The sequence below is a fragment of the Erpetoichthys calabaricus genome, chromosome 8 (assembly GCF_900747795.2).
Source record: "Erpetoichthys calabaricus chromosome 8, fErpCal1.3, whole genome shotgun sequence".
NCBI lineage: Eukaryota > Metazoa > Chordata > Cladistia > Polypteriformes > Polypteridae > Erpetoichthys > Erpetoichthys calabaricus.
The window spans coordinates 312,305-438,444 of NC_041401.2; the positions used below are offsets into that span (position 1 = coordinate 312,305).

The 126,140-nt window shown below is 48.5% G+C and overlaps 6 protein-coding genes across 10 annotated transcripts; 3 read left to right on the top strand and 3 right to left on the bottom strand.

Annotated features, from left to right (window-relative positions):
- Positions 1-1,510: 1,510 nt before the first annotated feature.
- On the top strand, positions 1,511-50,097 carry tfpia (tissue factor pathway inhibitor a). 2 transcript variants are annotated; one of them, XM_028806047.2, is made up of 6 exons: positions 1,520-1,776; positions 21,434-21,634; positions 31,422-31,598; positions 41,330-41,416; positions 49,551-49,730; positions 49,892-50,097. In XM_028806047.2, the coding sequence occupies exons 1-6, from the start codon at positions 1,560-1,562 to the stop codon at positions 49,954-49,956; spliced, it is 927 nt and encodes a 308-aa protein (XP_028661880.2). In that variant the 5' UTR covers positions 1,520-1,559; the 3' UTR covers positions 49,957-50,097. The 2 variants fall into 2 exon arrangements, with proteins under 2 accessions (XP_051786209.1, XP_028661880.2); XM_051930249.1 differs by lacking the exon at positions 41,330-41,416 and having other exon boundaries at positions 1,511-1,776.
- A 1,222-nt stretch (positions 50,098-51,319) lies between these two features.
- On the top strand, positions 51,320-80,059 carry calcrla (calcitonin receptor-like a). Of its 3 annotated transcripts, none has more exons than XM_051930248.1 (13): positions 51,320-51,463; positions 62,150-62,225; positions 62,690-62,840; positions 62,952-63,062; positions 76,048-76,160; positions 76,258-76,349; positions 76,423-76,549; positions 76,629-76,782; positions 76,868-76,928; positions 77,188-77,254; positions 78,791-79,009; positions 79,112-79,153; positions 79,239-80,059. In XM_051930248.1, the coding sequence occupies exons 1-13, from the start codon at positions 51,354-51,356 to the stop codon at positions 79,458-79,460; spliced, it is 1,545 nt and encodes a 514-aa protein (XP_051786208.1). In that variant the 5' UTR covers positions 51,320-51,353; the 3' UTR covers positions 79,461-80,059. The 3 variants fall into 3 exon arrangements, with proteins under 3 accessions (XP_051786208.1, XP_028661887.1, XP_028661888.1); XM_028806054.2 differs by lacking the exon at positions 51,320-51,463 and adding an exon at positions 59,474-59,593; XM_028806055.2 differs by lacking the exon at positions 51,320-51,463 and adding an exon at positions 59,645-59,987.
- Positions 80,060-82,635: 2,576 nt separating this feature from the next.
- zswim2 (zinc finger, SWIM-type containing 2) lies at positions 82,636-86,392 on the top strand. The gene is made up of 9 exons (XM_028806056.2): positions 82,636-82,924; positions 83,706-83,782; positions 83,857-83,897; positions 83,982-84,192; positions 84,384-84,635; positions 84,792-84,876; positions 84,970-85,043; positions 85,117-85,267; positions 85,362-86,392. Exons 1-9 carry the CDS (start codon positions 82,775-82,777, stop codon positions 85,692-85,694), a joined length of 1,374 nt encoding a protein of 457 aa, XP_028661889.2. The 5' UTR covers positions 82,636-82,774; the 3' UTR covers positions 85,695-86,392.
- On the bottom strand, positions 85,771-90,853 carry LOC114655227 (uncharacterized). Its single transcript, XM_028806059.2, has 4 exons — positions 90,768-90,853; positions 89,359-89,807; positions 86,144-86,317; positions 85,771-86,062 (listed from the first exon to the last, which is right to left on the bottom strand). The coding sequence occupies exons 1-4, from the start codon at positions 90,809-90,811 to the stop codon at positions 85,806-85,808; spliced, it is 924 nt and encodes a 307-aa protein (XP_028661892.1). The 5' UTR covers positions 90,812-90,853; the 3' UTR covers positions 85,771-85,805.
- Positions 90,854-91,248: 395 nt separating this feature from the next.
- Positions 91,249-98,647, bottom strand: si:dkey-10c21.1 (uncharacterized). The gene is made up of 3 exons (XM_051930257.1): positions 98,489-98,647; positions 91,649-92,030; positions 91,249-91,560 (listed from the first exon to the last, which is right to left on the bottom strand). The coding sequence occupies exons 2-3, from the start codon at positions 92,010-92,012 to the stop codon at positions 91,310-91,312; spliced, it is 615 nt and encodes a 204-aa protein (XP_051786217.1). The 5' UTR covers positions 92,013-92,030; positions 98,489-98,647; the 3' UTR covers positions 91,249-91,309.
- A 2,911-nt stretch (positions 98,648-101,558) lies between these two features.
- fam171b (family with sequence similarity 171 member B) lies at positions 101,559-120,409 on the bottom strand. Of its 2 annotated transcripts, XM_028806050.2 has the most exons (8): positions 120,132-120,409; positions 109,586-109,819; positions 107,834-107,926; positions 107,405-107,563; positions 106,670-106,840; positions 105,696-105,812; positions 103,018-103,141; positions 101,559-102,871 (listed from the first exon to the last, which is right to left on the bottom strand). In XM_028806050.2, exons 1-8 carry the CDS (start codon positions 120,370-120,372, stop codon positions 101,890-101,892), a joined length of 2,121 nt encoding a protein of 706 aa, XP_028661883.1. In that variant the 5' UTR covers positions 120,373-120,409; the 3' UTR covers positions 101,559-101,889. The 2 variants fall into 2 exon arrangements, with proteins under 2 accessions (XP_028661883.1, XP_028661884.1); XM_028806051.2 differs by lacking the exon at positions 107,405-107,563.
- Positions 120,410-126,140: the final 5,731 nt, after the last annotated feature.

The window sequence follows — 126,140 nt, forward strand, 5'->3', positions numbered from 1 at the left end:
TATCTTCTCACAACTCTGCAGTGAAATCTGGTCTGGGTGGTACATTCCCCTTAGCAGCGATGCAGGTGGTCAACACACTCTCATGGCTGTCTCTGTAGAAAAACGTGAGGTTGGGTCAGGGGAGACAAGCTCTGTTCATGTGTCACATGAAGTGCAGTCACTTCTGTGTTGAGGTCCAGGAGAGATCGTTTGTTAGCTCACCTCCCAGACTCTTTGTCATCCTGACTGATTCTATGGAGGGGCTGCCGATAGAGAGAGGAGGGTGGGCAGCGTGATTCTTCCTAAAGTTCATAGTGAGCTTCTTTGGGTCAGGAGTTGTTTAACTAAATCTCTATAATCTTCTTCATCACCTCCGATGAGGCCCATCACTGTTGTGTTGTCCACAGACGTAATGACGTGATTTGTGCTGTACCTGCTGCAACAGTCATGGGTCATGAGGGTGAAGAGTGCCTTGGGGGACTCAGCAGGCTGACTGGGGTGTCTGTCTGTCAGAACGTCTAATATCAAATTGTGCAAGGAGGTTTCCAGGCCCAGTAGAGCAAGTTTGTCCACGAGGACCTGAGGGATAATTTTATTAAACGCGGACCTGAGAATAGCATTAGCACAGGTGTGTCTCGAGCCTCCCGGTATGGCGGACTCAAGGGAGAGTGCATCGTCAGCTTTCAGCTCCAAAGAGCGAGAACAGATGGATACACTCATCTTTAAAGTGCCTCTAGTGATGGGATCGACGTCCCTTCTGGTGACATTTCCAGGGCCTGCTTATAGGTGTCTTACTTTGAGCATCAGAGTTCAGCTGGTGGTTACAAGTTTAACATGAAGTCCTCCTGGGGACCTTTTCCAATGAAGGAGTCTCTGCTGGGGTGTCAGCTCAACCTTGAGCTACACCAGTCTTGTCAGATGATACACAGGCCTGACCAAAGAACCACAGCTTAGTGATCACTCTGGAATGCAGGTGGGGGCTTTCTGTGTTTCTGCCAGATTTGCTCACTTCAACAGGCCTTAGCAATACTGGTAATGTATGGCTTTAGTCCAGTAAACCGTGTTAGCCATTATGGATGTAATTAGAAGTCAAGCAAAATGACTCCTTTCATTGGGTAACTAAAAAGATTACAATATGCAACCTTTTGAGGCAACTCAGGCCACTTCTTCATCCAAGATGCATAAGTTAGCCAATAAAAGGTGTCATTTTGCTTGACTTCTCATTCACTTCAGTTATCAAATTCAAAACTCAAGCCTGGACTAAAGAGCACATGACAATAAACTTGAAACCGATATCCGCCATCGGAATGTACAGCCACTTGATTTGTGTCGTTGATGGCATCTCGTCCTTTCACCACCAGCCGGCCAACTCGCTTCGCTCCTGCTACTTTACACAGACGGACAGCAGCAGCGGCCTCAGTTCGGCTCACAGCGGCGAGAAGACGCCGAGAGGTCCATTTCAACGTCATCAATGGACGCGCGAATGCAGGATCCGCTCGTCGGCCATCAGTGTCTCAAGAAGCCCTCTGGATCAGCGTGACTCACCCAAGCGACCCGATCATCGACTCCTTAAACACGCAATGCGCCCGCAGCCCCGTCACCGGTCTTCTCCCGCCAGACTCCTCCAGGAGATGCGTGGGCGCGGCGGCCACGCCCCCGGAAGTGTGCCAGACATTCCCAGCACAAAGCGGAGAGCGCGCGCCATGGGAGACGTCGTAGAGATTTGCGTTTTATTGCTGTTGCTCGGCGGGACTTTGAGTTTTGCCGAAGAGCCACTGGATGAGCTCGAGGGGGCAGGTGAGTGGCCGGCCGTGGGGGTGAATGTGGCGCGCAGGACGGCTTAACCGGCTCGTAACGGGAAAGTCGGCGGCGCTGCCCGGAGGTCTACAGGGTCAAGCGGGGGCGTGTGCGGTCTGACGTTTGGATGTCTAAGGAGTTGTCCGCGGCCATGGCGGTCTCTCCAGACACGGGTCATGCCCAGTCAGCGCTGTGTGAAGGAGCTCGAGCCCTCCTAGCGAGCCGTTGACCGGCTAGATGCCCGCCTGGACCCTCCGAGCCGAGCGGCTGGTTACTCAGACTCGGCCCTAGGGTGACATACCGCTTGTCACTGTCGTGTCACCATCGCCTTATTCAGACCTGGCCGGGTCGGGTGCTTTGTGCGCTTTGACTGTCAGCACCCTTGAGGGGTCTTTGATCAACTGAAGTCGATGTGGTGTCGCCTTCGAGGTGCTCGTGCCGTTTGATTTCACTGGTGCATCGTGATGTACCAAACTGGGACTACAGCCCGTAGTGAAAGCAGCAGCGGGTATCCTTATGGGGTGAAGTAAAAGGAGTTACAATGAACACCAACATTATCGGGCGTTTCACATTTTAGTTAACGGCCTGTTTCACTTGTCTCAGCATGGTGGGGTTCAATTCCAGTCTGTCACCTCCTTTATGTAGGTGGAGGTTCTCCCTGGGACGTCTGGTGCCCGGCACTGTGCTGGCACCCTATTCCAACTTGATAACCTGTGTGTCCAAAGATGCCCGTGTATGCAGTCGGGACACTGGGGCTGTGCCACCTGAGGAGTGGGACCCTGGAGCACCGCACTGTGCTGTGCAACGCCTGACAGAACTGTTTTAATTGGACATTGATATGTTTTACCAATTAATAAACAAATGGCACATTCGTATTTAGTTGTATCTACGTTTAAATGTTTTAACTGTTAAGTGGCATGAATGGAAATTGTAGTCTCCATAATTCTTTTTATTTTTTTATTGTCCAGTTTCAATAGTCTTGATGACTGTGGTAGCGATGTTTGTTTGTTTGTTTTCAAAGTAATAAATGAGAAAGCCTCCTTATGTGTTATTTAAAAACAGACCACATTCAAGTTTATAAGTTTGACAAGGTGAAGAAAAACAATTGAGCAATAATAAGCACCACTCTCACCAGTAAGGAAAGCTAATTAATGAACTGGGTTGTTCAGCTAATTTGTAGGCACGTGTTCTTGCCAGGTGCTCAGATTCCTAATTTCGCAGTGTCGTCGTGTCCAGTGTGATGCATTTCATAGACCTTGACAGCCAGTAAAAATCAATGTGTGGCAGTGTTGTCTGAAAAATCCATCTACACACTGAAAAAGAAAAAAAGGAGAATGTGTACGCCGTGTAAACGCGTGTGCCTCGAACACCGCCATGAAACGTACTGTACAGATATGGAGCACATCCGCAGACCTTCACGGGCTGACAGAGCAGTCGCTCCCTCCTGACACGTGGAGACCCTTCATTTCAGAGTATCTTGACCGAGGGCACAGGCTCCTGCACTCCATTCTAGCATCTCTCCTACACACTCTGTGGTTTACAAGGAGTAGTGCCGGCCATGCGAAACGCTGACGGTCCAGTCGGCGACCTACCAGCCTCGATTACAGCGCCATCGCGTCTGCCAAAGCACTTTTGCCTTAAAATAAAATAAACGGGTTGACTCAGACCTCCAGCACACGATGTTTGACAGTCACATCTTGGATGACTTGGCCATTAGTGGAATGTCCCTACTTGTGTTAAACAAAAGCAGCTTCGTTCTCCCTAGATGCCTTATTGCAATACGAGTGCAGTGAATCGGTCCAATTACGTTAGGAGAGCGGGACACTGCTGCAGATTGCCTTTTTGTGTAATGTTTTATGTATTTGCACCTACACCAAACGAAAAACTGGATGGAGTGTCTTTCCAGTCAGTTAATGGCTTCTAGCCCAGTAGGCACGGTGGATGGAGTGAAACTTGGCTGACATACTGTTGGCCTGTCAGCCAGTGACATCAACATTTATTTCTAGAGCACATTTTCATACAAACCAAGTAACTCAAAGTGCTTTACATGATAAAGAAAGAGAAAAAAGACAAAATAATGAAAATTAGGGAACACTAATTAATAACAGTAAGGTGATGTGTGAAATGACAACAGGTAGCCAATATAAACTGACAAAGCAGTTCTTCATTGCAAATACGTAGCATTGGCCCTCTTGAAAGGGAACAAAACCGAGCCTGAGCGTCCTATTCGTCATTGTTGAGTTGTAATGTGTTTCTCGCGTCAACGCAGCTTATCATAGCGGCTGAGTGATATGAATTATTATGCATGCAAGTCTTCATTGATTGACTTCATCAAGCGTGTCATTTCCCAGTTTCCCTCAAATGTGTATGGCTGGGTCAGAGTTGCCATAAATATACAGTGACGTTTGAAATGACCACTTGTGTGAATACAGGATTGGAAGATATAAGTTAGGGTTAAAAATAAAAAGCACAAAAGCATTGACAATATTTCAAGTTTAAAAAAAAAAAAAAAAAAACCTTTTTTATTTCTATTTTTCTCTTGGTGTATAGACAGAAATTAATTTGTTCCTGGGGGGACATTTTGACTTTTTACAGAAGCTCTTTAAATAAATAGACACTCACTCCCTGCGGTGGGTTGGCGCCCTGCCCAGGATTGGTTCCTGCCTTGTGCCCTGTGTTGGCTGGGATTGGCTCCAGCAGACCCCCGTGACCCTGTGTTCGGATTCAGCGGGTTGGAAGATGGATGGATGGATGGACACTCACTCCAGAATGACTATACAGCAAGAAAACTAGAAAGAGATGGTCAGACTTGGCCCTGCCAGTCCCAGTGAGGCATTAGGCAGGCGTATTGCTGTTCGTATAACGGACCCCCCAGTCGCGCTTCTGTGAGTCGCACTTCTGCTGAGTAATCCGTTGGCTGAAAGTCCTCGCTGTGTCAGAGAGAGGATGTGCCGCGTTGTTCATAATGGCACTCAGTTTTGTTTTAATTCTTTCCTTTACTACGACCTCCATGGGGTCCAGAGTGTGCCCCATAACTGAGTCTTGTTGACGTGGGGGTCCATCCCAGCACACCACATTGGCCATCACAGAGTTGTTGAAGATGTGAATGATGTCACTTCCCACACTAAAGGAACACAGTCTCCTAATGAAGATGAGCCTGCTCTGCCCTTTCCTATATACAAACCAGTCCAAGCTGCCATTAAGGTGAATTCCCAAATACTTGCAGCAGTGCCCCCCGATATCCAATTGTGACCGCACATGTGAGGTGAAGCTAAATAACCAGTTCCTTGGTTTTGCTGATGTTAAGTTACAGACAATTCTGTTTGTATCAACGACGTTATCCCCCCCCCGACTCCTCTCCTCTGTCTCATCCCTTTTATCCGAACACCCCAGGAATGCAGAATCCTCTGCTAATCTGTGCAGGTGACGTAACCGGCTGTTATATTTATAGTTGGGGGGTGTGCAGAGTGACCAAGAAAGGAGACCGGCCTGTTCCTTGTGTTGTCGTCACAGTCCCTGAGTCTCAGAGATGGTGGTCTGCCTGACAGATGGTCCATCATCCAGGACACCACAGGCTCATCCACCTGCCTATCTCTGAGTTGACCCCTTAACAGGGATGACTTGATGGTATCAAAGGCACTGGAGAAATCAAAACACATAATAGTCCTGGTGCCACCAGCTTTGTCCAGGTGAGAATGAGCCTCGTGGAGCAGACCGCTAACCTAATCCTCCACTCCAATCTTTGATAAGCAGACTGCAGTGGGCCCAGGTGGTCTACCACATGAAGACTCCTATAGTCCAGGGCCAGTCTCTCCAAAGCCTTAATGATGTGAGCTGGAAGTGCTACTGGTTGGTCGTCGTCAGGTGAAGAGGTGCAATGCCCGATGTTTTCCACAGCAGTGGCTCTTTCTGGAGCCTTAGTGGCAGACTGAACAGGTGACAGAGGACACCACAAAGTTGGTCAGCATAGGCCTTAAGAAGGTGGAATGGACTGATTGTTAGAGGTGGGCTCGTCGCTGAAAATCTGTTTAAAAATGGATGGGTTCAGGGCGTTGGCTTTGCCCACATCCCCTGGATTGCTGGAGTCCAGTAACTGTGCCCGGGCCAGTCCTGACATCCTTCATGCCATTCTGAGTGGGTTTATGTTCTGTTTTAGCTTTGGACGCCTCCGTTATTTCACTCTGCTTTTCCTTTAGCCCTTGCTGGGTGTCTTTCCGAGCCCCTTTGTCATTTAGGAGACATTTTTCACTCCTTAGTGATCCAGGAGTAGTTGTCTTTGGGGGTCCCACTGTGTCGACACACACGTTCACGTGGTCTGTGATGCAGTGACAGAGTTTCTCAATCTCTCATCCATCATCATTTGACTCGCACATCATTTCCCAGTCTGCCATTTAGTAGCAGTCACTGTGAGCCATTTTGGCCTCCAGGCTCCTCTTCCTCACCGTCCTGGTGGCATTCTGCACGTTCTCCTATTTCATTCTTAAAATCTCTTTTTGAAAATGACTTAGTAATGACTTGACATGTATTTACATGATGGCATTAAATGTCACTTAAGCGCAGTTTAGCTGGAGGGTCTTCCCCTCATTTGCAGTTTGATTATGGAGAGGGTTTTGCCCACTGACTTCTCCTTTTAGCCCAAATTTGACAGATTTTATAATATATTTCAAAAGAAACCAAACTGGCAGACTAAAAAACAAGTCAAAGTAAAACCCAATTGTTTGGTCTATTTGTTACACCGCAGATAGCGACTTACAGTGATGCACACCCACCAGTCCGTTCACTCGCTTCACCCGCTGACTTACTGTTACAGAATTAGGAATGTCGTCCTTTTGTTGTTAAAATGTTGCTCAAGGATCGTCTTCTCTTCCAGAGTTATTTTGTGCCCAGTATTGCCAGGATGAGCTTTGAAGGGGGTCTTGGAGTGATGTAGTGAGGGGAGCTCCACAAGCTGAGACCCTTTCAGAATTCCCTACCAGCCTCCATCCCATATTTTTATCATCCTGGTGTCTTTTCCTTTTTTTGATAATTAGTCGAGACCACTTTTTGTTTGTTTAGTACATTTGTTGTTTGTTTGTTTGTTTTTTTTTTTTATCCCCCCACACCTCCCTTAATGTGTCTCTTTGTCACCATTTACTCCACTTTATCTCTGTCACCTTCAAATGTGTTTCGTTTATTTCCACCTACTGGAAAATGAGAATCGGGTCGATTGTTAAAAGTACCCGGATGATGACATTCCTGCCTGTGCCTGACGGTCGCTGGTCCTGTAAAGCCGTTATGAAGTTACTCAGGCGCCTGTCGGCCTCATTGTCTTCATTCGTACTCTGCTTGTCCAGACATCCAGTCCTCTGTCTTTATAGCACCCCAGCACGCTCAGGAGCTTTGGTTTGTGTTCGAGCAAACGGGCAGAATGTGCGACGACAAAGTCACTTCAGCGCGATGGGATCTGTGATTTCGGAACAGCATCGACCGCCTGATTGATTTATTTGCCAGTGCCATGCAGTACACATACTGGCGAGATTTATTTTTAAATCCAGTGGGTGGCAATTGGCAGTAAGCGGAGCATCAACATTACTGAAATAAGTGGCCTTTACAAGAGTCGTGTGCAGATGGACATCTCCGTTGGTGTAGAGCAGCATCAGGACACCATGCCGAGCTCCACTGGATGACGAGACGACAGACAGCCGGGTGGCTGATTATTGGAAAATACGAGCTGCTCGGGTGAATCCTGATTTGTTTAGCGTGGCTCCTTTGCCATGTATTGACTGTACAAGTTGGTGGGAATTGTTTTGTTGGTACACATTAAGGCTCTTAATACCAGTTACTGCCATTAAAGGACCACAAGGCAATATAAACGTTGTTGCTGGCCGCGTTCTTCACTTAATGGCCACAATCTCCCTTTATCTCTATCTACAGTATATCTACAATGGATAATGTGCTGAAACACCAAGCACGTTTGAGTTGATTGGCAGCAGGGCCCAGAATTCCAAAGTAATGTGAGCAGTAAATGAAGGAGTCCGAGTCTCAAGGAATTCGGGCTGTTATAGTGGCAAATGGAGGGCCGTACCCCATACTAGATCAGCATACCTGACAGAGTGGACCCTGTGTTTGGAAACGCAGTGAGGATCTCGGAGGGGCGACCTCTCTGTGATATTTTGTGGGGAGTGAAGATGAGGATGTGGTAAAATGAAGTACTGTGCTACACATAAGGAATGTGGCAGGATTAGGGTGGTCTTGTGAAGCCAAGGACTGTTTGTTTTTTATTAAGAATGACATTTTGTGATGACACAGCCATAGTCGGGCATGTTGGCACTAGGCAGGGACGAATGGAGTACCGACACAGAGGCCCTCTGTGTACAGCATGGCTCAGAGTCGTCTCCATTTCCTGAGGTCGTTTGGCGTATGCAGGCCACTCCTTGATGTTTTCCACCAGTCTGTAGTGGCCAGTTCTATGTGGTAGTGAGCTGGGGAAATGGGATTTGTGCAGGTGATGCCAGCAGACCACGTAAAGTAATTTAAGGGGCTGGTTCAGTCTTGGGAGTCAGGCTGGCAGCAAAAACATTCGTTCAGGGAGCTGCTGACTATCCTGGACTCTTTGAGGTGTTGGCTAAACAGAGGAGCACATTTAGTGACAGACGGTGACGACTGTGTTGGCCCACACAGTGCTGTGTAAAGTCATCTCTACCCTCGGTCATCACGCAGTGCAATGAGGTGCTGCTGTTCTCCATTTGCTGGTCCATCAGACGATGACGCCATGTGCCATACGCTGTGCCAGGGGCTGTGAAATTGTAACTTGTTGGTATTTGCAGTTCTAATCGCTTTACACACTTTGTGAATGTCTCTAACTTTTTAACTTGTTATATAAGATTCTAATCATTTTTGTGATTTATGTTTTAGTGCCTTTCTTATCTGCTGCTGTAACCCTGCAGTCTCCTTTGGGAATAAGAAAGTCTTCTCTCTCCATCTAAATTTAATGCAATCCTTGGACGCTTGCAGGTGAATTCTTTGTGGTAATGTAGACGTGCGATCAGAAACAGTGTTCTGTGTGGACCTGATAGAATTTCAAATTAAGAATGTTGTGGTTAAAGAAAGTAAAAATTACACCCAAGAAAGGAGTGGCCTGGTTACGAGTAAATGATAAAATCGGGACCTTGAGGGTCTTCTTCTGTCACCTTAATTGTGTTCAGTGGCTTGTTCTGCGTAAGTTGTGCTGACCTGAGCAATTCCACCTTTGTTTGTTTCAGCTTTCAAATGTAATGTACACGTTGAACGGGTTTGTGTGTGTCTGAGTCCATTCTCGCAGGTCTTGAGATCTCCAGAGCACTTCCAGTCCTACTTGTGTTGGTGTAAAAGCGGCATTTGACTTGCCCACTGATTAATTCAACTTCCGAGTCCGTCCCAGTAGAGCAGAAGTCAACCGTGAACAGAACCCTGGACAATTACAGACGTGCACATGCCCACTTTCTAGGCTAATGTGTAGTGCCCGACAACCTAACATGCCCTGTTCAGAGGTTATCCTGAGAAGACCCTCCTATGTCCACACTACACAGAGTGGGCCCGGGCTGGGAAACGATTCCTGTTACTGCAGCCTTTCTGTCACATCCTGGGCCTTATTTGTTAGATTCTTTCAACGTGTTTACCTGCACACATGTAATCGAGTGAAGGCGAGAAACTCTGTAAAGTCACAAATCAGTGTCTTAGTACTCCGCTCAAGTGATCTTCTGGGGTTCTTCTGTGTCGTTCAACTGTGTCAGCCCCTGTGAACTTGAGAGGAAGCCTGACCCCTGTGATCATTTTCATGTGTTTTAGAAATGTATTTAGTCAGATTGGCACTTCGCGTCCTACAAACTGCAGAGGACCAGCATACCACTGTGTGTGCCTCCTGCCTTGTACCCACCACGGCTGGAATATAATAACGCAAGAAGATACGCGTTGGGCTACTCATAACTTGAAGTGCCCTGAGCATGTGAAAGACGCTATATAAATAAAGGGCATTATTAAAAAGTAATTGGACTGCGTAACGAGTTACCCCACTGCTCTCGAGATTCTGTTCTGTTCTGTACTGAGACAGAATATTTCAGCCAGGAGAAGGAACAATGAAATCATCCAAACATTTACATTTGCAAATGTGTTCTGTGGACGCTCCTACTTGTTGGTGCTGAAAGCAAGTGCAGAGCCAAGCAAACACGAGTGCAGCCCACCAAGTGACCCGGTTATGGGTTTACACAGCCACATGATGAGATTCTTAGCCGAGAAGTGGACGTCTGTGGATCGGGTTTCTCAGAGGCCAAGAAGCTGGCATTTTCAAAATGGGGTTTCTGGGAATGATTTGGTTTTTGAAGCGCCATTTGACTCCTGGTCATTAGACCATTAGAACAGTCGGGACGAGATCAGGCCACTCAGCCCACCACAGCTCGCCAGTCCTGGCCACTTATTAACATCAAGTCGAGTTTTGAAAGTCCCTCAAGTCTTACTGTCCACCGCACTACTTGGTCGTTTATTCCAAGTGTCTTGTCGTTCTCCATGTAAAGAAAAACTTCCTGATGTTAATGTGAGATTCACCCTTCACAAGTCTCCAGCGGTGTCCCCGTGTTCTTGATGACCTCATTTTAAAGTCACCGTCTTGACCCACTGCACTAACCCCTTCATCATTTTAAACACTCCAGTTAGTCAGGTCTCCTCTTCAGCTCTTTGAATCTTCATAACTCACCCCTGTAGCCCCCCGTAGTCAGCCCAGTCGCTCTTCTCTGGACCTTCTCTAGTGCTGCTGTGTCTTTATGGAGACCCAAACTGCACCCAGGACTCCAGATGAGGCCTCACCAGTGTGTTATAAAGCCTGAGCAGAATCTCCTGGGACTTGTACTGCACACTTCAAGGCGCTATATAACCTGACAGTCTGTTAATGGCTTTTGAACACTGACTGGCAGTCGATGGCTTAGAGTCCACTGTGACTCCTAAATCCTCCTCATAAGGTGGTCCCTTGATTTTTACGACCCCCCCGCACCCCCCCCCCCCCGTGTATTCAGACCTCACATTTTACCTTCCTATGTGTCATTCTTTACATTTACTAACATTAAACTTCATCGTCCACAACTCTGCCCGCGCCTGTCTGTTGTCCAAGTCCTCTGTGATGATTCAATGGTTATCTGCCAATCCACCTCTCTTGGTATCACCACTTGTTCCTTCTATTCCTGTCCATATTAAAAATATCAACGGCCTTGGCACTGCCCCGTGCTGGACGCCTTTCTTATCATCCCCCAATTCTGTTGAGGTTCCTCACCCCATCACCCTGTGCCTTCCTGTGTCTGAGCCAATTCTGCACCCATCGACACACCGGGCCTTGGCTTGTCTGTTCTGACCTTGGTGTTGACCTCCTGATTCCAGTTATTTTCATCGAGAGGTGACCCTCGGCCTAACGCCTGCTGCTCTGAATCGCACAGTGAGGAGCACTTTAGGACATTGCAGATGAGTTAGACTCTCAGTGGACTGCACCCGAGTGCCTTCTTCTGAGAAGCATTGTGTCCTCTTGGCCTCCTACTTATGTTAGCGAAAGAAGAGCCGTCCTGCTGGCAGCCGCCATTTTAGATCTGATCCTTTGTGGTTTCAGGTTGAGGTATTGTACGTTGCTCGCCCCAGTATTAAACATGTCTGCCTTACATCCAATGGCCTCCCACAATATTTATTTCCTTGGCCTGGTGGGCATTTCTGTATCTGCTGAGCTGTACTTTTGTTCTCACCCCTGCACAGCTCTGCCCTCAAACTTCTTTCGGCGGGGCGTTGGACTTTCTGTTGTGCTGTGCTCTGTGCCAACTCGCTGGATCTTCCGTTGACTGCATTTCTGTTGCAGTTACGTGATGGCTGAAGTCTCTAACGGAGGAGGATGAGCCCCGTTTCACCGAGCTCGCCATTGCTGCTCATTTAAGAAGGTGTTTACGCTTACTGGGGGATTTCTTAATAAAGACGCTGGTGATGACTTTGCTGTAGGAGTGGGCAGTATGGCCAGAAGTCCATTTCAGGTTATCATTAGAAATTCTGATGGATATAGGAAATGTCACTTTCTTGTATAAACTTTCCTGAACTTTATTCTTTTCTTCAACAGTCAAGGCTCGTATTCCTAAGTACAGTAATTGTGCACATTGTTGCTCCGTCTTATCGGCCGAGGCACATACTTGATAGTTGCTCCTTCTCCTGGTCTCTCTTCTGCCTCGATTCACTGCCTTTAAGCAGGTGGACGTTGTCGGATTTCGTGTGGAGTCATCGTTGCCTTTGTGCTTCACCCCAATTGGCATCATATTTACGACGTTGGCACTTCCTGTCTTGAATGTCTTGTGATACAAAAGACGTCTTTCCTCTTAAAAGTCTTCAGAAGCTCTTCAACATGTCATCATAAGGCTCTAAAGCTGATAACGTTTTACCATACTGGGGATTTGTCGTTTTTTAAGGCATTCCTTACGTTAAATTCTCTACATCAAATGCCTGAGATGGAAGGTGCGGCCCAGTAGCTTCAGTCCTTTGTCGCTGCACATCTGTGATTTGCTGAATGCAATGCATGTGACCAGTCATTCTCGGTCCCCTGGTGTCCTGGATACGGATGTTTGGGCCGACTCTGTCTCCGTTTGTACCCTTGACAGGACTTTCTCTCCACGTAGCTGACTGTGCTCTGTCTAAGGATGCACCGTCAGAGAGATTTCCACAAGTTGTCTTCGTCACTTCCGCTCCTCATGTTTTCTGACTCTACGTTCTGTCGAGGTGCTACAGTTAATGAAGGGTAGTCGCATCGAGCAGCAGGAGCAGACATAATGGCCATCCAGTGGGCGGTGTGATGCACTTGTCATCGGCACATAAATGATGCAGCGTGGGCTTTCATTTAGGAAGCTCAATCACCATCCACACTGCGCCCCTAAAGCACCACTTGTATTTCTTTATGCTCGTATTGGAGGGTCTTCTAAATACTGAGGTAGCCCGTCCAATTTAAAGGAATGGCTTGCAGGATCTTAAAACCAGACTGCCAACCACACACTGGAAGCAAAGTCACTGAAGGTAACCCTGCTGTCCTGCAGTGGAGGTATGGAAATCTCAAAATGGCTGGCCGGGTGCATGAAGGTAACAAAGGTAGCCTTCGACTGCTGGAAACAGCGAGGAGTACAGAAGGGGACTGTGATCTGTTGGAGTCTTTCAGTAAAACGGCAGACGTCCCCTTCCTGGTGCGAGTCCTCCTCGTGCTAAGTGTTGGTGACAGGGTACCCTGGTGATTATGAACGCCCCTCAGGGGTGCCTCTAATTTAGCTTTTGGTTTTATTCTCTCTGTCTCTCTCTCTCTGTGTCTCCACGTTTGCTTTCCTTTTGTGCTAACAGAATTCGGCTGACTCTGACATTTTCTTTTCTAAAGGACGATCTCTGATGGTCTTGACTACCAGACTCCCTCGTCCCGCTTGCCGGGTGGCACTGGCTTGGCTCCAAGACGTCTCCCTCTGTTGTCTCAGTGAGCTGACAAATCAAACGCAGCGGCTAATCCGCTAAAGTTCACTCCTCGGAATTAAAATGCTCCCGTCAATACAAAGAGGGGGGGAAAAAAAAACAAAAACCAGAATGCCAGCTGCTGGGCTACCCGCCCCCCCAATCATCATGCACTGAGCCAGGCTTACAGAAGGCTTCCCAGCAAAAGTCATTCAAATTAGAAAAGCATTTTGAAAGGAGACTCGGGGCAGAGCCATGTTTACCTCTGAGAGGTCACGTTAGCAGAGCCGCTCTAAGCCCACCACACAGGACAGGCTTTCCTGGGAAAGTCGGTGAGCGCCACACAAGAATGAGTGCTGAGCGGCAGAAAGACCCTCGACGGGAGAGTCGCTGCCAGCGGTTTTGATAGTGCCACTTGTCTTCACACTTTATCCCGACCTGGCACACTCTGTGGAGCCAGAGTATTGTGTACACACCACCACGTGGTATCTAACACTCTTGTGCTGTCAAAGCTGATCACCAGGCTGTTTGACGTGAGGCACCATCTGCATCTTGGTTTGGGATCTCCTGACTGGAAAGTGGCAGCAGGAAAACCTCCACACTGGGCCTTAAGTGTGGCTGGTGACATTCCCACTGTTGGCCAGTTCACCAGCAACGATGAGGTGGGTTACAGACACCAGGACTACCTGCTGACACAGTGGTGCCGTCTATGGAGCGGACCCACATCTTGATATTTCTTGGAGTTCCCTGAGGCGGGCACATCGCATCTTGACTCTCGAACAGAAGGCTCCCCGGTGCGTTTACTGCCTCAGATGTCTGGAGAAAGCCTGGAGGTTTCCATCTGTGTTCAGAATCTTCTATCTGTGCTCGTTGTGTAACGTCCTAGTGTTTTATCTTGGTAGAGTAATATGTTGCTGTACTATCCCCTTTTGTTTTATTAATAAGTAGCCTTTGTCAAAATCCCTAATCTCACAGACTTACCACTGTTTTTAAGGTATTATAGTATACTAGACATTACAATAACGGGCGCTAGAATAGTAGTGCATAAACATTAGTAGGAACAGTCTATATTAAATGGCAAAGGACCGTCTATTTTCTGTTACAGTAATACTGGCTTGTATGTGGCTGTAATATGCGTCACTGTATTGTGTGCCATTAATTTTCTCTCACAGTAATACGTCTCTCCAGCAAGTATTTTAATCTGTGCTGGTGTGCAGCTGATTATTGTATGTATGGCGTCTCCCCAGCAACGGATTTTATGTGCGCGAAAATAAATCTTTTAAAAGTCATCCTATTGTAATATCATGAAAATTCGTATATTTAGGAAAACACTTTACCGGGCCAACTTTGTTAATCGCAAATCTGACATCCTCAGAGTGAACAACAAACACTAATTCCACCTCTTTGGGGAAGCTGGTCTCCACGTCTCAGTACCCGATTGGATTTTTTGTGCGTTATGTTTTAGGTCTTGCCTCATTTACCGAAATCCGATTGGATCGGCCGCACGATATTTTATAGGTCCCACCCTCTCTGTCTTGTGTGACACGTCAGGCGGCCTTTGAAGCATCGCACCGCGCATGCGCACTTCACTAGAAGACACACACACACACACATGGACACGTGGACGCACACACGGATTTTATTAAGGAGGATAACTTATCCCCACCTTCCCTTCTATATCTATAGGCAATTAGGTATAGTAAAAAGACAAGCAAGAATTAAGTCACACATAAAATAATGTATTATTGGTAATATTCATAAATAATAACAATATGCAAAGTACATTTGAATATTGGCAACCATACAACCTGATTATATGGTAATGTGTAGTTTCAGGCGGCACACAGACTTGTAGTTATTTAAAATGTCTCGAGTTAAGGCCTCATTGGTGCTCAGCTTTCTTCAGAACAGGCCATATGCCTGTTCCAATATGGCTGCTAAGCTGTGGTCTCCAATGTGTTGTCCTTTCAGCTTATGGTGTGATGGTCTTCATCAGTTGTTGGTTAGTAAGAGAGAGAGAATGTGGTTGAACAAGCAGATTTATAGATTCTCGGTCCAACCCCTACAGCCAATAGGACATCATGGTACTTAAAAGCTTCTGATCCAAGCCAATTCCAAACAGCCATACTTCAGACCAATGGGGGACTACAACATCTTAAAACCTGCCACCCCCAGGACCATATGTTAACATAACCTGGCTTCCTTGTGGGGGTTCAAAGACTTTAGCAGAGAAACACTCACCAAACTGGTTTAAAGCACACACCCCAACTCTGTCGTGAAAGGGGGGGCAAACACGAATGCCTCTCACCAAAGTAACACTAAATTACATTGCTTTACCTAAATTACAAATGAAGACATACAAAATATTTATCAAGTTATATGCAAAATCTCACATCACAACACCAAGCATGGCACCACAGGGCACTATGCAGGGCGGTGGAATCGGCTCCGAATATGACAGACACACGACAGCCTCGTACACCTTGGAAAGGCCAGCGGAGTAATTGAAGACCTCAGCCATCCCGGACAGTCGCTTCAACGTAAATTTATTGTGCACCCATCTCCGTTAAAATAAATCCGACTAAGACATATAAAGAATTAGAAGAAAACCCCTAAATCTAAAAAAATTAAACAAAACTAATATGCAAAATCTTAAAAACAATTCTAGATGAGGTCAAAGGAAATGGCAATGCATCATGGGAAACCCTATGGCATCCTTTTAGCCCACTGCTCATGCAAGTGGGAGAGCGGCCATCTTGCAGACTCCCACCGTTTTACATCAGTTGTCTGCCTCCTGGCGAAGGTGAAAGCCTTGGCATGTCCTTTTAAATTGGGACTCTGCTATTGGCCGTCCCTGACCCTGGCAAGCTTGCATCCGCTGGCCTCCCAAATATAAATAAATAAATAAATATATATATACATCTTCCTCAGACCTGATACCACTTGCAGGTGGTGGGCATTGCTGTGCCCGTAACCACCCCCCTGTAAAACGGTACCCTGACTCATCTGTTCAGCAGGACTTTGGACCTTCTAGAAGTTTCTGTTCATCTTCACTTTAATTTCTGTCGTGCTATACTCCATGCCAACTGGCTGGATCTTCCACAGATTTCACGGCTCTCGCCTTTGCTGTTCATATTAAGCAGATCTTTATGCTTCTGTGTGCACTTCATGTTTTATACAGTGGGGCGCCACCTGATTTGGGTGGTATGACGAGAGTAAGCAGGACAAAGACGCTGGAGATGTGTTGGTCTGACTGTAGGAATGCAAAAAGTCCAAGTTGGGTGTAGCAGACAGCAGGGGCCCTTACCCGGCTGGGATGCCTAGTCTATGGAGGACCAGGGGAGAGAGTATTTCCGGGACGGTTTCTCCCCTGGACTGACAGAGGGCAGCCCCCTTGGTTACCAGCGGGGTCACGGGTCATGAGCATAGAAGCTCAGCCTTGTTGGGGCCTGTAGCCGCCAGCAGGGGGCGCATGGATGTTTTCAGGACCCTATTTGGCAGCACGTGCTGCCGGAAGATGTTCGTCGGGCACCTGGAGTCCTTCCGAGTGCCCTGTAAAAAGTCATTGGCCAGAGTCGGGAGGAAGAGGACAAAGGCTTAGGGAGGACTGAAGGCGACGGTGAAAAGACTCTGCTGGCCTTGTGTGCTGTGGAAGGCAACTGTGTGGATTAGAATTAGCGTCCTGCCTGTATATGCCAGGGTTGGGGTGGCATCACATGAAATTCTGATGGCGTTGGTAGATATCAGCCTGGTGTGTGCTTCTCGTATTAATGATGAGTTGTGCACCATCGAAGCGCTCATGTCTGTTTCTGATGTCTGTCTGATTGGTCACCGGCTTTAACCATGAAACACAGGGCAATAATTAAAGAAGAAAATGAAGAGTCTCATCTAGAGAAACAACACAAATGAACCCAAAAAAGACGAGTACAACAGAGCTCACGCAGGCTGTGTGGTGTAGAGGTGAGGGTTCAAATCCTGCTACTGACACCACTGAGAGAGTCACCTGACCGAGTCATTAATGTTGAAAGTTACGTCCGCCAAATAAGTAAATGGGTGACCCTTTCAAATCAGAGTGGTCTCCCCTCAATGGATACTTGAGGAGTAAACCGCAAGAGAAGGATTAGATTTTTATATTGTGGACATTAATGAACCATCCATCCATCCATTTTCCAACCCGCTGAATCTGAACACAGGGTCACGAGGGTCTGCTGGAGCCAATCCCAGCCAACACAGGGCACAAGGCAGGAACCAATCCCGGGCAGGGCGCCAACCCACTGCACACATTAAAGAACCTTCAACGACAAATCAAATCTAATTAATAATATACAATTAAGTAAAGGTGACTAAATTGGACTGCTGCAGGGATAAAAGGTAAAGGACCACCTCTGGTTAGCAGAAACAGCTCAGAAGTTGATCAAAATCTACGTTTTGTACCCAATACTTGTATGCAAACTGTAGTTGACCAAAGTGAAAGCGTCCTCAAGTTCTTGTCTTTATACACACGCAATTCTAAAATCGAGGTTTAAAACGTTGAGATTCATCAAAACCTCAGTTTTTGGACGATTCCAATACTTTGTATACAAGAAAGTAAAAAGGCAACGGAGAGCCACAGGAGAAATTGAAGATGTATGTAGAGAATATTTAAGATTGGGGGCTCACGGTCCACACAAGACCCTGAAAAATCAGAGCCGAGTCTGCGGCGTCCTCTTGAGTTCCTTACTGCTGCCCAGTGCACAGACCGACTCCAACTACCGGACCACCAGCCCAGTCGTATTAAAGAAAGCATGAAAGGTCCGGGGTTAGGGACCACCGCTACGTAGCAGCCCCCCAGTCCTGCCCACCGCATGAGTGGTGTTGGTGTCTGATGTTGGATTGCGGTGTTGTGCTGTCACTACTGTAGTTGAAGGGAGACGTGTAAGGTGACACACGACAAGCACGCTGATCTTGATGTCGTTGGCTGTGCCCGCTCCATTTAGCCACTCTGAGAAGAGCTTAGTGCCAGTGGAGCAGACTGAGAAGAGGAGTCCTGTGTTTCATGCCTGCCTTCCTGCCTGCCGTCTGTTGCCATTCGCCGTCTCGTGACTCATTGCTTTATGTAGCTTTCTCTTGCTTGGCAGCGTTTGAAGAGGCCTGTCATCTTAGTGTCTGATTGTTCACGCTAGGTGCCAGGCCTTGGCAGCGTTTTTATTTGGGTTTTGGCCGCTAGTTCAAGTTGCAGTGAGATTTCTTTCCAGCTGTAAAACATGTTTTATGTAAATGAGGCAACAATGCATGAGATGGCTTGTAGCTTTGGCGTTTTGTGCAAACTCAATGTCTTATCTCAGAATAGAAATTACCAGAAGTGCCCCACTGCCAGTGTCGGGTAGCGGAACCGCTGCCTGCCCTCACAAACCCAAATAACTTCTGAATTGAGCTTCTTTCGAGTTCCTCACAGTCGATCCCATAGAGTCGCACAAATGAAGGGGAATCCCATAGAAAAATGACCTCCTGTTAATGGAGGGGTCCGAGGGTGACTCACGAGTCTCTGTCGGCTCACCCGTCATTCTGGGGTCTCTAGACACAACTGTGGGCACCGCTTGTTTGGTTCACTCCCGATAAGTAGGCGGCCGCCATGTGCCCTGCGTCTGTGACAGTGCAGTATGAGAACTCGGGAACTGATTAAACTGCTCAGGAAGCATGTGGCGACGGCCTCATTGTCCTTTGTCATGAGAGTGGCCTGCCTGCCTACTGTAAAGCAATTACAGACACGTCATACATACGAAGCTTCCAGAGGGTACACCTCCGTACCACTTGAATGAGCTGGTACCCTTATTCATGGTTTGTTGCTCCACAGTCCTTCAATCTCGTAAGACAGGAGTGAAAAAGTGCCAGCTGACGATCAGTGCACCATTCCTAAGTCTCCAGGGGGGCATGACGAGTGGCAGTGGCAACAGCTGAGCCCTCATGCCAGTCTCGCCTCATCCAGACAGGTGCTTACAATGACACCTAGTCATTCAAGGAACATCTACCTTCACCGACTCGATGTCCACGGTGGGCCTTCTATTGGGTGACTCTTTGTCTGCCGGACCCCCTGATAGCTGACGACCATCAAGAAGATCAAAGCAAGTGGACAGATGGCTTTGTGATCAAAGTCGTTGACCTTCAGGAGTGCCAATCACCGCAGACGTTTTAGTCATTAAAAATAACGACCTCAAAAAAGCAGAACTAAGAACGTGAGAGGGTTCCACCTTGGCAGAAACGGGGGTGAGGCTCGGGGTCTGACCGCATACTCTGCTTTGGATTAATGGGCTTGTGCTGAAGTGGCGGGCCACAGACCCCCTTACTGACCACCATGGGTTAGGTGTCCTTGTGATGTTTCAGGATGTTATTGTGGTAGCAGTGCTCTCCAAACTGGAATATTGTAAACCTTTTATAGTCCAACCAACAGTAAACATCCACATTGTGCAAAGTTTTAGTGAAGCGAAAACCAACCAATGATAAGAATCAGCTGTTCAATGTCGGTCCGTTTCAACTGACCCTTCAATCTTGAGTGTAAAACTAAACTGAAAACTCGCACAAAAAGGAGAAATGTGCCAGTGTGGTGAACCGTTGCATTTCTTTTATCCAAAGTGACTTACAAAAGAGATGAACACAATGGAGTCGTGTCAGGCGAGGGAGGGCCGGTGTGTTCAGCAAGTGAAGGAGGACAAGCAATTAAAGTTAATTACCACAAGCGAAGAGAGAACTAAAAAATATTCAATCCTGGATTACAGTCCATGAAGCCGTAACCAGCGATATTCAAATGATGGCACAGAGCAAAAGTTTTATTTCTTTATTTCTTACAAGCCACTGACTGGACACGGAGCACAAATAAATGGCGAGTCTGAAAGCAAAGTAGCGGCGGATCAAATGAGGCAGGATGGGTCCGGCTGACAGACGACAAAACCAGCGTATCCAGTGGCAGCCCTCTTAAACTTGAGATGTTGGTTTTGGTTTGATCAGTTCATTGGTGTGTGCCAAATGTTGGTATTGGCGGCTTGAATATATTGGGTTATCCCACTCGCTCCCCGAGCCAGTACAATTCTAATATGCGTTGCCAACCTAGACAGCAAACGCCTGCAGAGAGCGGTAAAGACTGCTGGGAAGACCACCAGGACCCCACTGCCCTCTCGGCAGAGCATCTACAACTGCAGAGTCCGCAGGAGAACTGCCTCGATCCTCAGGGACCCCCAACACGAACAGGAGGAGGTACAGAGTATGAAATGCAGGACTTCAGGCTTCTCTCTGTCTTCCCAAGGCGATTAGACTCCTGAATATCTGACTGGAGTTTATAACGGTGGACCACCTCGTTCTGTGGACCTGGCACAACAGTACTGGACTTGTCCATCGCACACCTACTGTACCTGCACGTTACACTTGATACTTCTATTCTGGGTTTATACTTTATGCTGCCTCTGCTACTTCTTATTTATGTTGGTTTTGTCATTTGGTGTGGACAACAAAGAAAATTGCACAGAGAGACGTGTCTCCTTACTGTGCACGTGACAATGAACTTTGAACTTGAACTTAAGTGGTAAAGCCTGGCACTTCGGAGAGACTCTCTGCTGTGGCCTGCGTATTTTCCACGTACGTCAGTTTCTTCCTCCCAATTTTCCTGGAGCCTTCACTTGCCAGTCTTGTGGGTGTCTGGTGGTTGGAGACGGCAGGCGCATCTTACTGCTTCTCTACTGGGTGGTGGGGTGTCTGTTTTCACTTTTTAATTGTGGTTTTCTTTGTGTGGTTCAACTTACTCTTTTTAGTGAAAGTTTGATTGCTTAAAGAACAAGTTTGGTATTTTTTAAGACAGGTATTTATGTTTCCCCCAACCACTGTATACATTCGTTTCCCACAGCAGATTGGTTTCTCAAGTAAAGCTGTTTTTATAAATTTACAACGTGACCATTCGTGTTTGGACAGTGTTGGGGGTCACGTCCATTTTCAAGCCGAGATTGTTGACACGTTGTAAACTGTTAGAAGGTCTGCCTCCCCTGTAATGTGCAGTGGCCTCACCGCAGCTCTCTGTGAGTGTGTGAAGTTTGGCACTGTGTCGGGGGTCACCGATCCCCCAGTGAAATGCAGGTTTGGAATGTGACCTCTGTGCTGGGTCCTCCAGATCTCGCTGTTAATGCAGAACTCCAGTCACTTCACTTTTAAACCTGATTGTCTTGTTTGTGTTTGCTTGAAGGTGCCTCCATGCCAGAGCTGAAGCTTTTCCATCACTTCTGTGCTTACAAAATGGACGAAGGCCCCTGCAAAGCCCTCACTTCCCGCTGGTACTTCAATATCGAAACTCAGAAGTGTGAGCCTTTCGACTACGGTGGCTGCAGAGGCAACGAGAACAACTTTGAGACTGAAGCCATTTGCCAGGAGATGTGCATTTTACGGAGTAAGTACTTGGTGTGGGTCACACGGCATGTCATTGGTCTCGTGTAATTCATTCATTTGTGCTTTTCAAGTGACTAAGAGTGTGGCGGTGGGTACGGCCCAGACCCCCTCAACGACTGTCCCATTCTGCTTCAGCACCTACTTGGAGACGGGGCCATGAATATGAACATTAGAACATTCAGCTTGACCATTTGATTCACCCGTCCAAAGTAACATCCAACTCTCCACCACTCCACATGCTCATTTATTCCAAGAATTTGATGTTTTAATGTTTGTGTGAACTCTGCCCTTAGGTTTTTAACTGTGTCTCTGTGTTCTTGTTGAAGAGTTTGAGCGATCTGCTGCATCCTATGTGCTCATTCCTTACGCACATTGATCATGTCGCCTACCTGAGAAGGTTCAAACCCTTCAATGTCTCCTCATAGCCCGTAGCTCTTGCTGCTGCAGTCCTCTCCCTGGACGTTTCTCTAGCATTGCTACCTCTTTCTGGTATTCTAGTGACCATAGTACTCCAGCTTAAGCGCAGCCTCCTTTGACTTGTGCTCAGGGCGCTATATAACACAATATTCTGTTAGCTTTCATCCTGGCTCCAGTACATGGTCTTGACGTGGTGTCCAGCTCTCTATGACTTCAAGGTCCTTCTCACACTTTCTGACCTGCCAATGCGTATTGACATTTTTACTCTCTCTTTGTAATTCTTTATTTGGCCACAGATCCCTCCAGGCCTGTTTGCTGTTCAAGCCCCTCTGTGACGATTTTATCTGACCTTCCGCGTACTTTAGTGGGAAGCTGTCTGCAGATTTTACCAATCTGTAGTTCAGCAACACCATACAGAAAGGGATGGAAGGTGAGGGCAGAAAATGAGCATTGTTTTTTATAGTGCCTTTGAAAGCTAAGGCTGCTCAGAAGTTCTTTGCCCTTAGAAGAGTCCAGCAGCATGCTGACCGCATGTTGCACTTCCTGCTTTCTGCTTATTCTGTGTGCCCATACTGGCAGTGCCCCACCTGCAGGCATGCCCGCCAGTCAGCTCCCTATGCGTAACATCTTTTTTTCTTCATGTGAAATGAAATCAGGAGTGTTTGGTACCTTTGAGTCTTCTCTGCACTGAGAGATGTCTCCCGTCCAGCAGATGAACTCGGTGGGCTCCCTTTGTCAGAACACGATGCAGAAAGAGCTTTGGGGAAAGTGAACAGCAGGAAGGCAGCAGGTCCAGATGGTATTCTAGGAAGCGTTTTTAAGATCTGTGCTGATCGCCTTGCACCCGTGTTCACAGAGATATTTAACCTGGTCGGCCATACCAGCTTAACAAATCACATCCATCCTGACTGAGTGACCATTGTGCCACTGTGCTAACAATTCATTTCCAGAGGCTAGTTGAGAAGCACATATTGTCTTCTCTGCCTGAAGAGCTGGATCGATTACAGTAGCTTATCGCTCCAGTAGATCACTGAGGATTGCATCACCTTGATCTTTTCATGCAGTTATGGCTCACCTGGTCATCAAGAGAGATGGAATTCTGTGTGAATGCTATTTATAGACTGTAGTTTATGTGGTACAATAATCCCCTCTAAGCTCCTCTCCAAGTCTGGGGACTTCACTGTGCAATGGGTTTTTAACTTCTTGACTGTCAGAGACCCCAGATGGTCAAGTGGGTGGCCGCACTTCATCATCCCTTACTTTCAACATTGGTGAACCACAGGGCCCCTCTCTCCACATGTATGACTGTACAGCATCACGTGACTTGAACATCCTTGTCAAGTTTGCTGATGACACAGCCGTGGTAGGCCTGATCTCTAACAACAATGAGCAGTCTCATCTGGAGGAAGTGCAAAGTCTGTTGTACTTGTGTCAGGATAATAGTCCACTCCTGAATGTCAGCCAGGTGAAGGAGCCACTTGTGGACTTTGGTAGAAAACAGCAGAGGCACCAACAACCCCTTAGTATTAACACTAGAATTACCAGAGTATACGAAAAAAACTCGTAGATCCGGCCCACCTTAAAACCATTCGCACCTCTCCGCCAGCGTCCTTTGTCCTCTAAATGTGCCGATAAAAACAAGCTGCAAGCAGCCGGCTATTCTATCCCCCCACCGACTTAGGACATGCACGAACTTCTCCCAGCTCAGGCCTTGATTGATTATCTGGGAGTGAAGTGGAGTTTTAGAGTGGAAATAATAGATCGTTATTTGGAACACACGCATTTCATGTGTGTTCCGTTTCTACAGTAATCTGTGTAAACACATTGTTAAAACAGAAACTTTTTCATATTTTAGTAATAAATGTTACAAAATGTAGGCATAAACTATAGAATGTGAAGCATGAAGTCCAATCAAATAAACACATTCACAAAAGGTTCAAGAACATTACAACAGTTTCTGTGGCGTAGCAGTAAGATTTACTGTCTCAGAGCACAGCAGGCTTACTGTCCCTCAAAGACCGGAGTTCGATTCCCCGTTGTGGAGAAAGTGTTAATTTTTTTTTTTTCTTTTTACCCTCAAACGGACATAAAATTTATAAATTGGTATGCACTGTCAGTTAATGAGATTGTTATATTTTCATGTGGGATGCTCCTTTTAAAATATTTTTTAACAATTGAGACTGCAATTAACATGAACAAGTGTCCTTATAACTTATTTTTAAGATCCATAACAGACAGACAGACAGAGAACTGTGTAATAGAGAGACAGACGGGCAGAAAAGTCACTAGATATATAAACAAACAGGGAAGGCACATGTTCTGAAAGAAACAAAAGATGAACATGTGCGTTGATCCTGCTGCACTGAATAAGCTCACGTGCTCTAACATCACCCCCCCCCCCCACCGATCTGACTGTAAGTACAGATGCAAACCAAGTGTATGTGTGTACTGTATAATATTAACAAAAAGAGCAGCTTACTACTGAAAACGGCAAATATAGGAGTGAGTGGGGATCGAACCGGGGACTCTTGATCACACTTGGTTTGCGTCTGTACTTAGAGTCAGATCAGGGCGGGGGGTGTTAGAGCGCGTGAGCTTATTCAGTGCTGCAGGATCAACGCACAGGTTGATCTTTTTTTTCTTTCAGTAATAGCGCCAACATAAATCCACACCCGATCTGGCGCTGTTCGTTTTCAAATAATATTGCATTATTGCGATGATGTGTTCACATATATTGTCTCTTTCTTTCAAGTGTGTAATAGAAACCACAGCATAGAGAGAAGCGTGTACATTGTAACAGGTACACACATGTTGTAAATGTAAACTTTTACAGGTCCTATAAATGCACACCGTGTGTTAGAGACGCAAACCAAATATATGTGTGTAGTGTATAATATTAACAAAAAGAGGAGCAGCTCACTACTGAAAACGGCAAATACAGGAGTGAGTGGGGATCGAACCGGGGACTCTTGATTACAAGTCAGCAATTCTTACCGCTGTGCCACTGAAGCTATTGTCTCTTCCTTGAACCTTTTGTGAAAGTGTGTACTTGATCTTTGGACTTCAGGCTTCATACATTATATAGTTTATGCCTACATTGTGTCATTTACTACTAAAATATGAAAAAGTTTCTGTTTTAAAAATGTGTTTACACAGATTACTGTAGAAACAGAACACACGTGAAATGCGTGTGTTCTAAATAGCGATTTATTATTTCCACTCTAAAACTCCAGCAGTTCTGTCACTCCCAGATAATCTAACAAGGCATGAGCTGGGAGAACTTAGTGAACGTTCTGCGGCGGTAGGGGATGGAATAGCCAGCTGCTTGCTGCTCTTCTTAATCAGCACATTTAGAAGACAAAAGACGCTGGTGGAGAGGTGAGAATGGTTTTAAGGTGGGCCGGATCTACAAGTTTTTTCGTAGACTCTGGCAATTGTAGTGTTAAGAGCACTCTGGTCGGGAGAGTGGACACTTTCAGATACCTTGTTGGACATTATGAAGGACCTGACCTGGTCCAAGCACACCATCACCTTGGTAAAGAAGGCAGAAGGACGTGTTTACCAATTCAAACACCTCTGAGATTTCAGGCTGCCCTCCCATAAATCCAAGTATCCTGACAGGAGGTATTACTGCCTGGTTTGGGAACGGCACACAACAGAATTGAAAAGCTCTGCAGGGAATGGGGTGCTCAGCTGTCTGCATCACTTGGGTTGCATTTCCTAACTTCGAGGACATCAGCACCAAGCAATGTCCAACCAGGGCAAAGAAAAGTACGAGTGACGGCAGCCATCCCAGCAGCAGCCTCTTCTCTGCGCTATGTCTGCCTGCCGTCCAGTTTGGAGAGACGGAGGAGATGCTTCTGTCCACAGTCCATCCCCATCTTGGAGTGTCTCGAAATACTTGGTGCCCTTTTGTTGCTGTCCTGTTACTTGAGGTGATGTTATTTTTATCACATATTTCTAGTAAGGATTTTTGCTATTTATAATGCCCTCTGCCCTCTGCTGCTGCTGCTGCTGTTGTTGTTGTTGTCCTTTTATATTCTTGTTAAAGGCACAGTCACTGGAGTTGAGCACCTCATTCTCACTTCATGCTGTACTGTATGCATAACTTGTGTAATAATTTATAAAAAAGAACACATAATAACAATAATACCCAAAGTCAAGGCCAACCCTAACCCTGTGTGTCTGTCTGGGATGTCCCAGTCTCCCTGCATAGGCGACTGACCTGCCCATCTCCCAAATTCAAGCTCATCATGTTCAGCCTGGAAGGGGCTTTGACAGGAATGACCGCTGAGGGATGACCTAGCCAGGGCTATCGCCGGGAACTCGTGGAGCTGTCCCTCTGGTGGTCCCAAGTGTTACTGCAAGTTGGGGGGGTCTCCAGTTTCCTCTTAAAGGGTCACACTAATCCAAGGTGAGCAGGAATCCATGTTTGTCAGTGGACCTGCCTGCCACCCTAATGTGTTTTAAGGCTTCCTTTACTACCCCAAACCACACATTAGGTCATAGTGCCCCCTTTCAGTGGTCTCCTGATCCCACCAGGCCATTTTTACGAGCCAGTGTCTAGTTGTGCCACACTTCACTTGAGCGGCACTTGTGGATTCTACCAGTTACTCTTTTGTAACTTCTGCTGAAGATAAATGGAGTGTTGGCAAGTGATGGGGTCTCATCTCTCGTAGCTTCTTAGTTCCCTCAAAGGGCTGAGAATTTTAAAGCATCAAACAATGTTTGAAAATAAAAATTAATTACGTTATCTTTCCAAAAAATATACATTTGGAGTTTGCAAAGATGTCAAAATGTCTCCACACAGCAGACCAAATATTTTTGATTTTATGAACAAGTTTCAGGTTTTCAAGTTTTGGCCATTTTATGGCTACTCACTGAGGTGAGAGACGTGTGCCGCTGAGTGGAGCTTCACGTGAACTCATTTTGTTCAAAACTAGTCAGGCTTGGGACTCCAGTAAGAGTGCATGTCGGACCACAACTGGTTAATCCACTTGAGGGTCACGTGGACCCCACAGACGGACATTGTGGCTGAAATGGTCCGATGGTCACATTTGGTCAGTTTTGACTCCATACTGTTTGAGGAAATATAAAACAAACAAACAGCAGGACAGTGTTGGGCATTTGTCGAGTCACAGGTCACGTTCAGAACACTCTGCTGGCGTAACCCGCTTCAAATGTTACTTGTCATTACTCTGTGATCCTGGCACGTGACGTTTTTGGTGTTTCAAATGTTTATTCTGACTGCAGGCTCCAACTTGAATGTTGCCACAGCTGAGTTAAACCTCATAGAAGGAAGGAAGGAAGGCGGGGGGGAGTCGGCGGTTAACAAACTCGGCCTGCACATGCTTGTTTAAAATATTTGTATCAAAGACGCCCCAACAGCCAAGAGCCCACATCCACGGTGCGTGTTTGCTTTGAAGAGACGTTTAATGCCCCATTGACGCCGGCTGTGCTTGGACGCTTGCTAATTCACCAGTGACGGGCCTTCATGAATTACACTGCTGGACTAGCGAGCTTCTAATCCGCTTAAAGGCACAACACAATTTGCTGCTTGACGGGAACGCGCTCGCGCTCGTTTGTTGGTCTGTCATCACAGCTTCTGAGGGTTACACCGTGTGACTCCAGAAATGAGACCTTGGGCTGAACATTTTAGCAGGTATTGGTGAGCCTTTAAAAAGTCAATTATGACAGCATCTGATTGGGTCAGTGCAATTGTTGTGGGTGCCATTGTCTCGTTTTTAAATGCAAAACTTCCCAAAGGTGAATATCCTCCTCCTCATCATTATCATCATCTACTGCTGCCACACTGTGTACTGTTCTCCATTGATGAAAGGCTGTGCCATACAGGAGTAGGCTGCACCTGAAAATAACAAGTCTGCCCGGCCTGAGCAGCACTTAACAGAATGAAGATGTGTGCCGAGTTCCAATTGAGGTTGCTCCAAGTGTCTAATCTGTACATGTGCCAAAGAAGGCAGGCCAGTGGCACATCTCACATCATGAAGACCATGCTCCTGGACTAGAGGAGCCCCCTTGGTTTAGACTACTTGGACCCACAGCAGTTTGACTGACTGGAGGACACCGTTATCTATCTGCTCTCACCTGGACAAAGCTGGCAGCACTGGGAGGGTGAAGTGTTTGGATTTCTCCAGCACCTTCAATACCATCCCTGTTAAGGGGTCACCTCAGAGACATGCAGGTGGATGAGCCTGAGGTGTCCTGGCTAATGGACTGTGTGAGCAACACTGGAACACCACAAGGGACAGTCTTGTCTGCTTGTCTCTTCACGCTGTACATCTCTGATTAGAAGTATAACAGCAGGTCAGGTCATCTGCAGAAATTCTCGGGTGATTCTTCACTCCTGGGTGTATTGATAAGGGGGTTGAGACGGGGGGGGGGGGGGGGGGTCCTTTGAGAACTGTCTGCAACTCTGCATCAGCAAAACCAAGGAACTGCTTTCAGCACACCCAAGAGTCTGTGTTGGTCACCGTTCAGGAGAGGTGGTCCACATTAATGACAGGTTGGACTGGTCTCAGAACTCTAGAAGAAAGGGCAGAGCAGGCTGTTTTTCCTCAGGAGACTCCTTTCCTTTAATGTGAGGAAGTGACGTCCTTCATATCTTCTACGACTCTGTGATGGCCAGTGTGGTGTGCCGGGCTGGTAGCATCACCTTAATAGAGGCCCACCGAATTAATAAGCTAATTAAAATGGCAGGCTCAGTTATAGGATACACCCCGGACCCACTGGAGGTCATAGAGGAGGAGAAGAGAATGAGTAAAAAACTGAGCGCCTTTATGAACAAAGCTGCACAACTTCTCTCTGACACACCAGCACTGAGGACTCTCAGCCAATGAATCATTCGGGTGAAGTCAGTCACTCATTTACCAACCCGCTGTATCTTAAGTGTGTGAAGAAACTCAATGGGGGGCTCCTTTATACCAACAGCAATACGTCTGTGTAGCCCCTCACTGGGACCGTTACGTCCCAGTCAGAAGTTTTTCTTTTGTCATTTTTTTTGCTTTATAGTCATTCCAATGTGTGTTCAGACCAAAGTGTTTGTTTGTTTATTTATTTATTTATTAGAGCTGTTAGAAGCCAAATTCCCCCCGGAGACTGCTAAAGTTTTATCAATCAGTGTTACTTAACTATGTCATGTGCAGAGACCACTGGCTGTACACTTGCCCTTGTATATGGATGACATGTGTGCACAGGTCAGTAGGCCGTGAAAATGCATTCGACTCACTGGGGGCCAGAGTGGCAGGGCACATTCATGCACAAGCTCACAAGGCACTATGGGCTGTGCCAATGCTGGGTTTTGAACCCAAACCTCTGAAGCTTTGGGGAGGCAGCCATATGAGCCACTTGTATGTTCATTTCTGACGGCAAGGTAAGCAAAAATAAAGACATCAAACTGTGGCTTTCAGAGAAGTCCGCGTCCCAGAAACTAACTGTGGAAAAAGAAGCAGCAACACGACTTGCATTGTTCTGGCCCAAAACTTCATCAACCCTCATAATGTGCTTGAAATCGGTAAAAGTAGCCTTATAGTAATCTGGTCAGGTTCAAATGGTGACATTTCCTACATTTCCCCAAATTAAACAAGTAAACATCCCATAATTTATACAGCTACTAAGAAACCTTTGGCTTTGCCACACCCTTTGGTTCAGTTTTGTTCCTCAATTGACTTTAATGGATTTTGTGTTGTATTTAAGATGTTTTGTTCACTATGGAAGCGTATTAGAAAGTGCTATATAAATGTAATGAATTATTATTATTATTATTATTAGGGCCATGGAGAAGAAGAAAAAAAAAGTGGACATGTAGACTTTGATATAAACAGCGAGATTAAAGTGGACATTTAGACTTTAATATCGATATAAATGGTGAGATTAAAGTAGACATGTTGACTTTATTCTCGACATTTCCCCTTTATTCTCGCCGTTTAGGTCGAGATTACAGTTGACATTTCCACTTTAAACCTTTGATTTTTCTCTCTCTAGTTTAACTTTGCCACATCATAAACTTCATTTTAAAATCAATGTTTACTTTATTAGATTTTCTCAGACCCCGTCATAACTAATGCAGCACATTAAATGCTTTGTGTCCCAGTTGTTAATCGCTACCCGCTTCTTACACTGAGGCCCTGAGAGGAGGCGCAGGCAGCGATCAGCGCACAGAACACATTCACTTTATGACATTCCTGCTCTCTGAACATTCAGAATGCCGAGATAAACACTTGATGTCACTTATATGATGAAATGCATTAAAGCGTGTATTGGACATGGGCAAGGGGGGCACGGTGGCGTGGCGGTAGTGCTCCTCCCTCACAGTAAGGGGTCCCAGGTGTACGCTCAGTGTAGAGAAGAACCTTTAATGGCAGGTGTGACGAGGCTCCTATAAGCTGGATGCGTGACTGGGCATCGCACTGCTTTAACTGTGTAAATGTTGGATTTGTGAGCTGGTGGTCGGAGACACAAACACAGAATTCAGTTGATGTTCTTCTGAGCGGCTTCCTTTACTGCAGGAGTGCTGTCTCCATCTGACGTAACAAACCCCCAGTGCGATGCCCAGTCACACATCCAGCTTTCAGGAGCCTCGTCACACCTGCCATAAAGGTTTTCTACACTGGGACCCCTTACTGTGAGGGAGGAGCGCTACCGCCACGCCACCGTGCCCCCCTTGCCCATGTTCAATGCACGCTTTAATGCATTTCATCATATAAGTGACATCAAGTACAGTATTTATCTCGGTATTCTGAATGTTCAGAGAGCAGGAATGTCATGAAGTGAATGTGTTCTGTGTGGCGATCGCTGCCTGCGCCTCCTCTCAGGGCCTCAGTGTAAAGCGCATGACGATTAACAACTGGGACACAAACTATTTAATGTGCTGCATTAGTTATGACGGGTTTCAGAAAATCTAGTAAATTAAACATTGATTTTAAGGTGACTTTAATGACAAAATAAACTATGAGAATAAAGTCAACATGTCAAGATTAAATAAAGTTGGCATGTTGACTTTATTCTTGACATACGCTTTTTTTTCTTTTCTTCACTGTGTCCGTATGTTTAATTTTTTTTCTTCTCCGTGGCCCTAATACGCTTCCATACTTCACAACCCATAAAACCATCGCAACTCTCAGCAGTTTCAGGTTATGATGGTCAATCAGTACAAAATTGGTGTGGGGGTGAAAATGATGTCCAGGCCTTCTAAAAGGGAGAGGGGGTGTCAGAATTGGGTCAAACAAGACCCAGCAGGCATTGCATTGAGTCAGCAGTTGTAGGGCGGTGTGTTTCGCCACAGAGCAGGCTGGCAGTGCCATGGATTTGTGTGGCAGCGATTCTTTATGGCTCTTTTTTTCCTGACCTTTTAGATAAGAAAGATGCCTGTAAATTAGACGAAGACCCTGGACCATGCAGAGGACTGATAACTCGCTACTTTTATGATGTGAGGAGACAGCAGTGTGAGAAGTTCTTGTACGGAGGATGCCTTGGGAATGGCAACAACTTCCGAACGTTACAGGACTGTTGGGAAAGCTGCAGTAATGCAAGTAAGCAACAGCTTTGGAGTGCTCCGCCTGTCAGTGTGTGTCTGGCTTTCTGCCTGTGCCGCATGTTTTCTCCATCTGTGTGTTTTGAGTCTGCATGGTGTGCCAGTGATGAGTGCTGAATCCTCACCCGCGGGTTGGGGTTTTGAACCCTCTTGGTCTATTTCTGAATGGAGTTTGCACATTCCAAATTTTCTCCAGGTACTCCTTTTCCTCCAGCAACCTAGAAAGGCAGACGTTAGGTTGGCTGGTGGCTCTGATCAGACCCTACATTAGAGAATGCAGAGGTGTGCAGCTTCCCCTGTGATGGACTGGCACCTTGGCTGGCTTTGTGTCCATCTTGCTTGGAAGGGCTGTGGGCCCCAAGTCCCATGTCTGGATTGAATTAATAAGAAACATTCAGCAAGACAGCGGCTAATGGTGGTGCCAGTTGCGGTTGCTGTGTGGAGTGTACGTAGTCCCCATGAATTTGTTTAGGATCCTTTGGCCATTCTAAAGAAGTAACACTAATCGGTGTCATACTTGCCCACAGCAGGACATTTCGAGGTTTGTGAAAGGCTGGATCCGCACCGTGGTTGGTAAATGCATGGGCCTTTTGCCAGCACAGGCTTTAACGGCATGTTGTTCTGTACTGGAAAAAGAAGGCTGCTGGAAAGACTACAGTCTGAGGAGGACCAACCTTCATAATGCGTGAATGAGAACACGAGTAGGCCACAGTACCAGAGAGCCATGGCGGCCCTGAACTAAAGAGCAAGGCCTGCCCTAATGGGCTAGAGGAATGGCACACTGTGTGATGCAGAGGCCAAAGCACTGGACTTGAAGCCACCTGGTCAGTACCTGCCTCTGAGCTGCTTTGAGAGCCCGAGCTAATTCGCTCATCTTCCTGTGCGCCCTTTGTTAAAAAAATTTAAGGTTCATCATTTGTGCTTTCGGGGGGGCATAAGCTCTGCTTCATTCTAAAATGTAGCTGGTGCCCTCACCCCAGAGTGTGCCAGTTGGTGCCAGTGCTTTAGTCTTGAGACACAGGTGGCTGGTTTAAAACTTGCCCAGCGCAGTCATTTCAGTTGAAAGTCAGTCACGTACTCACTGGGGTCCATAACGCCAGCCTAAGGAACGAGGAAGAGTCGCTCCTGTACAATGTGCAAAACTGGCACAGATATACTGCAAAAGGACGAAGGGCGTAACTGCTGCAAAGTGTGAATGTGTAGGGCAAACTCAAACTGTCGACTATTTCATCTTCTTCTTCAGTTAAATGGATACAGAAAATGTACCGCTGGAGCTTTAAGAGTTCACATCGAAAATACTGAATGGATAAACGTAATGCAGAAAACTGACAACTTTCATGGGGATCGGATACTTTTGTACACCACTGTATAAAGAGACACATTTACTTACATAAAATTTAATATAAAAATGTGAAAGAAGAATATACAGTGGGAGGTTTGAAACTTATGAGAAGGACCTGGGAGTCAGACATCTGAAGAGTGCACAGAAGTGCTGATATATACAGTAAGTGCGAATATCACATAAGATTACATATCAAGTCAAAGGAGGGTTCGCTGAAGCTGTGGAACATACTGGCGAGGCCTCCTCTGGTGTATTGTGTGGAGAGCAGGTCGGAGAAAGTCCAGAAAAGAGCGACAAGGCCGCTTCTGGGGTGAGCGATTGTTTTATTATTATAGCCGCTCACACTCTCAGTGTCAAATGTGTTATCATGAGAAAAAGGCCTGAAGCCCATGTCAAATACAAGAGTCTGTTCCTGTGGACCCACCATTCTATGTTACACCTTTGCCAACACTCTCATAAGAAGGTAAGAAATCTGACAAACCAAAGGAGTCCATTAAGTTTGTTTGTTTAGCTAATTGTGAATTCTTCTTAAAGGTTCTCAGAGTTTCTGCCTCAACTCCCTGTCTTGGTCGGTCGTTCCAGGTTCCCACAACTCTTCGCATAAAGCAGTCGTAAACGGCCTTCTCTTTAATTTCCACTGATGTCCTTGAATATGTGATTCACTGTTAGGATCAGCCTTTAGGGATCTACAGTCGTGGAAGAGTGCGCTTGCACCCAGGGCCATGGACCGTAGCTTCTCTCGGTGGTCCTCTCTCAGACTTCACTCAGAAATGGCCGTCACTGTAGCTCATCTCTCTCTCTCTTGTTCAGCCTGGCATTTTAAGAATTGAGCAAATTGAACCTTTAAAGATTATCATTAAATGGCTAGTGCCGTAAATGAAAGTAAAAGATAATGTGTGGATATCTATGAATTACAGTCTGGATCATTCAGTAGTTCTGAAAGCAAACAAAGATCAACTCATTCAATGTTAGAACATTAGAAGAAGTTTGACAAGAAAAGGCCATTCAGCGCAGAAAAGCTCGCCAGTCCTCTCCACGCATTTCCACCAAGCTGAGTTTTGAAGGTCCCTAAAGTGCCAATGTCATAGTGTAGTCAATCCTCAACTTCTGGGGTCTTCTATTACTAGAAAATGGCACGAAAGTCAAAGTCGCCAATGCTAATACATTGAACCAGTGGGAAACGGGGTAAGGTTCCTGAGACCTACAGTCACTACAGATTGTCCAAAAGACATTTTTCTGCATAGAACTCTTTATAACAAAACATCACTTCTGATAATATACACAACATTAATGCAGTAATCCAGAAATAACCCCACACATGCACTGGGGGCTCCCTGCTCTACAAATGTAGCAAAATAATATTCAGGCCCACATCGTCATGATGGAAAAAGGAAACCAATCAGAATCCTTGTGAGCTAAGCTTGTAAGGAAGAAAGGCAGAGACCTGGTTAGTGGAGCAGGCTACACGCCGACAAATTCTGATGTCTTAGATAATAAGATCTCATTTAGTCAAACAAGACGTGCAACAAAGAGGACGTAGTGGTCATGGGGGATTTTAACATTAATCGATATCAGGAATACCAAAGAGGAAAGTGAAATGGTGCAGATGGCTGTTTACTCATCCAGTGTGTCTCAAGCCCAACATCTGGTGACGTCTGTCTAGATGTCACCTTTTCAAACAATAAAGGGCGAATCACAAGAACAGAAGTTATTGATACTTTAAGTAACAGCGATTACAACGTGAGATCATCTCTGAAAACACACAAATGTACACCAAGTTGAGGAAAGCAGACTTTATGGGAATGAGGAAGAGTCTACAAAACATCAAGTGGGAAAGCGAAATCTCAGCAAGCAGAAATGACAGCTGGTGTCATCCCACAGATCTTCTGATCCAGGCTCACAATAAGTTTATTCTGAAAGCAATAAAACAAAAAGACTAATAATAATAATAATATGGAAAAGATCACTGTAGCTGAACATTTTAAAAAAGCCAGGTAATTCTGATGTAGAGGAATGTCAGACAGTACAGCAAGAGATCAGAAAAAGAGAAACCAAAATAAAAATTGCTACAGCAGTCAAAATGAACAGCAAGCATTTTTTCAGTACTACACCAGTAAAAAGATGATGACCGGCAATTTAAGAAACCTTAGGGACACAAATAGCGAAATCGCTGAAAATGAGAAGGTAACGGCAAATGAACTGAACACATATTTCACACAAGTTTTTATAAAGGAAAAAACAAATTGGAAGAAAGAAGTAAAAACAAACTCTTAGTTTGTAGATTTAGAAACGGAAGAGTCAGGTGTGCTTTGAGCCCGTGAAATGTTAAGGACCAATGAAACCAATGGACCCGATGGATTCTTACCAATCATATTGAAAGAAATGAAAGATGTCATCTACAAACCCTTAATAGACATTTCAGAAAGAACCACTTGAGGACTGGAAATTTGCAAATGTGATTCCAGCCTTCAAGAAGAGGGACAAAATGGATCCTAATAATTACCAACCAGTAAGTCTTACTTCTGTGCCATGTAAAAGTTTGGAAACTATAATAAGAAATACATTCAAAAATTTCCTAGATAAAAAATTTTCTAAATAACAGCCGGCATGGGTTTATGAATGGAAGGTCCTGCCAAACGAATCTTTTAGATTCTTTTTTTGAAGAAGCAACCAGAATTGTTGACAAAAACAAAGCCTATGCCATCATGTACTGAGACTCAGTCGTCCCACACCGAAGATGAATTCTGAAACTAGAAGCTGTTGGCATCAGAGGTGACCTACAAAACTGCATCTCCAGCTGATTGACTGGCAGAAGACAACGAGTACAGATAAGAGGAGACTGCTTGACATGGAGCACGGTCATCAGTGGAGGTCCTCAGGGGTCTGTCCTTTTTCTCATTTATATTAATGACACTGATTCTAGTATGGCTGGTAAACTTGTCAGATTTGCAGATGACACTAAAATTAGAGGGATGGCAGACACCAAGGAGTCAACAAAAAGAATTCAAAATGACCTGGGCGAGCTTCCGAACTGGGCGAACAGAGACGTGCAAAGTGCTTCACGTGGGCAAAAGGAACATTAATTATAAATCCAAGGTGGGAGACACTGGGCTACAGAAAGCATCCTCTGAAAAGGGTTTAGGGGTTTATGTTGACCCAACGTTTTCATAGACTAAGCAATGCACAGAAACAATTAAAAAGGCAAATGAAATGTTAGATTAGATCATAAAAACTGTGGAATTTAAGTCAAGGGATGCTCTGCTTAAACTGTCTAATGCACTAGGAAGACCAGTGTGCAGTGTGCAGTTCTGGTCCCCACAATACAAGAAAGACAGAGCAGCACCTGAAGCTGTGCAGAGGAGAGCAGCCAAGTGCATCATGGGACTTGAGGACATGTCCTCCTGTGACAGAATTAAACTGAGCAGAGGAGACTGTATGGGGACCTCGTCCAGGTCTTCAAGACCCTCTAAGGCGTCAATCAAGCAGATCCAGCAACACTCATTCAGCTTAATGGTGAATCACATACTTGAATGGAAACTAAGAAGTCCATTTAGGACTGACGATCGATAGAATCCTGGGACTCTGGAACAAACTACCAAGACACGTAGCTGAAACAGACACTTTGACGACCATTAAGAAGAATCTGGATGAGATCTTGAGATAGCTTAGCTAACAAGCTTGATGAATGGTCTCCTCTCATCTCTCAGGTTTCCTATTTTATGTTCAAGTGGTGACCAGTGGATTGCCCAGTCAGATGTTCCTCAAACTTGTGTGCATTGCTCTAAAATTTTTTTTCCATCTACTGCACTTAGCCACAAATACTTGAAGTCACAAAAACACACCAATGTTAAGATTGGCTGTACTTGGTCACTTATTCCATGTTGGGGTTCTCTGTGAAGAACACTTTCTAACATTTGTGCAAAGTTTACCTTTAAAATGAATTTAGCAAGCACATGGTGGCAGTTGAGAACTTCAAGTAACAGTCCGGGTCGACTGCACTCATTCTCTTGATAATTTTGAACCCTCTTCAATATGTGTGGCAGTTCCAGGTGGCCCTTACCTTCTTTAGTTACTTGAAGTCTCAACAATAACTTCAAGGGCTTTCAGTGACTTGCACTCTGCCTCGAAGACTTTTGGTGGGCTCTCCCTGAAGACCAGCCTTTGTCTTTGAGATTCATGTCCTAACATCTACAGGCCTTCTTTCTGGACCTTCTCCTTTCACCTTTTGTCCTGTTGTCTCCACACTTTTGAGGCCTTCTTGTTGTATTGTTTCTAAAACCAGTCAGAAGCTCTTCATAGAACCTTGCATCCGGAAACTGGGCAGGTTAGAGCGAAGTGCACTTGTGAAACCAGTTAGAAACAGAAGTCACACTCGGGGGGGTTTAGTGTTATAGTGAAGTGGCTTGAAAAACCACAAAAACGCAGCACTTCTGTTTAGTTACGTGGTATACGGGAACTGGAAAAAATACCAAAAATATGTCCGTTTTAAAATGGATTTTCTGGGCCAGAAATAAACATTGGCTTTCCTGTCAGTAAACGTCACTCGACACTTGCTGTTGAAATTTGGTTGATTTCACTCAAACACACCTTGACCAGGGAGTTTGGAGTTATAATAATAATAATAATGCATTTTATTTATAGGGAAACTTTACATTAGCAGTAAATTTCAAAGTGCAATATAAAGATTAAACAAAGGCAAGATAAAAACACAGATAAACCAACAATAATTATAACATTCTTGTTCATATGCTTTTCTAAATATAAAAGTCTTTAGCTGTTTTTTACAATCTGCTGTGTTCTCAGGCTCTCTGGTAGGACATTCCAGAGCCGTAGAGCAGCGACTGTAAAGACTCGGTCACCCATTGTCTGAATTTTGGTCACAGGGGGGCGAAGGCGGTGGGTATTTGTAGTGGATTGTAATATTAAGATATTGTGGAGCATTTCCATGGATACACTGATGAGTAAACTAACAGAGTTTGTATTCGATACGGAGGTGGACAGGGAGCTAATGAACTGACCGAATGATTGGTGAGATGTTCATATTTCCACACCCTCCTCAGGATTCTTGCAGCACTATTTTGAATTTGTTGGAGCTTTTGAAGGCTCTTGTTGGGTATCCCGTTGAGGAGCACATTACAATAATCCAGCCTAGAGGAGACAAAGGCATGAAGCAGCTTTTCAGCATCACAGAGGGAGAGGTAGGGACGGAGTTTGGCTATGTTTCGGAGATGAAGGAATGTAATTTTACAAAGGTGATGGACATGTGTTTCAAATGACAGATGGGAGTCTAATTTGACACCCAGATTTGTAACAGAAGGGGAGAGGGTAATAGTACGGTCAGAAAAGGAAATACAATTTACAGAGGAACGAAGTTGATGGGGGGTGCCAATTAAAAGAGCTTCAGTTTTGGTGCTGTTCAGCTTGAGGAAGTTCTTGGACATCCAGGCCTCAATCTCATCCAAGCAAGAGGAAAAAGTTGATGGTGGTGTAAGAGAAGTCGAATCCAGTCTCACATAGAGCTGCGTATCATCGGCATAGCAATGGAATGAAACTCCGTGCTTGCGGGTGATGTGACCCAGGGGTAGCATATAGATATTAAAGAGGGTCGGCCCAAGGTCTGATCCTTGTGGGACCTCACAGGTGAGAGTGTGGGTATGAGACTTAGCATCCCCCAAGGCCACATACTCAGCCCTGTCTGTAATATAGGATTTGAACCAATCGAAAGCAATGCCAGAAAGTCCAATTGTATAGTGAAGATGATGAAGGAGAATATTATAATCTACCGTATCAAATGCAGCTGTGAGGTCCAGGAGGATAAGGAGTGATGGAGGTCATTGGTGACTCTGACCAGGGCTGTCTCTGTACTGTGAGAAGTTCGGAAACCAGATTGAATTTTTTGAGGTGATCCTGCAGCTGAACCAAAACAACCTTTTCCAAAACCTTAGACAAAAATGGAAGGTTGGAGATCGAGCAATAGTTTGCTATCACTTCAGGATCCAAAGAGGATTTTTTTAAATGAGGTCTAATTTTTGCAGTTTTCAAGGCCAGTGGGACTAAGCCGCTCTGGAGAGAGTGATTAATGATATCCGCAATAAGAGGGCTTATATCTGGTACATTAGCTTTTATCAGAGGAGTAGGAAAAGGGTCCAATGAACACGTTGAAGTTGTCCATTATTTACTTCTAAACCTGTCTGGTACCGTCCTGAGGTCAGAAAGCTGGTGTCGTTAGTGAAGTCGGACTTTTAGTGCCAGTCTGACACAGCGCTGGAGTCTTCTGCACTTGTCACTTCATATTCTGTGTTTGCTTACTGTCCGAACGCTGCTTCTGTCTTTAAAGCATCCAGTTAAACTCAAACTTTAAGGACATTGCAGAGACCATCATCACAATATACTAAATGTCACAAATATACAGCAGCAAAGTAAAACAAAAGTACATTAACAAAGCAAGTTTTAGAAAACAAATGCTTTAGTGCCGTCCTTAATTTGCTTCATTTGTCTTCATTCCTGAGGACCTGACACATGACGAGAGACTGAACGACACTAACATGTTTAAAACTGGCAATGGGTTCGTACAGCTGCTAATTACAAATAATGGTTAGAACCTCGTGAAGGGCAAAGTTCACACTAATGTGAATTTTTCTTCACAATGAGAGCCAGAGGCACATGGAATAAGTGGACTGGAAGTCATTTTGGAGAAATCGGGTGTATGGTATTGGACAGCTTGTTGGCCTGAGTGGCCTGTTATCGTCAAAATGTTTCTGATGTTCTGTTCAGCCTATATACATTGGACTTCCAATACAATTCAGAGTCCTGCCATGTGCAAAAGTTCGCTGACGACACTGCTATCGTGGGCTGCATCAGGAGTGGGCAGGAGGAGGAGTATAGGAACCTAATCAAGGACTTTGTTAAATGGTGCAACTCAAACCACCTACACCTGAACACCAGCAAAACCAAGGAGCTGGTGGTGGATTTTAGGAGGACCAGGACCCTCATGGACCCCGTGATCATCAGAGGTGACTGTGTGCAGAGGGTGCAGACCTATAAATACCTGGGAGTGCAGCTGGATGATAAATTGGACTGGACTGCCAATACTGTTGCTCTGTGTAAGAAAGGACAGAGACGACTATACTTCCTTAGAAGGCTGGCGTCCTTCAACATCTGCAATAAGATGCAGCAGATGTTCTATCAGATGGTTGTGGCAAGCGCCCTCTTCTATGCGGTGGTGTGCTGGGGAGGCAGCATAAAGAAGAAAGACGCCTCACGCCTGGACAAACTGGTGAGGAAGGCAGGCTCTATTGTAGGCATGGAGCTGGACAGTTTGACATCCGTGGCAGAGCGAAGGGCGCTGAGCAGACTCCTGTCAATCATGGAGAATCCACTGCATCCACTGAACAGTGTCATCTCTAGACAGAGGAGCAGCTTCTGCGACAGACTGCTGTCACCGTCCTGCTCCACTGACAGACTGAGGAGATCGTTCATCACCCACACTATGCGACTCTTCAATTCCACCGGGGGGGTAAACGTAAACATTATATAAAGTTATTGTCTGTTATACCTGCATTGTTATCACTCTTTAATTTAATATTTTCTTTATCAGCATGCTGCTGCTGGAGTATGGGAATTTCCCCTTGGGATTAATAAAGTCTATCTATCTATCTATCTATCTATCTATCTATCTATCTATCTATCTATCTATCTATCTATCTATCTATCGTGCCTTTCACATCTATCTATCTAATATGGAGTGTGTTGCTGGTCTTTGTTTGCGTTCACAACTGCAGTGTGAGCCCTAACTACATCAATGTCACTAATACTGCATGTGCCTCTAAACTCAAACCCGTTTGTTCCCTTCTTAGTCATGGGCCTTCTCTGGGCTTGCTGGGACAGTCTGCTAGGACACCCAATTGCTGGTTCACTGCCATGTGGTTATCATAGCTGGACCAAATACGTTTTTTTTTCTTATCTTTAAATACAATGAGACAATCTTCAGAAATGTCATTTTGTTAACATTAGAAGTAAGCGTGCAGTGTTGACATACTCAGTGGGGCATTTCTTGACAAGATTGGCATCAAAACCCAACAACAGTTCTCTGGGTACTGAGAAATGGTCAGTACAGTGCAGTCCAGCACACCTGAGCGTAGTTCAAAGTGACACCAGAAAGTCCCTGCGGTGCCCGAGGAGGACTTCGATGTGGCTGTGCCTCACAGACGTGTAAGTTTATGATGAGACAAATGGTGACATGTTTGTGTGACAAGGCTTGCTGTGTTAGTGAGCCCAGTGGCAGTCCATTCAGCTCAAACCCAAAGCTGCTTGGCTTCTCACTGTAACTGGAACTTAAATGGGGCAAGTGTGGTGGAGCTGAATCAGTCCTCCTGTCTCTTCCTCAGGTCATATTGGCACAATCCCTGAGCATGGAACCAGAGGACTGAGTGGTCACCCAACGGACACTCCGAAAAAGATGCCCTTGGCTTCTGGTAAGTGGTCAGGCTGTGACAGCCATACTGAAAAATCTGTACTTGTGCTATTTTAGGATATCTACAATTGGCTCACTCTTTGAGTTCTGGGTTAACAAACGTTTTGAGACATTCTGGCACATGTGAAGGCAGGCGTGGGTGCCAGAAGAGGCTACCTGAATGAGCTGAAGCAGGAATGTCAGAGGCGCCTCTGTCTCTCGATCAGCCAAGCCATGCATGGGCCGCGTCTGTCTGGGATATAACAAAAATGAACAGGGTTGACCTTCTAGGGAAGAACGAGTTTATAAAATGAAAGGAATGATTCATCCATTCTGGTTCATGCCTTGCTGTGCTGCTGATAGTAGCTGGAGTGTTCATTGCTGGCTGTTACAATTCACTTGAAATGTGTTTTTAGCCCGATGTTTAGCCCATGGCCTTGGTCTGAAGATGGCAGAGTTGACTTTTTGTCTACCCGCACCTCCCTGCAGCCATGAACAATGACCCCAAAATAAACCAGCCCCCTCTGTGAGTAATGACCCCAAACTCAAATTCAGTTCACGTTTACTGAAATGTCAGAGTCCGTCCAAGTGAGACTAACTTAGGCAAGCATTCCTGCTGTAACGGCTCTGCCTTCACCATGCAGTTCATGAAATGGAAAAGACGGTCACATGCTGGGCTTTGGTGCCTCCTTACATGTGAGTGTTGAAGTGAAATCAATGAAACGAGATGTTTCCAAGTCCTAAATAAATTAAAGACTGAAGCGTTGATCTGGCACATGTGAACTTGGGCACCCCTGGCGCATGACTGGCTGTGCTGCACACGCTGCTGGTACTTTTGTGGGAATACAAAGCATCACCTTTGCCAGTTTGTGCAGGTGAAGAGACGATTGTTTGCAATTCCCCCCCCCCCCCCCCCACATGCAAGAAAATCGTCCTCCATGCTGTCCCTGAAGGGCAAATGCATCTCGGCAGCAGGCTACTCTGTAGTCCTTTCTTAGTATTTTATTACGTGTAGTAAGTGATGTGTCAATCTGTCTGAGCTGATCAGAACTCTGTTACATTTGATCACCACGGCCTGTGGACCCACCGGAGTCAACCCACACATCAGTAGCTCAGTCCTGTCACCGTCATACCACTTTGTAAGATGCAGTGCAGCATTTCCAGGTGACGTTTTTGTCCTAAACAGCAATGAGTCAAATGCACCATTTACAATAAACTCATAAAATCGCAATGGTACATGTCTGAAAGCAAAAGTCAGAAATTTGTCTAACATGTCATGTAACGTCATTTTAGTAGAGGCCCACCTAATTAACAAGCTAATCAAAAGGGCAGGACACAGTCTGGAGGTCATGGAAGAGGAGAAATGAAGACAAATCGGAGTGCCATTATGAAGCACGCTGCACATCCTCTCCTCTCTGTGACCCTCCAGCACCGAGGACTTTGAGCCAAAGAGTCGTTCTTTTACATTTACATTTACAGTATTTGCTTGGCAGACGCTTTTATCCAAAGTGACAGACATACAAACGGGTCTAAAAAACTTGGACCACTAAACTTTTCAAACCGTTTCTTAGCGAGCACCTATGGGCCAAGAGTAACCTACACTCAAAATTTCAAATCCCAAGTCCTGATGGTAATGAGTGAGTTAGTGGGATTTGGCTTTTAGAGAGATAGATTGATTTATTTATTTATTGATCTATTTACGCATTTAAACACAACACCCTACTAGTAAAGAGCTCCTGTAAAAAAGCCAAATTAAAGTTCACTCTCGAGTAGGATTTAAAGCCACACAGTCTATGATTCACACGTAAAGACGAAACAAAAAAAGACAAAGAAGGGCGTCTTTTATATCAGGGGGACAGAAATCCTGGGATGTAGCCTGAAATGAAGTGGGCATGTGCCAGTGTATATGAGGCACTCAGGTGAACGTCGATACGCAGCTCCACAGCATTTACCAGGGCCACTTAATCCACAATTGTGTCGTGGGAGATGAACGCGAGTTTATGTACTAACAGATCTGCAGTACAAATTTACAAATGGAAAAGGCAAAGTTCACTCCCTCGCACCACTTCCTGTTTGATTAATTAGCTGATATTTGGCAGCATTGAGTACCTGCTAAAAAGGACATTTCAATGTTTACAGTAGAAGTGAGAACAATCGCTACAGTAGAAAAGCTAAATATCCCAAAATACAAAATCTGCATTGACTGGAAAAAAGAAAATTAGCTGACATTTTTTTTTATTTGTTAATAATATTACTGTACCAAGTAGGCTATAGCAGCACACTGCGCCCATTTGTCGTCTCGACGGTGAAAATGTATGCCAGGACAGACACAGTGCCACTCTACTGTCATTAAAGGCTGCCAGCATAAGGGATAGAAGGGCCTATAAAGAGCAGGGTAGAAGGGCCTGATGTGTGGCATGGAGGGAGAGCCGGAGGAACGTTCATCAAAGGGCTGTCAGGTAAGGTGTTGGTTAGGAAGTGAAGTGAACTCCAAAGCTCGATTCTGGGTGCCAGCCGCTGGGTCTCTAAAAACGTTCAATTCGTTGTATGGACTACCTGAATCTGCAGCCTGTAACTGTTGTTAGCATTGCTTTGTGTAAGAAGTAAAATCTCATTCAGTGTTAGGACTTTGCCTGGCTATGGCATTCAGGGTAAGGTGATATTAATAAGTTAAAATAAATAAAAGCGTAATCATACATCAACCCACGCGGGTTAGAAAATGGATGGATGGATGGATGGATGGTAATCATACATCTGATGAAAAACACAAACACAAAATGAAAATCCTAAATCATCATCATCATCATCATCATCAGAAGAATACAGTAGAACCGCTGGTCATGAACGTTTCCAAACACGTACAAATCGGGTTATGATCGGTTCACGACCACACGCTCTGCTGGCGAACAAAAACACTGGCAGCCCGTTTCCCTATGCGCGTTTGTACGCGCCAATCATTTGCCATCCTCCGTTTCCCTTTTTGTTTTGTTTGCGTAACAAAGCAGCTGATGTTGCAAAAGGAGTTACAATGTTAACCAAGCAGAGGCCTCAAGTGCCGTAGAGGTGAAGAAACTGAGCAGAGACTTGCAGGGGACAGCGTGAGCGAGGCCATCATATGTGTGAAAGCCAGGAAGATTCCTGGTGATTTGCTGACAAAAAATCCTTCTTGGAGTGGCGAAAGTGAGGAATGTAAGGCCAGCAGAGGATGGTGTGAAACGTTTCACAAGAGAAGTGCTTAAAACTCATTAAAAAAAAAAAAAGTGTCTACACCGAGCGGCTCATGAGGGTCTGGTGCCCACTCTTAGTGTTCGTGTTCTCAGTTATTCAATGTTCTTACATTTAGTTCACTATTACACTGTGCATTCTATGGTATAATGAACTATTTTTGTGCTTAAAAAATATACCTTTACATACAGTTCATACGCTCTGGAACGGATTAGCAAGAAATTCATAAGTTTTACAGAAGGCATGTGGAGGAGTAAGGAGCTTCAGATGAGCCCCTGGAGATGAAAACCAAACATAAAGCAGTTCGTTACAAAGCACATTGGAGCCAAACATGATCGTCAAACAAAAAAGTGAACAGTGAGTGGCAGTGAAATCTGACTCTGACCACTGGGCTCCATTCTGAAACCTCTCTGCCCAATTTCTCCAGTCCATGCACTTCAATCTGCTGGGGTTTCAAGGAAAGAGCAAATGAAAATGAACAGAAGACCTGACTCTGATGGAAAATAAAACGCTGAAATAGCTGCTGCCGTATGCTACGGTGATCCTCACTAGATAACGGTCCACAGTATTAGCCTGGTGGATCTCAACTGGTGCGTATTCTTGGAATAATAAGCAGACCACCATTAAAAGATCTAAGGCTGGAGTGTAGGGGGACAGGGAGGAGCAGCTTCTTGTAGTGATTTACGTGATTAACCAAAGTAACGACACTAAGGCTGGTGTGATGAGCTCAGGTTGCCTTTTCTGGCTGAGATTCCTCCTGTTGCATTCTGGACTATCTGCCACTAACTGAGGTCTCTCTTAGGTGGGCCAGTTAGGAGTGCCTTACAGTAATCTAGGCGACTAAAAACAAAAGTGTGACTTCATTTGTCAGCACCTTGTGGTGTTCAAGCACTTTTCAAATGTTCCTTACATGGACACATGCAGTGGCAGTGATCTGGCTGACATGCGATTTAAAGTTTAGGTCAGAGTCCAGGATTGCACCCAAATTGTTTCCCTTTACCAGGAATGTTTACTGCTCAAAGGTCCATTTTATTTCTAACATCCTCATTACTTCCATTTTCACTAATGACTAAGATTTCAGTTTTTTTCTTATTTATTTAGCTGGAGGAAATTACTACTCCAAGGCGGATAATTGGGTCCGAGTGTCCAGAGAGAGCATCGGGGTCATCGGGTGCCATCTGCATAGCTGTGGTCGTGATAGAGAAGTACATGGGTAGAGAACAGACCCCTGGGCTACGCCATATACAACGGCAGGGATCCTTAAACTACAATCTCCACCAACTGGAGACCCTGCCAGAGCGGCCCACCCCTTGACTAAGGCGGTTTATACGAAGGCTCTGCTCGGCAGGGTCCGATGCTGCACTTGGGTCTCTGAGACATGTGACTTCCGTCCACAATAACCCGCAGGTCGTTTCTGTTCTGTGATTTGTTCTAAAACCCAGACGAGAACATTTATTTAACTAGCCATTTGAGTGCTTTACTTACAAAGGCAGCTTAGAAATAGTCTGAAGTTGTCAAGGACAGACTACTGAGTGGTCTTTAGACAATCTGGGAAGACCACCGAGTTCACGATCACTTAGGACACGCGAGCCACTTAAAGGACTTGATCAAGCACGGCGTCCATAAAGTCTATGGCATTGTGATGACCTGCTCCTAGCCCTTCTGGTGGTCTCTGCGTCCCACCTCCATGTGTCAGAAGGTACTGCAGCAGCTTGTACCCCTTGGGGGTCCGGGCTCCGACCCCTGTGCTGCTTGTCGTAGTTTGTTTATGTGCAGTCCACTTGTTCCTACTGTCACTTTGTCATTCGTCATCGTCGTCGTCATCATCGTGTTAGTAGCCATTCGCTTACCGTGTCCTCTTTGGATTTTTTCGTAGTCCAGTTCAGTTTATTGTTCTTTACGTGTCTTGTGTTTATTTGTGTGTTGTGCCCGCCGCAGTCCTATGCTTTGTTGTTTCAAGCCTCTATATGCCGCAATGTGGCGTATGGATGCTATGACAATAAAGCCCCCTGACGTGACATGCCCGGTGCCAGCGTGCCGGTCCTGATGATGAAGATGTTCTTGATTGTATCGACAGCCCCCGGTCTTGTGGTGGGTGCCACATGTGCACAGCCTTCTCGTGATGCCCACACTTTACACAGCCAAAAGCAAACGCAGTTCTTAATGCCTTAACAAGGAAGGACTTTCATGACGGCTTGGCAGGTTCAAAGCGGACGATCACTTCATGCTGGAGGCACTAAGATCAGGCACACGCCAATCGCTCCTCTACCCTACCCGCCGTCTCCAGGTTTTAGGACCCCCATGTCTATCACTGCATTCACCAACCAATTCAGAAACCTGCAGATTTAACAGAAGCCGTTTAGAACTGTAAAACAACAAACTAATTATACAACATATTAACAACCACGACCATCCATGGGGTGCAAAGCAAGAAGAGCATCACAGACGCACCTGGAGCCCCCCGTCTTCGAGGAGTTCGGGTGCAAAGTCGCAACAGAAACACAGAAGTGACATTCTTCATCTTGTGCTTTATATTGTAAAGAATTGAATTTAAGACTTTTCTGTGTACTCCTTAATCTGCACTCCCTGTCCCTGGCCGGCCGATGCACGTCAGGACCACCAGCCGAGTGGACCACCGTCTCTGTGGCTCTCGTTCCACCTCAGAGCATACTGTGGATAAGAAATGAGTGAAAAATCACCGTGGACAGAGAAAACTGCAAATGCCAGAGCAGTCGACCAGGGGGCAGCAGATCCCAAAGACCCCCCGGGGGCCTCCCCGTTAGTCAGCAGCACTCCGGGCGAGTCTCTCTACGGGACGGCGCCTTTCTTTGTTTTTTTTTTCTTCTCTTGTTTGAAAGCATTTACTGGAAAAGTCTTCCTGTGTTTGGGAAACCACACATACACACACACACACACACACACACACACACACACAGACAGACACACACACGTAGACACACACACGTACATACAGACACACACATACAGACCCTCACACACACATTTATACACACACAGACCCCCACACACACCTAGACACCCCCCCCCCCACAACCACACACTCGCATACACACACGCGCTCACACACCCACATATTTATATACATAGACAGACACACACAACCACACACACGTACATTCAGACACACACATACAGACCCTCACACGCACACACACATACACACACATTTATACACACACAGACCCCCACACACACCTAGACACCCCCCCCCCACAACCACACACTCGCATACACACACGCGCTCACACACCCACATATTTATATACATAGACAGACACACGCAGACACACACACGTACATTCAGACACACACATACAGACCCGCACACACACATACACACACATTTATACACACACACAGACAGACCCTGACACGCAAAGACACACACACACAGACCCCCCCCACAACCACACACTCGCACATTTATATACATAGACAGACATAGACACACATAGACAGACCCTGACACACAACCACACACTCGCATACACACACAGACACATATAGACAGACACACGCACTCCCACACGCGCAGACACACACACACCCCCATACAGACACACACGTAAACACACGCACACACAGAGACAGATACACACAAATATACATACAGAAAAAAGCACACACATTTATACACACACACACCTAGACACACACACTCCCACACGCGCAGACACACATATACACACACGCTCTGCTGTTGTCCTCTCCCTTACCGGACACCCGCATTGGTGACGCTGAACTTTGTGCCGTTTCTGGTTTGTGTGACTTTACAGCCGCCGCAGCACTGACCCCTGCTGGACACCACTGGTAACCTCATGTCTTTCGTGTCGTCTTCTTGATGAAATTAAAGAACCAACTTGAACAATTTGCCTTTTTTAATTTTTTTTTTGGTTATTGGCCCGCCCTGCTGATAGGACAGCTGGGGTCCCATGTGAGTCCCTGCTCGCTCGTTCCTCCGCCTTCCTGAACGTCGTTAGCGTAGACGAGGTCTTCATTATTCTCAGATAAGACAGTAAGGTGCTGAGTAAGTAAATCCACACATGTCTACCAAACCAAATCCAAGTACAGTCAGTGAGCGAGTGGCAGCAGAATGGCCGTTCGTGTGGTCTTGGCGTTGGCCATTAAACCCCGCCGATGATGCTGGGTGACCCTGAGCGAAGTGTCCCACTCAGTTTCTCAGTGTCATTGGCGTGCGGTCAGCGACTGGGGTAGCGGAACTGTGACGGCTCGGAGTCGGTCAACGAGGTCCACCAGAAACATACGCCAGACGAGCGGAGTGGAGACGTGTGGCCCTCCAGGACACGAGGGTGACTGACGGCCTGCTGTGGTGGTCCGCTGAAGGCACACGGCGTCCTGTGTGGGCGTCTGCACTTGGTTTCTGTTTTCTCGACTGTGAATGTTGAGTAGTCACCCTGAAGGTGAAGCATTTAAGCAAATGCCCACTTCTTGATTTTTGATCCTTTACTGCCCTGTGGCACTGAGCAGTCGGGTGGGAACGCCAGTACCCGCTCTGTTTGGGCTGCTCTTACGTTTGGTTTAATGGCATTGGCTCCGATGGGCCTTTTTATTTATTTGTCGTTAGCTCGTGAAGCTTGACTTGGCTTTATTTGGTACTTTGTGAGTTGGTGGAGCCAATCCATGCCAGCTGGGCCTCACTCAGTGGGCGACTTTCTCTTCACTGGCAGACTGCATCACTAAAACTGGAATATTTGACTTTTATGTTTCACCATTTTCTTGCTTTTCCCCTTTTGTCTCACCTTCTGTGCCTCGTCTGCCCATCGTGGATCTCCACAGAGCCCCACGGCTGCCGCTGACGTGCCATGTGCTGGTGCAGAGACCACCTTAAAGCTGAGGAGAGCAGGTGGCCGCTGTGTCCTCGCTAATTCCTTCTTTATTAATCTTCACAGATCTCAATGTTCCCAACTTTTGCCAAAGTCCCCAAGAACAAGGCGCGTGCACCGCGGCGATCAAGCGGTGGTCCTTCAATGCCCATGCAGGGAGGTGTCATCTATTCACCTACAGCGGCTGTGGGGGCAACAACAACAACTTTTCCACAAAAAAGGACTGCATGAGGGTGTGTGCCAAAGGTGGGTGCCAGCAGATCTCCAAGTGTCGTGAACCTTGGCATCACAGTCGCCGGCTCACGGCTTTGTGTAGATGGACCAGTGCTGCCTACGCTCCATGCCCTGGTGTTTCTGCCAGTTTCTACTTACGCCATTTCCTTCTTGTTGTTTGTTTTTCCTCACAGGTGACAAGAACCAGGGCAAGATAAGAATTAAGAAGAAGAACCGCAAAGTCATCCTCGGAGGCTGATGCCCGCTGCCCGTGTATTCAACGTCTCATCTGCATTTCAGACTTTCTTTTGGGTACTCTTTGTATTTTTATATTGCATCTCATGCTTGGTAGATTGACACTGGAAAGAACAATAAATGCCCGCTGGTCTGTGTGGACTGATCTGCCGGATGCCTTGTTAAGGGTGGGCTTTACCATAGCAACAAGCAGGCTGACGTGACCAGACATCTGTGGAAGTGGAGCAGAGTGACCCCCGCGGCGGGTACCCGCCAGGCCTCTCCATGCAGTGCAGAGCCCAGCTGTTTGTGCATTTCCACCGCGTGAGTCCTGGCGCACGCCCAGCGCGCCGTTTTCGGCAGCGGATGTTACTCGTTAGCCCAAGATGGAGACGCGAGAGGAGTCCGCGGGGTCCACAGCTGAAGTGTCTGTTTGGGTGGCCATTTGAAATTGCAAAGGAGTGCTGGATCAATGGCACATGAGAGCAGAGCCTGGCACCCGGTGCCAGCCCAGTGTGTGGCCTCCACCCGTCCTGCCCATTCTGCTCAGGTGCCATGGAAGCACTCAAGGTTTGTTTGTGGGCTGAGGAGGAAACCTGCTTGAACACAGGGAGAGCCTGCAGACGCTGCGCAGACGTGGCATCCAAGAGCCGTGAGATGGCACTGCTGCCAGTCTGTCATGGGCATGACACATTTTCACCTTGCCTGCCTGTCTGCTTCTTTAGTCCACCGCAAGCACCAGACACAGAACCAACGTGGCAGGGCCAGTTAACATAACCTGCTACCTACTGTGCCACCATGTCACAATACCAGTGAGCTTAAATGAAGTGCCAAATGTCGCCCCTCTGCATTTATCTAGTGGAGACTGGCAGGATGGGGTGCCAGTCCAAACACCCACCTACCCCTGAGTGGCACTCCTCACAACAGTGAAGTGCACAGAGACGGGCACATAGCGGTACGGGTCTGGTTCAAGGTGACTATCGGCTGTGCCCACCCAGTCCCAAAATTACAGAAAGCTTCTCTGATTTGTCATTTCAAACTAGTGTGAAGACGTAAGTGTACCCCTGTTTGTTTCCAGGTCAGTGAGGTAGTCACAGTCTCACCAGTGCCCACATTGATATCAAAGCTGCAAGCCGTGCCAAGGACAATAGACATCTGCAGGGTCCCAAAGCCGCTTCATTCTACAGTGAGACGGCCGATTTCCAAATCGACAACACCCCCAGATTAAGAAAGCAAAAATGGCCCATCAGCACCATCCGGGGGTCTCTAGGCCTCTTCTAGCTAGAAAAAACATGTCAGGACAGCCCAGGTACCCACAGGGCATCTGGGACCAAAGAGCCACGCGGACCCCCAAGCCACTAGTCAGGCAGGGGGCTCTTGAGCTTCACACCAGAGGGTTAGGGACGAAGCTGAGTTTGGATCATGCGATGGGACAAGCCCACCAGCAAACAGACGAGTCTGAGGGGGCCGTGGGCTCAACGTCGATGTGCTGAAGTGGGGGGCCGAGGAGTGGCAGGAAAGAGTCAATTCAAGTGGGCACTTACTTTTTCACATGCGGTGGCTTCTGCATGTTGGCTTATGTTTCATTTAATAAGAAGTCCAAGCACTGAGCGCCACAGAGTTCAAAGACTTGGGGTGCACTTACTTTTTCACACGGCTGTGTTTTTTGCTCTAGTCGGTGGTCTCATGTTGCTCTTGTTGTCGTCACACATGCGTACTAACAACGGTCTTAAACCTGAGTGGACACCAGGGGGTGCTCTCGTAACGTTTAGAAACATCCAACCAAGGCGGCCAAATTACTTAGGAGGGTCCACCGAATATCCAGAAATAAGTACAAGGGGGGCCGGCTGCCCGCTGTCCTCAGTCGGCCCACTAGCGTCTCCCACTTCCCCATCGTCTTCGTGCCTCATGGCTCCTCCACTTTAAAGTGCCCTCGTTTTGTTTCCCAGGTCTCTGTGCCCGTCTCTGCTGAGGAGCCGCAGTGAGGGTCCACATGGTGGGGGGGGGGCCTTCTGCTGGCCTCCCTTTTCATTGTCCAGGCCCCTCTCATCTATGCTGCCACCCACTGCTGGTGCCCACAGTCTGGCACATGTCGGCCCTGCCCTTTCCATCTTCCTCAGGCAGGTCTCCCCCACAGTGTGTGCCCACCAGTGTCCAGCATTGAAGGCCACACCACCAGTGGGCTGTGCAGGTTTGACTCGCACTCAGTCCTCTCCGAGGTCCACTTGGAGCCCCTGCTGGACCCTGCAAAGAGTCACAATTATCAGACCTGACTCTGAAGAGGGCCGCTGGGTACAGGTGGCATCAACATGTCACATGTGGGATGGAGCCACTGGCATCAGAGGTGATGAAGATGAGGCCATCTGTGGACTGCACGACATGCAGGTGACAGACGCTTCTGAGTGGCACAGATGGCACCATGGGGGCATTGGATGTTTAGTCACACCCGTCCATTTGGCATCTGCCGAGCTCCCGCCTTGTGTGACATGACCAGTGTGACGTCACCAGCCAGTAGTAATGAATGGTGACAGTGACGTGATGAGCGCACAACGGGGAGAATGGAAAGAAGCAGCAGACACACTGCAGAGTTTAAGGTGCGAAGGTGACAAGTGACAAACCTGGGGAGGCTGGACAAGCCCAAGACAGACAGCGGGGACCTCGAAAACGAGTGAGGGGCTTAGGGTGGCCCTAATGTGACTGTTCACTGTCTGGTGTGCAGTTGTGGTCACCAAACGACTGAAATGCAATGTGGGGACCCGGCTGAGAAATGAGAGGCGGCCATTGAGCCCGTTAGGCTGCTTAGCTCCTCCACGGTGGTCCATTTGTTCGATTCCCATGATCCTTCATCCCATGCTTCCTGCACTACCTGCGGGGTCCACGTGGAGGCTCGCTATTGAGCTGAACGAGTTCTGCCGGGTCAATGCCTTTGAGGTCCACCCCCCCGAGCCTCTCGGTCCCATGATGCATCTGGCCACTCTTCTCCTGTGGCCCACTTCACGCCTCTTTAGTGTGGTGAGCAGAACTGCACAGAGGGCACCAGATGTGGTCTCACTAGTGCCACCCACAGTCTTCTGCTTTTTGTGTCAGGCCCAGTGGCAGTGACCCAGGACTGTGCTGTGGAGGTTATGAGGTGCCCGGGGTGGGCGACAGGTGGCCGAGGTCACCAGGGCTCTTGGTGGTGACCCTCACAGGTTTACTTTCTCCAGGTTTGTGGCGGACTGCGGTTTTAGTATTTCTGTTGGCCGTTGTTGGCTGACCCCACTGAGATGTCCGCTCGTCTCTGTTGTTTGTTTCGGTTACTGCGGCCCCCCACTAATCGACTTACGCACGAAGGAGTTTTTGGAGTTGCTGCGCCAGAAATGGGGGTCTGCTGTTCTGCTCGCGTGACGAAGGGGTCTCAGATGGCTGCAGTGCCACACGTCACATTATTGACAAAAAGTCTTTGTATGAATAAATGTGACCGTCAATACTGCGGGCGGGCGGGCACTTTAAAAAGACGCAGCTGACGGTGCGAGCCCAGGACACTTCATGGTGGCGACCCTTTGTGCCCCCAGCAGTCCGCCTCACTGTGCCAAGTTCAGATGGCGCCGCCCATGGCATTGCTAGAAAACATCGAGGGTCTCACAAGACGAGGAGTGCGCCTGCAGTTATAGTTTTATGTTAGTAGAACACACACACACACACACAGAGACCCCCCCCCCACACACAGAGACCCCCACACACACACAGAGACCCCCACACACACACAGAGACCCCAACACACACAGATAGACAGACGGCGATCGGGAACCTTAGCTGTCCAATGGTAAGGAGCCCCTTAGCTGCAGGCAGCTCGACGCTTTTGGGGGTCTTTGATGACAAACTGCTCCTCTCGGGGTTCGCGTGTGCAAGTCGCCTATTTTCCTAACGGAGGAGAGCGGGTTTATTGCAGCAGCGAATCCAAATGACTTTGAAATCCTCATTTCCTCCATGAAACACACAAGGAGCGACACCTACTGGTGACGAAAGGAAGTGCATTGAGGAGGGACCCAAGCTGCACCCCCCCACCCCCACCCCCCACTCTGACGGGCGTGCAAAGTCCGGGTGGTGTGAGGTCCACTGATGGCTGACTGAATGGCCTCCTCTTGTGTGCCCCACCCACATCAGGTGCCCTCGCACATTGGTGGCATTTGTTTGACTCTTAGGGCAGCGGTGGGTCTCGAGGGTCTTTCTGACTCCCGGTGGGTCGTCAAAGCTCCCTGTCACAGTAAACTCGCACTTCTGATTTTGTTCTGCAGTTGTGTGCCCATGTTGGGGTCTCTGACCCACTTGTGTGCCCTTCAGACTTGTGTGAGTGCCCTCTTGTGTGTATTGTGCCATCTACCCAGGCCTTCCTTCCCTGCCCGAAGACCCCAACAGTCGTCTCCTTCCACTGACCAAGCCCTCTGCTGGCTTCTTCCCTGGCATTCAGTAATTTTGGATTTTGTCTGCCTGCCTGTCCAATCCCCCCCCCCACCCCGTCCCACCTATGTATCTTCATAACTGGGCTGGCATGTGGCACAGGTGGTCCTCTGTGCACTACACAACTGAATGCCCGCTGTGCCACTTGACGTGGACCCTGTCATTAACTGCCCATGCAGGAGCCGAGGGGTTGGAAGAGGGTGGGCAGCTCGCAGCTTTGTAAGGTGCCCCTTTGCCAGGGCACAGCGGGTCCCCAGTTGCTCTCCACGACGAGGAGCAGTCCCTAAGAATGAATTTGCGGTTGGTCACACACGTGTCCCCCACTTGAAATGACTGCTGGGTTGACGGTGTGACGGTCCCTACCTGCCTGGGCTGCCCGGTGGCTTGGTGCGGAGGTCACCTCCTGATCATTTGCTCTCGGGCCCGAGTTGGCCCCCCAGCTCTCGTGTTTGTAAAGGGTGTGTTAAAGATGCCCACTGTGCCCAGATATGGTGTGGGTACACAGGGTATCATGTGACTTGGTCTCAAAAGATTTAAAACCCTGAAGAAACTTCTCTTTCACAGCATTGTGGGAAAAGACAAAAACAGAAGCAGGAGGCCCACCGCGCCGTGCCAGGGAGATGTCCTTATATGGGCGCGGCGCGAGATTCCCAAAAGCCAATTAAATGACTGGAGAAGATGAAGAGCAGAAGCAGTCGATGTGCCAAGTGAACGCTGCGTATGTGACGCGGCCCCCCCCCAAGGCTCGACGCGGGGGCTGCCGAAGGGCACCCTGGCGTCACTGGCACAGGTGCCCCCACTATCTCTCCCTGTGGACTGACAAGCTGCCATCTCTGCCTTTGCCGTTAGGAGGAGAAGAGCCCGCTGAGCCCAAGACCCTCGTGTCTGCCACCCAACTCGCTCACTTATTCCACTTGGCCTGTGACGTCCTGCAGGCCACCGCTGATGTCATCGAGCGCGAGGCTGTCTGGTGGTCTCTCTGTCCTTACTGGGATTGTGGTGGACCAGCCAGTGAAGATGGCAAAGGGGTCCCCAGAAACACTAAATGAGGACAAACAGTCGCAGCCCAGGTAAGGGCCCTGACTTCAGAGGGAGTCGCGGCTGGGGGGCCGTCAACAAGCGGGCCTATTAAAGCCCACTGAGGTACCCCTTGTGTCATTCTGGGCCACACAACGAAATAAATTGTTGTTGCTGTTGTTCTCCGCTGTTAATGTCCGCCAGTCTTGTGTCCCCCGGCGAGGGTCCTTAAGGGTCCCAGCTTGGATCATCTCACAGAGTTCAGGAAGGGCGGCGTGAATGTGCAGCCTGTGGACGAGGCAGATGGAGCGGCAAAGAGGGTCTCGCCGGGGGCCACGCAGGGCTCGTTATGTTTGATGTCACTTTGTTGTGACATCGCTGACATCACTGGATGCTCCGGTATAAACGTGGCTGTGGCCGAAGTGACCATATCCCCCAGCCGGGTAACCCACCCACCTCTTGGTGCCACTTGGCATCCTCTGCCAGCTTTCTTAGGACTGTGTTTGTTTTTCAGTTTGCCCCCCGGGTTTTGACCTTTCTGCCTGGCACTGACTGCGACTCCAGTTAACGTTTTTATCCCTTGGGTCTCATGTAGATGTGGCGTACGCCCGTTTCCACGCTGACATTGAGGTGTATAAGAAGCCTGGCACTTTTACATGGCAGTGCCCCCCCCCCCTTGCTTACGCACGTTTCTGCTGAGCTTTGTAAACTGGCAGCACTCGGTGCCAAGCGGTGCTACTGTTCCTGCGTCGTCTCCTTCTCATTTCATATCCATCCATTTTATAACCCACTGAATCCGAACACAGGGTCACGGGGGTCTGCTGGAGCCAATCCCAGCCAACACAGGGCACAAGGCAGGAACCAATCCCGGGCAGGGTGCCAACTCTCATTTCATATTTACCCCCAAATTACTTGCATGTCGTTTTCAAATTTCATTCACTTGATTGTATTGAATGTGTAACAACATCACGGGGCACAGAATGGGCAAACAACTGTAGCGTTGTTAGAAGAATTAGAAGAGAGCGCCTCGTCTTTACAGATGATGATGATGATGATGATGATGGCCGCCGATGTCGACTCCCCAGAGCTCTCTGTCCTCTCGCCACTGGGTGCTGAACTGGCGCCGACTTTACAAAGGCAGACTTTGAGGACTTGTGCTCCACCTGCTCCTCTGCCAGTCCTGCCCACTCTCGGGTTTTCATCGTGAACTGGCTGACCGGTCGGGTATTTCTCAGTCATCACTGAGTGGCGCCATGCCAGCTGGAAGGGTAGAGCGGTCGATTGCGCTTTCAGAGAATGAATTTGCTTAAATAAATAGAAAGCACTTCCAGTCTATGAATGTGCCACTCTGTAGTCCACTGAAAGTGTGTTGTGTGGTGCAAGCGGGTAGCGTCCTGCATGCCAGCGGCCATCCCACCTACACCTTAGATCAGGTCATCCCCCGGAAACTCTGCCTGTTCAGGCCTGGCGAGTACTTGAATGGGGAGACCACCTTGGAAAAGCTCGGACTGCTGCCTGAAGAGGTGTTGGTGAAGCCCGCAGTTGGCACTCCCCCTGTGGTCTGTGTGTGGAGCCCAACGCCACCAGTGCAGTGATGGGGACACCAGGCTATAAAAATGGCACCATCCTTCAGATGAGGTCCTGACTCTCTGTGCTCATTAAAGATCCCTGGGCATAAAGAGCAGGGTCTCCCTGGGTGAATTGTCCACCACGGCCTGGTCATTCTGTCTCTGACCGGCAAGCTCTCTCTCACCCCTTCACACACTGGCACAAATTGGCAATGTGGGTGGCGCACATCAGCGGTGCTTCAAGTGGCTCTCCACTCACTGTGTAAAGCGTGAGAAAGGCACTATATGAATGTAACGTGGCACACAATCAGGGTCGCCCGCAGCTGAAGATGACCCACCAAATGGTCAGCCATACTGGACAGAGTTACGACTTGCTTCGAGTGTAATTAGCAGAATGTGAAAAGATGTCACCAGATGAAGCATTCAGTTATTTCCTTTGTGCTCAAAGTCCCAGCCCTGACACTCGTCACTTCACTGGCCACCTCGAAGATGTGCTGGGCACAGTGGCGCCATCACCACCAGCGGTCACCGTTTGTAATGTGCTCATCTTCTTGGTCTTACTAAACTTCACACGACTGTGGATGACGTCGGAGACCCCTCACCGCCGGTAACTCCTGCGCTCAGACGGTGGGCCGCGACTGTGGACTTTGATGTCTGACCACAAATCACACAAGAAGTGCCGCAGTGGGCTTTGACAGACCCTCCTCTTCACAGTGTGCTTGTCAGAAGCAGCGCATGTGACCTTTTGTGTGCAAATCACAGTTGTTGTGCCTTAAAAGTGACGAGACACAAAGATTTTTTGAAGAGGCGTCAGGAGATGAAGTCACAACCGAGAACCATTGCTAAGCCCAAGTCAGAAGGCAAAAATCAATGTGAAGAAAGCGGGCATCTTTATGGTGAAGGTCCAACAACAAGCAAAGTAAACGGCACATTAAAGTTCAAAAAAGGGGCATAAAAAGACAAGGAAGAATGTAGAAGGAGGCCAAAGACAAGAGCAGCAAGGAGACCTCCATAGTGCAAACGGTCAGGACTGGCGAGCCTGGCTGGGCTGAATGGCCGTCCTCATCCAACTCCTTCTAATGTTCTAAAAAAGAAAAACCAGGAAAGCAAGGGAACACATGCAGGCTGACGTGGCACAAGCTCTACCAGCGGGGAGGCAGACATCTTTAAAGTCCGTAGTCCTCACGAAAAAAGACAGTTCAGGAAGGGCAGGAGATGGGCAAAAACTAAAAAAAAAAAACGAACGGGGGACCACGGGGGTCAACCCACTGGATCAAGGCAGCCCCAGGACATGGCCGCCATCCTCGACTCCACGTGCCCCCGTCGTGTGACTGCTACCCAAGTAATGCTGCTAAGCAACAGGCCCGGGAAGGAGGAGCCCAGGCAAGTGACGGGCGGGACCAAAGGTGGCACCACCCCCCCCCCCTCCACCCCATTGCTCAGGCCACTCGATTGGACACGTCACACAGAAAAAACACAAAGAACTGGTGGCCTTTAAAATCTTCACTGGCCTCACCCCAGGCAGCCTGACCTCAAACTCTACAGCCAGGCTTCATCCTGCACAGGCCCAAGAGGGCACCGGACCTCCAAAGTTCAATCAGCTTCTTTAACTGTCCCAAAATCTTTAGAAATACCAATAAATACCCTTCAGAAAAAGAGGAACTGTAACACCTCTGGCTTGGTAAGACAAGTTAACAAAAAGAGGCAAAGAAAAAACTCCAAGAATCAGAAAAACAAACCTCACCATTAAATGAACACCCCAAAGGACAAAGAGGGACCCGCTTCATAGCCCCCCGTCTATGGCAGACACCAGCCTGTCACAGGGTGACCCTGTCTCTAGATAGTAAATAATAAATAAAACAGACAAAAATAAGACACCAGCAACAATGAAACACAAGCCAGGGAGGGGGCACATGGTGGGTACAACGGGGTTCGGTGACGGTTGGCAGCTACCACCACGTTTTGCTTGGTTTTCTACCTTATCACGAGTGCCACCAGCTTAATGCTTAACGTGAGACATGTTGCTGGACTTAAGTGCGGCGCTTGACTGTCACCTCTGTTGTGTAGGGCACGTGGTCACCGGGCACCTCATTCTGGAGCTTTTTCAGAAAGACCCCGTGCACCTCAGACGTCTCTAAGGCCCTCCACCTGGCCTAAGTTCTCAACACCTCACCTGCCCTCTCACACTGACACGTCCACCTCACCTGACTTGTCCTCAGTGATACCAAAGACTAACTTTTCCAAAAACACACGAGTCTCTTGAAGGAGGCACACATCGGCTTGTTTCCTGTAATGGCGCAAAGCTGCGTTTGCTATACTCAATCAGACTGGCCCTCTCCGCCCGCAGCCCCCTTAAGCCTCCAAGACCCCATGGGAGTACCAGCGTGGCCGCGCACGATGCCTATGCGCGCGCTCTCGCGCACTCCAGTTTCAGCACGCAGCCGGGGACTCGCAGTGACGGCGCCTGTCCGCTTCATTCTCTCATGTCGTGCTTTCGCCCCGCCCCTTCAGGCGTCACGCTGACGTCACCGCGGTCGGAGAGCGCTTCAGCGCGCCCGCGCCACGGACAACTTCAAAGCTGAGCAGCTGCGCGCGATTCGGCCACGGGTGAAGTTACTGCAGCGGCCGGAAGTGAAGGTGAGCCGCCGAGTGCGTGTTGGCGCGTATGCTTGCGGAGGCTGGCAGCGCGAGTCGCGTGGGCAAACATGTCAGTCACTGGGACGGGGGGCGTCTGGACGCGCAGCCCCTGCGCCTTTGCGCGAGTGTGGCGCCGTGCCGCCCGAGGCTGCTGCTCGGAGCCGCTTGTCTGATGCTCCACGCCAGGGCTGCGCTCCGAGCAGGTCAGCGCTGATTGCAGAGGAAGTCCCGGCCCATGGGGCGCTGAGGGATGAGCCGGCCGGCCGCTTCAGCACAGTTGTTTCCTGACCCGGGATGTCTCGGGTCAGTCCAGCCTACAGACGCGCACTCGGGCCAGCTAGCTTTTATCTTAAAGCGCCTGTGTGACGAGCGGACAGGACGGACGAGCTCTCCGGTAAGCCTGCACGGGGTTCGGGCGCTCAGTGGGGCGGGTAGGCAGGCAGGTCCGAGGCAGGCGTTCGCTTTCCGAGGACGGAGCGGCTTTTCTGTGTGTTGGCTGTCACCCCAGTAGTTGCGGTCGGGAGCAAACGATGGACGCTGCGTGATTTGTGCTCTCGACGGGAGGGCTGGAGGGGGCCGGCTGATGGTGAATGTGCGTGAGAGCGCTGACCCGAGTGACCGGCAGCTCCAGGAGCCTCACACGAGGAGCCGTCAGAACTTGCTTGTCATCCACCTGTTTGACCCCACAGTCCCACCTGCCTACATGTCGAGGACCTCGCTGTCCACACGCTTGGCTTTATGAGCCCCGTAATGGGAAGTGCAGGCACTCGGTGGCCGAAGTGTTTTTATTGTTGTTTTGTTTAATAAGTTTTTGTTCAGTGGCCGAACATCAGAGCACAAAGAGCAGTTGGAGAGTTTCTGATTTCTTTTTGTTCCCAGGAGGCAATATTGCTTTAATGAATGGAAATTTTGAAATCCTGCATCTCCTGATAAGACTTCTTCCAAGAACTTAATTGTAGAAAAACAGGCCATTTCCTGTCGTCATCATTTCCTGTGGGCTTTGTGTGCAAATCTGATGGGAAGCTTGGCTCAAACGAAGACCCCCTCGTTCCTGTCGTCGTTCATGCCAGGGTTTCAGACAGCAGGGCTGCTGACAGATTCACTTGGAGGGTTTCCTTCCTGCTGGTGGGAGTGCCTGTGCTGGTCTATGAACTCTTCTATGAACTGGGAGAGTGTTGATGACAAAGCACCCCCACCTCGCTCCTCGGGGGCTTCTCGTCCCCCTGGGCTTGGTCTTAATGCACTTCTTTGGCAGGATGTTTGTCTGTTGCCTATTGCTAAAGATTTCATAAAAATATAAACATTTTAAAATGAACAGCTCTGAGGTGACACACACACGGCTCCAGTGGAAAGCCCAGCAGCTGCTTGCAGCGCCCCCTTGTCAGCCTGGGTACTCCATTATACCCCAGGTAGACGCTGGGTAGCCAGGTCTCTGCTCCTTTGTGTGGAACAGAAAGCATCTGATGTGGCCGCAGGACTACGTAGAGCCTTTACCAGCCTTAGCGCTTGGCTCTGCTTGTAGACTGGCACAGTAATGCGACTGGACCTTCCCACCTCAAGTCTTGTTTTCAAGTTCAAAATGGCTTTATTGGTACAATGTGTGGAAGTCCAGGGTTGTCCGCACATCAAAGTTTATTCAGCTGCTGTCATCATAGCCTGAAGGAAGGTGAAGGTGTCACACCAGTGCGGCTTCTTTCAGCTCCCATATTCCTGGGGATTTCCTCTCCCTTCTTTATCCGTCTTTCCAGTACCTTCAAGCTTGGGCTCGCCTCGCTCATCAGAGGATTCTGGTTCACAATTCTTAAGGTGAGCTGCGCTGATATGAGAGGAGAATGCAGAGTGGCAGAGACCCGCTGAGCCGGGCTTTTTACTGTCTGCCACAGGCTCTGTGTGGTACGCTGACTCGGGGGTGGTGGTTTGGATGGCACACCTTTTCGTGGCCTTACAGCCCCCTGTCCCCCAGGTCTGTTTCTTATTCTGCAGGCTTCAGGGTGTGCTGCATGTCCACTTGGGTTTGGCTTTGTGTTTGTTGTGCTTCTACCAGATGTTTATCTTCTGCTTTCTCTACTCTGTACGCGGATGTGGTGCAGATTAAAAATGAAGAGAACTGCCTGCTTGGCATTGTGTTGAATTATTTATCTGTGGCATCAGGTTGCAGAGCAGCAGACCGTGAGTGGAAGGAGTCAAAGGGGGACCCAAGACATGGGTGAGCAGAAAGTAATGCTTCCTGAAATCCTCAGCCCGTTTGTAATTCCCTCGTGGCAGGAATACCCTGGTGCTGCCCACCCAGCTCGATCAGAGACGCTCATCACCAGTCAACAACAACCACATGTATTTATATAGCATGTTTTCATACAAACAATGGAGCTCAAAGTGCTTTACAAAATGAGATCAAACCTAAAGAAACAATGATAGGCAATGGTATTATATGGTATGTGACAAAGAGAAAGGCCAGGAGGACGGGGAGAGAAGAAAACTGCAACGAGGGGCTCAGTGACTGTCATCGGTCCAACTGTCGTGACTGTAAGCTCACCACGCGGCTTTCTCTTTTCCTAGGTTGACACCCCCCACCAGGGAATTTCACTACAAGATGGACTCGCACTGGACGTTGGCCCTCATCCTTCTTGCTGCGGTGAGTGCACCTCTATGTGTGACCTGCAGGTCTTTGGGTTCATTGAAGTGGAATCAGAGGGGACATCGGGAGGGATAAACGGTGATTTTTATGTCCAGGGCATTTTGGTGATTGACGCCAAGGTTGATTTTGTTGTCGTTAGGCGGCACAACTGATCTGCTCTTCAGATAATTGCAACTAAAATTAGATCTCTGCCTACGGAGGAATTACGCGGCCAGCACTGCTGGACAGCCAGAGGCCACATGCCTCAGTGAAATTGCTCGGCTGCGTGTTCTCGCTTAAGATCTGCCTGATCCTTTGTATTTAAAGTTCCCCTTGATGTGATCCGACTGCTGGGAACATAAGCAGTCAGAGTGGTCAACAAATGGGCCATCCTGGAAAGGAAAGCATGAAGGCCTGGAGTGGACGTTGTGTTAAGTGGTCTCCTTGATGTTACGTTTTTCTTTTCTTTTTGTTTGTTTCAGTTTTTTTCGCTAGTGGCCACAGAAGCCAATGACACAGAACTGTCCACTCACAATGTGTACAGCTCACTGACTGTGACCCGGAATCGGATTGTGACTGCTCAGTTTGAATGTTACCAGAAGATTATGAAGGATGTTGAACCCATGAGAAAGGGTAAGTCCTGACCTCTGCTTTGAAGGCCCATGTCCAGTCTAGCGGCCCTGTGTCCACTGACCTACAGTTGACTCCTTGGAGCAAACCTCAGCAGCTGCGTTCTCCTTTCAGGTCCCATTTGTAACAGGACGTGGGATGGCTGGCTATGTTGGGATGACACTCCGGCCGGCATGGTCTCTGTGCAGCGCTGTCCAGACTACTTTCAAGACTTCGATCCATATGGTAATGTTTGGGGGTGAGGTGTACTAAGCAAAAAGAACACTCGTTATCTAAAACCAGGGGCCTCCTGTATAACGCCTGGAATAGAATTTACACGAAAACTTGGCACACAGACAGAACTAGAAATGTGCAAACGCACACAAAAAAATTCAGATGCGTAAAACTGCGTTAGCAAAGTTCCACACACTTCCCCTTTGTGAATCCTAAATCAATGTGCGTGTCTACGGCCCCAGCCTGCCTATTTAAATATGCAAATCAATAGAAATAGCCCCTTCTGTTCAGTTAATAGCAAAAGCACATGGAGAAAAGAATTTCAGAGAATGGGAAATGGAGGTAGTGCTCAGTGAAGTGGGGGCAAAGATAAAGAGATTATTTGGCAGCTTAAACAGCGGTATAAGCAATAAAAGGAAATAGATGGAGTGGCACAGCGTGGTGGAGGCACTCAAAAGTTCAAGTTCAGAAAGTCGAAATGAAAAAGATGTGGCCAGACATCAAAGTCGACGTGAAAAGGCGAGTCGCTGCCCACCGTCTGCCTGGCGAAGGTGGTGGAATTCTGGGGCTCGCACCGTTTGTAGTTACCAGCGGTCGAGAGGGGCTCCGACATCACTCCAGGTGCAGGTGAATTTTCATTTTCTTTTCGTTTCTCATTCTCCATACTCATGTTTAGTAAGATAAAGCAGCAGAATGCAGTTTTACTGTTCTGTGTAAGGTGGACATTCGAGTGCTGGCTTCTGACACACCTCTGCCTCAGAAACCGCCAGACGGCCATCCGGCTGTGTGCTGACGTGCTGTTCTGGAGTCAGAAAATGCCGTAGCGGATGTGGCCAGAGAACTAAGGAACAGAAGGGCTGTTCTGTGTGCTATTGAGCGCAAATGAAATGAAGAAATGTTGCATCTGATGACGTCTTTTTATATTCTGCTAATTACATTCAGATAAGGTGGTAATGCTGTCTGATTTGGTGGGTCAGGGTCATCATACCGCTGTCTTCAGGTACGGGCGAGACCCCGATTGTGTGCCACATTATGTACCACGTTACCTGCTTGCACTCTTTCGGCGGACTATAGAGCAGCACATTCATAGAGTGGAAGTGCTTTCTATTTACATAAACAAATTCATTCTCTAAAGGCGCCTTTATAGCAACGTGTGTGCAGTCGAGCCAGCCAGCTAGCATGGCACGACTTGGTGATGTTTGTGTAATAGCCCATCGGTTAGCCAGTTCACCTTGTAAAGCTCATGTGGCTAAAAACGCGAGAGTGGACTGAACTTGCAAAGGCGTAGGTAGCACACAATTCCTCAAAGTCTGCCTTTGTAAGGTCGGCGCCAGTTCAGCACTCGCATGGTTAGGGCAAAGGGTGTCAGATTTGCAGATCTTGAACTGTGTCACCTGTCAGCATTTGGGGTCTCCCACCCATTTTTTTTTTTTCCTGCACCCTCATACCCTCAGCCAATATAAGGTCACAGTAAGCCACACCCTCCATAGGTGTCACCACACTGTGGCGCATGCCAAGATTGGCCCTGACAAACAGGCTTCTCCTTTAGCTTCGTAATGGCACCTCCTTGTGCCAGTAACTGGAGGCAGCGAGCCACCACTCGCCCGTCTGCATTCCTTGCTCAGGTGTTTTTCTGCTTGAACATCACTGGTGGCTTTCCGTATTTGAGATCTCACCCTCAGACTTTGCTTCATGTGTTTGTTTCCATTTGACACAGTTAACTGCCGGTATGACACTCGGTCTTCACAAAAAAATTAGTTCTACATTTTGTCAAAATAAGGAGAAGACTAAATGCACAAATACAATGTGACCAGATGCCCAGGCCTCAACATGCACGGTGGCGACACATGTTGTCTCCTCTGCAATGGACTGTCCAGTTTCTGAATGAGTTTTATTCATTTCCAAGACCAGTTAGAATTTACACCAAGGTAGAACAACAGTCCATCACAGTGAAGGTGCAAAGGCTCGATTTGGAGACGACATTTAAACGTGTACGTGAGAGACGGAGGGGTGTTCTGTCACAACTGTGTTTTTGAAATATAAATAAAACCACAGTTAAACAGGCCTTTGTTGTATGCGAGTGTATAAATCTCAAACAGTGGTCTTGTGATTGTACAAAAAGGACAGTAACCCGTCCACAAGGGTCTTTCTGTAAATCAGGAGGCTGGATGCGACTCCTGGACCTTTTTAAAAACAGGTATTCAGAGAGTTTCATACAGATGGGGTGGCCATTCTTTTTCTCAAATACCCTCATTAACATGTGTTTCATATGTAGATTGTCTCCGTATTTAATATAAATTTACACCTGCCATTAAAATACATCTCAAGTGTCGATTCACATTTCTCTGCACGGCACAGAGCACCGCAGTTACTAAACATGGAATTAGAATGGAAATTGACCCAAGAGGAAGAAGTGACAAGTGAAGGACACTGCAACACCAATTCATGCTTTCATCTTCACTACCCGTCTGGACTATTGCAGTGCATTGTTTTATGGCCTCCCGACTAAATAAATCAATAGAATACAGGATAATAATAATAATTCTTTGTATTTATATAGCGCTTTTCTCACTACTCAAAGCGCTCAGCAATTGCAGGTTAAGGGCCTTCCTTGCTCAAGGGCCCAACAGAGCAGAGTCCCTATTACGGGATTCGCACCGGCAGCCTTCTGATTAGCAGTGCAGATCCCTAACCTCAGAGCCACCACTCCGCGATATTCAGAATTCTGCTGCTCGCCTAGTCGCACACCTAACAGATCTGCTCACTTCACTCCTATCCTTTATGACACAGGTGTCGAACTCCAGGCCTGGAGGGCCGCTATGGCTGCAGGTTTTCATTCTCACCCTTTTCCTAATCAGTGACCAGTTTTCACTGCTAATTAACTCCTTTTCCCCTTTATTTTAATAGCCCTGTTTTTAAGGATTCAGTCCTCTCAATTGATTCTTTTCTTCATTAAATGGCAGCCAAACAGAAATGTAACATGAAACGAGCCAACAGATGACCAGCTAAACTGGGGTTTCAAACTCCAACCAGTTTCATTCCAACCAGTTTCTTAATGAGAAGCCAATTCTTGTTGTTAATTAAACCCGTTACTTAATTCCTTGGCTTGCTGCTGCTCTCTTTCTGCTACAGCAGACATTTCCCAAACTGTTAATTTTCTGTTTCTGATTATTGACCTGAGAGATCAACCTTACTGAGACCCTCATCTTTCTTTATGTTCAGATAATGGGGTTAGCTGATCACTTGTTTGCTCTTTTTGTGTCTCAGTATTGTTTGGGTGCTAATTAAGGAAATAGAAGGAACTAAGGGGTCTGAGTTGAGTTAATTAAAACTAAGGCAAAAGAAGCTAATTAGCAACAAAAACAGGTCACTAATTAAGAAGGTGGTTAGAATGAAAACGTGCAGCCATTGCGGCCCTCCAGGACCGAAGTTTGACACCCCTGCTTTATGATTTGCATTGCTTACCGGTTTCTTCAAGAATCAATGATCAAATTCTTCTTCTCGCCTTTTAAAGCCCTTCTTGGTTTAGCCCCTCATTGTCTGTCTGAGCTGCTGCCTTACACTCCTGCCTGTGCATTAAAATCATCAGATGCTCACTTACTCACTGCACCTAAACGCCGCTTAGTAACTACGGGGGGCCGAGCTCTCCATGTGATGGCCCCCAAAATGTGGAATGCTCTTCCTCTCAGTCTTCACGAAGAAAAATCGATTATTCATTTCAAACTCCTGTTAAACACACACCTCTTCATTTCTTGTATGTCATTTCTGTTGTCTTGTTCATGCGTTTACTGAATTGTAAAGTGTCCTTGAGTGTATGAAAGGCTCTACAGAAATTAAACTTATTATTATATATTATTAAAAGATGCTGACCTGCCACACTGCCATTGAGAGCTTCAGTGTTTTAGGACGACGCCAAAGATGAGACAGTCTTGTGAAGGTGATGGTGGCTCCGCTTCACACTTGTCCCCACTGTCACTTCTCTCGTTTTTCAAAGCCGCACAAGTGCCCACACTTACCTGACTTGAGTGTTGTATGTGCACTCGTCTTAAAAGTGTTCGCTGTGCTCCATCATCCAGTGCTTTATTTAATGTTTTCCGGTGCCATCTAATGTGACACATGTTAGTGCCGCTGTAAGCGGGTGTGCTTTTCTTTAGCTACAGACACAACATGGCTCAACTTTAAGCGCAGACGTCATTTTTGACACTCAATGTTGATTCTGGTCCTCTGGCTGCTGTTAGCTTTGCTAACTCGCTGTAATGTCCAAGAAAGTGAAGATGGTTCAAGAGAATTGCAAGGCAGAATATATGATTGTGATAAGCCGAGACGTTCCTGTGCGCCTTGTTTGTGAATGCAGGACTTGTCTGACATTCTTGTACAAAGTGTTATTGTTGGCCCTCCGTAAAACTGAGTTTGACGACCCCTGGTTTAAATGTTATTGGCAGCACATCTTCAAGGTATCCGAGTCCGTGATGGTGGGGTGCAGAGTGCCTTCTGCAGTTTATGTGAACTATTCATTGGATTAGGATCTGTGGAAACGCCACTACTTGAGCAATCGATGTGGAGGCTTGTCACCTTACCCCGGCAGGCTAAAGTAAATCTGATCTCATGCACACGTAGCTGAGCTTCATTTCTTTTGTGTGTTCAGCGTCATGAATTGAGGATGTAGCAGTGGGCAGAGTAATGCCGGTGCATTGTGTTTGTTCAGAAAATCATTGGATAAGAGTCAATACATTCAAGACCCCGTCACCCTGCTTGGGATAACGAAAATTAGTGGATGGTGAAGTGCAGGAGTGCACTTTCTTAGTTTATAATTTAGACCACTGCACACACAACTGGCATGGCAGGGCACAGTTTTTCACAGTTACCCCTCTAATTCTCCAGCACTGATGCGTTATTTGAGTTCTTTTGACACAAATTGTTAAATTATGGCAAATATTACTGGGGGGAGAGGGGGGAATAATTTGTTTGCATATTTAGGGAGCACATTAGACAAAGAAATGTCCTCGTTGATCAAATGAAACAAAATGTGGGAGTGTTGAATCGGACGTGGGGGTCCCACACCTGCTGCATACGCGTGCACAAGCTGGCGATTGTTCTTTGACAGTAAAGCCATTGGTGCAGTTTGAATGAATGTGTGTTTGTGTATCACCTTGGCAGCACTTGGGCAGTCAGTCGGCAAGGACAGATCTGCTGACGAGGGCAGCCATCTGCATTGATGTTAAAGTGACGTTATTTGGTCTGCAAGGACAAGACTGAATTAGCCCTTAGAGCAAGGGGTGTCAAATTCAGATGCCAGCCACTTTAATTCCTAGCTGACTACTGCTGCTAGCAGACAGGATGTGTGTTGCCTTTATTTTAATTGACTTCCTTTTTAAGACTGAAGCATTAATTGTTTCTTCTTTCCTTGACCAGCGGCCAAACAATAATGAGATTCAAAGTGAGCCAACGGATAGTCGGCTAAACTAGGGGTGTCGAACTCCGACTTGGAAGGCCACAGTTTTTGTTCTAATTTCTTAATTAGAAACCGATTCTCGCTCTTATCAACGTCTCTAATATAACTCACTGGCTGCTTAATGATCTCATTCTGCCACACCAGCCATTTCCAGATCTGTCAGTTTTCTTAGAATATTTGTTAGTACTAGACAAAATCAGTATTTCTCACTCTCGCTGTTTCTTGAAGAAAACCAATAATGTTTGACTCTTAATACTAGAATCCCTGAAGCCTCGTAATCCCTGGCCACCTTAAATTCCCTCGCACCTCGTCATCGGCGTCTTTTGTTTTGCAAATGTCTCCGTCAGCACGGGCAGCAGGTGGTCTGCTCACTCATCGCCCACCGACGGAGCTGAAGTTCTCCCAGTTCAAGTCTGTTTATCGTGGGGTGAGGTGCCTGGCGTTGTAGAGGGTCAATGACATCTCGTTATTTGGATCACATGCATTTCAGGTGAGCTCTGTGTATACAATGATCTGTGGAAGTGTAGGATGACAGGAAATCCGAGGCAAGAACTAAGACAAACTTTTTTCATGTTTTAGTACTAATGACAACATTCTGACATGAAGTGCATCATGTGAAGATGTGAAGTCCAAATATCAAATAGGCACTTTTACAAAAGGTACACGTAGAACAAAACAAGGGCGCTTTTATTCAAGAATACAACTGAAGAAAAAGAAATTGGGTTAGGGTATGCCGAGGACACGTCCACATGGCTGGTGCAGCGGTAAGAACTGCTGACACTTAATCAAGAGGTCGTAGGTTCGATTCTGGGTCCTTCCTGCATTTACCATTTTGAGTAGTGAGCTGCTCTTATTGTTCCTATTATAGAATAAAAATATACATTTAATTTGAGTCTGTAACAGACGGTGTAAATGAATGGTACTTGTAAAGGTTAGCAGCCTTTTAATTTGGTTTTATTCTCAGTGTTACGTTCACGCTCGCCCCGATCTGGCACTGCTGTTTTCAAAGGAAGATGTGCTATAACAGAGGTGAACTCAGATGAGGATGAGGAGAAAGAGAAGAGAAGCCCTCCTAACAAGAAACGTCCACTCGCACATCAGAACAACGCAGCTGCGCCAGGCTTAAAGGCGAAAGATGGCACCGTTTGGATGCAGCAAGAGGTCAGGCGTCGTCCCACACGCATGTCCTTCAATGAAACAGCAGGGTCTACAGAGCTGGCCAAGGTATCATACAAAGTCCTGTTTGTTATTGTTTTGTGGTGGTCTTTATATGAAAACCATTTACATGTTCTTTATATCAAAGCCACATCAAATGTTATTTACCTCGATTTATTGACTTCTCTTCCTACAGCGTAAAGTCACAAGCAGACTGCAGAGCTTCCTGTGTTTGATCGACACAAGCATGCTGACAAGGTAGATGTGCAATGCCACTCCTTATTTAGGAAAATATCAGTTACAAAAAGTGTGATGACTGCTTCCACCTGCAGCTAAAGTCACTTCAGTATGTGAACAACTCTCCACGCTAGTGTTTAGATCTGGCAGTGCCATGCTGGCGGTGTATGTGCCCAAAAAGAAGTCTGTCTGCATTCTCATTACCACTGCTTGTGTACTGAAGTGCCTACAGCTGCAGGTGGAAGCTACCGTCACACTTGATTTATGGCGTCGTGGTGCAGCAGTCTATTAGCCAGCGAAAACGACATAAAGAAGTTGTCTGTTGTTACGCTTCTGCCTTTGTCCAGATATGGCTTTATGAGCACAGTCTCGGAAAGTCTTTCTCCTGTGGGAAGACTGGGATCTCTTCCTAAATAAGGAGTGGCATTGCACATCTACTTTATCAGCAAGCCCGTGTCGATCAAACACAGGAAGCTCGCTAGTCTACTTGTGACTTTATTTATTCACTTCCGACAGCGTAAAGTAAACAACATTCGATGTGGCGTTTATATCAGTAACATGTAACATATAAATGTTTTTATATAAAGACCATCAAAAAACAATTACAAACAGGACTTTGCATGATACCTTGGCAGGCTCTGTAGACACTGCTGTTATGTTGAAGAACATGCGTTTGGCAGGATGACGCCAGACCTCTTGCTGCATCCAAACAGTGCCATCTTTCACCTTTACGCCTGTTGCAGCTGCGTTATTCGGGGAGGGCTTCTTTTGTCTTTCTCTGATGTAGAATCCTCATCTGAGTTCACCTCTGTTATAGCACGTCTTTATTTGAAAGCTAACAGTGTCCGATGGGGGGGGTGGGGAGTGTAAATGTGACTGAGAGAATCAAAAACGCTAACCTTTACAAGCACCATAAATGTACACCGGCTGTTACAGACTCATAATGAAATGTGTGTTTTTATTTTGTAATGGTTACAATGTGAGCCCAGAATCAAACCCACAACCTCTTGACTTTGAGTTAGAAGTTCTTACTGTTGCACCACCCAAGCTGTTGTGTCAGGGTTGTCCCCTAACCCGATTTTTCTTTTTCTTCGGTTATATTCTTGAATAAAAGGGCACTTGTTTTGTTATCTGTGTATTTGTGAAACTGTTAATTTGATATTTGGACTTCAGTCGTCACACATTATACACTTCATGTCAACATTCTGTCATTGTTACTATAACATGAAAACATTTGTTTTAGTTAAGTGTTCTGAATTTCTTACCTCGCATTTCCTGTCATCCTACACTTACACAGATCGTTGTAGACACGGAACACACATGAAATGCATGTGATCCAAATAACGAGATATTATTGACCCTCTACTCCTCCAGGCACCTCACACTCAGATAAACAAGACTTGAACTGGGAGAACTTCAGCTCCGTCAGTGGGCGATGGGATAGCAGGCTGCTTGTGCTGATCGACACATTTACAAAACAAAAGACGCTGATGAGGAGGTGCGAAGGAATTTTATGGTGGCCCAGGAGTTTTTTTCGTAGGTTTCAGGGATTCTAGTGTTAAGGCCAAAGTAAGCCTCTTCTATTGGCAGCGGTAATTCTTACTGTTTAAAAAGGTCGCTGAAACAATGCGGCCCTCCAGGAGCTGAGTGACTAATGCTCACAGACTTGACTACTTCTGTCCGTCCGCACCATCTGGCAACCCAAAGACCTTCAGGTTAGACTTGGCAGTACTAAGCTGGCATCAAGTGAGTGAGAGTCGTCGCTGTGTGGACGGTTGAGTGACGTTTCACAAGTCGACAGATATTCCTTCAGATGATATGTAAAGCAGGTTAATAATTAGGGCGTTTTGCATTTGTACAGCATGTGAGCTTTTTAGTAGAAGGCAGGAGGGAAATGTAGCCATCTGTGTGTCTGTCTATCGGTCATTTTTTTTCATTTGTATAAAAAAAGCAGGCAAACTTCTGTTTCCCATTTTTGCCATCTAATCTTTATGGAAGTTGACGATGAGATAAAATAACATACTGCCTACTGACAGACTCCTGCTGAAGGTGGCTGTGAGCATTAGTTGCATGCAGAATGTTCTAGAAAGTAAAATTCATGCTCCTTAAAGTGAGCCCAGTGCTGTTGTAAATGATTCTTCAAAGATCGTCCCTTCAAATTGATGGGGTTTCTTGAAGTTGTAGTGAAAGTAATAAAGTGCAAGTAACTTGGAGGTTGGCAGGCTTGCTTCAGTGTGCCCCACAATGGTGTTGAGCCCCATTCTTCACTCAGTGCTGCCAGGATAGTGTTTTTTTTTGTTTTTTTTTCCCTTTGCAACCTCAAACTGGAGTTAAATGGGTGCAGGAAAATGATTGCTGTGTGAAGACTGTCCTTGTTGAAATCCTTCGCAGTCGTTACAACAGCATCAATTAAGCACAAAAGAGAGACCCAGCATTAGAAGTTAAAAAAAAAAAAATGAGCGAGAACCAGGCACCCGTCTGTCATGGGCTCCACTTGCTGTGCTGACCAAGGCCTGCAGCTTGTGTCGTCTTTAACATGCAATCAAAGAGGGACAAAGTGAAGGCCGCATGGGACTCTGCCTCTAAGTCAACGTCCTCCTTGGCACACACACTTCATCTCCAGTGGTGGTTGAGCTCCTTAAAGTGCATAAGCACACATTCTAGAAACTTCCCATTGTCAAACCTGCATAATTGGTTAAGGACTGCATGGCGTGTAATTCTATTTTGGCCAGACTGGGCACAAGGATGGAATCCAGGCTGGGCAGGGTGCCAGGGTATCGCAAAGCCCACTCGCACTCACTCCCCTACAGGCCAGTTTAGAGTTCTGCATCAACCTAACAACCACAATTTGTTTTTATAAAGCCCAAAATCACAGAAGCAGCGCTGCAATGGGCTTTAACAGGCCCTGTTTTGTGACAGCCCCCCAGCCCTGACTCCCTAAGAACACACGAAAAACACCCAAAAAAAACCTTGTAGGGGAAAAATGGAAGAAATCTTGGGAAAAGTAGTTCAGAGAGAGAGAGGCCCTTTCTAGGTAGGTTAGCCATGCCGTGGGTGCTAAAACATGGGCTAAATACAATAAAATACACGATCCAGAACACACACAACCCACTTCTCAGATCTAGATGGCCAATCTATCATTGTCACCTGAGAAATACAATACAATAAAACAATAGTAACAGTACGAGCTACACAGCAAAATGCAAGAGTCGATGATATCACATAAGAGCATTCCGATTTGTTCAGAGTCCTGGAGACTTCGGCCATCAAGCTGCCTCCTCCTACTGGGCATTCCATAGCTGAGTCGACGCTGGGCCAGCCAATCAGATGAAAGGACCCTTCTACCTGACGATTCCAGTGCTCGGATGGAGATTCACTAACACATCTAACTAAAGACAACATCAGAGAAACGTCATTTGGTCTAAAAGAAGGTATAACTGGGTGTCCTCTGCGTACGAGTGAAAATTAATGTTATGTTTTCCAATGGGAGATACCAGTGGAAGCCTGAACAGTGAAAACAGTTAAAGGTCCCAGTACTGAGCCCTTGCGGGACACCATATTTAGTTTGAGTATATTGACAGACTCGGTCAGCACATTTCTGTATATATTGGAATCAAATTGATAAACGAGAACTAAACCTGGTAAGGACAGTGCCAGTGAGCCCACTACGGCCTTTGTAGTAAAATAGAATGAATGGTCGATGGTGTCAAACGCTGCACTTAAGTCTAACAACATAATTAGAGTGGAGTTTCCTTCATCGGAGGATATCAGAATGTTGTGTTAGTGCCGTTTTTGTACAATGACCAGTGTGGAACCTAGACTGGAATAAAATTGTGATGCATAAGGTGTGACTAAAACTGATTGAGTACTTTTTCAAATATTTTAGAGACGGTAAATTTGAAATGGGTCTATAGTTCTTAAGAATATGTGGGCGTAGGTCTGACTTGCTTGTGGTTTGATGACTGACACTTTTAGTGCATCGGGTACTGCACCACACAATGATGAACTGTTGACAGTGAGGCTAAGAATGTGTGATGACAGAACAGCCATTGTGCTTTTTACATGTTGTCACTGGTGTAAGGAACAAGTAGTAGGTTTCATTTTAGAGCTTAAGACTTCCTGCTGTGTTTATAGGATTAAAATTTCTAAAGTGTTGAATGCAATGTGAGACAGGATCTGCCAAGCTAGTATGTGGTTTGCGCTGTGATGCTGAGATCTGGGATCTTACTTTTAATTTTGTTATTAAAGAAGTTCATAAAGTCTGCACTGCTGATCTATTGGCATTTTGCACTGTAGATCTGAATTCCCATTTGCTAATTTAGCTACGGATTGTTCTCTTTTATTTTAGAATAGTAGTCTGAGCAAGCTTTAAAGAGAACTTTTTGATATTTTTAACACTCTCTGTCCATGCAGTCTTTGTTGTTCTCCATCTGTGCTTCAGTTTTCGACACTCTCTAATTTAAGAGCTCGAGTGTTTTCATTGACCCAGGGAGAGTTTCTGTGTGCTTTGATCACTTTTGTCTTAAGGGGAGTCGCTGTGTCCAGAGAGGTCATGTTATAATCTGAGGTTAGCTGATCTAAATGGTTTTCCTCAATGACACTTGACTTACTCAAAGCATCTGTAATTCTGCCTCATCATTTATAATCTAGAACCAAATCAGACATAATTAAGTAGTGCTCAGAGATAACTTCATTTAATTTAATGATTTGTAAGTTCTAATTTAATATAACATGTGCTTATGATTATGAGTTGGACCTTTGACAATCTGACAGAATCCTACTGAATTTAACAAACATTTGTTGAAAGTGTCAGTTTCCACATCAGTGTGTACATTAAACTCCCCCATCAACACTACACGATTATAACTTCTTTCTCGCCAAATCAGACAGATGGTTTCCAAGACCCGGGTGGCCTGTAGACTGGCACTACAGTTGTGTTGGAATCGGCTTTAATATCTAAAATGAGTGCCTCAGAGGATGAGAAGTCGCCTACATTTTTAGAAATGATTTGCATTTTGTAACATGAGGAAAATCTGAGCAGCTGGAGTAAAAGCAGAGAGAATATCCAGACTCCACACAGACCACGACTGCGGGCAGAACCGGAAGGCAGGGTGCTGGGCACCTGAGGTAGTAGTGCTGCCCACTGCACCGTCATGCCTGCCACTACTACTAAGAGACACACACTGTCACCTGCCGTGGTGCCTCTCCGCCTTGGCCTCTGCATCGCTGGGCACAGTTCAGACTGTAATGTGGAAACCACACTAGAGGGGATGCCAGTCCTTCACATGGGCAGCTCGGGCAAACCCCCACATGCAGGAACATGCTTTGCTTCAGGTGGTGCAATATATGCAGGGTACATCACACACACACCCCCAGCATAGCAGCCGCTCCTCATTCAGGCAGTAAAGGGTTTATTTCAACAAAACGTTCACCCAGATCCTCGTGTTTGACACTTGCATTGCACGACACAAGTCAACGGAGACATTTTGGATTTTGTTTGCTGCTGTTCATGTTGGGTGTCCACGGATGCCCATTTTATCAGGCGGTTTGCAGTCTTCATTCTGCATGTAAACCGGAGAGTTTTTCTCAGCCTTCACTACAAACAACGGGGTTTTACTGACAGATTAGAAACGATTGTGTTTGGTGACACGAAATGCCACGATGGCTTTTTGCTCCTCTTGGTGTTTGTTGTCTGTGCTTACATTTAGGCCTAATGCGGACTTCCTTGCCAGCGTTGGGACGTTTCCTTTTATCCCACTAGAACTGCAGGCTTCCAGAGGTTTTGTTACATTCTCACCCAGCAGGGCGGGTGATCACAGTTTCCATCTCGGACAGGGGGCATCGTGCAGGGTTAGGCAAAACACTTGCAGATGTGTGTACGCTGGCACACACAATAAAGATGTCTTTTCACCTGCGTTAAAACTCCACTTTGCAGCCTTTCAGAAGACCGTTTTCATAAATGTGCAGCACTGTGCACATCAAGCCATTCGGGGGGCTTTGGAGGGCCATTGGGCCCAGCCCCAGGGTAACCGCCAGTGTGTGGTGGCACAAGTGGAGCAGAAGGGCCCGTCCGGGCTGTGATGATGAAACGTCCGTATTGATGATTGCAGGAACGACTTTGGCCCACTTTGGGATTTGTTTTTCAATTTTCAGAAAAAGTGACCAAGATCTGTGATGAAAGTGGCAAGTGGTTTTCTCATCCAGAAAGCAACCGGACGTGGACCAATTACACGAGGTGCACGGCGCACGCCAATCAGAAGGTTAAGGTGGGTGTCTGTCTCCTTCCCAGGCGCTGCCTGGCGGTGCGTCCGGAGAGCTTCGTGTCTTGAGGGGGTCTGAGCCCTGCTGACTCTCTCTTTGCAGACGGCACTCAACCTCTACTACCTTACCCTCATCGGTCACGGCCTATCGGTGGCCTCCCTGCTCATCTCGCTGGGGATTTTCTTCCACTTCAAGTAGGTGTTGTCTTGACTGGGGGGCACTGGGGGTGCCGTGTAGCTCTGAGATAGATGGCCTTCTCTTTTGCAGGAGTCTCAGCTGTCAGCGGATCACCCTGCACAAGAACCTCTTCTTCTCCTTCGTGCTGAACTCCATCATCACCATCATCTGGCTGTCTGCGGTGGCCAACAACCAGCACCTTGTGGCCGAGAATCCTGTAAGTTGGTGCAAGCGATCTGCGGGCTGGCGACTGTTTTTGAAAGCTGAGTTAACAAGTCCACGTCCTCATTCAATAGGTCAGCTGTAAAATGTCCCAGTTCATCCACCTCTACTTGATGGGCTGCAACTACTTCTGGATGCTCTGTGAGGGCATCTACCTGCACACCCTTATTGTTGTGGCCGTGTTTGCGGAGAAGCAGCATCTCATGTGGTACTACCTGCTGGGATGGGGTAAGTGGCATCAGAGGGGCGAGCAGGGCTCGTCTCGTGCTGCCAGCTGCAGGTCAGAGGTTGACACTTCTCCTTTTTCTTTCAGGATTCCCACTGATCCCTGCATCAATGCACGCCATCGCCCGGAGCCTCTATTACAATGACAAGTAAGTGGCCTTCTCACCCACGAGACTCCTCTTGACCAAGACGTGGCCTCGTTGCACCTCCGCTCTCTTAAAAGCAACAAGGCCATTGCTTGACCTCCCTCTTCTGGCCCAGACCTGCTGCCCCACCCCAGCATGGACCCCTCATCTCCTGCTTTACTCTCTTTATCTGACTGCACCACCGTCTGCTGCTCCCCACCCAGACCACGAAAGCCTCTCCTGCTTGCTTACTTTTGTCCCTCCTTGTCTTTCTGCCCCACAGCTGCTGGATCAGCTCAGACACACACCTGCTCTACATTATCCATGGACCCATCTGTGCTGCTCTGCTGGTGAGTGTGCAGTGGCCACGTGCCATTGTTCGTCTTTGGTCATCGGCTGTCCCATCTGAAGCCTGCGGCGTCCTACGGGCCTTTTTGTGCGTTGGCGGAGGCTGTTACTTGCCTTTGGACACCTGGAGCCCAGTTGTCTACAGCAGGGCGCGAGTGTCACGGCTGAGCTGTCCCTCACCCGCGTGTCCACACACGCACACACACACGTGTCTACACACACGGAGCTGAGTTTAGTCCGTCTTTCTCTGCCGATGTTTGCCTCTCCCGCTCTTAAAGTGGCAGGGCCTGATGCCCATGGTGTTAGTAAAACTGCCCATTCAGACCAGCTGTGAGCACTGAACACCAGGCATGCCATCATCAGGCCTGCTTCTGCCCAGCTGGCACATAGGGTGCATGCAGCAGTGCCAAGGGCTTTTCCTCGTTCCTGTGCTCCTCCTCACTTTATATCCTGTGCTTTTCACTCCTCGGTCACACTAGAGCGTGACGGACGAGGGAGGTGAAGCCTTCCAGGTGGCTTTACTAAATCTTCTGACTGGAGCAGGAAACATCAAAGGAGGGTGGGACACAAAAAGATGCCAGGGCTTTAAGGGCTGACCTCCGCTGGGTGTACAGGGAGGAGTAGGAACTGGAAACTGGGATGGGCAGAGTTCTCAAAGTTATCACCAGAGTGCTCACCACTCCTTGGGACCCCACTGGGCCCACATGTCTCCTTACTGGAGGCAGGGGATCAGAGTTGGGAAGCTGAGCCTTTACTGTCCCAGGAGAGAGCAGAAGTCCCTCGGAGTTCAATGAGGGGCCATGATGGAGGGCTAGCAGGAGGACCTGTCCAAGTGCAGATCAGACGAGGCCCGCATGGCCAATGGCATCCGTGAATATGATGAGGGGGGCCAACATTCATCTTAATTACAGCCAAATGGCCCAAAAGATTGGTGGGGGGCGAGAAGAAGGATTCCATTCCACCCACAAACACAGCAGTAGTTTGAGATGGCAGTGCCAGGCTCTCTCGGTGAATTTGTCAGAAGACTTTGTGGTGGGCGGGGAGTGGACTTGAACTGGTTAATTCTGTAATCGGAGAAAATTTCAGGGACCCTCAACAAGTTGAAAAGGTGGGCAGAGATCAAGTAAGGGGGTCAGGAGTTTGGGGGGCAGCATCCCGTATATTAAGGAGGGCCGTATTCTCGTGGTCGTTCACCTGCACCACCCAGCTGTGGCGAAACACTGTGTGTGTGGACACACGCGTGAATTCTACGCATAGCTGCTCCATAACGGACGAGGAAGAGTCAAACGTCGGGGGGGATGAAGGGTGGGGTTACCCTTCTAGCCAGGAGATGTTCAGCAGTTGGGCTCCAGCACTTCGTCGAGCTTTCATCAGATTAATGAAACGCACGTCCTGACTGATGCCACGCAGATTGGCACTGTGCTGCTTGTCTCTTTGACGTGACCGCCGTGTTCATCTCCTTGGACTTTTTTTTTTTTTTTTGAGACCCTCCACCCTCTTTCCAGACCCCCTGGCTGACCCTCTGCTCCGTCTCGTAGGTCAATCTCTTCTTCCTACTCAACATCATTCGTGTTCTCATCACCAAGCTGAAGGTCACCCACCAGGCCGAGTCCAGCCTGTACATGAAGGCGGTGCGGGCGACGCTCATCCTCGTACCCCTGCTGGGCATTCAGTTTGTCCTGGTGCCATGGAAGCCGGAGGGCCGGCTGGCAGAGGAGCTGTACGACTACATCATGCACATCCTCATGCATTACCAGGTGAATGCCAGCGTGCCCAGTTTACTTGTGCAAGGCGGCTGGGTGTTTGGGTGGGCGGCCGGCCAGCAGGTGGTCCTGACGGTGCTCTTTGTTGCCTTTCAGGGTTTGCTTGTGGCCACCATCTTCTGCTTCTTCAATGGAGAGGTAAGAGTGTCGCCCCCCGCAGGCCGATGGCTGCCGTGCAGCTCGAGGACCGCCGCTCACCTGCCTCTCTCCCTCGTGCCATTAGGTGCAGGCCGTTTTGAGGAGGCACTGGAACCAGTACCACATCCAGTTTGGGAACAGCTTCACCCAGACGGACATCCAGCGCTCCACCTCCTGCACGGCCTCGTCCATCACCGAGGTGCCAGGCTCCATCTACAACAGCGAGAGCAACATGGAGCACCTGAACGGCAAGGGCTGCCACGACATCGAGACGGTGGCCCTGAAGGGTGACGCTGCGCTGGCTTGAGGGGACAGCATTGCCGCCGCTGGACTGGCCCTGACCGACTGCAGACCCCGCCCCCAGGACATGAAGCCCCGCCCCTAAGTCCAGGCCGTCTGCTCCACTCTTAATACCTGAAGGGTGTGATGCACGCCCGACCGAGCAGGGGGTCCTGCCCAAGGCCTGTGTAGTGGAGATTGTCCAGGACCCCCGTGCCACCCACCTGGCATCATCAAAAAGCCAAACTGCTCTCCGTGGCCTTCTGCTGGTTTGCACATGCCCGCCTCTGATTTTTTTAGGGACGTGCCCGTTGTGTTTCTCGTACTTCTTTTGATCTTCCACAGCCTGCCCTACCATCCCAGTACACAGAAATGCCATCTGCCCGCCTGTATGCCTGCTTCCTTTACTTGAGGTCTGGGCACTCTGTGCCCATTTAGGGCCACCATGTTCTCTGAGAGTTGTCACGAAGTGCATAGTGAGGTGGCCACACCAGGGACACCAGTGCCTCTTCCCACAGTGTGCCATGTTTATTGATGTGGCACGTTTAAAGTTGCCCAAAGCGCTTGCGGCCAGGATAAGCGAGAAAGTATAAAGCAAAAAGTACAAATAAATAAAATGAAATGCCAGCTGTGTCCCGTGTGAGCTGAAAACAAGACGTGCCAGTGGGCAGTCAAAGGGCACAGTGTCAGGTGGGGCAAATGGGGGCAGAGGTGCCAGTCAGACATCTGTGGACAAAATGATTGAGTGGTACGTGCCAGCCTGCTGTGACTTGAGCTCCTGAGCCGCGGCATTGATAGGCTCGTCAAGTCTGAGGTTGGAGACGAAGGCAATGCCAGTGTGTGGGATGGGTGGGCTGGCACCACCAATGAGGCCAAAAAGAGAAAGCTGGGGCTTGAACTGGTGTAGCTGGGCAAAATAGGGGGGGTGCCATCCACTATGGGAGTGCAGGGCCCACACCGTGCCATGATTAGTGCCAGTCAGACAGTAAAGGCACTACATAACATTCAGATGGATGGACAGGGAGGTGTGAAAGGCGCTATATGACACGTTTACAGGGTCCTTACTGTCACCTGTACTGATGGCTGTGCCGTCTAATGGACAGGTAAATAGCCTGGGAAGGCGCTATATGACATGGGTTTGGGGTGCTCACTGTGCTCTGCCAACTGCAGTGAAACTCTTACCTGGCACGTGGTAATCAACATGGCACTGTGAAGTGGATGTGGAAGGCGCTATATGATGGGTTTCTGTGCCACATTAGTGACAGACGGGTGATGTGTAAGGTGCTATATAATAGGGTCCAGTGGGCAGAGTCCACCTGTGGCAGTTCACCGGGCACTACGTCATACGTGAGAGGTGGCTTTGAAAGGCGCTATACAGAACCCTTCCCGTCACCTGTGAAGGTCCATTGAAGTTCCTAACCTGCAAGTGCCAATGTGTGCCACAAGACCACTAAACGTGTCTTCTGGAGTGGTAGCCCCCACTGCCCGCTCATCTTCTTATTTCATATGATGGTTAGCTGGTAGAAGTGACTTGCCAAATTATTAGAAAAGTATGGTGCCCGTATGGGGGGCATCATCTGCATGGCACTCATATGGGACATTACAGTAAAACAAGGAAGAGCAAAGAGGGGCTGTGGGTAACTGGGGGCTCTGCAGGAAGACGATGGTCCGTAATCCACACGAGGGCAGTGCCAGGAATGCCGGTTCATCACTCAAAGCAGTCAGCAATGGTGGCACTCTGAACATATGGCACATGTGCCAGCTTGAAGGGTACCAGCAGGCCATTAGAAGGTGCCAGGCAGGCAGACCAGGGAGCATGGAGGGGTCTGCAAGTCATCAAGAGTAACAAATGGCCGTTTACAGAATGAGGGGTGAGATCGGGCATTTTATGTTCCATCAGGGTGGCACAGACAGAACCCACCTGTGAAGAATGCTAAAACATGCAGCCTTTTTAAAGGGGGGCAAGAAGATGGCATCACGTGAGGGTCATGGATGGCCAGAAGACAGCAGTGGTCCAGCCAGTGGGTGTGCTGTGAGGAGTGCCCGCTGCTGGCAGTGACGTCTCAGGGGTGTCTGCTTTGTCCCATCTTGATGGCCTCTGGTCCACCACATCAGATGGCTTTGCAGAGCTTCTGGTAACAAAGACGTCAGTGGAGCGGCTTCTCTCGGCGATGTCTTCCATGGTGGTGCCAAAGGATGAAAGGTCAGCCATGAGCACAGTGGGCCTTCAGCTGGCTGTGGGCACCCATGAGGTTCAGTGGCCGTTGCCAGGTATGTGGGCAGCAGGTCGGGTCAGTTAGCTGCCAGAGACACCTGAAGGACACTGGCAGGCTGCAGGGCACTCAGGAGTGGACCAGTGGTCTCCATCTCCGCTTCCTGGACTTGCCCACTTCCATTAAAGCCACCCCAGCTACTTTGGATTCAAGGCACAAATCAAGATGGCACTCCAGGGCAGGGCACACAGGCACATGAACAGCAGCCTGACCTCTGGGGGACATTCAGTGTCGAGGTGGCCCTCTGAGCGTTGAGATGCCAGTTTTACCCAGTGGCCCACCAAGCTTTAGGCACTTTCATTGACTGGCAGACCCTCCATCTTTGTGGTGCCAGCGGGCGACTCGACACAGGAAGTGACCTTGGGTTCCACTCTCAGGCTGTGCCCCCTCACCGATGGTTTGTTATTTTAGACCTGAGTGCCCAGAAGGCTTCCTCGTAAAAGAATTCCTGGTCTGTTGTGGCACAAGAATCAAGTGCCAAGCTGACATGACCCAGTAGGATGGTCACATGGTATGTCAGAAAGGGCGCTATATAAGAGGAGGCACTGCCTAGTTTTTTATGGTGTCCCCTCAAGGTCATTTATGCCACACTCAACCTGGGGGAGCCCACCATGAGGACTGAGCAGCACAAAGTGGCCAGTGACACTCAGAACCCCCCAGAAGGGTCCCATCAGGTCGGTGGCAGTCGATCATCGGTCACATGTGCACAGAACTAGATGGGGCCTTGAACCTGCGGCTCGGGGGGCGCCAACTGCTGCACCACCAAGTCACAGAAATGTGGAAAGCAAAGGAGATGAACATGAAGTGTGCGCCTACAAAGGTATCGTGTTAGCGATATGAATATTCATAAGCCGTCTGTGCGGGGGAGGAGCTCTAACGCGTTTACGGGACGTACATGCATGGCGACTTGATGACGTCAGAAGGCCTCCCTCTCTAAGCTGCGTCCTGCGCTTCTGCCACTAGGGGGCAGCTGAGAGTCAGCGCTCGTGTCCCGCGAGAACAGGCGGGCCGTTGCCAGGGTAACGCGGAGGACGCTCATCTCCGCCGGCAGACCGGAGCCGACGGCCCGATGTCGCGGATCAGCACGTGGAGACGAAGCCCGAGCGACGCCGCCAGCTGGCACCAGGACGAGGCGCTGCGTGCCACCATCTTCCTGCTGCGGGAGCTCGGGCCCACGCGCTTCGTGCTGCGGGAGGAGGGAGAGAGCCGGAGCGTGACGGTAAAGCGCCGGGGTTTAGTGGGAGAGTGGCAGGGAGGCGGAGACCCCCGTCGGGTCCGACATTCACGAACACTTCCAATCCGGTGTCATTAATGCCGTCTTTGCTTTTATTCGTCTGAATATTCGCGAAGCGCTTTATAAATACAGGAGATGATTAAAATGGGAGGACGGGGGTCCAACTCAATCAAGTGACTGGCGATCCTGATCGGATTATGGGGGTCTCCTCGGTCATGTCAGTCAGTCATCACGCTATATCCTAACACTGGGTCACGAGGATCTGCTGGAGCCAATCCCAGCCAACACAGGGCGCAAGGCAGGAACAAACCCCGGGCAGGGTGCCAGCCCACCGCAGGGCACCCACACACACACGAGGAGGACACGCGAACTCCACGCAGGGAGGACCCGGGAAGCGAACCCAGACGGGTCTCCTTACTGCGAGGCAGCAGCGCTACCCACTGCGCCACCGTGCCGCCCGCCTCGGACATGTGGACCCCTAAAATCCGCTCGTTTGCCCCCCTTTATTCTTGGGATGTTTGCCGCCAGCGGAGCCCGTTGTGGGGCCTTAAAAGTCTGGAAAGCCCCCGCAAATGTGCAGCTCGATGAGCCCCCCGCGCCAGCGCACGTTTGACTGACTGATTGATTTTATGTGCCACCCTGAGCGCCGATCGCCGTTACGTGGACCCAAACTACCCGTCCGGGTTTGAGTCGGGGGGCTGCGGGATGCCAGGCTCATCCCTGGAGATGCCCCCCTCATTCATTCGCGGACCCCTTTCTTTGGCAGGTGAGCCTTGGGGACCCCCACACCTGCAGCTGCTCCGTCTTCCAGCGAGAGAGGGACCTCTGCAAACACGTCTGCTGGTATGTGTGCCCACCGATGTGCCCCCCACCACAGGTGCCCCCCCAACACTGACGCGCCTCTCTTCTGTTTGCAGGGTTCTGCTCAAGAAGTTTCAGCTTCCCCGAGGGCACGACTGTGAGTGGCTTGTCACTTTGTGTCCCTCTGCCCACCAAATGGCGCTGCCACCCAACTGACGTGACTTCCTCTTCCCCATGACAGACGCCTTCCAGCTGGGCCTCGTGGAGCGGGAGATCAGCCAGTTGCTGCTGGGGGCTCACCGAGCGAGGACCCCAAGGGTGACACCCGAGAGTTCTGAACAAAAGCCCGGAGGGGACGGCCTGCTGCAGAAGAAGAAGATCGACCCCGAGGACGTGTGCCCCGTGTGCCAGGAGGTCCTCCTACAGAAGCGGCTGCCCGTCTCGTACTGCAGGTCAGGCTTATATGGCTGAGTTTTGGGTCGTCCTTTAATTATATAGCGCCTTGCCTCACAACACCCCGCTGGGGTCCTTCCTCGTTTATATGGCATGGACCCTGCTAACAGAGGAAGGCAGGCTGGCATTGAACTTGCCTGGCACCACTGCTGAGGCTCTGCCATCTTTGGTCTTGGGCATCTCTTTGCAGGTACGGCTGTGGGAACAGCGTCCACATCACGTGCATGAAGGTGTGGGCCGAGCACCAGGCCACAGCGGACCGCGATGCCATGGTGAAGTGCCCGCTGTGCCGTGAAGACTTCGCCCCCTTGAAGCTTCTGCTGGAGGAAGTTCGGAATTCAAGCAAACTGATGAGCCGAGCGGAGAAAGAGAGACAGGACCGCCACCTGGGAATCGTATGCCAAGGCTGCCAGGGGTGCCCTGTGGTTGGCAAGTGCTTCAGGTGGGTGGCCTTGACTCGTTCTTCTGCCCACCTGCTTGTTCTTTCTTTTGTCGTAGTCTTCATAGGAAAAGGCACTGTTTAAAATGCCCTGGTGAGGCAGTGCCCGCTGCCTCAATTGAATGGCATCACTCACCTATCTCTCTGTCTGCCAAGCAGGTGTACAGCCTGCAGCGGGTACTATCTGTGTGAGCCCTGCTTCCAGAAGCGCTGCCACCCTCCACACAGCTTTACCTACCGGCTGGTAAGAACCTCTGCTGTCTTGGCTGGTGCCCTCACTCATGCCATGCCCTATGCCACCCCCCACTCAGGCCTTCTCTGCTCTCTTTGCCCCCAGAAGAGAAACCAGCAGTGGACATTTGTGGACGCTGACCCTGAGTGCCATGGTCTGACCACCAGCCCACCTGAGAGGTAAGTTCAGTGGGTAAAGGCGGGCACTGCCTCTGGCGTGCGGCTCACCCTGTGCCCTCATCTGTCTCCACAGTGTGGTGACGCCAGAGCAGGTGGTGCAGGCCTTGCCCCAGATGAAGGTGGCAGCAAGCAGCAAACTCCTGGAGCCCGGGTGGCAGTGCCGATTGTGCCTGAATGCCTTCTGCGTGGGCCAGCGTGTCCGGCGGCTGCCGTGCAACCACAAGGTGTGTGTGTGGGCCAGTGGGTACCAGGAGGGTGGGGCACCTCTATGGCATGGTGTGCCATGGCCATCTGCCTTTGCTTTTTTTTGTTTTCCAGTTTCACACGAGTTGCATCGACCAGTGGCTGACCAGCACATCCAGCTCATGCCCCTTGGACGGTCAGGAGGTCTGCACACTCCCGACGTGGGCACAGCCAAACAATAGAGAGAAGGGCCGGGTACAGCAGGACTTGTTTGTGCCAGGCCGAGGACTACTGCTGGGCAGCCCGGCAGGCGGTCAGCGGGCCTCAAAGCGGTTGGTAAAGCCCAGGGAGATGGCAGGGCAGGGCCATGCAGGACAGGAGGGACTGTGCCAGGGGCTCCGAGGCGTGGCGCTTTGTGTCGAAGTGCTGCCCCCGGGCAGGAGACACAGCAGGGAGTGCAGGCAGTGAGGTGATCAGTGACGGGCGGGCACCTTAGCTCAGCCCACCCTGTTGACCCCGGACAGATACAGTAGGCAGTACCCACTAGGCGTGCCTTCCTCTTTATTAGTAGCATGGGCCTCATGCCAGCTCTGCCATCAGGTGTGACTCGTGGCTCAGCAGTGCCCGGTAGAGGTCCCGGGCCGCCTGACAGTTGTTGGCATAGCGCACCATCTCCCTGACTTTGTTCTCGGCCGTGCGCTGGGCTCTGATGTCTGAGATGGCCTCTGAGCTGAAACTGGCAGCGCCCAACTCATCTATGATGGCCTCCACATTCTTCACCCTTTGTGCCAGCTGGGGAAGGCGCAGCCGCAGGAACTCAAGCTCATCCAGGGCACCTGCGACACAAAAAAAAAGCAGAGCTGAGTTGGCCAGACACCTGACGGTCACCCGCACCGTGCCCACCATGCCACCCTCACCTTCTTCGGAGGAGACCACCTGGGGTCGAGGGCCTGGCCAGTCACCAATCATGATGGGCATGTCGATGGTGCCACCCACTGCTGTCAGCATTGGTGCCACCGCATTGCTTCCTCTGAATGCCTGCACTGTGAAGCGGGAGCCCTGCTGTGCATCCTGGGACATCTGAGGAGGACCTGAGGGACAGATGGGGGACAAGGTGACAAGGGGCAGGGTGGGCCACCAACATCAAATAAAAAGCATAACATAGAGCCTGGGGGTCTCGTCTCTGCTTGATGTCTACGTCCAGCCATCCTGATGCCCCACAAGATCACATGCGTCAACCACAGGTGGTCATTAGCAGGAGTGAGGGGGCACTGCCCTGTGGTGACCTCACCTGCCTGACTGGCCTCCCCACCCAAACAACAAGCTGACCTTGAGGGGTCAGCCTGGCTGAAGACTCGAGTTGTGGTTGGTGGGACCACCCTACCTTGGTCATTCCCTTTTCACGGAGAGCTCAGCAGAGGGCAATGCCACCCAAAGTCATGCCAGCCCTCCATGTGCCCAATAGCAAATGAGTCTGGCACTAAAAGTAAGCTGGGCAGTAATGACTGGCTGAGTGCCAATGGACCAACATGGCGCCCCCCAGGGGGGTAAACGCTGTCTTTGAGAAGTGGTGGTGGGCCGCGGTGAGACGTCACGTCAGGTGTTCTATGAACATGGAGCCCAGTGGCATTCTGGACCACCACAGCAGTAGATGGGTGGGCGAGCAAAGCCATGTGGGCCAATCCAGAATATGGGCACATTGTACAGGTGGCCAGGGGCGCATTTGAAGGGTGGGCTGCATTACAGATGGCCACCACTGACCCATTCCCATGTGTCCATGTCAGCTGTGTCCCCGTCGACACGGCCCCCCATGTCACACACACAGTCGTGCTCACAATTAGAATGACTGTGGTGGTCCGCTCTCCACCGGGGCAGCTGGACCTGCCAGACACATTATGATGACCAAGCCCCTCCAGATGGCCACCCGCCTGCCACCAGTGTTCACCCTCAGCCAGCTCCGAGCCGTCACTTCAGGATGCCCCCCTGCCCTCAATGTCACCGCTCGCATGTGCACCGGCGACCCTTCAACACCCAAAGTCAGGTTGGCAGCCGTTTGAGACGTCCAGGTGGGGGCAGCGGAGGACCCCTTATTTGAGTGTCACTTTAATGACGGCCACCGCTCTCCATTGTGCCCTCGGAGGCTCTCGTTTGTCGTGGGTTCAAAACGCTTCTTTAAGGGGTCGTGTGATTCGGATTTTTAGGGGGCTCCACACTGAGGGGGTGTCGTTGGCAGACATTCGTATGGCGGTAAACCGGGCAGTGGGAAGAGACCACTGGGAAAGTCTGAAGCCCAACCGGCCACTAGGGGGCACAGCTGTCCAGATGAAGATGGCGGCCCTCGGGAGGAGGTGGTGTCGCCCGTCCGTTATATAGCGCCTTTGGCAGCGCTGCGTCATGTACGGGACGGTCACCAGAGGGCGCAGCTGTCACTCTGCGGATGTCACGTGGTCCGACTCCCATTTCTGGCCCCTGCGAGTTGGCCGACTGACGGCGCTTGTGCGGTGCGTTCTGCGTGTGGCGAGTCCTCCGCTCCGTCCTGCGGTGACAAACACGAGACACCCACAGACGCGCCTCTGCTCGGTTTGCGATTTCATTGGCTGTCAGGTCACTCAGAGCCCACCAGAATGACAATCGGTGGCAGTCACAAAGTCGGAAGCCCAAGTCGGTCACCGAAGGCGAGTCCGGTGGGCCAAAGTGAGGAGCAGCAGCTCTGAGTGTGGCGTGGAACCAAGGCGTCTGGCGGTCGTGTTCGGGGCAGTCGATGCCTCTTGTGCCAGTGCCCTGTCACCTGGACGAGAATGCTAACTGTGCCAGTCACAACGGCGCCCACCTCCCCGCAGTACACGGACAGTGTGAGAGAAAACAACGCCTGGCATGAGGCGCTCCTCGCCCGTCAGGCGTCGCTACTGAAGAACGGATGGACCTTATGGGGCAGTCTGCCAAGGCGCTATAATCTACCAGGTGCCCCTAACATCAAGCCAGATCACAGGGAGAGGTGGGACCTGCCACGGGCTCAAAGACGGGGCAGAAAGAACTGTGGCAGCAGGTGGCACTGATTCTCTGCCATGTTACCTCTCAGATTATGGAATCAGAGCTCATGCAGCAGAGGGCACAGAAGAGAATGCCATCTTCAGCAGCTCTGCCCACTGTAAGTACCACAGGTGCCTAAACCATTGGGCACTTCAGCTCATTAAACAAAACGTGATCTGTGCCAGCATCCGCACTGCCAGTTTCTGTTTATCGATTTTTCTCACTGGACTCTTAACCTGGCTAAAAGGCTGGGCATGGGACAGTCCATGCCCGCTGGACACCTCAAGGCAGCTGTATGACTGTCCCCATTGCCACTCATGTCCTACAAAGTCACCCCTGGACCCCTCGCCCACCTCCTTCTCAATGATATGAAAAGCCAGCGGTCAAGACAGGAGAGCTACCTGGATATCTGGGGACATCACGGGTGACAAATGGCTGACCCTCGATTATCACACAAGACGGAGCTCAGGGCCAGAAGACGGACCTTGGGTGTCACATGTGCTGTTAAACATTAACCCTGGGGTGCCATGTCACATGTGGGCCAACTCAATGCTGGCACATAGATGCCAATCTGCCCATCTCTTAACATGTCACCATCAGGCCGTGGATTCCCCAGCTGACAATTTGGGGACATCTTTGATCTCCATTGCCGTATGCCACTCGAGGATGGCCAACAGATGGTGCCAACATACTCTTAAAATTTGGTGTTTGTGCCCGTCCCATTACAATGATGGCAACTGCCCATTAAGCGATGGCTCACTTTGTGAATGGCACTGCCAGCCCACTTTGAGTGTAACGGCTCTGCATCCCTTTGGCAGATCGTTTCAGGCCTCGTGATATGGCAGCGCCACTTAGTTGTCATCCTAGACTTGAGTGATGCCACCGAGAGCAAATCCTAATCACAATGGTGGCTGGTTAGGCAGCAAAAGTGCAAGGCTGGCACACATGTGAAGAGCAATTTGACCCCAAGTCACCATGCCAGACATAAAGCCCCTTAGCCGACAGGCTGCCACCAGCAGATCCAGCACTCTGGCTTCTAACTAGAGTACAGACTGGCATCATCCCCCTGGCACACTTCTCACCCATCAGACAGAGAACTCACCTGAGCAGCGAGTCCCCTGGCTTGCTGTCGCGTCCCACTTTGTCACCCGCTGGATGGTCACCGGTATGTTGACCGCTGCTGCCATGCTGATGACAGGTGCCACCACATTGCTTCCCTCATCTGCCAGGGCACAGTGCTGAACGCCACTCGGGGGTGCTGGGGGCTTCATGCAGCTGCCACTGGTCACCTGTGCGTCCCGAAGCAGTGCCCGCAGAGTCGGGTTGTCTCCCTGGATGGTCATCAACGTCTGCAGGAACTCGCGGCACTTGTCGTCACCCTTGAGGATCATCACGTCCAGGATGGCGGCCACCTTGCCATCTGAAGCTGTCTGGGAGATGCGTCTGTACTCGCTGCCCGAGATGTCGTCAGCCACACTGGCGAGGAGGAGCTCCACGTCGGCACACAGACACTGGCACAGCTCATCCTTGTAGGCGCGCAGCACGTCAGCTCTGTGGCCACAAAACAAGCAGTAAGAAAGCAGCAGGAGCCCACGTCCCGTGCCAGGCGCCGGGCAGAACATCTGTACCACCGCATGACGGGCCACCAATGGGATCTAAAAGTCTCGACGTCACCCGATTCTGGCTATGCTGCTCGACAGCCCGTCTCTGTCACTTGTACTCTTCTGAACTTCTGAGGTGACACGGCTGTGGGCACGGGGGGGCAGCCGGTGACTTTTAAATTCATCTTCAGTATAGAAAGAGCACCACTGGCACACAGCATGCCATGAAGAGTGGGCACAGCACAGGCACATGCAAACTGGGCCTACACAAAAGCAGCTAAAAACTCCACTGGGACACCACTGCCATGCCAGCCCTGCTGCCAATGCCAGGTAATGATGCACCTCGGGTCTCTGGCCTGCCAGCCGGCCCACCTAGGGGGTCCAGAACAGTGGAGACTGGAGGGTCAGGGCAGCACATCAATGCATGGACAAAAGGGGGCACAATGCCCAGGGGCTCAGCACGCAAGGGGACGTGACGATGCCTACTGGCTGACCCCCCTTGTCTATCAGTGTGGGCTGCCAGTGTGACATGGCGGTCCTCTCAAAGGGGACACAGACACGCAGGCTGTGTCTGGATGGACAAACAGCTGCTCTTGTAAGGTCATCAGGGTGGGCCGCTCAGGCTGGCACAGCTCATGCCGCACCCGCACCAAACATTCGTGTGACGTTTCATTTTAATTAACTTCCAGCTTTAAAAGGAAGACGAGATAAAGACCACCGATGTCCACCCCGCCTGCTCCCACCGCCTTCATGTGCTTAACGGGCACACCCTGGGCAAAAGTGGAAGAGGAAGTGGTGGCACCTCAAGATGGCCGAGCTGATTGAGTCATCACCCTGCAGACGAGTGCCACCCTGCGACGCCCCCTCACCCCCCCCCCACGGCGTGACTGTTAAGACCCTGCGTTCTCACCCCATGTCTCCTGCCGGCCCCTCTGGTGTGGCACAGCTCTCCATCGAGGGCGCGTCTGCCGTTTCACTTCCACAACTCCCAGGAGGAAGTGAGCAGAAGACACAAGGAAGTTGGCCAACTGTCAGCGCCAGTCACAGGAACGTCACAAAAGGGGACCCCTGCCCACGTCCCTCAGATCTCATCGCTGTGAGACCCTAAATCTGTCCAGCAGCTGACCCCAAGCCCAGATGTGATCAGTGAGTGACCCCCTAAATCTCTAAGACGTCTGCCCAGGCCCACCATGCCATGATGTTCGCTCCTCATACCCTCACTCTCTGCCCCCCCCCACTATTGTCATTTACTCTTCATCTTCTACTTGGAGATGCTGGGCCACCCCCCCCCCTCATACAGGTGGTGGTCTCCTCATGGATGCAGTCTCTGCCCCTGAGATGTAAGCCCACCTGCTCTCGTGGGCGCTGCTCGGCCAGTGGGTGATTGACCAGGCACACAGGTGTTAAACCACTAGGGGGCAAGAACATGGCATTTATTGGGAAAGGCGCCCCCTACAGTTGCAGTATCTCCCACATGAGGTTGGCCTCCACGACACAAAGCGCCCGGAAGACCTCTGTGGCCAGCAAGTCACTGGTGACGAAGTCCAGCAGCCTCCTCATTTGACTCTGTGGGGTCTTCTCACAGAGCACCTCCTCCAGCGCCTCCGGGTGCAGCGTCACGTGCAGCCGGTCTGCCAGCTGTGCCACCTGCTTCACGCCCTGGATAAGCACCTCCCGCTGCGTGCGCAAGAAGTGCTTCTTATCTGTGCCCATAAAGACAAGTCGGTCAGTTGAGACCCCGTGTCTGAGTTGCAACACCCGATCCCACCGACAACGGGCTCCCTCACCCACCTGACACCATGGCATCGGCCTGGCGGGCCTTGGCTTCGTGGTCTGGAGGTGCGGCCCACGGAGAACAGCCCAGGGCAGCCGGTGCCCCAGTGATGCCGAGCTGCCCAAACCAGGCCTGCAGCTGGGGGTACGTGTCCTGCAGCCCCCGGAGGAGGGCGATGAACTGCTGGCAGTGGGCATCTCCTTTGGAGAGGAGGGTGTCCAGGAGGTCAATGACCCTGCGCTCGGGGTCCTGGATGCTCCGCAGTCGCCTGTACTCGCGGTCCGTGACGAGCGCCTGGCACTGGACATGCTGCAGGACGAGCTGGGGGTCTCCGCTCAGCCACTCGATGAGGTCCACTTTGTGCTTCCGTAGGGTCTGCATTCCGGCCAGCAGGGGTCACTAGAAAACAACAGACAGACAGCTGGATATGGGGGGCGTAGTGCGCACGGAGCTAGAAAGACCCTTTAGGTGGGCCGTCTCCTGTCGGCGAGCCCAGAACTGTAACTGGGCCTCTGCCCTGCCCTGCCCTGCCATTTGTGCCCCCATCCTTAAAAGGCCAATCATAAGGTTTATCCGTCTGCTTGTGTGACACTTCATGTGACAATGAGCCCTCAGGGTGGGCCCACAAAGACCAGCCACATGCTACACTTGTGACCTGTCAGGGGGGCACTTTGTGATTCTGCTGCCACCAGAACATGCCAACTCACCCTGCCTTTTGGCAGAGGGCTATCTGAGCAATGATGCCCAGTGGCCTGTGTCTCTGGTGGCATAATACTGGCACAAGCTGGGCACACACATTGTGTGTTTCCTTACGCCCGAGTAACACTACACGACTTTTCCGTCGATTTTCGGCCTTCATTTCTATAATCTTAGTGAGTTGTGTCCAATCATGGCATGGTGACGTCTCCAATTAGGTCTTAGGGCAGCTCCTCGTGACAGCCAATCAGAGCTCAGCTGTAAGTATACGGAGTACAAAAGGAAAGAAGGACCACCAAGCAGAAGAGAGGCTGTGTGTCTGTGGTCTCGGGTTTGTCACACCACACTGAATGGGAAAGGGACAAGGACACGCCAGGCTGAACCGCCATACCTGGAAAACAGCCATCCAGCCACCACTCGGCACGTTAATGGACTGTCATAATGGGGTGAGCTGGCAAGATCTTCAACGATCCTCCAGCCTCTGCCAGTCTGGTCGTGTAGTCTGCCATCCTCTGGGCAATAAGGTCCCTACCTGCACTACTAAGAGTCACCCACTCTCGGACTCGGAGTTGTGTACCGGACCACCAGCCATAAGAGTCACCGAATATCAAGCACATTACTGACAGCCCACCTCAGGCCCATAAACTGCTGCCAACAGCCTTGCATGTGACAATGAGGGCTCTGAGCAACGGGCACACTGGGCGACGACAGCGGGCTCCTTTTCAAGTGCAGGCCAAACTCTGACTCTTCAGCTGTAACTCTGTGCGTGAATGACACTGCTAAACAAACAAGCGAGCTGGCACAGCAGGGGCATCAGTGACATCGAGCTAGACAGTGAGGGGTAGTGTCAGGACAATGAGGGTGGCAGCACTCAACAAGACACGGAGTGCAACGGCGAGCAGAACATCAAGAGAACATCGGCGGTGACATCGGAGTGACATCAGGCATCAGCATGCACATCGAGTGTGACATTGGCGGTGACCTCAGGAGTCAGCGTGCACACCGAGTGTGACATCAGCGGTGACCTCGGGCGTCGGTATCACAATGACTTGTGCTGTTCAGCTGTGCCCCCCGGTGGATTTCTGTGTTTCTCTTTTCTGCGCTCGTCCTTCTGCTCCTGTGTGTTGTGAGTTCCCGTGGCCTCTCATTTTGTTTTTCGGTAAGCAGGTTTGCCACTTTGTGCCAGGGCTTTCTGCAGCTGCCCTCCTCATGTGTTATTTTTGTGTGCAAAGCCACAATGCCCGCCTCTCGAGTTTCTTGCCGATCTCAGGTAAGCCTGAAGGCCTTCTTTTAAGGCTCTTGGGGTCCTGACATCACAACCCTGCTCTTGCCACAGCCACGTGAGGTACGGGACAAGAGAACTCAAAGCCAAGTGCCACCTCGTTTTGTGTCGGACCTTTGCCTTCTTGTGCTCCGTGCCGCCTGCGTGTCTTTCCATCTTTGTGGGCACTTCAGCCCCGATCAGCTGCCTCATGCCAGGACCACTTGACCATTTTGGTTCTCGTAGGCGCGTACGTACGTATGTGTTTTGTGAAAGTCTGCCTGTTTTCCGTCTTGTGCAGGTCTGTGTCCCGACTTTGACTCACTTGGCCACCGATGTCAAGAAGGCAGCTGTCTCTGTGGGCACAGCCAGTTGGTACTCACCTGATGAGTGCTCCAGGCTAAAGTAATGCCCTCTGGTACCAGCATCAGACCTAACAAGAAAGCAAAGAGCTTTTTAAGTGCACACTAACTGGAGATGGCACAGTCATGGCACCTGGAATAATGCCACTGAACTAGGCACTTATTATCACAGTTAGAAACACAAAGTTAGGGTGGAGAACACGAGGTGACAAAAGACAAACACCCAAAACACTGCCATCTGTCTGCCACCGTGCCATGCCCACTCTCCTGTCCCCTCTCTGTCATTCACTGTCCCATTCCTCACAATGACGATGACACCTTACATCATCCCCTGGGACTCAGACCACTCACCATAAGGGGCAACATGCTGCCCCCTACTGGCCATGCAGGCACCCTGCTCGGATTCCAACAGCCCTCTGTATGAGTGGATGTTCAGGCATTTCTAGCCTGGCAGGGCTAGCAGGCCTCTTGCCAGCTTCTTCTCAGGATGCCAGCGTCTCTCGCTCTCTGGTGCCCCCGCAGTATTAAGCGGATTTCCGTATCCATGTATAAATAAACTTGGGGACTTTCCAAAACAGATTTTTGACAAAGTCTACGCACGAGAGGTGACCGCTGCGCCTGACATGTTGTGCAGTCAGAGAAATACGAAAACGAGTGTGGGCTGGGAAAGCAGCAGACGAGTGCATGGGATGGAGGCGAGACCACCCGCCTGGGACATCGACAGAGGCCACAGTGGCATCAGACAGATGGCAAACACACCACCATGCCAGAGCTATCTTGAAGGTCAATGGATGGCAGAGCACCTCAAAGGGGGGCTTGGTTAAGAGATGGGACAAAACAAAAGTGCCGTCTGACATGCCAGGGTCCACATTCAGTGTGAAGATTTGTTTGTGGTGAACTGCCAATGGTCAGTCGCAACAACAGCAGAAGTCCCTGGGCGGCCACACAGGGACCACTTCTGGACACTCTGATCCCTCCTTTACTGCACAACATGCCCACCAAGCTCACCACGGGGCACATCTGCCAAGTGCAATGCTTTGTCATGCGGGTCCACAGCAATACACCAGAAAACTGGCACCGTGGACAGGTGGCGTTTAGTGGCACCTTAGGACTGAGAGAGAGCTCAACTGACGTCCCCAGGAAGCGCTCTGGTGACAGTCCTCAGAAGTGGTCTCTGCGCAGTTGTGGCCCGGAGTTCAGCTATTAGCTCACGCTGTAAGGAGACCACTTCTCAGGCAGCCAGTGGGGGGTTCGTGGGTGACCGACCACCAGCTGTTCAGATCTTCAAACTGTGTGGTGGGAGTCCACAGCAATGCCAGGGGTGTCTGAAGTGAAGCACACGGGGATAGGGCCGGCGTAACCCAATCAAATCAAACAGCACAACTTCTCAGAAGTCGTCTTCAAGTGAGGGGACATCTTACGTCACAAAGGCCAACGGCGATTCAGCGCATTGAGGTGCAGCGCTCATCTTTGTCATACAAGTCTGATGGTGGACACTTTTTGTGCATTAGGGCCGTGCCACCCAGCAATGACCTACTGGTGGTCACAATACCAAAGGTGGCTGTTGCCAGAAGAGCAGCTCGGCTCATGATTGTGAGGAACGTGTGCCAGGATCAACGTAAGAAATTAAAGTGTCCCGTTAAAATGACTGAGGCGGCGAGCACTCAGAGCGCAGGACTGCATGCGCATGCCAAAAAATCTGAATTGACTTGCATTTAATAGACACACACGTGGGCATCGTAAGTGCGCTCTCTGTGGCTCGCCATGTTCTTCGGGCACCACCTTTGTAAATGTGAACTGAACTGAAGCTGACAGACCAAAGTGGAAAGTCCGTTCATCATCAAACCTACTGGGGGGGTGCAGCCTGTCTCAGCTTCATCAGGCGCAAAGCTCAAAACAACAGGGCACCAGATAAGCACGGGGCACCCACATCCACGCTGGGCAGAGTCTGAGTCATCAATGGGCAGAGCATGCAGCCCCCGGGCACCAAACCACACGAGACAGAGGAGCTACGACAGAGCAGGCCTTCAACAAACAAGCAGAGGGCAACGCCGGACAGCAGTGGAAGTGGCGGCTTCAGGTTCTCAGGCTGGACACACGACAACTAAACGTGTAAGGTCTGAAGATAACCCATCACAATGTCCGGTGGCATACCACGGCCACCCGACCGAGTCAATTCAGTGTGGCACACTACACGGAGGGTAGTGGGGCTCAGAGACGTCCCATTTGACTTACATCAGGTCTGCACCAAAACTCAGTGCCCAATCAGCTTTGGCACCTCAAGGCCTCCTCTTTGCTTTGGACTTGCCTGTTGGCACGATGCACGTGCCGCTGCTTCCTCGGCTTTAAGCTCTTGGGGTCTGCTGTCTTAGTTTTACGTTGTATTTACGTCTTTCGTCTTCAGAAGGGTACTCATTCTGTGAAAGCTGTCGGTAAACCTGTTGAAAGGGGAGCAGAAAATGACGCCACATCGTCAACCAGTCTGGTGTGCAAATTAGCAATAAAGAAAATTCTCTAATGAGATCCTACTGGCACACGACTATGCAAATATGATGCTAGCCTGGCAAAACACAGTAGCAACAGCGACAGTAATATCTCTCAATATCTCTCTATTATCAAAGTAAATCCTGGGCCACGAGACTTCATCAAGCCCCGCCCACAGTCCTCTCACTGCTCATTGGTGCGAATCCTTTTGACAGACACACACACTTCCTGTGCTCTTCACTCTTAGAAATGTTTGCGTTTTCCTCACTTTGTGTTCCCAATAAAAGAAGACGCATCATGTCCAAATCTTACTGAAGGATTGTTCCGGAGAGACACAGTACCAAAGGAGTCCAGTCTTCGTTGGTTTGACTTTGTGTTGCTCGTGGAGTCCCGAATGAGGCACATGACCTGCACTGTCACTACAGCCATGTGGCGCGCTCCCCTGAGGGTGATCCGGCTCATTAGATCCTCATTGTTGGGGACCCGAGTGGCTGGACCAGGCCAAGGGGTCACCCACATAACACTTGGCTGCGGCAGATAGAGGGTCATTTCTGGAGGGTGGCACTGGTCTGCCTGGGGGGTTGCAAACTGGGATCCCGAGTTGTTTCGTTGTGTAGTGGGTGCTGCAATGTGCTGTACCAGTGCAGGCTCACCAACTTGACTTGACTTGTTGAAGAATTTCATCCCAAAGGGTTATCAACAGAAAAAAATGAATACCCGGGCAATCCTAGCAGCGAGAAACGAGGAAGTCAAACGAATTTACACGAAAAATGTCGATTGGTTACACGTCAGATTGGTGAAATGCGTATCAATAGACTCTGCTGAAAGACATGGTGGTGATGGTGAGGAAGATGACAACATCAACTTACAATATCATGGAGAATATCGACAACCGTTAACACCGTCAGGTCTCCCACCGGCCCAATCACTGCAGACAGAAGGACGTATCCAGGAAAGGTAATGAAGTCCATCTCACATGAGACACCAAAGGAGATCTTGATACGCCATTCGTATTCAAACGTTGACAGTTTCCCCGTTAGAAGAACTTTTGCAAAGACAATTAACAAATCACAGGGACAAACATCCGAAAAACTCGGTTTATTTATTAGAAAGAAAGAAACGAAATTCACTCACGGCAGTTACACGATGAAAGTCCAAACACGAAATGAAAATTCAGTGCCATATTGACAGAAATTTAATTCAAAAAATTGTTTTAACTGAAGTTTTACAGTAAAAGTGTACGTTTAAAAAGTATTTGCGTGTTAATGTCAAAGTCATATAACACAACGTGAAACAGAATTTTGTTTCAATTTATTACGTTTTACTATTTTTTACTGTTTAATTACTCGCCGTAATGTAAAACAGTTCGCTCTATTAATTAAGCACATGTCACAGTTCCCATTAAAAGAACAATCTGTTTAAACTGGACATCCGCGTCCCCATACGCGACAGAGCCGCAAACAGGCTAGCGGGTAGTCCCTGCCCGGGGGTTGGCCAGCGAAGCGGGGTGGGGGTGCAAAGCCCCCTAGTTAATAACACTAAGAATTTGCTTCTTGACAAAGCACTAAAATGAATGCCCCCTCTCTACACTCGCTCTTCATTCGTGTAGTTTTCCGTTGGGTCGGGGGTCTCCGCACTACCGCAGGCTTAACGTTTAAATGTACAGCAAGCGCCCCCCTCACTCGCCCGCCTTTCAGATGCTGAAATCAAGTTGGGGCTTTGAGTCTGGCGACCGCCTCACATGCGTGCAGTTCGTTCAGCGACAATCGGAGGCAGCGGCTGGCCGCATTCATGCCGCACGCACCTGTCCTTTAACTTGTCGCGCGTTCTTTTTTGTAACGTTAACTCTTGAAGCCCCTTTTACAAATACTGTGGCTAAACAAACAAACACAAATAACAACCGCAGTACACTTCGTCCATGTGACAAACTGAGCGTGAACTTGAACGCGCTGCTCCCAACGCTAAATGATGCGCCTCATCTACCTCTGGGTCGCGAGGTGCCAGTGCCTATGCTGGCATTGTCGGTCTGAACGTGACGTCACTCACTTACTCACCCAGTTCTGACCGCCAGTTCAGTGCACCGTTAAGCAAAGCACCGCCTGTCTCGGCAATTCGTCTTCTTTAACTCCGCACGAAGCGTTCAGGCGGCCCGCCGTCCCTCCACTCGCGCATCGCTTCCGCGTTCGCCTGCAGCCAGTGGAGAGACGCGCGCGCGCCGCTTTTTCTTCGAGGGCGCAGGATTATTGCGTCACGCCTCAGGCGCGATGGGGCTGCGGGGCTGCGATGAGCTGCTGTGTTAATTAATAGCTGCTGTCCGCTGTGTACGATCAGCTAGCTGATGATGTGCCGTTTTTCTTTAAAATTATAAAGAAGTCTGTTTGCGTATGAATTACTTCTGAATGTTGATAAAGCTGAGCGACTTTCTCTTAAAGAACTCACATCGATGTGATGGATAATATAAGGAAGTGATTCATTTCAAAGACTTTAAAGACGGAGGTTAGTTAAACGTACACCTCTTTTAAATACAACTAACAATACGCTTAAGAAGGCGCTTGTCAAAGGCTGGGGACATTTGTATTTGTTTCGCTTTCACTCAGAGAGCCTTCGTATTTTCATATTAACATGTTAATTAACTAATGTGAATTTGGCCGGCCAAACCAAATTAAAAATCATCAAACATCATCAACAATCCCGAGTCCAGTCTCATACTCGGCCAATTGACGGGATTGTGATGATGTTAGAAAAGGCCTTTTGGTTAAAATGAAGAGCGTGTTATGATGTTTTCTATGGCGCATCACAGTGACGTCATGTGCATTAAGAATGATGTTAGAAATAATGAGAAAGTCAGTCAGTCTGTCAGTCAGTCTGTCAGTTATCATCCAGCTCGCAGTGTGGAGTCCAATTCCAGAAATGACTTATCAGAAGGCCAGCTTTTCTTTACATGTAATTTGGATGTTAAAAGTCTTCCAGTGATGTACTTTTCATTTTCATTCTTGGTTTTCCATAACTGAAGCACAAGCCTACTGTGGTTGGAGTCCTTAAGGTGTTAAATATTTGAATCTTTTTATAGCAACACAATGCATCTTGTAGCCCATCTGTTGACTGGCGATGCTAAGCGGTTTATTTCTTCTCAGTTCCTGGGGACTTCAGTGCCCCTTTAGTTAACCCTGAGTTGTGTGCCATCCAGTGCACTGGTTATCAACGTATGTAACCTTACAGAAAATCAGCAGCAGAGTCCAAATGTCCTGGGCAGCCGTTAGACTCAGCAGTCGGGTGTCCTTCAACGTCCAGATGAAGTGGTGCCACTCCATCCAAGGGCCACCTCGAAATGCCAGAATGGGTCCCTTTGTATCCCAAACTGTGACTCCATCAGAAATGAAGCAGCACTCGCCCTCTAGCCGATGTCGTCACTGAACGTCGGTTTCTCTTTCTCCGCAGTCTCCCAGAACGCCTACCAAAGGTGGCCATGCAGTGGATGCCAGCGCATGTGAAACACACCTGGTGGCTCACCTTCTTCAAAGACCTTCGCAAACCAAGGCTGCCTATGCTGACCGATGGCGATCGCTTGGCGCCCAGTGCACGATGTCCGAGTAAAGTAGCCGAGCCTACAGAATTAAGTCGTAACGCCTCCTCTCTGGCCTGAGGTCACAGGTGTTAATATTGACAGCAGCAGGATGGGACTTCAGGCACTCTGTTAGGGTCCGAAAGGGAAGGTACGGCCACCTTAGGAGCCTGCTGTGACAAAAGAGGAACTTAAGGGTGTCACGTTTTGGGAAACTTTCATGGAATAGAAGAATAGAAAAGACATTTGGCTAAACAATGAGACGAGTTAAATTTAACAGACGCACAGCAGAACTCTTTAGGGGTCGTAGGTCGTTTATTGTTGAGCCACTGGAGGACGGCTGTGTGTGGAAGGTCAAGTTGGACGATGGAGACGCCTGCACGGTGAAGGTCCTTGGTGGGTGACACGAGTGGTCAACGCTGAAGACGACCTGCGTAGGGCTGAAGGGGCGCAAATCACAAAGTTAGGGTTTAAAGATATTTTATTGTAGAGTTACATGATATCTTCACCAATAGAAATGGCTCAAGAGGACCCCCCCCACCCCGTCAGCAGCTCCGAGGTATCCAATCGGATAAAGAAAACGTTTGAATTACATAAAAGTACCATTTGGGTACAGAAGCGGTCACTTGACTGGACGTCACTAAAGTCCTCGGTTTTGGTGACACTTCTGTCCGTGTCTGTTCTCCTTTGTAAAATCCCTTTTGAATTTACAAGCCTGCGGGGGTCCCCAGATGGCAGGAGGTCCGGTGGCCATGAAGAGCAGTGTGCAGGTCGTCACCTCGCCTCGGCCCACCTCGGGGTTTTTCTTCTTCGATAGGCTGCTGCCCCTTGTAGTCGCATTAACAGAGCCAGCGAAGAAGCACATCAGGTGGTCTATGGCACCTAAGCTGGAAATCGAGGGCGTGACTGAGATGAGCGCACCCGTCTGGCAGCGGGTTAGGCCTGGGGGTCTGCACCTCAGTTCTCGTTCAGATGGATGGTAGACAAAGCTACTGTACTTACAGCACTGGCACAGCTGGCATGGAAGGAGGAGGTCACATTTAAATCTCCCCCAAGATCACAGAAAGCCTTGAGACCTCCTCAGGGCGCGCCGTCCACTCCGCTAGTGTCCCGTTTACGGGCGCGTAGGCTGCCATGAGGATTTGGGTTTGCAAACAAATGGAGATTCCATCCATCCATTATCCAACCCGCTATATCGTAACTACAGGGTCACGGGGGTCTGCAGGAGCCAATCCCAGCCAGCACAGGGCGCAAGGCAGGAAACAAAGCCCGGGCAGGGCACCAGCCCACCGCAGGGCACACACATGCCAAGCACACACACGGGACAATTTAGGATCGCCAACACACCTGACCTGCATGTCTTTGGGCTGTGAGAGGACCCGGGAAGCGAACCCAGACGGGGGTCTCCTTACTGCGCCACCCTAAATGGAGCTTAAAGCACAAATATTGTACCAGAGAAGTGTGGCACCGGAAGGGGCACACGCTCACTTTGGGTCCGTGGATCGAGGGGTTTCTGCTTTGTCTTCGCTTCTAGTAACACAACAGTGGTGACAAATTAAAAGTGGCAGCCAACATTTAATTGGTATTAAAGTGTAAATCAGTACACAAAAGATGAACGACTCTTTTTTGGTATAAAACACTGACGAGAACCCCGAATGGAGACATGCAGCCATGCAACCCCCTGTGGAAGAGTCCGTTGTGCCATGCAGCGACACAAGTCGTGTAGAAAAGGGGAACGGAGGAATTGTGCTTGTAGCCCCGGAGCGGGTGGGATGTGATGTGTGTAGACAGACGTCCGGGGCAGCAGCCGGGCACACTCGAGTCAGAGACTGGGGCGCAGCAAAGGCAAATGCCACGTCCCCCTGCCCACTCAGGACAGTCTGCTTTACTCATCTAGTTCATGTTCACCAGAGGCTTCTCCTCTCTGCCCTGCCAGCTGCCCTTGTCACCTTGTGGCTTGCCCTTGTCTTTGCTCAGTCGTAACCTCCTCGTGCCCTGACTGCCACTGCTGGTGCCACTCTCACTGCTGCTCAAGTGCAGGTCCTCCTTGCTCTGAGGGACACTCTGCAGGAACATCTTCTCTCGCTCCAGTTTGCGACCAGGATGATGTTCGTTCATGTCCAGCCCCGAGTCCAGGCTCGTGTCATTACTGTCACCAGGCTTCCGCTTTTTCTGCAGGTCGATGAATGAGTGGCGCACTTGTGCCACTGGCTTTCCTTCCAGAGAGACGAACCAGGCACGGGGGTGCGGAGAAGGCTTGCCCTTGGAGAGCTCCATCAGCGTCTGTTCCGAGATGCCCTGCAGTTCACTGCAAAACGGGCCCATGGCCACGGCTTCGTTGAGCGTCCCTGGCACGGACACCGACTCCAGCAGGCTGCTGTACCTGCCCCAGCTGCCGGGATTGCAGGCGGAGCCTTGTGGCCCCTCAAGGACCTGCTGTGCCTCACCGCTTGGGAGGTGAGGGAGCCCCGGCATTTTGGGAAGCGTCTGTGTGTAGTTGTCTTTGCTGGAGGACTGCATCCCTTTGTTGTACACAACTTGGGCCTTCCTGGGCAACGTGGCAGACTTGCAGCCAGCCAGCTGCTCCGAGGCGCCAAAGAGCTCTGGGGCTGGCAGGATGGCGACCGGCTGGTTGTAGAGGTGTGCCAGTCCGTAGACCGCCTCGCTCAGAGTCAGGTGCACCTCTTTGTGCTCATCCGCCTGCTGGGCTCTTGCTGTGGCTTGGGAAGGACAACGCCTTCCGTCCTCTGCACGGTGTTCCTGGGAAGGTCGCTTCTCCTCCATCTTGCCGTTAGTGGAGGTTGTCTGGTCCTTCTTCAAGGTGTCCGCTTTAGACGCCTTTAGTTTCCTTCCTCGGGGGGCACAGACTGAGCCTCTGGAAGAAAGAGAAAGAAAGAGCAATGAAAGACAGGTCTGAAACACACGGCCACACGATGGACAGTGCAGCAGGACCACCGGACAGCCAAACGGGAAACAGCGATCCGTTAGAAGTCGACACGACGTTAAGAAAGGAGCACTCACTGGCAGTAGCAAAAGAGCAAGGCAAAAAAGCCGATGACGATAAGCACAGTCCCAGCCAGGATTGCCATGAGCAGGTGCGTGTGATACAAAGCAAAGTCCGCCATCGAGGAGCGGCCAAAGGAACCTGTAGACACAGAAATGGCAAAAATATTATTAAGAGTGCTGGGGCTCACCGGTTAGCCAACGTCTGGATGGCACCTCTAACCTGGCAGCCAACAACATACTGTACAGGTAGGCGCTGCCCACCACTCTCCTAAACTAAGTAAAGCTGCTTTGGGAATGGAGGCGTGACTGCTAATATTATTCTTATTTAGGTGGCAGACAAGTAACAGAAGACAAACTACCTGGTGACAAGATTTGGGGCGCTCTTGAGTGGTCTTAACGTGCAAATAGAAAGGCCACGCAGCATCGTTGTAAAAACGGGGGTCTTAACTGAAAGAGTCATCAGAGTGGGCGACATGCCCACTTCCCACCTCAGTACCAAACCCGACTTGCGTACTTCGTTACATAATCCCCTGGCATTTCCTCCACTTGACCACTGGGCACTCACCTGCCTTATCACACCCCCTGACTGGTAAGAATCAGAACAGTCGAGACGCCAACAGGCCATTCTGCCCAACCAAGCTCGCCAGGCCACTTGTCTTGAATGTTTTTGTGTGAAATCCGTCGCACTTGTTTGGGTGTTTCATTCCTCCTTAGATTATGGATCTGTCTCGTTTAAAATTGTCCGACAAGCGGACGTTGCACTCGAGCTCCAGCCTCACAAGTGTGCACCACATGAACATCATCATTCTGGACCAAAACCTTTAAATGCCTCTCTGACAGCCGTGGTGTCCCAACGACTCCTAACCCACTGACAGCTGTGTGTGGGGCTTCAAGTGGAGAAGGACAAACAAACTGTCATGGCCGTTACTCCACTATTGGCATGTAGACTGGAAGTCACCTCCAGGGTCTGTGCAGAACTTGATGGACACCTGGCAGGACTTGATGGGTCGATAACGTTATAGAATAAGCTGAATGTCCATTGGATTCTCTTCCCTCCTCTTAAAGTTGGACTCTCTCTGTTGGCCGAGCTCTCTTTCTCATGGCTGAGGGTTGATTTGACTTGAACTTAGTTTGGTCGGCTTGGACTGGCTTGTGTGGAATGTTACTCGCGTTTAATGAACTCAACAAAATGTTAAAAAAGACTATGGGCCTGTTATTCGTTTGGCGACAGGTAGCTTGATTTGAATTGTATAAATATATTAGGCCCACTTTTCACCCCATTTCTGTTTATTACGCTCACCGCCGGTTTGGCGGCTCGGTGGGGAAGTGGTAGCGCTGCTGTCTCACAGTTAGGAGACCTGAGGACCTGGGTTCGCTTCCCAGGTTCTCCCTGCATGGAGTTTGCATGTTCTCCCCGTGTCTGCGTGGGTTTCCTTCCACAGTCCAAAGACATGCAGGTTAGGTGGATTGGTGATTCTAAATTGGCCCTAGTGTGTGCTTGGTGTGTGGGTGTGTGTCCTGTGGTGGGCTGGCACCCTGCCCGGGATTGGTTCCTGCCTTGTGCCCTGTGTTGGCTGGGATTGGCTCCAGCAGACCCCCGTGACCCTGTGTTTGGTTTCAGCGGGTTGGAAAATGGATGGATATTTTCATTTTCTGTCCTTGTTATGTGGAACCTCAGGGGCCGGGGCCACCTAATGCTGCAGCTGCTAAAACGTCTCCATCGACTTTGAGGTTCTCTTCCTGCTGTGTGTTTTTTACGTTTCATTCTGATTTGGGATTTCCTGCTTTAGACTCCCTGCTCACAAATTTATGTGCGGTTCTTGTTTCTGGACTGGATTTGTCCGCCTTCAGGCTTGCCATTTTCTTCCCTTTTTCCATATTTCCAACTTTCCTTTCTGTTTTGTAAAAAATTATGAATTCTCAATAAATCTTATTTAAGAAACTTTGTTTTATTTTCATGGCCCAGATGTTTTTTTCCTGTCTTCTTCTCCCATTATGGGCCTGTGCAGGCCGTAAGCCTGCATCTTGAGTTTGGAGCTTGGCTGCATAAAGTGTTGAGGCCTCCCACATTGGTGCAGACCTGTGCTGGGCTGCACGTCTGGATTTTGTCATCTTTTTTTTTTTAAGTTGTGACATCCAGAGGGGTCCCCTACATATTGCAATGGAAGTTCTTGCTGCCACCTGTCAGAATGAGGACTCACTGGTAGTGCCCCATTGCCCCTCTCCTGTCTTTACCCTGAGGCACGCTGTGATGTCCGTTAGTGGTTAAGGTGAGGTGCGTTTCTATTTTCTAAAGGTCCAGTAAGCCTCTGCCACTCTTTTGGCTGCTTACATTTCCTGATCCAACCAGTCATAACCAGTCATATAGACTCATGCCATATAAGAATACATTTGAACATCTCTGAGAAAACGGAAAGGGGTAACAAGCAATAAGGAAGAAAATGTCAAAACAGAGCACAGGGGCAGAGTAAGTGCAGTAAGTCCTAACCAGCCATATGTTGTCATTACAACTATAGACGTCTAGAAGAAAAGCAGAGCAGGAGGCAGGAAGATGATTTGTGAAGAGAAAAGAAATTAAAAGGAGGTGCAAGCAGAAAATGTAATGAGAATGAGACGTGAACTGAAGGCAGAAACAGAAACTCCAGCAAAGAAGCAGGGAGATGAGCAACACTTCAAGTACCAGCCTAGCGTACCTGAAGTCCCAGGCAGAGGTGCAGCCATCCAGTAGCCCAGGTGTGGAGCCACGTAAGACCACACAAGGCCTTCCTCTTCCTGCCTGATGGTCCCCAGACCTCGGTTCAGCCAGCCACCTGCAGATAACAATAATAAGAAGAAGAAGAATTCATTTTATTTAGATGATATTACAGAGGCTCAGAGAGATCCCCCCAATGTGGTGTAATGAATAACGAGACTCACTTCACTAGTAAAGCCTGCAGAAGAAGAAGAGGACGTTTGTGCCCTTAGAGCTCTGCAGGCTGTCCCACAGCACAAGTCTTCATTTAGGTGGCACTCCTCACCTGGGTACAGTGCATGGGTGACCCTCGATTACAAATACTTTCGATGTCTGTGCTCTCGCGCTGGCACCATAGTCTCTGTCGGGACACGTTTCCTGATGTTTCTTGTCACTTTTACTTACTTTGCAGCCTCCTCTGAGGTCATCAGAATGTATAAAGTGCGCCACTTTGACTCTGTGGCTTCTCAACGACTGATATCTCCTCTCCACAGAATTGTGGATCTTTGGTGTTGTCTCCCACCTCCTCCTCGTGCTTTAAGATTGTGAAATTACAACTGAGACACCTCTGGGTCCGTGGAGTCAGACCTCCACTTAACCAGCAAAGTCAGGTGCAGCGTTGTAGACAAGCTGACTGCACAGGGCACACGTCAGACCCCGAGCCCCCTAGACACGCAACGTAAGCTGCAGCTTTTATGCTCAGAGCTCACCGACAAAGGCAGAGTTTAAAAGAAAGATGGGCAGACTGATGAGATGGGGAGAAGCTCCAGTTACTCCAACACTAGAGGTTCGTGTCAAGTTCATCTTCATGGCATGTCTTCTGCAGGTGTCCTTCCTCGACAGCAGACCGATGCCATGTTACATTGGGAGTTAAATGGAAAACGTCCCGCTCGGTGACGTGAGGTCTGAGGTGTAAATCGTTCTTAGCTTACGTACCGGTTTTCATGTCAAAGGTCCAGGCTGGAATGGTATCTGCTGGCCCTAAGCGCGTGGTCTCTGGCAGTGGCAGCAGGATCTGAACTGGACCAGCCACTTTAACCTTCTTGCCGCCGGAGAGCAGATGCACACTGAGAGCTGCGATGGGCTTCAGCTCAAAGCTCTTGTAACCTAAAGCGACAAAAGCTCATAAAGTTAGACAAGCTCCGTAAAACCGAAACACTTTTTGAGTGCCGACCTCAGCTTCAACACTCCTGACTTGCCAAGGCTTCATTTTGTCGCCCAAAAGTCTCCCCATCTCAATTCCTAAAGACATCAGCTGTACTAAATGTAAGCCCTCCAGGTGTTTGGCCGTGCTGAAGGCCGTCTTCTCTCTAACATGGAGCACTGTGCTAACTCAAAGACTTCCTCAGCCAGCCCCCCTTGGTACCCTGAAGCCTCGACACCTGGCACACATTCAGCCTGGAGCAGTTCATGTCGTTATCTTTAGTCCGGCATTGCGTGCCGAGCAGCCTGCCACATAAAAAGCACATACAGAGTAAACAAACAACCAATGCCAAATGAGTGTCTTAACATTTTATACTGCACACTTAACACGCAGCGACCCCAAAGCCTCGCCACCGGGCCCCCTTTTAGCTCTCATGTGGCTCTGCAGCTCTCCCTCTGTCTGTCGAGTTTCATTCCTTTTCTATTATCTGTGGCAGCGTTACATTAAATAAAGGTAAGCACACTGACCTGATTTATGACTGAGCACCCCCATGGTGTATGGGAAGCAGTCCCTTTCTATGGGCAGCTGGGCCTGCGTCAGGTAAGCAGTCACACTGGACATGTTTGCCCGGTCTGGCAGCTTCAGCAAGCCTTTCGCGAACTGGACACTAGGCTGCGATCTGCCATCTGGAGAGACATACACATGCTCATGGAGTGGTTTAAGCATACAATGTATTGGTGAACGCTGTTGTGATTGCCACGCTAAACAGACAAGATGCCAGGGCAGATGTGAGCCACTGAATGGCCACTTCATTACAGGGAGGCAGAGGACTGAAGAGACAACGGACACTGATGCAGGGTAACAGGCTGAGCGGAGCGGAATGCACGCTAGCAGAAGGTGCCCAGTGGGCAATGTGATGAAGAGCCACTTTATAATAAATGTAGAAAAGGACATACCTGATAATTTTCCAGTAATTAGCACAGAATCTTCAAACAGCCAGATGTTGCCTTGGCTTTGAGGGTGCAATGAGAGCGTCACAGACGAGAAGACTACAAAAGACACAAGAGCAGAGCTGGTGAGCAAATGGATGGACATGTGGGACCCCACGTACTGCAGGGACCCCACATACTGCAGGCACCCCAAGTACTGCAGGCACCCCACCTACCCTATTCCCAGACTGCACTGCTTTGGTCCAAAGCTGCCATCAACTACAAGTCCGCTCTTGTTGTTAAAAGGATGTGTGGAGGGAGGACTCTAAATCACGAGGTCACCAGCTCTCTGAGCAGCCAGCCCAAAGTCATTTGAGCTGCAGACATGTAACTCGCTGTGATGGACTCTTACCTGGTAAGTAAGTCACTTTGGCTTTGATGGACTCTTACCTGGTAAGTCACTTTGGGTCACATGCACAGATGTAAATAAACTCACACATCAGAAACGCCACATTGCAGTGTAATGAGAGGCGCTGGGGATCACAGCAGTTAACTGCACCTCAATACTCGACTCCTCTCACTTCTTTGTAAATGTTTAGTCCAAACAGCCTCGTCAGCACAGGCTCTGCCAGGTGCAAATGGTGCCAAGCTGACTGGCCAGCTGTAACTGGCCACTATTGTATTTATACCTGCCTGCCAGTTAAGAAAGAACGCTGAGCACCTTAATAAGAACGACCTTAAATGAACAGACAATGCGGAAAATGACAGCAGCCATCTGTCTGATTTTGACATCGAAATAAAACCCACTCTCTTTGCAATGTCTGACATTACAGACTGTCTACTGAAGTGAAAAGAGCTGCCACCCTGACATGCTGGATTGTGTGCCCCCAATGAAGCCACTTTTTCAACAAAGTTGTGTCTATGGGACAGTCAAGAGGACAATAATAGAAAAGGCCACTAGATGTCAGTGCCACACGGCCTTCTAGAAGATGCTCTAAGCCCCTCCCCCCACTTGGAGGCGGCTCCTCAAACACAGCAAACCTCCGTCCAATGATTGGCTTCGATCTCGGCTGCTTCTGCCATATTGCCTTCCTATTGGCCCACGCTGTTGCTATGAGGATGTCCATCGTATGGTGGAGTCTGTCAGTAATGAGGACAATAGCTCAGCACTGATGAAATAACAAAGTACAGAGCAGTCTAGCAAGCCAAATGAAAAGCTTCCTCAGATACTCGGGGTGGTCCCTAAGTGTGGACTGCAGCCAGCAGGTGCAGGTCAGAGCTCCTAATCTGATCTTCATGAAGAGCACAGGTCAGAGTTCGTGGGAAGGCAGCGTCCGTGACGACTGAGTGCTGTCCACAGCTTTGGCCCTGCTGTACCCCCCAGATGCACGGCCACTTGCTTAGCCCCCCTTTACGTCCGAGTGCTTAGACAAACAAACATTTGAAACATCTTCTATGGTGACGACCATCCCAGCGTGCTTTATAGATAGAAATGTAGCCAAGGACCACAGGCAGGCAGGTTAAATGACTCACTCTGGGGCTGAGCTAACTGGTGACTCGGTGACTCTGTGACTCGATTCCAGTCCAGCCACTACACTGCTGGCATTGCTGCCCCACATTCCCAAACAAAACGGTGCCACAGTCTGAATTCTGAGCACAAACTGCCACAGGTCAGTGTGAGGACACGGCGGCCTACTTGGCAACCATTTAGCTCTTTGCTCATCCTTACAAAAGCACTGGTACAAATTCTGCTACCTGGTAGCACCAACGGTCACTCACTGGGCATTTTGCTGGTTTTCCAGGGTAGTGGCTTTAGCATAAAGCCATCCGTATGGGCGACAATGGTGAGAGGCAGCCCCAGTGAGTAGGGGACCTTCAGCACAATGGAGCCGTCGTCATCCGTAAAGCCCGAGTTGGTCTTTGAGTGGTTCACAAACACTTCAACAGCCGCCTGCCGCAAGTGCTGACGGCTCATCAGATCGTTGACTTGGACCCTCAGTGTGAAGGCTGAGCCTGTAAGAGAGGACACAAGAAGGAGGTCTGAGCTGGCAGTAATTAGTAATTAGAGCTTGAGCCGACTCTGCCCAACGTGGGCCAGGCGCAGGTTATTCTTATACTTCAGTATTCCTCCGAGTGACCTCCACCACTGCCAGTAAGATGAGACCTCAAGCTCAGCATGGCGTGAGGTCAGGAGTGGAGTCCATCGGGGAGCGTCACTCTCATTTCAACTTAACAGTCACATAGTAAGTAGTGAGGGCACAGTGAAAATATCTGGTAGGGTCAGGAAACAAATTGGGCCAAACACCTGAAAACAAAATGGACAAATGCTATTTGTAGATAACAAGAGCACAGATCAAAATGCAGGGGGCATGGCGGTGCAGCAGTTCACAACTCGGCGCCCGCTCACTGCCCCTTCACTCCTTGTAAGGGTGAGTGTTTCTCTATGGATGGCCCAGATGTTGCACGAGTCTAAAACAGTCTGTGATGGATGGTGCCGGGTAGGCTTTGGGACCCCATGACTATGAACTGAGTGAACTGGGTTTATGAATTTTACGTTACTCCAAGAATAAATAAACACAACTCTAAATAAATAAGACTTTAGTTACGAGGCTCCAAGCTGAGAGGTGATCTCCTCCAGCTGCTCCACTGATTTCGTAGGCTCATAGAATTTCAGGGCTGCTTTTGTTCATTTATTCTAATTAATCAACATGGAGGTGGCAGCTCAGGGCACAGGGCAGGACCCCAGCTCTAGAAGAGGTGCCAGTCAATCACAAATCAAACCTGCATAGCTACACACACAATCATTTCCTGTATATTTTAGAGGGCCCGTCATCCCAACCAGAAACATCTCTGGGGCCGAAGCCGTAGCTCACACTGCAAAAGGTTCAGAGATACAAGCAGAGAGAAGTCCAAAGCTGTGCAGCGCCCAGGGGCATTTCAAAGGTTGGCAGCTATCAAAGTCTTAGCCCTCCCTCTTCACGGTCTTCGATGTAAAACTGAAGAATGAGCAGTGGGGGTACATCCACCTCGGGGTTTTGTGCATGAGGTTAGCAATACATCAAAAGGAAGGGGACGGGGTCTGCCTTGTGGGTTTAGGGGTGGACTCCCCCTTGTGGTCTCACATATCTGAATCCAAAGAGTTGGGGGGGGGGGCACTACAAGAAGCCATGCAGATGTAAATATATTTCATACACAAGAGGAACGGTCACCTTCTCATTGTGACCAAAGCCATCAGTCTGGGCCTTAGAAAGAGGTCTCAGGTTGGCTCCTTGTGAGTTTGTCACTCTCCACTGACATGATGGCCACTGATCTGCACCTTGGTCCACTGTGAAGTCAGGTCGGTGCTGGGGTGACCCTCAGTTAGACTGACATGATGTCCCCTAAGGACTGTGGACCCCTTGGATATCAACTTAGACTGCAGTTTAGGTTTCTTCTCTGTCGTGAGCCTACATTGGCTGAATTTGTGGATATAGTAACATTTATTTATATTCTTACTCAAAAAAATTAAACAAGTCTGACATTTTTCAAGTCAAAGATATTTCTTTAAAACCATAGCATATATGAATTTACTGTACCACATGAAATGGACTCCTTTTTTCCTGGGTATCCGCGATGACTTCCTGCCAGTTTCTTGCTGGGATAATCAACTTCCTGTTGAGTGGTGGTTGGCAAACCCAATGGACTGCTGTTCTCGCACAAATCATCCAAACTGACATGTCATGCAATGAGTGGGGCACAACATGCCATCTAAAAGATGAAAAGCCATGCCAACATTTCTCAGCTCTCATGTCAATGCTATTTTGATAGCTGGCACCAGGTGTCATGCTGATTTATGAATGGAGCAATTTCATTTTCATTTCCTTTTGTTCTTTGTACGTGATTAGTGTTGCATCTGCAGACATCACCGACCAGCTATAGACAGCTTCACCTGCCAAAAGTGTTTAGTTAATTTAGAGTTGGTATGGAAAATACGCAAATTGGAGGACCGCATTAGGAATCTGATAGCGATTAGGCAAACCGAAAATTGGATCGACTCGGTTTGTTTAGAGAATTCGGCTACTTCTGATTCGGCTTCAGACTCTCCTGGTCCCACATAGTCAGTGCATGGCCGAAGTCAGCAGCACCAATTCAGCCACAGGCACTCAGGTCACCAATTCGGACCCAGAACAGATTCTCAGCACTCCGCAGCGCCTGTGGACATTGAGAATAAGAAAGTGCTCATAATTGGTGATTCCGTAGTGTGGAATGTTAAAATTCCAAACTGTGTTAAACCAGCAGTTCATGTTAAGTGCCTCGCAGGGGCCAAGATTTCTGACATAGGCTGCATTGGACCGTGTCGCCGACGATGAAGTATCTACCTTACTGCTGCATGTTGGCATTAATGATATTTATTTACAGCAATCTGAGGTATTAAAGAGGAACTTCATCTCTCTATGCACCAAAGCTAAAAGAAAATGTCGGAATTTAGTTGTATCTGACCCCTTACCAAGATTATATAGAGGGGATGTGATTTATAGCAGATTGCATTCCCTTCACTGCAGGCTAGAAACCTGGTGTGCAAATAAAAGCATAGCGTTTGTGAACAATTGGGATGATTTTTGGGAAAGGCCTGGATTTTTCAAAAGAGATGGTCTTTATCCTAACTGGAGACGATCTTATGTATTATCCCAAAATATGGCAGCAAAACTGCCTGGTTGACTGATTTAGAGCACCATCCAGGCCGCAGTCATGTGATCTTAAATCACAGGCTGTTGTTTATCCCACCTGTTACTATCCTGAAGCTGTTACCCATAATCCCTGTTGTGGGGCATCCAGTAAATTTAGTTTTGATACAAACCTTAAATTAATTGATAACCAAAAAATAAGGTGTATAATTAGACCAAGGGATAAAACCAGACCCTCCACCAGGGGCATCTGTAATAGAAATTTACTTCAAATTAAAATAAAAAATATATCAGCAGTTCAGAAAGAAGCATATAGTTTTAAATGCTGCTTATTCAACATTCGCTCTCTTGGCACTAAAGCTGTTTTGGTAAATGATATGATATTAAGTACAAAATCTGATCTGTGTCTTCTCACCGAAACCTGGCTTAGTAAATGTGACACTGTCCCCCTAGCTGAGGTGTCACCAGATGGATACTCGTTCCTTCATAAGTCTAGAGATTCAGGTCGAGGAGGAGGCCTTGGAATAATTCATTGTGACAAAATGCAAATCACTTCAAAAAATTTAGGTGACTTTACATCCTATGAGGCGTTCATTTTAAATATTATAACAGATTTCAACACAATTATAGCGCTAGTCTACAGACCACCAGGGCCGTATTCATTGTTCATGTCTGAATTTAGCAACCTTCTATCTGATTTGGCTATAAATTATGATCACGTAGTACTGATGGCAGATTTTAATGTACACATTGATGTGGAAACTGACACTTTTAGCAAATGTTTTACTTATTTATTAAATTCAGTAGGATTTTGTCAGATTGTCAAAGGTCCAACTCATAATCATAACCACACATTAGATTTAATTATAACTTACAAAGTTGAAATTCAAAATTTAAATATCACTCCATTAAATGAAGTTATTTCCGATCATTACTTAATTACATTTGATTTAGTCCTGCCCTTGTCAACACACTCCCAGATTAAAACAAAGACAGTGCGACATCTAGATTGTAATTCTGCTTCAGAAATTATAGATACTTTGAGTAAGTCGAGTGTAATTGTGGAAATTTTCCAAGAGTCTGCTTAGTTTTGATGGCTGCCTGTGTCTTTTTGACCTGCTTTTGCTGCTCCCTCTGTACATTTTCAGGAATGTTCAGATGACACACTTCACTCTTTTAGCTCTTTTGTTTCTCACTATTGCACATTATTGCACTGCCTAACTTTAATTATCACTCTGTTTATTCTCTCGTGCTTCATTTCACACATTCACTTGCCTGTTTCTTCTTCCAAATAAAGTCACATCTTTAGTGATGTCACCTGCCTATAATGTTAAAGTGTTTCATGTGAAATGACAACCTAAATACATTAAAGAGGACTTGCCAATGCTCATTCTGACCAAACACCACCAGCAGGGCCTGTCCTACTCTGCCAGGCCACGTTACTTGTACCTAACGTCATACAACAACAACAACATTTATTTATATAGCACATTTTCATACAAAAAGTAGCTCAAAGTGCTTTACATAATGAAGAAAAGAAAAATAAAAGACTAAATAAGAAATTAAAATAAGGCAACATTAGTTGACATAGAAAAGGAGTAAGGTCCGATGGCCAGGGTGGACAGAAAAAAAAAAAAAAAAAACTCCAGAAAGCTGGAGAAAAAAAATCAAATCTGTAGGGGTTCCAGGCCACGAGACCACCCAGTCCCCTCTGGGCATTCTACCTCACATAAATGAAATAGTCCTCTTTGTAGTTAGGGTTCTCACGGAACGACTGCGACTACGACTGCTGCAACAAGTAAACCAGGCTGCAGTGGCCCTCCTGCCTTGACATCCTAACCCTTTGAGTCTTTTTAGACCAGATGACCCTCCATAAGCAATGTCTGATGTTCTGTGCTAAGAAGGAACGCAACAGACGTATGTTTTATTGGCATGAAATACCATGTGAGTGTTGTGATGCAGCAGGACCAAATGGTATAAAGAGAGATGAGCAGGCCTCAGAATAAATGAACCTCTGACCAGGTCTTCACTGATCGCCCCAGGCAGCCAGACCCCAATCTCAAGAAGCTGCCATTTAGGGCTGCATAGGCCGAAGATGGGGCCCTGGTGTAAACAGTTCAAAAGTACTTTTAAATTTCCCAAAAACACATAAATACGCTTCAAGTGAGAAAAAAACTGTAAAAAACTCTGAGTTAAAGAACAAGGCCAACGAAGAATCTTTATGAATGAAAAATGTATTCACAAAAATCAAAAAAGGACAAACACAAAATCAGGATAAAAGGATTTGCTTAAAAAGGCAATCCAAAGCAAACAGAAATAAATCTGCTATCCAATACCCAGAATCCAAAAAACAAATCACAAATCCCAGAAAAATCAAAACAATACACACAACTACGAGCCTCAATGACACTCCGCTAGGACCATCTCCTCTATCTCAGTATGAAGGCAGCAACATCATGGTGGCCACAAAACACAAGGAACATATTCAGTCCACCTAAATACACAATACATACACACTACATCTCTCTATTATAAAAGAAAATCTTGAGACGAGACGAGACTAATGCCAAGAGATTTTTTCAAGTCCCGCCCTCCTCTCACCGTTTCCAGTTAACGGCCCACACCCTCTCACGGTCCTCTCACCTCTCATTGGTGTGAATGCTTTTGACAGACTCAGTTCCTGCTCTCTCAGCTCTTTATGAATTCTTACGTTTTCCTCACTTTACGTTCCCAATAAAATAAGACAAATTATGTCCAAAATTTATTTAAGAATTTCATCCTGAAGGGTGGGCGGCACGGTGGCGCAGTGGGTAGCGCTGCTGCCTCGCAGTTGGGTGATCTGGGGACCTGGGTTCGCTTCCCGGGTCCTCCCTGCGTGGAGTTTGCATGTTCTCCCCGTGTCTGCGTGGGTTTCCTCCCACAGTCCAAAGACATGCAGGTTAGGTGGATTGGCGATTCTAAATTGGCCCTAGTGTGTGCTTGGTGTGTGGTTGTGTTTGTGTGTGTCCTGCGGTGGGTTGGCACCCTGCCCGGGATTGGTTCCTGCCTTGTGCCCTGTGTTGGCTGGGATTGGCTCCAGCAGACCCACCGTGACCCTGTGTTCGGATTCAGCGGGTTGGAAAATGGATGGATGGATCCTGAAGGGTTATCAATAGAAGAAATGAGTACACGGACAATCCTAGCAAAGAGAAACAATGAAGTCCAACAAATAAATGCAAAAATTGTCAATGGGTTACACGGCTAATTGGTGAAATGCGTATCAACAGACTCTGCTGAAACAGTGGGTGGTGATGGTGAGGAAGATGAAAACATCAACTTACAATATCACAAAGGATATCTACAACTGTTAACACTGTTCAGCGCTGAATTACTGTTGACAGAAGGACGTATCATAATGTTATTACGGAATTTATATCTGAGTGATGGGCTATGCAATTGGACTAGATTAGTTGTATTCAAAATTGGGCAAACAATTCTGACATATAAAATATTAACTGCTGACAAGAAAGGTAACGAAGTCCATCTAACATGAGACACCAAAGGAGATCTTGATACGCCATTCGTATTCAAACGTTGACAGTTTCCCGTTAGAAGAACTTTTGCAAAGACAATTAACAAATCACAGGGACAAACATTCGAAAAAAGTCGGTTTATTTATTAGAGAGAAAGAAACGAAATTCACTCACGGCAGTTATACGTTGTGTTGTCATGATGAAAGTCCAAACACGGAATCAAAATTCAAAGCGATAGGCGAAGTGTTAATTCAAAAAATTGTTTTTACTGAAGTTTTACAGTAAAGGTGTAAGTTTAAACAGTATTTGTGTGTTAATTTCAAAGCCAAATAGAACAAAAAGGTATAAAACAACGAATACCTCTAACGCAACATGAAACATCACTTTCTTTCAATTTATTACATTTTACTATTTTTATTTTGGTTAATTACTCGCTGAAATGTAAAATAGTTAGTTCTATTATGCCGATGTAACAATTCACACGAAAATAACAATCTGTTTAAACTGGACATCCACTTCCCCATACGCCAGCAGCAGAACTGCGAAGGGTTGGCGAGCGAAGCAAGCAGGGGGCAGAGCCCACTAGTGATAACAAAATAAAAGTATTAACAAGAATTACAAGAAAACAAAAACACATTAAAAATAATCATTCATACACAACAGAAATAACAAGAAAACAAAAAATAAACCTAAGCAAGGCAGCAAACCCTGGCTGTAACCTAACGGTAAGTACGTATTGTGAAACTGGGGAGCAGAGTATGTGGAGGAAGCCTGGTGATCAGAGCAGATGTGCTCACGTCACAAAATCACCTCGCTGGTGACACAGGAGCAAGCTGCCATTTGAGGAAGTTGACGTGCGTCTTGTGAGCTCTACAGGATAACCAAAACCAGTTATGTATTTCTAAATCTAAATCGTTCATCTGCTAGCACAGGGGTGGGCAGATTCAGTCCTGGAGGGCCGCAGTGGCTGCAGGTTTTTGCTCCAACCCAATTGCTTAATAAGAAGCCCTTATTGCTCAAGTAACACTTCAGCTTCACTTTAATTGTCTCTCTCGTTAAGATTTTGAACCCTTATTGCTTATTTTAGTCTTAAACAGCTGTATTCTTGGTTTTTAATTGCTCCTAATTAGCAATACCATGCAAATGACAAAAGAGACCAGCATTTCTCCATTTAGCTTGTTTTCATTTACACCTGTGTGTATTTATCATGCACTATTTGGTTTAATTAAATACTTGGAAGGAAAGTGAAGAGAAAAAAGTGAAGCACTGAGAATTACTTGTCTGTTTTAGACTTCAAATCATTTGGATGATATCCTTAGAAAGGAAAATAAATCTAGGATATGAGAATGACCTGACATGGCAACGTTACAGCACTAGCAAGCCATGAAATTAAATAATTGACAAAGATTGGTTTCTAATTAAGCAACTGGGTTGGAACAAAAACCTGCAACCACTGCGGCCCTCCAGGACTGAATCTGCCCACCCCTGTGCTAGCAATAAGGTCAAACACGTATTTGCACTTCACTTCTTTCTTTTTTCTGGTCAGATAAAGCAAGTCTATCCTGTCTGAGTATCTTGCATTTAAGCTAAAGGCTAACGTATCCTGGTGGCTTGACAAACCACTTCTTCAGACTCTTCCATTTCACCTTCGGCTGATTCTTTCCTGATTATTACCCTCCTGCACTCAGACAAGAAGTTGTTATCTTAAAACAGCTGCAGGCCATTCTTTAAAAGGAGCAGCACCTTCTTGTAGTGACTGCTTTGGAAAAGTGCTTTACTGATCACATCAAGTAAGTGAAACAAAAGGGCACACTACACTTGACTCTTTAATATTCCTCCAGTGAAAGCCAGCCATCCGAAAGGGCATTTGCTGACACACAGCATTCCACCAGACGTCTTTACAATGTCAGCCCTGGCGAGTGATATGCCTAGCTTAGCTCAGGGTCACACACGAGGGTGCCAGCGAGGGAAATCTACTCCTTGACAGTGCCAGGCCTTTGCCACCAGAGGGCCACACTGGCCTAACAGCCTGCCCACAGGCACATCCTACAGCTGGCAAGTCCATTTTCCCTCAAAGTGCCCATAAATCAAATATTATAAGTCGCCTTGGATAAAGCCATCAGTAATGTAATAATAATAATAATAATAATAAGGAGCACCAAGTAGGATATGTACTGTATGAGCACCATGCTATAGCTCAGCTCCTCAGCTGGTGCCATGCCACATTAAATTAACTCTCATTTTCTTTGTTCTTTCACACTTACAACAAAGCCTGCCAATCCTATTTTTTGACAGTCTTGAAAGTCCCTAAAGTCAAACTGTCTGTCACGTTATCTGGTGATTTATTCTGTGTGTCTGTAGTTCTCTGTGTGAAGAAAATCTTTCTAAAATGTTTGTGAAATTTACCCTGAGCAATTTTCCACTTGTGCTCCCGTGTTCTTGTGGAACTCGTTTTAAAGTCACATCCTCTACTCTGCTGAAACACTTTGATCCTGCCACCTCTTCTCGTCTGTCTGCTCAAACTGGAGAGGTTCACCTCTTTTCTCCATATCTCCCAGTCCCTTAATCAGCCCCGTTGCTCTCCTCTGGTCTTTATTCAGTGCTGCTTTGTCTTTTTTGGTAACCAGGTGAGGCCTCGCCAGTGCATTACATACCGTAGATTAGGCCTAACGTCTCGTGACTCGCACTCTAAATGTCCTCCAAAGCAGGCTGTATCTGACAGAGCATGTGGCACAACTCCTGGTCTAGGCTGTGGTCTTGTCATATCTGGACTGAGGACCAGCATGTGTCACCAGGCCACTGCAGATGATTCAGAATGCAGCAGCATGTCTGGTGTTTAAGTGGTCTAAGGTCTCCTATGTACCTCACCTCTTCAGATCACCACGTTGGCTCCCTGTAGCAGAACATATTAACTTCAAAACCTCGAGGCTTGCCTACAGAGTAGTTAGTGGGTCAGCACCTGTACATATATGGAGACACTTTTGAGGTCCTCAGCTCCTTCTCACCCACTAAGGCCTGCTGATGAACAGTATCTGGTGGTGCCACTTCTATGTGACATCAAATCTCAGCTCTTTTCATGTGTAGCTCCTAGGTGGTGGAACAAGCTGCCCACCTCCATGCAACCTGCTGATTCCTCTCAATGTGTTTAAGACTCTCTTGTTTGGTGAATTTCTGTCTAACTTAGCTGTTAGGTTTTGTAACCTAGGAATTCTAACTCACTTGTAAATTATTCTGAGCTCTTCACTTGTTCACTTGACCCCATGTCCTGTAACCAGTATGGGTGGGAGGTTATTTTGGACCCTAGGTCAAGCTTATTAGTGACTCATGCGGCTGGGCTTTTCCCCCCGTTGTGACCTGCGCTCTTGGTGAATGCCTAATTCACCTTATTGGGGGTGCCAGCCCTGCCCGTAACATTGTCCCCCAGACTGAGGTCTCTTTGGATAAAAGCGTCTGCTAAGCAAATAAATGTTCATGTAAACATTGTGGCTTCTGTCTACTGTCTGGCTGTACATTTTAATGAGTCCACCATGATTCTCAGGCCCTTCTCATAAGTTGCATTTTCAGATCTAACTTTGCTACTTCCTTTCCAGTGACTTTTATTGTCCACAGATCTGCCCAAACCTGTGTGCCATCCAGGTCCCTCTGTGGTAATTGTTCTGCTGTTCGCTCCCTCGTCTGGCATCATCATCAAACTTGATCAGCACATCCTTTATATTCTTATCAAATCATTTGTACATTTGTATTAAACGTATCAGCAGACTCAACAATAACCCCTGAGGGACAGCACTTTTAACAGCACCCACATTTAGACACCCCCCTCTTCCCATAACCCTCTGTTGATGCCAGTTTGGTGCCCGTCTCCACACTGTGCCTTCAGCTCCCCCTTCTTCTCTCACCTTTCCTCTCAGTCTGGTGTTTATAAGCCTGCTGTTTCCCGTCATGCTCTCTTCTTTTATCATTAGCTCTTCTTGTTTACCTTCTCACTCTTTTTTTCTTTATTATTTGAACGTCGCTGTATTTTATTTGCTTGAGTCACACCGTAAAACACGAACTACAGGAGCCAATTCTGCGCACATCGTCAACAATACAAAATTCGAATCTGCGTTTTCCTCCCATGCCCATCTGCGCGACACCCGCGTGCCATCCTACCTGGGCCGCTCGCTGACGCCATTCTGCCGCCCGGCTGCTGCTGCTGCTGCTGCTCCACGACGACGATGCCTTGACTCCCGGGCTCGGCCCTGCCGCTCCCTGCCTTCCCGTACTCGACGACAAGCAGTAGCACCAGCAGCGGGGAGAAGGCAGGCAGGTGCGACATGGCGAAGCATAGCGAGGCATCCAGGAGATGCGGTCCTCCCGTCTGCCAGTCTGCAGCTCGAGGATGCGGCGTCATGGCAACAGGCGCGTAGACGGAGACTGACGGGCGCCCGCTGGCGTATCGCGCATGCTCCACACTGGCGGGAAAGGCGCCAGGTGACGTAACGCGCGTACTTTTTAACGGAGCCAGCGACCTCGATTTGAGCGGCAGACCGGCGTCGGTAGGGACACGCGGACTTCACGGGGTGTGAAAAAGGACGGAGACCCTGGAGCGCCGCAGAGGCTGCAGCTTTTCGTTTCAACTCACCATTAATTAGTTAATTGTGCTTTTCATTTGTAAGATTCAGGACGCTTCTCTGTTTCCATCTGAGATGCCAAGCAAGCAAGGAGATGACCAGCTAACTGGGGGCCCTCCACTCGGGTCCTTGAGGTCGCCGTTTTCACTCCAATCAGCCTCTTAGTCAGAAGCCACCTCTGGGACGTCTGAAGTTTATTTGTGCTCCATAATGACCTTCTTCTTTCTGAGAGCCCCTTTAGAGTGTCTGGTGCTCTTGAACAGACTGTTAGCTCTCAGACCTTCTCTCTTTTCTTTTCAAATGTTTTACTGAAGCTGAACTTGTCTGATAGACAAAGCGAACTCAGTGAAGTCTCTTGATTGTTGGGACAAAAGGAAAAAAAAATGAAGGGAATCTTAAAAATAAAATCAAAGGGAAACACGTGAGCTCTGTGAGCAAAACGAATTGGGGGGGCGATTTAAGAATTGAGCCCCCCACGGCAGCTGCCACACAGAAGGCGACCCGCTCTTACAACACGTTCAGCAGCACTGCGCCATACTTGGACTATATCTGGATGACACTTGAAGGCTCCTGAGCATCCTGGAATATCCAAATATCGACCACGGGGTCTCGTTTGTGATCCTTTACATTTATAGTCTTGGCAGACGCTTTTATCCAAAGTGACTTACAAAAGAGACCAACACAATCAAGTAACATTAGGCGAGGGCCTGTTTGTTCAGCAAGTGTAGCAGGACAAGTAACAAAAGTGAAAGATGTAATAATCCATACATTTACAATCAATAAACCAATGACACTTGAATAGCCAGGAATATAAAGGATCACAGCGCACCTCTTTTCAATTAGCCGGATGTTCACAGAACACAAGGGTCTTCAATCGCTCCTTGAATACATCGATGGAGTCAGCAGTCCAGATGGCGGTGGGCAGCCCGTTCCACCAACTCAGAACTACACAGGTTAAAGAGTCAGGATTGAGACTTGATGCCACGTAGAGATGGCATCACCAGACACTGTTCACTGGCAGACCTGAGTGGGCACCTCACCAGTGTCGCCATATACTCAGGTGCTGACCCAATGACTGCTCTGTAGGCCAGCATCAGGGATTTGAACTGAATGTGTGCTGCTACAGGGAGGCAGTGTAGCCACCTGTAGAGAGGAGTGATGTGTGCCCATCTCGGCTGGTCAAATACAAGACGGGCTGCTCCATTCTGGACCATCTGCAATGGCTTGATAGCACATGTGGGTCCTCCTGCCAGGAGTGAGTTGCAGTAGTTCAGACACGACAAGACCAAAGCCTGGACCAGAAGTTGTGTTGCATACTCTGTCAGGTAAGGTCTGATCTTGAGATGTTGTACAGAGTGAACCTGCATGAACGAGTGGCAGTAGAAATGTGGCTCATCAATCACCCCCCCCCCCCCCCCCCCCCCCCCCCCCCACCCAACAGGGCTACAAAGTGACCTGGTAGGAGTTAGCGACAGTAAACCAAGCTGTACAGAGACGGGGAATTGAGCAGACTGCCTGGCCGGGATCACAAGAAGCTCAGTTTTAGCAGGCTAAGCTGTAGGTGGTGGTCTTTCATCCAGGGGGAGATACCAGTAAGACATACAGAGACTCTAGGTGATACCGTATTGTCCTCTGGAGGGAACGACAGGAACAGCTGTGTATCATCTCCATAGCACTGATAAGAGAGCCCTTATGATTAGAAGATGGAGCCCAGCAAGGTGGTATACAGAGAGGAGAGTAGAGGACCCAGCAGCCATCCTTGGGGTACACCAGTGCATGATTGGTGTGCCTTTGACAGCTCCCCTCCCCAGGACACACTGTAGCATCTGCCCGATACTCATACCATCTGACAGCAGTCCAATTCGGGCGGCAAGAAGGGTGTCATGGTTGGCCGTGTCAAAGACAGAAGAGAGATCTAGCAGGATCAGGACCGATGACATGTTGGTAGCTCTAGCAAGTCGTAGCTGGTCGGCCAGTCGAGTGGTTCCTCTTGAAGCCGCACTGGTTGGTATCAAGCATCTCATTCTCTACGAGGGAGGAAGAGACCTGGTTAGAAACAGCACCTTCAAGAGATTTGGAAAGGAGAGAGAGAGACAGGCCTGGAGTTGTTAACTTATTTTTGAGAAGTTGGGTTACTAGAGCGTGTTTGAAGGTATGAGGGAAGGTGCCAGAGCTGAGCGAGGCGTCAATGATGTGTGATTGCAGGAATGAGTGAGAGGAGGCGGCCTGAAGGAGATGTGAGGTGATAGGGTCAAGTGGACAGGTAGCGACGTGATTGGAGAGGACATCGGGAACATCAGTGGCAGACACTGGAAAGAATGTGGAGAATGTTGGGTGTTGCTTGGAAGGAGGCATAATGGTTGGCAGTGAGGGTGAGAACTGACTGATGATGGTGAACACCCAGTCCTGGAAAAAGGTGGCAAAGGTGTCAGCAGACAAGGAGGTTGGGGGAGGAGGAGGGAAGGAGGGAGTGTATCTTGGTGGTGCTGTTCATTCTGGTCTGATAGAACGTCATCTTAGTGTTGATGGTGGCAGAAGAAAAGGACGTTAAAAGGGAGCAACACTTGGCCGGGTCTTCTGAGCCTTTGACTTCCTCCATTTCCTTTCAGCTGTCCTGAGGTGGCTCCGTTGATTGTGGAGTGCTTTGGAAAGCCAGGCACAGGAGGGTCTTTCACGTGCAGGCCTGGAAGAGAGAGGACAGACAAGACAGGAGGACAGAGTCGAGCAAAGGGTGTCTGTGGAGTGTTGGTGTTGAGAGAGGAGACGTGGTCAGGAGGGTGAGAGCAGAGGAGACCATGGGAGAGAAATGGGCAGGAGAGGGGGGAGCGGAGGTGTCGGCGGAAGGAGAAGTGGAAGAAGAGGGAAGCAGCAGAGAGAACTGAATGAAGAAGTGGTGAGACGTGTACAGAGGAGTGACAGTGGCATTTGTGAGATTGCACCCGCGTGAGAGGACAAGGTCAAGCAGACTGCCAGCCTTGTCAGTGGGCGGGGTGTACAGCTGTGTGATGAGGAAAGAAGAGCAAGGAAGTCAGCATCAGGAGGGCCATCCAGGAGGATGTTCAGGTCCCCGAGAATTAGAAGTGGGCTGCCGTCATCTGGGGGAAGAGAGCGGCCCATCCAGCTCGTCGAGAAGATCCTGAGCAAACCTGGAAACAACAAGGGTCATGTTAACTGGAGAGGAGACAGCAATGGCATGGAACTCCAAGGTGGTGTAGCTGCATACATTACCCAGGGGGGAGAAACTCCAGCACTTCAATGTAAGAATACAAACCAGTGGAGCAGCAGGAGTGGGAGAAGGTGAAGGCAGACGAGAGGGCTTATGTGTTTCTGTGAGAAGAAGCTTGAAACGGGCGTGCGGAACTTCACGTGCAGACCTCGAGATTTCTAAAATGATACTGACGCGAAAATCTTGTGAATGTTTATGGCAACTCTGAGCCACGTGTACGCAGCATTTAAGAGAAACTGGGAATTGATGACTCCCTCGATCAAGCAGGGAAATGCAACGAGACCAGCTCAATGTCGACTGGCGCTGATAAGAAGTCTGAGCCGTCACTGGTGTGTGCACCGGTGTGACAAACATATGACACCCCCAAAGTGAAGAATGTGACGTCCGGACAGTTCCCTTTAAAGAGGGTCAACTGCTTAACCCGGCCCACCAAAAGCTGTCACTCACAACAGAAAGGCAAAATGGTGACACCTGTGACAAACAAAATGACAGCGGAGGCAAAATCTAAACAAGGCACAAAAACTCAAATCTACTCAAGAACAAGAAACGATTGGTAAAGACTTTCTGTTGACAGACATTCGCCCAGAGAGGCCACAAAAAACAATCAAAGTGAACACCCATGACAGAGGCGCCCACAGCACCGAGTGCACCCCAGAAACGGACCGCTGTGCCGCCACACGGCTCTTACTGTTACAGCTGAAGCTGCTCACAGGCTGACGGGCCTTGGGGACTTGCAGCGGCTCCACTCGTTCATCCCAACCGTCTCTATAGTTGGCGGCCAGTTGGTGCTCCTCATGAATGCACAAGTCACTTGGACATCGGAATGCTGTTTTCTCTTTTATTTTCCAGAAAGATTAAACACTTTGTTCTGTTGATCAGAGCCGATCAGTGCCATCAGACCGCAGCGGGGAGGGAGCCCCTCATGTCTCCCCACTAAGGCAGCGTCAGCATGGCAAACACCTCATCAGATCCTGCAATCTGCTTAGCCAAAGCCAATGAAGCAGCGGGCACAGGTGAGAGCCAAGTGTTGATGGCACACCAGTCAGACTAACATATATGTGTTTGGTATGTGGGAGGAAAATGGGGGAGCTGAAGGGGAGCACACCTGGGGCTTCGTCAGCCCCTTGAGAGTAGCATCTGCAGTGCGGGTTTTCATGAGCAGTTTCACATGTCAAGTTTGGAGTCTCGGTGGGCATCCAATTCTACCGCACTCAAAATGGCTCACCCTTATCTGTTGCCCTTTAGTTTGCTGTAATTGACCTCCGAGTCCGGATAGATAGATAAATAGAAAGAAATGAAAGGCACTATATGATAGATAGATAGATAGATAGATAGATAGATAGATAGATAGATAGATAGATAGATAGATAGATAGATAGAGTGAAAGGCTCTATATAATAGATAGATAGATAGATAGATAGATAGATAGATAGATAGATAGATAGATAGATAGATAGATAGATAGATAGAAATGAAAGGCACTATATAATAGATAGATAGATAGATAGATAGATAGATAGATAGATAGATAGATAGATAGATAGATAGATAGAAATGAAAGGCACTATATAATAGATAGATAGATAGATAGATAGATAGATAGATAGATAGATAGATAGATAGATAGATAGATAAAAATGAAAGGCACTATATAATAGATAGATAGATAGATTCACAAAGACGGCTCACATGATCGATGGACTGGTGCCATTAATAAACCTGAGTGATGAGTTCACCCAGTATAGTGTTAGATTAAAGCCCTCTGATAACTGGTAATATGTATTTTGATTTATTTTTTCCGTCCTATTCTCTATGTATATATTATTATTATAATTACAGCACTGTATATGAAGTTTGTTCATTTAAAGTTTGAATGTTTTGGTTGTGGGTGGCACGGTGGTGCAGTGGTAGCGCTGCTGCCTCGCAGTTAGGAGACCTGGGTTCGCTTCCCGGGTCCACCCTGCGTGGGTTTCCTCCCGCAGTCCGAAGACATGCAGGTTAGGTGGATTGGTGATTCTAAATTGGCCCTAGTGTGTGCTTGGTGTGTTTGTGTGTGTCCTGCGGCGGGTTGGCACCCTGCCCGGGATTGTTTCCTGCCTTGTTGGCTGGGATTGGCTCCAGCAGACCTCCGTGACCCTGTGTTCGGATTCAGCGGGTTAGACAATGAATGTTTTGGTTGTTTGTTTATTGCTGCCTTTAGTAATTCAGGTCTGTTGTGTAGTTGTACTCAGTCCTGCATGTTTATTCAGCAGTAGATCATAATTTTAATGTTTTTCGTTGTATTATAAGGTGCAGTGACGGTGGATTAAACAGCTGAACTTT

Coding starts and splice junctions, on each gene's coding strand:
- si:dkey-10c21.1 (XM_051930257.1), bottom strand. CDS start 92,012: ATGCAGACCCTACGGAAGCACAAAGTGGACCTCATCGAGTGGCTGAGC. Junction 91,561..91,648: donor GGCCGATGCCATGGTGTCAG/GTGGGTGAGGGA, acceptor TTATGGGCACAG/ATAAGAAGCACTTCTTGCGC.
- zswim2 (XM_028806056.2), top strand. CDS start 82,775: ATGTCGCGGATCAGCACGTGGAGACGAAGCCCGAGCGACGCCGCCAGC. Junction 83,783..83,856: donor CTCTGCAAACACGTCTGCTG/GTATGTGTGCCC, acceptor TTCTGTTTGCAG/GGTTCTGCTCAAGAAGTTTC. Junction 85,268..85,361: donor GGCTGCCGTGCAACCACAAG/GTGTGTGTGTGG, acceptor TTTGTTTTCCAG/TTTCACACGAGTTGCATCGA.
- LOC114655227 (XM_028806059.2), bottom strand. CDS start 90,811: ATGGAGAGCTGTGCCACACCAGAGGGGCCGGCAGGAGACATGGG. Junction 89,808..90,767: donor GGGCCGGCAGGAGACATGGG/GTGAGAACGCAG, acceptor TTGTGGCCACAG/AGCTGACGTGCTGCGCGCCT. Junction 86,318..89,358: donor CCAGGGGACTCGCTGCTCAG/GTGAGTTCTCTG, acceptor TCTGTCCCTCAG/GTCCTCCTCAGATGTCCCAG.
- tfpia (XM_028806047.2), top strand. CDS start 1,560: ATGCGCCCGCAGCCCCGTCACCGGTCTTCTCCCGCCAGACTCCTCCAG. Junction 1,777..21,433: donor GGATGAGCTCGAGGGGGCAG/GTGAGTGGCCGG, acceptor GTTTGCTTGAAG/GTGCCTCCATGCCAGAGCTG. Junction 31,599..41,329: donor GGAAAGCTGCAGTAATGCAA/GTAAGCAACAGC, acceptor TCTCTTCCTCAG/GTCATATTGGCACAATCCCT.
- calcrla (XM_051930248.1), top strand. CDS start 51,354: ATGCGATGGGACAAGCCCACCAGCAAACAGACGAGTCTGAGGGGGCCG. Junction 63,063..76,047: donor TCAAGACTTCGATCCATATG/GTAATGTTTGGG, acceptor TTCAATTTTCAG/AAAAAGTGACCAAGATCTGT. Junction 76,783..76,867: donor GTACTACCTGCTGGGATGGG/GTAAGTGGCATC, acceptor TTTTTCTTTCAG/GATTCCCACTGATCCCTGCA.
- fam171b (XM_028806050.2), bottom strand. CDS start 120,372: ATGACGCCGCATCCTCGAGCTGCAGACTGGCAGACGGGAGGACCGCAT. Junction 109,820..120,131: donor GGCGTCAGCGAGCGGCCCAG/GTAGGATGGCAC, acceptor CCTCTCTTACAG/GCTCAGCCTTCACACTGAGG. Junction 102,872..103,017: donor TTGCTCTTTTGCTACTGCCA/GTGAGTGCTCCT, acceptor TCTTTCTTCCAG/AGGCTCAGTCTGTGCCCCCC.